The sequence below is a fragment of the Myotis myotis genome, unplaced genomic scaffold, assembly GCF_014108235.1.
Source record: "Myotis myotis isolate mMyoMyo1 unplaced genomic scaffold, mMyoMyo1.p scaffold_m19_p_7, whole genome shotgun sequence".
In the NCBI taxonomy this organism is placed as follows: Eukaryota; Metazoa; Chordata; class Mammalia; order Chiroptera; family Vespertilionidae; genus Myotis; species Myotis myotis.
The window spans coordinates 11,335,810-11,463,148 of record NW_023416379.1 but is presented as its reverse complement, the minus strand read 5'-3'; the positions used below and the strand labels follow the sequence as shown (position 1 = coordinate 11,463,148).

At 38.7% G+C, this 127,339-nt stretch overlaps 5 protein-coding genes across 10 annotated transcripts; 3 read left to right on the top strand and 2 right to left on the bottom strand.

Annotated features, from left to right (window-relative positions):
• Positions 1-7,803: 7,803 nt before the first annotated feature.
• On the top strand, positions 7,804-24,733 carry GPRC6A (G protein-coupled receptor class C group 6 member A). The gene is made up of 6 exons (XM_036318498.1): positions 7,804-8,056; positions 10,040-10,343; positions 11,146-11,982; positions 17,539-17,751; positions 18,846-18,969; positions 21,286-24,733. The coding sequence occupies exons 1-6, from the start codon at positions 7,863-7,865 to the stop codon at positions 22,398-22,400; spliced, it is 2,787 nt and encodes a 928-aa protein (XP_036174391.1). The 5' UTR covers positions 7,804-7,862; the 3' UTR covers positions 22,401-24,733.
• Positions 24,734-38,439: 13,706 nt separating this feature from the next.
• On the top strand, positions 38,440-46,278 carry FAM162B (family with sequence similarity 162 member B). 3 transcript variants are annotated; one of them, XM_036318476.1, is made up of 5 exons: positions 38,440-38,675; positions 38,793-38,904; positions 42,996-43,104; positions 43,312-43,397; positions 46,104-46,278. In XM_036318476.1, the coding sequence occupies exons 1-5, from the start codon at positions 38,504-38,506 to the stop codon at positions 46,108-46,110; spliced, it is 486 nt and encodes a 161-aa protein (XP_036174369.1). In that variant the 5' UTR covers positions 38,440-38,503; the 3' UTR covers positions 46,111-46,278. The 3 variants fall into 3 exon arrangements, with proteins under 3 accessions (XP_036174369.1, XP_036174370.1, XP_036174368.1); XM_036318477.1 differs by having other exon boundaries at positions 42,977-43,104; XM_036318475.1 differs by lacking the exon at positions 43,312-43,397.
• A 2,470-nt stretch (positions 46,279-48,748) lies between these two features.
• Positions 48,749-91,903, bottom strand: KPNA5 (karyopherin subunit alpha 5). The gene is made up of 14 exons (XM_036318284.1): positions 91,667-91,903; positions 87,587-87,720; positions 83,123-83,224; positions 82,914-83,013; positions 77,556-77,650; positions 76,492-76,623; positions 74,309-74,397; positions 69,296-69,395; positions 65,525-65,688; positions 62,932-63,010; positions 60,646-60,771; positions 59,627-59,754; positions 54,904-55,082; positions 48,749-51,725 (listed from the first exon to the last, which is right to left on the bottom strand). Exons 2-14 carry the CDS (start codon positions 87,713-87,715, stop codon positions 51,538-51,540), a joined length of 1,611 nt encoding a protein of 536 aa, XP_036174177.1. The 5' UTR covers positions 87,716-87,720; positions 91,667-91,903; the 3' UTR covers positions 48,749-51,537.
• Positions 91,904-94,377: 2,474 nt separating this feature from the next.
• On the top strand, positions 94,378-110,389 carry ZUP1 (zinc finger containing ubiquitin peptidase 1). Of its 3 annotated transcripts, none has more exons than XM_036317237.1 (10): positions 94,378-94,531; positions 95,918-96,493; positions 98,154-98,264; positions 100,296-100,414; positions 101,745-101,913; positions 103,796-103,984; positions 104,399-104,564; positions 107,613-107,764; positions 108,806-109,026; positions 109,243-109,817. In XM_036317237.1, exons 1-10 carry the CDS (start codon positions 94,429-94,431, stop codon positions 109,288-109,290), a joined length of 1,854 nt encoding a protein of 617 aa, XP_036173130.1. In that variant the 5' UTR covers positions 94,378-94,428; the 3' UTR covers positions 109,291-109,817. The 3 variants fall into 3 exon arrangements, with proteins under 3 accessions (XP_036173130.1, XP_036173131.1, XP_036173129.1); XM_036317238.1 differs by having other exon boundaries at positions 94,394-94,641; XM_036317236.1 differs by lacking the exon at positions 94,378-94,531 and adding an exon at positions 109,990-110,389 and having other exon boundaries at positions 109,243-109,306.
• A 1,266-nt stretch (positions 110,390-111,655) lies between these two features.
• On the bottom strand, positions 111,656-122,806 carry RSPH4A (radial spoke head component 4A). 2 transcript variants are annotated; one of them, XM_036317234.1, is made up of 6 exons: positions 121,417-122,806; positions 120,209-120,443; positions 116,262-116,999; positions 114,950-115,100; positions 113,520-113,637; positions 111,656-111,884 (listed from the first exon to the last, which is right to left on the bottom strand). In XM_036317234.1, exons 1-6 carry the CDS (start codon positions 122,115-122,117, stop codon positions 111,656-111,658), a joined length of 2,172 nt encoding a protein of 723 aa, XP_036173127.1. In that variant the 5' UTR covers positions 122,118-122,806. The 2 variants fall into 2 exon arrangements, with proteins under 2 accessions (XP_036173127.1, XP_036173128.1); XM_036317235.1 differs by lacking the exon at positions 114,950-115,100 and having other exon boundaries at positions 111,862-111,884.
• Between the last annotated feature and the right edge of the window lie 4,533 nt (positions 122,807-127,339).

Sequence of the window (127,339 nt, the reverse complement as noted above, 5' to 3'; positions counted from 1 at the left end):
AGTGATGAGAGAGAATCATTGATCAGCTGCCTCCTGCACGCCCCCTACTGGGGATCTAGCCAGCAACCCAGGCATGCGCCCTTGGCCGGAACCGAACCTGGGACCCTTCAGTCCGCAGGCCAATGCTCCATCCACTGAGCCAAAGGCAGAATTTTAATTCAGGTCTAGTTAACTCCCATGTTTTATTTCTCATTTACCTGTTAAGGTATCAAAATTCATTTATTGATTTTTTTTTAAAGAGAAACTAACTTAAACATGTGCACTGTTGGTCCCACCTCAATTTAAGTATCTAATTGATGACTTGTCTATGTCTTGTGTTTGGAGTCAATCCTGACTAAACGCCTAAATGAAACTAGCAAATTATATCTCCCCCAGTGCCAGCATGACATTTAACTCACCCCTTTTGAAGTGCAACTTCGGGCTCTTGTAGGGTTTTGTCGGCATCTATGGAACCTGACAGTTTAGCAACAAAAAAACCAAAACAGTATTTTCCTGCCTTATCCATGAAATTCTCTCCCTGCACTAGTCATTCTGACCTAAATGGGACACTATTTTTTTTTCTCTGAAACTTTAGGAAATAAGAATGGAGGGGGTTTGAGAAGACAAGATACAGAGTGTTAGAAAGAATGGTTAACTCGTATGTCTAGCAGAATTCATAAAGAGCTTCAAAGCAATAACAAAAAGAGTGAACAGCCTTTTTTAAAATTTTATTTTATTGTTTAAAGTATTATAAATAGTAGTACATATGTCTCCTTTTTTCCCCATTGACCTTCCCCCGGCCCCTCTCCTATCCCCCGGCACATGCCCTCACCCCAACCCCCCAGTGTCTGTGTCCATTGGTTGTGCTTATATGCATGCATACAAGTCCTTCAGTTGATCTTTTAACCACCCTCCCACCCCCGCAAAACTCCCCAGCCTTCCCGCTGTGCTTTGGCAGTCTGTTCGATGCTTCTCTGCCTCTGTATCTTTTTGTTCATCAGGTTATAATGTTCTTTATTATCCATAAATGAGTGAGATCATGTGGTAAATTTTTAAATGGACAAAACACTTAGAACATGCACTTCATAAAGATATCTCCGTATGGCCATATCTCTCTAAGCTGAATAAAGTTTGAGACGTGAGAGCCCTGGGAATGAGTAATAAATAAACTGACTACTTAAATTAACCCAGTGTTTCCAATTTTATTTATATAAACAATTCTTTTATCAAAGGGCAGCTATTCATATCTTCAGGAAGTTTGGGAAACACCTTTTCTCTTCCTCTAGTACAGTGGTTCTCAACCTTCTGGCCCTTTAAATACAGTTCCTCATGTTGTGACCCAACCATAAAATTATTTTCATTGCTACTTCATAACTGTAATGTTGCTACTGTTATGAATCGTCATGTAAATATCTGATATGCAGGATGGTCTCAGGCGACCCCTGTGAAAGGGTTGTTCGACCGCCAAAGGGGTCGCGACCCACAGGTTGAGAACCGCTGCTCTAGTAGCTTATATAAAATTCTCAGAGGTTCCTGGCACCTAAGTAGCAACTCACCAGACACCTTGCTTTTGCTAGCTAGCATGCTGTCATTCACTGAAATTATAGCTCATCCGTGTTTTGTTTTTCTTGTATATCCTGGAATTTTTTTCTTAAGTGGAGTTAAGTTTTTTGTTTACTTCATAATCACAAGAAAACACTTTCATCATTCCTTGTTTACTAGAGCAAATTATAGAGTTTTTAAACTAACCACAAAAATGAAATGTGAAAATACACTAAAAAATAGTAACAGAGTTCAAAAGTGGAAAATGTCCACTATCATTCTTTTCCTGTTGTCCCTTTTCTATCTTTGAAGAGAAATGGAGGAGAAACCCTTTGATCTTTTGCATTTTCCAAGATGGATATATGTTGTTACTGTTAGGTAAACACAAAGACAGAACCATGAAGTTAAAAATAAATGTTGCAGCCACACCTCATTAAAAGTAATATTTACTACATACTTAGAGAAAGGGCAAACAGTTTGCATTTTATCTTTTATCCCATTTTATCTGAACATCCTAGAATAAATATAACAAGACAAAAATATTGAGAAATAATATAAAGTTTTCTAGAACTTTTATCTACTTCAAATTTTACCCTCTATAGCAACGGTTCTCAACCTGTGGGTTGCGACCCCTTTGGGGGTCGAACGACTCTTTCACAGGGGTCACCTAAGACCATCGGAAAACACATATTGAATATACAATTACATATTGTTTTTGTGATTAATCACTATGCTTTAATTATGTTCAATTTGCAACAATGAAAATACATCCTGCATATCAGATATTTACATTGAGATTCATAACAGTAGCAAAATTACAGTTATGAAGTAGCAACGAAAATAATTTTATGGTTGGGGTCACCACAACATGAGGAACTGTATTAAAGGGTTGCGGCATTAGGGAGGTTGAGAACCACTGCTCTATAGCCAAGAAATTTGACTTCCTGAATCTGCCACAGCATCCTAATATATCTATAAATAGAAACTGAGAAAGGGGAAAAAAATAGGAATTTTAGAGCAGGCAATTTTCCTAAGTAATTATCTCAGTAAATTCTGTCTGGCTCTACTTTTTAAATACATCCAGAATTTGACTTCCTTCACTGCTACCAGACTCATCGGCGCCAGCATCAACTTGCCTGGGTTATAGCAACAGCTACCAACAGGCCTCCAATCTCAACTCAGTACAGAGATGAAGTGATCCTTTAAACATGCAAATCAGAATATATCACTCTACTACCCCAAACCTTGCAATAACTTCCCATTTCAGAGGAAAAACCGAGGTCCTTACAATGACTTGCAAGGCCCTCCTGTCATGGTCCCCTATTGTTTCTCTAATCCACCTCTTACTACTCTCCCCCTTTACTAAAACGCATGGCCTCCCCACTGCTCTGGTGTGCTCCCTCTTCAGGCCTTTGCGCTCGTCTACCTGGATCACTCTTCCCTCCCTCATCCACCCAGTTCTGTCCCTCACCTTCTTTAAGTCTTAGCTCAAATGTCATTTTCTGTGCAAGGCCTTAACTGACCACTTGCCTGACCACTTCACTGCTTTATTATTCTTTAAACCTCTTAATAGCTAATATATTATAAAACATATATTTATATAATTGTCTGTCTCCCCCATTACAATATCAAGTTCTCTAGGTATGGGGTTTTCTTTCCTGTTTTGTTCAGTTCTGTTTTCCGGTACCTAGAATAGTGCCAGACACAGAGTAGACACTGAATAAGTATTTATTGGATATGAATATACTATAGGCATGGCTTAATATACTTCTTTCCCAGTAAAGTATCTACAAGCAAATGAAAAATAACTTTGATAGATTGTCAGGTAATTGCCTGAGGCTAATTTAGATAAAGCAAGCCTAGAATAGAATTGTGAGTATAAATGATCCAAGTCCTCTCTACAGTTCTCCAAAGCACTGAATGCTACACAATCAGTTTACCTTTGATAGTAACTTAAGAAATCTGATATTAGTCTATTCAGCACAAATATATTTATGGCTCATTTGCTTCCAACTCTTATTTTCTACATTACAGATATAAAGAATTAAATGCACTTATTTCTACAGTATTTGAGGATACATTGATAGATTCAAAGAGCTAAATCAGAGGTTCTCAACCTGTGGGTCGCGACCCCTTTGAGGGTCGAACGACCCTTTCACAGGGGTTGCCTAAGACCATCAGAAAACACATATATAATTACATATTGTTTTTGTGATTAATCACTATGCTTTAATTATGTTCAATTTGTAACAATGAAATTGGGGGTCACCACAACGTGAGGAACTGTATTAAAGGGTCACAGCATTAGGAAGGTTGAGAACCACTGAGCTAACTGAAACTACTGATCCACTGGATCTAACTAGGATTCTATACAGCAGTCATAAATAGAATTGTTATCTTTCTAAATTAGTTACCTGTTACACTGTCTTCTATCTATGTTTTCAATAGCTCTATTATCTTCTACAAGTAAACTCTGAAAAAAACAACAACATTCAACTGAAGCAGCCAGATCTGTAATAATTCACTGACCTGGTCCAACCAAATTTGTCTGCCTTTGTTTGAGGGATTAAACCTGTTGATTGTCTGGAATCTCAGATCTTGTCTCTTATACAATGTCCTGATTCCTATTCAAAATTGCCAACCTCTTACTTTTGCCTATACTGACATGAAACCTATAAATGCAAGTATTCCTATTCCTGAGCAATCTTGCAATCTTTTTACTGATAACCTGCTCATATGACATAGTTCTGAGTTTGTTGTCCAGTTACTTATCATTTACTAAGAGCTGTATGTGTGACACATATAAAAAGTTATTTCTCTTTAAAACACAAACATGTGACACTCACATGAAATGTGAGCCTGATGAAGTATGTTGAAAACAAATAACTCGGTAGTGAACAGTCTGTTGGGTCTACAATCAGCCAGGTGCTTACTATACCACTTCATTAGGAGCAGAGAGCAGAGAATGAATCAACAGGGAAACTGGTATCACTGATTCCCCAAACAAATCTTCATTCTGGAGAAAAGCAGTGTGATCTTGGAGTTTCTGCTTTTGGTTTGTGAGTAGTCTTCACCAAATGAGCTTTCCGAGTTCCTCAAAGTGCTGCAGGTTCCTAAAGATACATCCATCCAGCTAAGAAGAGCAGCCAAAGCTGTAATCACCACTTCCGTGCTGTTCCAATATATTCATTCATTTGTCTAACAATTAGTTACTGAGTGTCTACCATGTGCTATGCACTGTGTAAGGTACTGGAAATTCAAGTAAACATGTGGACATAATCTCTATCCTTATAGAGCTTTAAAATAAAATGGAGGAGATGGATAATAAACAAAAAACTAACAGTGACAGATACTAATAAATGCTGTGGAGAAAATGAGTAAGTTCTCAAGGAAGTGACATTTAAGCAAAAATCAAATACAAGAAGTTTGAAAATACTTTAGCATCGACATCTGCAGAGTAAAAAGGATGATCTTTATACTTTTTCAACTTTGGCCCAACACAGCAACCTGGATAAGAAGGAATAGGTTTACCACCTGTGTAAACATCTGTTGTGTGCAGAATGTTTATGAGGGAATGTGAGGACATACATGGGCATGCAGTTTGTAAATTCCTGAGAAAAGTATATTTTATAAATTATGCACTATCTATGTACCATGGAGAAAAGAGAGCTAAGTGGTTGACTTGAACTATGTCCATAGACCTCAAAAAACTGATGGAAAAGTGATAAGTTCACTCAATCAACTAATTATATCAACAGCGCTAAAGTGGTGATTTGGTACATTTGTTTTTCTATTGAATTTACAATTTAGCTTGATATTAAAAATAGCTTTCAAGCATATACAACTTGTTATACAAAAGAATAAAACCTTTTAGTTTTTCTATAACTCCACTGAAAATAAAATATAGTTTGCAGTATGAGAAATTTAGTTAACATAAAAAGAAGAATAAGGAACTGATTAGCTATTGATGTAGATCCTTCTGGATTTTTATTTCCTTGCCTATTTTACAATTAGTGGTAAAGTGGGTAAAAGAAGTGCTTTTAAGTGGAACTGTAATATCCACGCTAAGGGAGATGATGAAATGCTACATTACCATTCCATATGAGATTATGAAAGGCAGATCTAAATGGTAACCTATAGCCCTGGCCGGTTTGGCTCACTGGATAGAGCATCGGCCTGGGGACTGAGGGGTCCCAGGTTGGATTCCGGTCAAGGGCATGTACCTTGGTTGCAGGCACATTCCCAGTAGGGGGTGTGCAGGAGGCAGCTGGTCGATGCTTCTCTCTCATCGATGTTTCTAACTATCCCTCTCCCTTCCTCTCTGTAAAAAATCAATAAAATATATTTTTAAAAAATAAATAAATGGTAACCTACAATATTAAAGTTCTTCCCATAAGCGAGAGAGTTGGGGGCAGGGAGGAATACATATACCTCCAAGTTACAGAAAAAAAAATATTGTTTCAATAACAATTAGCATTTGCTGTATGGTTGGTGAAAAAAGAATAATGAAAATAGCTATGAAAAAATGAACACTTGGGTTGTTCTGGACTAATAAAATCCTATATAGAGACTGGTTCTGTTTAACCTCACCAGTAAACAACCATCCTTCATTTCATTTCGTGGTAGACAGGTCTGGTCTTTCTAGGGTGGTGATCTGAGTTCTACTCTGAGGGGGAAGAGAAGTGGTTTGTGGGTGATAATGCTTTGCTAATACAATCCTTTGAGTTGGTGGAATTAAATGGTGGTGTGTATCAAGCAAATGATGAAGTTATTAGTGGAAGATGAGTGAGGATGACTCAAGTTAGAAATGGGAAACAACAAAGGCAGCATTATAATCTCAGAAAACATCCTGTGTTTCCTGGGGAAGAAGGCTCAAATCTGTTCTAATAGACAGTTCTTAACTTTTCTGGGCATAACACACCCCTTTGATAATCTGATAAAAGCACTGAATGTTCTCCCCCAAAAATCCACAGAGGCCATGTTCACTCAAATTTGCATACAACTTTAAGGGATTCACAGGTTCCCATGAAGTCCCCTAAGTAGAATAAGATTGCTTATGTTGCCTACTAAAGACAACTATCTGATATTAAAGCTACATATTACATTAAAATGCTAAGAGATAAACTTCGATTACAGACAGGAGTACAGCAGAGATGGTGGTATGTGATGGAGTGTTGCAGTGATAAATGACAATTCACTGTGGGAAAGCACAGCAAAGGGATACTGAGCCAAGATGAGTCAGGTAAAATGCAAATGCAAGATATTTGAAGAGTCTTTAAACTCATGTAGGTTTATTAAACTTTCTGGACAACTATACTTAACCTGTTTGGGACCTAAGAGGAAATCATGCCACGGATGAAAATGGTAAGACTGTAGGAAACATTCGACACTGTGTGAAGAAGTAGAACGTCTCCACTCTTCTGTTGCATAACTCCACATGTCAAAGAAACTATGGCTAATTTGGATGATGAAAAATAGCACAGTAATCACTGTACTCTTTTATTTTCTGAAATTCCTTTAAATGTGTCTGCTACCCACAAAACAAGACTGGATATATTGGATTTGGAACTGCTTGCTCATAATATATTCCTTAGTAATCCAATATTTGAAAAAGATTGAGTTTAAAGGGTAAAGTTTAGAATTTTAAACTTTTTCATAATGGTACCTAAGTTACTGAGGTTTATCTATCCTATATAAATTCTAAGTTATATCCATAAAATCATGTTAGGTCAGATTCCTAAGCTTTTAAGAATATATAGCCTGAAACCAGTTTTAAGTTTATAAAAATCAAATCCACAAACTGTGAACATGTCAATGACCCACGGCAAAACTTTCTTGTTCAAAGCAAAACACTATGTCAGACAAGTTCTACCTTGTTTTCAGTTTTGTCCATCACTACAAAAACGATTTATTACTCTTACATGTAAACAGGAAGTGATAAATACCTAAACTTAACTGAATTTCATTTTTTAAATAGAGCTTTTTCAAGAAAATAAAAGCAGAATTCTACTTAAACAGTTTATGAACTGCATTGAAGCTTTTGGGCCTTGAATATGACACCCCTGAAAATGAAAACTTGTCCCTGAGTTTCTCCCCACTTTACCAGGCATTCTTGCTGTCACACACCTCCCACAAAGGAGTGTGAGGAAGTCTGATGTGTTCTTATTGGTGAAGAGCTGTTTTGACTTTCAGCAAGTATCTGAATACTGAGTGTTTCTGGCCCTTGACACTGTCCTATGCCTTCCATGGTGTTTACAGGGAAAATAGTTACATGTTGTTGGCACTCTGTGAGCTTAATGTTGCCTGAGAACTTGCATGAAGTGAGCAAATGAGTTAGAAACATGGCATTGTTGATTGTACTGATTACCTGCTTTGTGATTATTCTTGCTACTTCCCAGCCTTGTCGGACCCCTGATGACTTCGTGGCTGCCACTTCTCCGGGACATATCATGATTGGAGGTTTGTTCGCCATTCATGAAAAAATGCTGTCCTCAGAACATTATCCCAGACGACCAGAAATCCAGAAATGTGTTGGGTGAGTAAAGCCTTAAAGAACACAATTAAATTTCAAGCTTACACAGAGAGACCAGGTATGTAAATGTGCACTTGTATTGACATCTAACTTGTTTTAATAAAATCTAAACTCTCATATTTTTAAGTTGTCATAGTCTTGCTATGCTTCCTTAAAAGAGAGATGTTATCAATGCTATGTATATGACTAGCCTCCAAGTGCAGAAGCAATAAATGTTTTTTATTAATAAGTTTATATCTATTTTGCCTGAAAAAATCCCAGAAGTCAGCTGAGAAAACCAAGAAGACACTGTAGTCTGTCCATCACAAATACACTTAACATGTTTACATTTCTATCATTCACAATATGGTTTTTGTTTTAAACATGGATCTATTATTTAATCCTTAGTTTAAAATAGACTACATTCAAAGTTTTTCTGTATATTAACATTTTTGTCAACATTGCATTTATTTCATTGTTTTTTTAATCTAAATGTTTTATGATAAATTAAGGCTCTTCCTCAACCCAAAGTGTTCCTTCCTTGTTAAACATTTTACATGTGAAAGCTCGACTATAGAGAAGACATCAGGCACAGCTTAATATGGAAAAGTAAAGGGGGGTAGAGGATGTTACAAATAGATTTTCTTTAAGGAGAGCAGGATATTTGAATTCTAATTTCAGTTTGGGGGCAAACTAATTTTGTAGACTTAGGCCAATCGCTTAACCAGTGGTTCTCAACCTGTGGGTCACGACCCCTTTGGTGGTCGAACGACCCTTTCACAGGGGTCGCCTAAGACCATCCTGCATATCAGATATTTACATGACGATTCATAACAGTAGCAACATCACAGTTATGAAGTAGCAACTAAAATAATTTTATGGTTGGGTCACAACATGAGGAACTGTATTTAAAGGGCCAGAAGTTGAGAACCACTGGCATAATAGTAAATAAGTAATCAAACAGCTCAGTGCTCTGGAATAATCACAAACCTAGAAGTCAATTGGAAAAGCCCTCTGAAGTAAGAAATAGCTAATCCCTTGGAGCCAAAAGAGTGTATTTACCCAGGAGAAGGCTGCTTGGCTTTTATTCAGAGACTGCTCTGTAAGCTTATTTTTTTTTTTTAAATATATTTTATTGATTTTTCACAGAGAGGAAGGGAGAGAGATAGAGAGTTAGAAACATCGATGAGAGAGAAACATCGATCAGCTGCCTCCTGCACATCTCCCACTGGGGATATGCCCGCAACCCAGGTACATGCCCTTGACCGGAATCGAACCTGGGACCCTTCAGTCCGCAGGCTGACGCTCTATCCACTGAGCCAAACCGGTTTCGGCTGTAAGCTTATTTTTAAGAGCCTTATTAATCTGATTTTCAGCCACAACAGATTAGAATCAGAAAATTGAAACACAGGCTTGTGAATCTAAAACACAGGTGCTCAGACAGCAATAAAATGCTGACATTAAATTCAAAAAGGAAAATCAAGCACATCTTCATACTGCAGAATACTAAACTGAGTGCTCAAAATTATCCCAAAATTCATTAAGAAAAGGTTAAATCCTGTTTCATAGAATCCACTTGAGAAACTGTGGGATCTTTTGTGTGTGGGAGGGGCAGAGGAGGAGGATCCTTTCTAAAAAATATTTTTTTATTGATTTCAAAGAGGAAGGGAGATGGAGAGAGAGATAGAAACATCAATGATGAGAGAGAATCATCAATCAGATGCCTCTCTTATGTGCCCTGACAAGGAATCAAATGGTGACCTCCTGGTTCATAGGTCAAAGCTCAACCATTGAGCCATGCTGGCTGGGCTGGGTTTCTATATACCTTTTAAGGAAGGTTTCCATCAAAAATTATTTTTAAATAAATAAAGGTTAGCCCCTTCAAAAGGTAAGTTTCCTTGATCCAGAAACTGTTTATTACGAGGCTGACATGTGGATAAAATGAGATATCATCATGTCTGTAGAAAAGTTAATTTCTGATTTCAAAAAATTCTTCTTTCTCAACAGGTTTGAAATAGCAATGTTTCTTCAAACTCTTGCTATGATACACAGCATCGAGATGATCAATAATTCAACATTATTATCTGGAGTCAAACTGGGGTACGAAATCTATGACACTTGTACCGAAGTGACAGTGGCAATGGCAGCTGCTCTGAGGTTTCTTTCTAAGTTCAACTGCTCCAGAGAAATTGTGGAGGTTAAGTGTAGCTATTCCAGCTACACGCCAAGGGTGAAGGCTGTCATAGGGGCTGGCTACTCAGAAATAAGCATGGCTGTCTCCAGGATATTGAGTTTACAGCTCATGCCACAGGTAGGTTTTGTTCTACCTCCCTCCACTGGGTTTGATTGCACTCTTTATTATGAAAGGTCAGGGTAATTTGGGAAACTAGTTAGGAAGTTGCTTTTACTTTAAGCTTTCCTTTCTCCTAGTCCAAAAAAGGATGGTTCCTATGTGAATCAGGTAGCGGACAAAGCACAAAGGGAGTAGTCACTTCTCAGTCTGTCTAGTTTCTGACCGTTTTCAGCATGATTTGGGCCAGACACAAACCTTTGAGAAGCTCAACTGCCTTGTTTCTGAAATAATATCAGTCAGGTGCTATAAAGAAAACAGAAGAGAGAGTGAGAAGGAAGGGGGACTGGAGGTCAAGAAGGACTTCTCAAAGAGATAATGTTTGAATGAGAAGGGGCAGCCAAGGGAATATGGAGGAGGGAAGGACAGTATCTAGGCTAAAAAAAAAATCATCATGTTCAATGTTAACATGTCCAAAGAATAAAAATGGCCAGATCAGGTGAGCAGAAAGGAGCATGGTAAGAAATGCATTTACAGAGAGAGGCAAAGGCCAGGTCATGTAGCATCTTGTAAACTGTGGTCATATTTGCATCTGTTCTGAGTATGATGAGAAAGCTTTGAGCAGACTGTGGAACTACGGCTCTCTCTGTAACACAAACCAAGAACCAGGAGGTAAGGAAAGGGGTCTCTGAAGAACCAGAAGAGATTTTAGAGAGCCCTGCACTAAGTTCTTGCATCATTACTCAGAGTCAAGCAACACCTATTAGGCACAGCCGTCTGGAACTCTTCCACACCATAACTAAAAGATTCTGTCAATTTCCAGGTGAGTTATGAATCAACGGCAGAAATCCTAAGTGACAAAATTCGCTTTCCTTCATTTTTACGAACTGTGCCCAGTGACTTCTACCAAACTAAAGCAATGGCCCACCTGATCCAGAAATCTGGATGGAACTGGATTGGCATCATAACCACAGATGATGACTATGGACGACTGGCTCTCAGCACTTTCGTACTTCAGACCATGGCAAATAACGTGTGCGTAGCCTTCAAAGAAGTTCTCCCAGCCTTCCTCTCAGATAACACCATTGAAATCAGGATCAATCAGACACTGGAGAAAATCATAGCAGAAGCCCACGTTAATGTCATTGTGGTATTTCTGAGGCAATTCCATGTTATCAGTCTCTTCAGTAAAGCCATTGAAAGGAATATAAATAAGGTCTGGATTGCTAGTGATAATTGGTCGACAGCCATCAAGATTACCACCATTCCTAACATAAAAAAGATCGGCAAAGTTGTGGGGTTTGCCTTTAGAAAAGGGAATGTGTCCTCTTTCCAGTCCTTTCTTCAAAATCTGCATATGTTTCCCAGGGAACATAACAAACCCTTAAATGAATATGCCATGCTCTTGTCTGCCTGTGCTTATGTCAAAGACAGTGATTTGAGTCAATGCATTTTCAACCATTCTCAGGGGACTTTGGCCTACAAGGCTAACAAGGATATAGACAGGAACTTCTCCCTGAGAAATGACTTCCTGTGGGATTACACTGAGCCAGGACTTGTTCACAGTATTCAGCTCGCTGTGTTTGCCCTTGCTTACGCCCTTCGGGATCTGTGCCAAGCTCGAGACTGTGAGAACCCCAACGCCTTTCAACCATGGGAGGTACTAACTCACATACCCACGAAAATTCCCCTACCATAATTTCCTCCATTTCTTTCATTGCTTTAATTTGCAGTTAGAAGAAATGCTCTTAGTATTCCTCTTATTAGTCGACACCTTCAGTGTTTGAATAACCTGAATTTCTACCCATTGCTTTTTGTTACTGAAGGTAATAGAGTTGTTATTTTACCTTTACTTCCTACTCTGACCCACAAAAGTTGTGTTCTTCTATTTTCTAAGAAGATTCTGTTGATAGTGCTATTTTCCTGGAGTTTATGGATTTCTATCTGATCTAGAGTTTGTCAAGGCTTCATAAGAATTACCTCTTCTCATGCTCTTAACAAATGCAAGATAGACCAGGGATGCTTAATGAGTCTTTTTATCATTACTAAATATTATGGATGAGAAAACTAAGCTAGGAAGTGCCAGAAATATGATTCTAGTCTGGGTCATCTGACTCCACACCCTCTACTTTTCATGATGTCTCTGGTGACGTATAGTCCCAAAGCCTCCAGTTATGACTCTGACTTAGAGCAGTCTCTCTAGAACTGCAGTCTTCTTCAAATGAATGTTTTAGGTCAATCATAACAGTTCCTATGATATCTCCATTTAAAATGAATCACTAATCGTGTGTAAAAGACACCTTTCCCTTTCTTCTCTTTGATTAGTTTGTAGAAACACAAGCTTAATATGGCCCTATTTAGTGAAAATTTTTCCATTCTGTTTTTTAAATGCCCATGAACATGTCATTTAAAAGCAAATTGCTGCTCTCTGATGAAAAATTTAACTCATCAAAAACAAATTCCTCAGTATTATATATTCAAAGCCAAACTTATCTGCCTTGAAGCAGAATCATGTTCCAAAAATATATTTGTTTTAAATTTGGGAATAAAGCTCAATTCTTCTGTTCTTACAAGTGAGAATCCAGGACAAGCTATTTCTACTTTTGTAATTTTTATTTTAAACATCCACAAGCACAAGCTCCAGCGTCTGAGGTGATCAGCTTACATTTGGTGGATCATGTGATGGTCATAGGGTGTTTTAAATTGTTCATTTTAAAACTAGTTTTCACCTTGGAAATGCAAGGCACAAAACCTAATGAATAAGTAAGATCAGAAATTAGGATCTTTTAAAAATTAGAACTCTCTTTAAAGTATATATGCCTAGTAATTGTAAGGTGCCTGTTTGAAAACATACTCTTTTTAGTATAAAATGTTTAATAAGGGATTGGTAAAAACTATAAATTAAGTGGACACCATAATGAAACCACAACATAAAAAGCCTCATAAGGAAAGAGAAATACAAATAGCAAGAGCTATTCATCCTCTAAAGGTCTGGGAACGCATTTTACATCAGGAATAAATCTCAAACCTTCTGAAGAAAAGCCTGGAAATAGTATAATCTAAACAAAATCTGCTAAAATGTTTCATTTAAACACTAGAAGCCCGGGGTTGTCCTTTATGTCGCAGGGAGTCTGTTTATCTAGAAACAAACAGAAACAGATTGCAAAGAGGAAGAGAGGATCCTTTGATCATGACGTGAGTGAGCTATGTCTGTGCCATATTCAGTAGGACAAATAATGCAAATAATGTTGTCTTTTTATGAGGCAATCTCCATAAACATTAAACTTTTAAAATCAGCAACATTTAAGGTCACTAATCAAAGATACATTCCTAAAGATTATTTTTCCACTGGCAAAATTCACTAACATTTAAATAATAGTTTTTGAATGATTTTAAATTTCAAATAACTTTAAAGAATTTCATTTCTCCCAATATTTGAGGATAATCCTTACTTTGGCTCCACATTTGGTGATATTTGTGAACAGTATTCAGGGACAGCACAATCAATGATTTTGGCTTTCTTTTTAGTATTTTATTTTCCTTTAACTGATGATATATAAGGTAGTAAGTGATGTATGTGGAATGAGAGGAATGTCTAATAATCAAACTTCTATAAATACATTTATTTAGCAAATATTGGTCGGATGTCTCAGTGTTCTAGACATGGTGCTTAATGCTAAAAATATTATGGAAACTAAGACAATTTTCTCCCTAAAGTTCTCTAGTGAGGCATGCAAACAAGCCATTAGGGGTGGGAAAAAGACCAGTGTGGCCATCCAGGCTAAAATAGGGATGCCTTGTGCTACAGTATGACAACGAGGATGGAGAAACATGTACGGGGTGAGGCAAAAGTAGGTTTACAGTTGTTGTTATGGAAATAATAAAATAATTAATAAATAATAATACAAGCATCAACTCTAGTTTTGCATACTCAAAACTATAAACATACTTTTGTCCCACCCTCTGCATGGTTATTTAAGGGGAAGAATGAAGAGAGCATTTGGAGAGAAATTGCATATAAAGGATGATAGATAGAAGTTGCTACAAATGAGTCAAATATCTGAGCAACTGGTGTCATTTGTTGAGGTGGAAAAACAGAGAAGAGTGGAGGTCTGATCAGAGGAAGAAATATTTAGCATTGCATTTTGGAGATGCTGAATTGGAAGAACTTATATGAGACATCCTACGTAGCAATGGCGGTATGATATTTGTCCAGACGTCAGAAGAGACATGTTCAAATAAGAGAGTGATTTTGGAGTGATAACAAAAATAATAACTATAAAATTTTAGGGCCTACTGTACTAAAATTTTATCATCTGTAATTTTTATATTAGGGCAGGTCCACAGGACCCATATTCTTCCCACTCCATCTGAAAGAAGTGACAAGAGGAAGCGTTTCTGGTGACTGACACAAGAGTTTAGAGATGGAGGGCACCTCGGCAGCAGGGTCTGGCCCATGGTCACCCCCATAGCTAGGAGTGAACCTGCCCCAGCTTTAGTCCAGTGGGCTTTTTGCTACACCACAGAAAAGTTCACAAAAGAAAAAAAAACATAGGGTGGGTATTGGAGATACGAGGCTGCTTTCTCTGCTCTTCTGCAGTTTACTCACACAGATGCCTGTTTCATAAGCACAGCTTGCTTGTGGAGACAGAGTGAAACATCAGAGCCCTTAGGGAAATGGAAAGCATCAACTACACCAGCTTATCTGGAGTGGTCTCCTGGACTTGTGTCACAAAGGCAGGTTATTAGCATACAGAGGTGAATTAGCTAATAACGGATATGCAAATCCTACTCTCTACATTTTGTAGTGTCAATTTATAGTGAATTTCAGAGTCTCGATGAAAAATAAATACATAATTGGTGGAAAAAAGCATTTAATAGATTAATAATTGGAGTGTTAATGTACAAACTGTACCTTAATGTAGGACAAATGTCCTATCATCTTTAACAAGTAATGAAAAGCACTGTGCTATTTGCCTCCACGCTGCTTCCTGTAAGAACAAGCACAGAATTACACTTCTGTACATCGTACAATGTTATCATTATTTACAGTATGTATATGTGTCAGAACTTTACCCTGTAAAACCTAATTAAATACAAGGAAAAAACAGGTGGAAATTATCATTCAAACACAAGAGTGGAAAAGGATATGCTCCCTAAAGAGCTGAGTTACTGGGGCGTAGGTGTTTTGCTTAAGGAAGGAACTGAAAAAAAAAAATCAACATACAGGCAGAGGTGGGAATCTTGACAGCAGGCCCTCACTTATTCTTTTATTTTTGTTCCCTCCGTTTTTTTCTTCCACAAAATTGCTAAAGTAGGATTTTTTTTTTTGTTAATTTCACCAGGTTAAATCTAATATCCTGCTATTTAAATGTAACACTGATGAATTTACATTCATTGCATGAACTATCAAATCTGTGGGGATGTGTAATAAAATCAATATACTTAGAGATTTTACTAAAGTGACATTTGGTCATTGAAATGACTGTCACAGCTGATATATTTACCTTAAAATACAACTTGATTTTTTTATATTCTATTGACCAAAAAAATGAAGGAAAGAAACATTCATAAACGATGAACTGAGATGAAATAAAATAAGAATAATTCTATTCAAATAGAATAATTTTTGCCACGTTTCATAGCTTTTGCACCTAACAAAAGCCACATGGCACCATAGACCTAGATAACGAGCAGGCCTGGCATGTTCACAAAGGCTATTGACTTAGCCGTGATTATATATCAAGTTAACGGAGGAGCCAGAACTGCAACCTGTTTTCCTCCCCCAATGCCCAGTGTTCTTCCTCTGCAGCACAAGCTCAATGTGTCTGCCTCATTTGTCAGTAACACATTTCCTGTCCTAGTTGCATGGTATTCACTGTACAAGCTGGTTAAAATAAATAAATAAATAATTTTTCATTGCATTTCTATTCCCTCAAGTTAAAAAATTATTTAATATTAATATATTAAATGGAATTTAGAAGTCACTGTACTCTGTACTCAATCACTGAAGCAGAGTTGAAGACCATTGGAGATAATAAGATCCACACCTCCCGTGTGACTAACCAAGTATGGACTTAGGGTGGACATTAGCAGTTCCCTTACACGCACCCATCAACCAAACCTCTCTGATGGGGATGCTACTCAGCACATGCCCAAGAGCAGGGTGCTGCTGTTACTGGACCACCTCCCGGGTTTGTAGCTTGGTCCCCTCAGCCTTCATTTTGGGGAGGTGAGCAGGGAAACGACTGCTTGAATTACCTGCTCAGACTGGGCCAAGACCCGGGCCAATTGTGATTCTAAAGAAAAGATGCTTTCTGCTGCCTTTCATAGTGACAGATGGCACGTTAGTGATTACTTGTGAGTCAGAGAGAAAAAAACTAGTGAGAAGACTTTGAATTAATATATTATTAGGTGCAATGGAAAGACCATATAATGAAAGTCAAGATGTGTGTCCTCAGATAAGTCCCATTGCCTCTTGGCTAGGGGTCCTCATATAAGAAAAGAGGGAGATAATCCCTGTTCAACATGCTTCACCAAGTTGTTATGAAGTAAAACGGTATCACAGATTTGAGTATTAGCAAGTAACATATTAATGTCAGATGACATTGTTAGTTGATAGACTCAATATTTTTATTTGTTTGCATATTGTCCCCATTAATTAATGACAGGTATAATAGGTATTAATATAGCCTTTATTAACCCTTAATTGTGCCAGATATTGGGCACTCTTCACATTCATAATTAGATTTAATCCTTCCAAAAACCCTATAAGGTAGGTTTCATTTACTTCATTTTACAAATGGAGAAGCTGAGGTCTAGGAAAAATTGTAACTGCTGAGATCACACCACTAATTAGATATGGAACCAGAGTTAGAGTCCAGGCATCTCCCCCAGAGGACCCATTCTGAGATGTGAAAAATGAATATGCTCAGATTTCAATGTTATGGTCTAGAGAAGCTACCATCCATAAACATTAACTTGCTTCTCAAATTCACAGAGCAAGACTTTGGTATAAATGAGGCTAGAGTTCTCAAATTGCTGTCTAATAGGTAAGAACCTTTGCAACGAGTTACCACACTCATTGATTCAAGATGTCTTTTTTTTATAATTTGTAGATGATGTTTCTTGTAAGGCAGTGTTATAATTTTAAAATTGATATAATGGATACACTTACAATATTTCTATTAGTGTTTGTTTCTATTCTTTTTTATAGTTACTAGATGTACTGAAAAATGTGACGTTCACGGATGGAGGAACGTCATTTCATTTTGATGCCCATGGGGATATGAATACTGGATATGATGTTGTGTTCTGGAAGGAGGTCAATGGCCACATGACTATCACCAAGATGGCACAATATGACTTGAAGAATGATGTCTTTATCATCACAGACCAGGAAACAAAAAATGAGTTCAGGAATCTTAAGGTAATTGTGTTTAGGTTGCTTTGTAGCACTCAAATTAATTGGTACCTCAACTGCAAAAGTCCTTGACCCCACCACCAGGGCCTCCAGTGATCCTATAACCTATTCATTGTTCCCAACTTCTTTCCTTAAATTCCATAGCCAACTTTTGTTTTTGTCCCTTGTACATACACACCCTCAATTCCTCTCTCTCTCTCTCTCTCTCTCTCTCTCTCTCTCTCTCTCTCTCTCTCTCTCTCAGAAAGTGTGGTTCACTTTCTGCCTTTCCTAAAATGTAACCATCTGCCCTAGCTAGCTGCTCAATGGTTAGAGCATCAGCCCACGCACCAAAGGGTCGATTCCCAGTCAAGGACATGCACCTGGGCTGCAGATTCTATCCTAGGCCCCAGGAGGCAACCAATTGATGTATTTCTCTCACACCTCTCTCTCGTTCTTGCCCTCCCTCCTTTCCTTCCACTTTCTCTTAAAATAAGCAATGGAAAAAATATCCTCCAGTGAGGATTAATAAAAAATAAAAGAGAAAGAGACCAGTTTGCCTTTCTGATGGAAACACCCATAAATAAATATTTCACGGAGGTAGCAAAAACAAATAATACCTGAGATCAGTGAGGTCAGATTTCAAGATCCTCTTGTCAATATGCAGGCTAGTTGGGCTATCACCATTTCTGCTAACTCAGAAGGTAGTCCAAGATAACCGTAAATCTATTGACATCCCCAAGCTATCATGTCTCTGCTGTCTCTTATGTGGGGGGATACAAAGGACCATGTTGCTGGGAAGAAAGGTTAACTGTTATCCCTGTGATGATGTTCGGCTTGTCTCATGGTGAGTCCTGCGGTTGTAGCCAAACATCCTCCAGGCGTGTGGGTACTTCAGATTAAAAGTTTGCTCTGGAGGACCCATAAGGCAGTTTTACTATCTACGGTATTTTCTTATTTTTTTAGACTTATTCACATTCCTCCAGATCACAATACAATCCGATGACACTATTTTGTAAAAGACCAAAATACTATTTAGTAAATATATCTTTAAATGAAGTCCAAGTTAGTGAAAATAAATCTTTTTAAAAACCTATTTGGGATTTCTTTTCATTTTGCAGCAAATTCAATCCAAATGCTCCAAGGAATGCAGTCCTGGGCAAATGAAGAAAACCACCAGAAGTCAGCACACCTGCTGCTATGAATGTGTGAACTGCCCTGAAAACCACTACAGTAACCAGACGGGTAATTCCAGTCACTGCAGCCTGGGCAGTGACACGCCTCGACCATTTCTCTTAGGCTGATATTTTGTTTATAGGAATTCCATTTTGGATTATTCTTTCATTTGGGGGAGGGGGAAGCATCTCATGCTTCTCTCCCAGATGAAACAGCAGTGAGATTTCATTTTATCTTGCAATTTGCTCTACTATATCAGCAGACAGGCAACCAATACATAGTAAGGATGTGAAAGTAACTTCACATGCAAGGGAAGATGACAAACCCTCAACTGGCTTCCTCTCCATCATTCTTAAAACAGTGCATGTCCTCTGTCCATTTTTATCCATGTATCTCCCACACAGACATGCCGACTTGCAGTTGGGGCACCATAGCTATAAATAACCAATGCTGAATTAACTAAGCCAAGCACGATAGAAATTGATGTATATACAGAGGTTTGCTTACCCGGGAGATCTCATTATTCTTACCCCGAGGCAACAGTGAAGCCTGAAAGAGAACCTTCTGTGAGACAAGGATGTGAACTATTGACAGAGATTGGATGCTACTAACTGATCATTTGCCAAAACCTGTTAACAATTTGACAACATCAGAGCAATATACGCATATTAGAGAACAGGAGTGAGGTCAGCAGCCTCCGGGACCCTGGAAGGAGCTATCAGCACTTTATAAGTCAAGCCGCTTTAAAAGCATCCTAGTCCCTTGTTAATAGCAGCATTCCTATTTGTCCCAGAAAAGCTGAGAGCCCCAGAGCCCGAATAGCCCCCGAATGCTTATTCTTTTCTCCTATTGGCTCCAAGGAGGAGCATCCCAGTGTAAACATTCCAATATCCATGTTCTGTCATCGTTTTACAAAAATGCCATTTATCTCAAACTGGGCTGTGCTGTGCTGCATAAATAATTAGGTAATTGGGCGGAGGGGACGGGGGGGGGGGGAGGGTTTCCAGGCGAAACAGTATCTACGACTGTTTGCCAAGTGGGATAAATGAAAACAACAAGCGAGTACATATTATTTATTTCTCATAAAGATGCACAAAGTCTTTCAAGGATACAACCTGGGTTGTCTTTTGCTAACCAGGGCAAGTTGCTTCCAAGAACAAGTGTAAAAGACTGAGCACAACTTGGGAGGAAAAGCAAGGATGTAGGCTAATCTGAAAGGATATCATCTCCTGTTCCTCCAGTGCGCAGCCCTTTACACAGGCAAGGCCGATAAATGTTGGCTGAATGAATAAAATGGCAGACACTGGCAGCCATGGTAAAGGAAAGACAGGGAAGAAAGGATATTTGGAAGGAAATTGGATTTGGTAAGAGGAGGAGGCTGGGAATGTAGAGTTTATAAATAGAAACACAAGGTTTCTAGTTGAGGTTAAGGAGGAAGAGAACACAGGTGCTGTATAATGCTGAATGGGCACTGTGGAGTGGAAGCAGATGGACGCTCACAGCAAGGCTTCTTAGAAGTAGCCGGGACCCCATCATTAGGGGGTGGAAATGGGGAGCAAATGCAATCACCCTCCCAGAAACTCCACGCTATCAACGATCAGTGCTGCACCTGCAGTCAGAATCAGCATAAATCATTTCCAACCTTATCACTGCGAGCAGGAGGCTCAATGCCACTAACACCCGCTCCTCACCGCCAGGGAAGATAAACTTTAACTCTTATCAACTGTCATTGATTACAATCTTGTGTTATCTCGCTTACAGAGGGCGTTGGGGTGACCCAGCCATATTGTCTCTGCTTCTAATAGAACTGCAGCCTCTTTGACAATAGCAGCTCCCACCAGTGTCTATAGCCTGATATGCTCCGCACAAAGCACCTCATATCTATCATCTCACTGAAGGCAGCACCCCAATGACGCAGAGTCGGTTTTTAGTTTTTAAGAGAACTGCAAATAGGCTCGGAAAATTCAATGAGCTTGTTCAATATTACAGGACTCACAGGTGACAGGGAAAGGGACTTGAGGATATGTCTGATTCTAAAGCTTTTATTCTCAATAGAGTCCCCTGAACAGCCACCTATAATAGCAAGTTCACAACAGACTAAAATCTATCCTGAGTATAATAATTTCCTAAAACCCCACAGCCTAGCTGGCTTTTTTTCTTCCTTTTTTTTTTTCTTCCTTTCTTCCTTTTCCCTCGCCTTCATCTGTACTCTCTCACTTTCTTTGGATTCGGTGCAGGCTTTATTTTAATAAGTAACCATTGTGACCATTATCTATATCCATTTTCTAGTCCAATCTATGGCTGAGAAGAATTCTATTTGTAGAATGCTGGACAATCACCTCGTTTGAATGTTTGCAATGTAACCGAATCGCCTCTGTCTTTCAGACATGGATCACTGCCTTTTATGCAACAACGAAACTCACTGGGCCCCTGTAAAGAGCACCACGTGCTTCGAAAAGGAAGTGGAGTATCTCAGCTGGAATGATGCCCTGGCTGTCCTGCTCCTGGCACTTTCCCTGCTGGGAATGGTGTTTGTTCTGGCTGTTGGCATAATATTTACAAGAAACCTGAACACGCCCGTTGTGAAATCATCTGGGGGATTAATGGTCTGCTACGTGATCCTCCTCTGTCATGTCCTCAATTTTGCCAGTACCGGCTTTTTCGTCGGAGAACCACAAGACTTCACGTGTAAAACACGGCAGATGCTATTTGGCGTGAGCTTCGCTCTCTGCATCTCCTGCATTTTGACCAAGTCCCTGAAAATACTGCTTGCCTTCAGCTTCGATCCCAAGTTACAGAACTTCCTGAAGTGCCTCTATAAACCGATCCCCATCATCTTCACGTGCACAGGTATCCAGGTGGCCATTTGCACCCTCTGGCTAATCTTTGCAGCCCCTACGGTGGAAGAGAACGTCTCCTTGCCCAGAGTCATTATCCTGGAATGTGAGGAGGGGTCCATCCTTGCCTTTGGCACCATGCTGGGCTATATTGCCATCCTGGCCTTCATCTGCTTCCTCTTTGCCTTCAAAGGTAGGAAATTACCCGAGAATTACAACGAAGCCAAATTCATCACATTTGGTATGCTCATTTACTTCATAGCGTGGATCACATTCATCCCCGTGTATGCCACCACCTCTGGCAAATATTTGCCAGCTGTGGAGATTATCGTTATTTTAATATCTAACTACGGGATCCTGTGTTGCACATTCTTCCCCAAATGCTATGTTATTCTTTGTAAGCAAGAGACTAACACAAAATCTGCCTTTCTCCAGACGGTGTATAGTTACTCTTCCCACAGCGCAGGCAGCCTGGCCACGAGCCATGTTTCACTGGACTCCACCAACAGCAACAGCACAGCCACCAATCCCGGCTCTGGTGGCAAGCCTGCAGCCTGGCCCAAGAGCAAAGATCTCCAGACGCAAGCATGTGCGCACATATGCAACGAGAATGTTACAGGGGCACCTAAAACTCGGCCTCGAAAACGAATTTCAAGCATATGAATGCATCCTAAGAGGTTGCATGTTCCAGAATAAAATGTATCTAGGGTCTTTGCATTTAAGATGCGCGTTTACTTTCCGGGCAACTGTGTTCTATGCATTTCTTCGCTGCCACTATTTTCACCAAGTTTTGATTGAACACCACCCCCTTTCCAAACACTTGTTTAACAAAGAAAGTAGATTCCTCAACCTGCAACTCACTTTATTCCTTACCACTTCCATCTGCTTCCATCTTTACCTCCTTCCCCTTAAGCACATAGCTAAAGATATCTCTTCTGTTCAAAACTAGCCCATAATATAGCATCCTTATTCTATCCTCTACCAGTTCTTTCAAACCTCTTTGTAGGGTTCTCTCCTTGCCTCTTGAGCATCTTCAGCTCCTCACCCTACCCCCCTGCACAGTCTAGTTGAACAAGCATTTGAGCAGTTTTCATGTGCCAGCTGATATGCTAAATACAATGGAATAGGAAGATCAAGGCATCATTCCTGACTCCAGGGAGCTCAAAATCCAGGAGAAGACAGTAACACGTAGACATCTCCAATTCAGTATGAGAATTCTGAGATTGTAATATGCGTAGGGCCCTAGAACAGTTTAGTGAAGTGGCACTTAGCCACCCTGGGAGATGATGGGAGGGTTACAAAGAAGTCCAAATAAAGGATATAATATATAGATGAAGTCCTGAAAGATGAATAAGAGTTTGCTAATCAAAAAGTACAGAAAGCTGTTCCAGGTAAAGGGGGGAAGCGGGAACAGCAGCAGAAAGGATATTGAGAAGGTATGTTCAAGGAAATGCAGTCATTTTGGTCATAAATGAATGTTAAAGACTTGAGTTCTTCTATAAGGAGCTTAGGTCTTCACCATGTGGGTAAAAGGTGGCCATAAAAAGTATCTGTAGAAAGATGATAGGTTCCAAGGTCCATGTCAGGAAGATCATTCTGATGCAGAATAGAGAATGGAGTCTAGCTGAGGGAGGTTTAGGATCTATCCCAGGAACAGAAAGGAGAATACATATGTATATGTAATCAAGCTGTATAGGAGGTGACTGTTTACTTGAAGTAGTTGGTGAAGGATAACATATAGGCTTCTAGTTTGGTTTATTGAAGGGTGACATGGAATACAGGCGGAAGACTGGTTAAGAGTAGAAGATGAAATACTGAATTTGTAGTGACTGGAATAATTTCAAAATGTATCGAACATTCATATGAATGTAAGACTCTGAGGTCAGGGGATAGGTCAGGGCTGGTGATAAAGATTTGGATGCCACGTTCACATCACTCCCATCCTTATAAAACAGTTAAACACACAAAATAACAATGACTCCAGTGCTGATATTCTCTCTAGCCACCCCCTCCTTTCCACAACCGAGTGTTTGAAAGGGTAATGCCCTTGTTGACTTGTGACCCGCTAGTCCTGAACCTACTCAAAACTGGCTCCTACTTACATCACTTCGCTGATATAGTTCATAGAGAAGTTACCTGTGACTTTTTACCTGTCAAATTCAATGGTCATTTTTAAGCATTCACTGCCCTTGAATCTTAATAACATTTGTGGTATAATTTCTCGTTCTTAAAATTTGTCTTCATTTCCATGATATTGTAAAGCTTTCAATTAGCAGAATTCTTCAATCTGATACAAAGGCCCTTTTGGTCCTACTCTGACATCCCTCACCATTTAGTTTTGGTCTTTGTTGCTGGTATGTCTTCCTCTACTTGACTTTTAAATGTAGGTATTCCACAGACTTCCAGTCTCAATCTAAATCTCTTTTGTGTCAACACACCTCTGGCTACAATATTATCTAAATTCATGTATTTATTAAAGATAGATCATTAAAATATTTTTCTTGAGTTTTAGAGAGAGGACAGAGAGAGACACAGAGAGAAAACATCAATGTGAGAGCAAAACATCGATCAGCTGCCTCCTGCATGCCCCCACCAGCGGCTCAAGCCTGCAACCCAGGCATGTGCCCTGAGCAGGAATCAAAACAGCAACCTTTTGGTCCACTGGAGGATGTCAAAAAACTGAGCCATGACCAAGGCCAACTTCATGTCTTAACTTTGACCCAAACACCTCCCAAAGCTACATAGTCCAGGTTACTCTCTAACCAACCTACCTGCTTGTTCTTCTAACACTTTGAAGTCAACATGTCTAATACTTAATTCATTATTTTCTTCTCCCAATTCCTCCTCCTTTTTTTCATTTCTCAGCATGTTGTGCCACCTTTGGACTAGGTGGAACCCTGGGATTCATCCCATCCATTCTTTTTTAAAAATATATTTTACTGATTTTTTACAGAGAGGAAGGGAGAGGGATAGAGAGTTAGAAACATCGATGAGAGAGAAACATCGATCAGCTGCCTCCTGCACACACCCCACTGGGGATGTCCCCTCAACCAAGGTACATGCCCTTGACCAGAATCGAACCTGGGACCCTTCAGTCTGCAGGCTGACACTCTATCCACTGAGCCAAACCCGCAGTGGTTCTCACCCTTCTGGCCCCTTAAATACAGTTCCTCATGTTGTGACCCAGCCATAAAATTATTTTCGTTGCTACTTCATAACTGTAATGTTGCTACTGTTATGAATCGTAATGTAAATATCTGATATGCAGGATGGTCTTAGGCGACCCCTGTGAAAGGGTCGTTCGACCGCCAAAGGGGTTGCGACCCACAGGTTGAGAACCGCTGGGTTAGGGCCCTATCCATTCTTGATGCCACTACCTACTTCACCTTTCTACACCTTTCATTCATCATCTGACTTTTATTTTCTAACTCCTGCATTTTCTCAAAACCTCCCCATGATCTCGATCCCTTTGACTGCTTCTCTAGTCTAGTCCTGCATCACCTCTTTCATAGGTTGTTGCAATAGCCTTCTAATTTGACTCTAGTCTCTCAGTGTTTCATTCTAAACATAGAGATCTCACTTACCCAGTTGTTTTAAAACCTGCAATAAGTCCAAACTCCTTATCCTGATGTTTAGACTCTTTCAAGTCCAGTAACCTCTTCCTGCTTGGTACATTACCCATGAGAAATGGCCAAGTGCTGATGTTTGTCCCTACTCATACCCGCTGTTTCACATCTCACAGCCTGCCTCTTCTCTCTGCTCTGACGTCCTCTCCCCACCTCGTGCTCCTGGAGCACTCCAGCTAATCCACCAGGTACAATCAAGCCTTCCTCTCTGTCTCTGCCACAGCACCCACTACACTTTACTGCATTTACTTGTTTTTATTTTAATTCACTCAACTAATATTTATCAAGGGTCTACTATGTACCAGGCATAATTCAATGAGTAGGAAATATGAAAATGATAAGAGACAGACAAGTTCTCTCCTCTCAATGAGTTTACATTCTAGTGTGTTCACCCTTGTGCAGTGAAAGTTAACTCTTCTTTAGTAACAGCTCTCTCAAATGCTTTTTCCTCTCTGCTGCCATTATTATCATCACTAGTGTAGGCTCTTATGACTTCATACCTCTGTTGTAGAAAGATCCCAAATGAGTTACAGACTCCAGAATTCCCCTTCCAATACAAAGACTATACAATCACAGACCAATCTTTCTCTAGTTAGCTCCAACACTATCATTCTTCTATTCAGAAAAATGTAATAACTTCCTATTGCCTTCAGACTTATGTTAAATTCTCCTACCTTGCTAAGCAACACCTTCCACAGTCTTGCTTGAAGTGAAGGTTAAAAAACAAAACAAGCCCTAGCTGGTTTGGCTCGGTGGATAGAGCATCAGCCTGCGGACTGAAGGGTCCCAGGTTCGATTCCGGTCAAGGGCATGTACCTTGGTTGCGGGCACATCCCCAGTGGGGGGTGTGCAGGAGGCGGCTGATCGATGTTTCTCTCTCATCTATGTTTCTAACTCTCTATCTCTCTCCCTTCCTCTCTGTAAAAAGTCAATAAAATATATATATATTTAAAAAAAAAAAAAAAAAAAACAAGATGTTAATCCTAATTTTCTACTTAGCCTAAATGTAATCACATACAATATGGTGACTGTCTCTCATAAAATTGTTAAGGTGTAAAATATGCTGGTGTGCATGAATGTCTTAAAAATGAGCAATCTGAGATTTCACTGACTCATTGCTCTGTTGATATGAAAACAGTTTCTCCTATTGACATTAGAGCAAAGCTGTAGGAGAGCTTCCAGATTCTTGGGTGTGATCACGTAACACAGAATCCCAGCAGTGTTGTGCCAATAGAACAATAAAGGAAATATTGTTTCATAAGAGTTGTGAGTTTTACTACAATTACATAGCTTTCAACAATTATTTCCAAAGGAACAAAGGCTGGTCAACACAAGAAATTAAGTTCCAAATTCCATTAACTCTAGTTAAATGAGCTCCTTACTCTTTTTGGAATAAAGTGTTTCCTCTTTTACATTATAAAGGCCATACGTAAATTGTTTAAAGAAATAAGAAAATAAAACTAAGCAAAAGAACACACAAAAAGGGGATCTTTTCTGCCTTAGCTGGTTTGGCTCAGTGGATAGAGCGTCAGCCTGCAGACTGAAGGGTCCTGGGTTCAATTCTGGGCAAGGGCACAGGTTGCAGGCTTGATTCCCAGTCGGGGGCATGCAGAAGGCAGCTGATCAATGATTCTCTCTCATCATTGATGTTTCTATCTCTCTCTCCCTCTCCCTTCCTCTCTGAAATCAATTTTAAAAAATTTTTTTAAAGGAAACTTTTCTGAGAAGGAAGCTAAATAATGTAGTTAAATTACTGAATGTGTTTAATCACCAAATGAGAAATACACATTGTACTGTAAATCTGATTCTATGGAAAATATAACACTCCAAAAGAGTTATTATTGACATAGTGCAAGCTAGAGAGAAAAATTAATCATTCTATTCATAACGAACTTTAAAATTTTACATTTCTTGATTTCTGTTCATGGGAAACAAGACAAAAGTCAAGGAATTTATTGCATCAGTAGATATTTTTTATTTTTTTTTAAATATATTTTATTGATTTTTCACAGAGAAGAAGGGAGAGAGATAGAGAGAGTTAGAAACATCGATGAGAGAGAAACATCGATCAGCTGCCTCTTGCACATCCCCCACCGGGGATGTGCCCGCAACCCAGGTACATGCCCTTGACCGGAATCGAACCCGGGACCTCTCAGTCCGCAGGCTGACGCTCTATCCACTGAGCCAAACCGGTTTCGGCAATATTTTTTAAAGTATAAACCAAGTTTTAGAACTTTTGCTGATGCTTCTTCTGTTGATGTCTACTTTCTTTCCTTTTAAGTACGCCTCCTCCCCACCTCAAAAAATATATATACCCTACTTGACCTTCAAAGTTGAGGGAGAAAATAACAAATCACTTTACTAAGCACATGAAAGAGAGTTCTTTTCCTGCTCTCTAAGACACAGCGTGTATGCTGTGCTGGGGCTAACCCTACCCCTGCTGTGCAACTCACCCAGAATGAGCTTAGCAAGGCCCAAATCCATGCTTTTAATGAAGTTCTAGTGGAAGCTAAGAAAACAGAATTTACCAGTTAGATGTGCAACCAAGGCTTTCAGTGGTGATGGGGAGAAGAAAACTATCCTATTTTCATTGGGCGTGGGTGGGTGAATTGGTACATAAAAGCAATGACTGTTTAATAAATCTCGGTATTCAGATAGTGTATATGCTGATTAATCACACACACATTTCTATCTTCTGGTAATAAAATTTTCTCTGTAACTGTATCCAGGAGTTTGAGTGGGAAAAGCAGAGAGGAAGGGGTCCTTAGAAATGTTGGAAGAAGAAATGCCGTACGCACACAGTACTCCCCTGAAGCTCCTTGTCAGGAACACTTATGTGTGTCCTTGTTATTGTTACCAAGGCTTAAATCTTCCACAGTTTCCTTACGTGGAAAAATGATGATAAAAATACTTGCCCTGTCTACCATGGAAGGTTCTTATAAAGATCAAAAGAGATAATGCACATTAAAGTGCTTTGAAAGCTATAAATCACCATTCAAAATATTATTACTATCCTCATCACTGTTATTATTTGTTTTCACAACAATCTTGTGAGGTAGGTAACTATTACTCAGGAGGAAATTAAGGAACAGTAAGATTATGTGTCGTGCCTGAAGTCATATAGTTATCTGGTGGCAGAGTTGATATGAATTCAGACACCCTTACCTACTACTAGACCATATAAATTCATGTACACTGAAAATCAGAAAGAGAAGAGTTTGCCAGGGTTGTATATGGACACCTTCTCATGCTTTGACCTAAAATGTTTAAACTTTTAAAGAGATTTATTAATAATCTTACAGACATCCAAACCAAACTATCAGGTGAGAATCATAAACCTGTTTTCCAGTGAATCAATCAAAACCAAATATGGAGGGGGGGAACCAGATACTGTATTCTCAGACCTTCAAAATTTGTTAAATTTACCAGTTGGGGAATAGGAATTATGTACTGTAGATGACAGCATAATTGAGAACAACTTGATGGAGGGGGGCAATTTGTTGATATCTATTACAATTAAAGGAACAGTCTTTGACTTAGCCAATTCCCATGCTAGGAATTTTAGACCTTAGAAATAAAATGTCAACTACCCAGAGATATCTTTTTTTGCAGGATGTTCTTTGTAACACTCTTTACAATAATTAAGATTTTTTAAAAATCTCGAACACCTTAAATGTCCATAAAGAATCCACTATTCAATGGGACATCTGATCGATAAAAGACTGTTCAACCATTTCAGAAACTGAGGTCAGTTTATATGAATAGATATTAAAAGAGCCTCCATTCATTGTGAGTGATAGAAACCAGTTGCAGAATATGATATAGATATATATCGGATTGTAAAGAAGTATCTAACTGATGCAACTGGTTCCCCCTCAAGAGTATGTGACTGAGCCCTAGCCGGTTTGGCTCAGTGGATAGAGCGTCAGTCTGCGGACCAAAGGGTTCCAGGTTCCATTCCAGTCAAGGGCACATACCTCGTTTGCAGGCTCCCCCTCAGGCCCGGCCCTGGTCAAAGCTCCTGCATCAGGCAACTAATCGATGTGTTTCTCTCAGATCAATGTTTCTCTCTGTCTTTCCCTCTCTCTTTCACTCTCCCTAATAAAAACCAAAAAGAAACAAACAAACAAAATCCTCAGGTGAGGATTAACAACAACAAAAAAACAAAAAAAAAGAGTAAGTGATTGAGTAGATTCACTTTCTATGTTTCATAATTGTTTGAACTTTCATGACAATATGCAAGTTTTATTTCAGAATAAAATTTAAATAAAAATAATTTCTTAACCAGTCTATTTGTTGATTTGGTGTTATCTCAATGAAAATCATGTTTTATATAATTAAAAATAGAAAAAAAGACAAAGACTATTCTAAAACAGAATGACAGTGAATCATAAAGATAAAAAGAAATAATCTGTGTCCACCATAGAAATAAAATAAAATATAATACATCTTTATAACTAGATATTAAGATTCTACTTAAAAAGATAAATATAAGATTAGGCCACAACATAGAAATGGTTTATGAACTAAAAAGTGAAAATTATAAAATGTTATGAGCACTCTAATTAGAATTCTGTATAAATGTGCATAAAGATTCTATAGAGAAATAGAAATTTTTTTTTCAGGATATATGAATATGGAATAATCTTATGTTACCTTAATGTTCTTTTAACAATATATATTTAAGTAACCTAATGGAGTTTATTGAAACTTACAGATGAGAAGAGTAAGAGTGTTCCCATCAACTTGCAGCTCTATTGCGACTAGTGCGGGCGAAAGTACACCATTAAGTGAATGTGATCAATGTGAACTGGATGCCATAAAAGCACAGTTGTTTTCTAATAAGTAAATAATGCCAGCTTCAATTGTCTGGAGATTGAGAAATAAAAATTCGATGCCTGAAACCAAATCTATTTTTAGTGAAAAGATTATTATAGAATGTCTGTTAGATTTACTTTTGAGGGGGTGGTGGATATGACACTAAGCTCATAATTTGATTGCAGGCACGTCACATAACCAATTAGTAGCTCAGGTTAAATAGCCATAGTAGTTTCACTTTTTCTTCTGACACCTGAGAATAGTCTATATTTAGAATTTTTAACTACCAAAAGGAAAAGAAAAAAAGAGAGAAAGTATATGTGTTTGAGAATCCAAATACACGCTGTGAGTTAATGGAGGGCAAGGAAAGAACTCATCTTCTTCATTTTCCATGAATTTAGTCGAATACCCCTATTCTGTCTGGTGTTTGTAGAACAATTTGAAATACTACTGCCACCTGGTGGGCAATAACACTTTTATTTTTTTGCTTATAGATAATATGGGCATGAGCAAAAGTAGGCTTACAGTTGTAAGTAGGTGGAACACAGTTTATTTGTATGTTATTATTTATGAATTATTGTATTATGTATTTGTATTACAACTGTAAACATACTTTTACCACCCTGTATAACTGGAACTAAGCCCTTCAAGGAACACTTGTAGAGTAATCTCATGATAAACACTAATATTGATGTTTTTATTTAGTCCAATACTAATGAATACAGGCATTAAACTAAATACGTATTTTACTAGTTTACCAAACATGAGAAAATTAAAAATAGATATGCAAAGATACATTCTTAGAAGCAAATAATATTTTTACTATCTTAATTTTTTTTTAAGAAATATATTGGCTAAATGAAATCACCAGTCTATCGCTTCTCGGCCTTTTGGCTAAGATCAAGTGAAATCACCAGTCTATCAAAAATAATCTATACTAATAAAAGGGTAATATGCTAATTAAACCAGACATCTTCCAGACATCCTTCCAGGCGTCCTTCTGGACAAAGCCACAGTGGTGGGGGCTGAGGCAGAGGTGTTTAGGGGCAATCAGGGCGGCAGGGGAGAGTGGTTAGGGGCGATCAGGCCAGCAGGGGAGAGCAGTTAGGGATGATCAGGCCAGCAGATCAGGCAGGCAGGCAGAGTGGTTAGGGGCAATCAGGCTGGCAGTCAGGTGAGCAGTTAGGAGTCAGCGGTCCAGGATTGAGAGAGGGATGTCCAGGATCTGGCCTAAACTGGCAGTCGGACATCCCCTGAAGGGTCCCGGATTGGAGAGGGTGCAGGCCGGGCTGAGGGACGTCCCCCTCCCCGCCCCCCCCACCCCCCCCGCACGAATTTCATGACCGGGCCTCTAGTATAACATAACAGGCAATTTTTAACCAAGGCCTCCAAAGTCTGTTAATGTAATATCCCAATTTTACCTGAAAAAAAGTATAGCATCTCTTTTAAGTTAATTATCTTCTATTCTTTTAAAAATACCCTTCCAAATTAAGAATAGAAGAAACATTATTAACCTAATCAAATCTATCTACTTATACTGGGTTAAATAGTAACCCACCTCAACTCCAAATTCACATCTATCTGGAACCTATGAATGTGACCTTATTTTGAAATGAGATCCTTGCAGATGTAATTTGATTAAGGTACAGTCTGTCATACTTGGTTAAGGTGCACCCTAAACCCAATATCACTGGTGCACTTATAAGAAGGACATTTGGACACAGAGGTCAACACAAGAGGAGAAGGCAATGTGAAGACAGAAGCAGAGACTGGAACGGTGCATCTATAAGCCAAGAACACTAAGAAATGCTGGAAACCATCCGAAGCTAAACAAGGCAAGGAAGCATTCTTTCCCAGAGCCTTCAGAAGAAGCATGGTCCTGCCACCACCTTGATTTTGAACTTCTAGCCTCCAGAACTGAGAGAAATCGTTCTAAGGTACGCTGTCTGTGATGTTTGTTTATGGTAGCCTTGGGAAACTAATATACCACCCAAACTCTCAAAGCACTTGTCTTAGTCCATTCAGGCTGCTATAACAAAAACGGCATAAACTGGGTGGCTTATAAACATCAAACATTTATTTGTCATTGTTTTAGAGGCTGAAAGTCCAAGATCAAGGTGCTGGCAGCGTCCAAGTCTGCTAAAATCCCACTAATGCTAAATTCCTGAATGGCCGTCTTTTTACTGTAACCTCACATGACAGAAGGGACAAGGGAGCTTTCTTGGACATTTTCAATAAAGGTACCATTTCCATTCATGAGAGTTTCACCTTCATGACCTAATGACCTCCCAAAGGACCCACCTCATTATACCCCTATCAGGACAGTTAGGGTTTCAACATATGAAATTGGTGGTAGAGAAGGCTGGGAGATGAGGATATAAACATTCAGACCATAGCACCTATACTAGACTTCATGGTGAAACTTTAAAAGTACTCTTATTAAATTCAGGGACAAAGTCCACTATCATATCTTCTCATAAACATTGTTCTGGAGGTCATAGCCAATGATTACAAGGCAGTATAAAAGTGGGGAGAAATCAACTCAAATACAGTATTATATTTGTGGAGAAATAACCAAATGTATATTAAGGATATAAAAGAGAACCTGAGGGTAGCGGGGACATGGGGGGTTGAGGGGGGGGGCGCTTATAACCCATGGACACAGACAATAGGACAGTAAAGGCCAAGGGGGCGGGGTGGAGAGGGTCAATATTCAAATAGGTCAGTTTCAAATTTCTGAGAAAGTATGACCACACAAGCCAAGCGAGAGAGTTAAGCAGCTGAAAGAAGCTGAAGAAGAATTATACAAACACATGCAGGACAAGAGGTTACTGTCGTAAGAGAATTTGGGGTGCTATCATTCACATCACACTTATAAAAGAACAGCCTTCTTAATTTGTAACCATATGTATAGGTATTATATTGTACATTTATAATGGGTGTGATTAATTTTGCAAGACCCCTTTCCTATGTACATGCATATGCGTATGAGTATGCGCATGTACGTGGAGGGTGGTGTGAGATGGGGAGCTGGAAAAGTACTAGGAAGTCAGCATAAAATTCCATTGAAACATACAGATTTGAACCAAGTAAAGTCATTATTGTGCCTCAAGGGTGGAAAGTCTGTTGTAGATTTTGTTCTTGGGACCACAAAATGCTAACTTTTTCATACAAGATTGTTACAAGGAACTTTGGAGTTTGAAATTGACCACTGGGGCCATTGCAGATACCCCTTCACTGCACTGAGGGCAGTTTGTATAAACAGTACTTATTTATATATGCATGCATTTCAGATTTGCTATGGAACATGCCCATGCCTTTCCCTAGCCCATTCCTCCCCAAATCCCTTCCCCCAGAGGGGTTTCCTTCTCTCTCTCTCTCTCTCTCTCTCTCTCTCTCTCTCTCTCTCTCTCTCTCTCTCCTAAGCTCAAAGGTCCCTTCTTTTGCCTCTGTAACTTGTTTCCACCTCTGTGACTTTCTAAATAAACGTTCTCTATAGTTTGAAAAAAATCAATATAATAAAAATAAATAAATAAAATCTATGTGGTATGGAAAACACAAAAGGCTTTGAACAGGTCAGGGAGCAGTTAATCCAACCTGTTTTCCTCTGTATGTATTTCTCAGATTAATGTCTAGACCAGTGAGTCAAGTAACTCAACCAGTCAGAACTCAGCCATGCCCTGATGAGCACTGGTCACACACACAGTGCTTACCCAGTCGTCCAAGAACAACTGTGATGTTAGTTGATAGCCGCCGTGCATCACTATTAGCACAGAGTAACTCAATGTGACCTCCCTACCTGTGGTTAGTGACATTTTAAATGTCTGCAGATATGACAAGGGCAGAAAATTTTGAATCGGACTGTGCAAAATATCAAAGCAGGAGGCTTGGAAAGAATTCTATGTGCCTCATTATGATTTTTTCAGAGTTGTGTTTGCAGTCTGTGGTTAGGGGTATGGGGTGCAGGGTTAGAGACAGAATAGGGAAGAGATTGGCACCATGAAAGTTTGACATGATTGCATGTAAAACTATCTCTGAGGCTAGGCAGAGAAAGGATTGGAGAAAGAATTGACCAGAGATGGGAAAATACTTTGGAGGTCATTATAATACTAGTAGAGGCCCGATGCAAGAAGTTCATGCAAGGGGCTTGGCCCTCACAGCCCCAGCTTGGTCCAGAAGGTCATCCAGAAGGACATCTGGAAGGTCGCTCAGCTGTCCGGTCTAATTGGCATATTGCACTTTTATTATTATAGACTAGGGGCCCAGTGCATGAATTTGTGCACCTTGAAAGGAACTATGGGCCACAAGGCTGTGGTGGGCATAGGGGTGGGTCTCGGCCCATTCTCCACACCCCTGCCTGGCCCCTCCCACCACAGCCCCAGGTCCCCTGTCTGCCAGCAGCCCCATTCCCGCTGCCACTCCCACACACTGACAGCGCTAGCCCTGCTTGCACCAGCTGCGGGTGTGAGCGGGGCAGCACCAGCAGTGGGTGCAAGCAGTGACTCTGGCACTGGCAGCGAGTGCAAGCGAGCTATCGCTGGCAGCGGGTGCAAGAGGTGGCTGCCAGCCCCTATCACCCCTCAGAAGCAGGGGAGGCTGCTCCTGAGGGATGATCAGGGCCGGCAGCCACCGCTCGCACCCGCTGACGATGCGGAGCAGTTGGGGCTGATGGAAGCAGCGGGTGCGAGCGGCAGCTCCGGCTCCGGTGCAGGCAGCAGTTGCGAGCAGGGCCGGCACCAGCAGCAGGTGCAAGCACTTGGTGGGACCACATCACACAGGAGCAAAGAATTTTCAGTAACCACCAGAGGCTCTCTCCAATGACAGTGATGGGCGCACTGCCTTGGTCTGGCGCCCCCACTCACATACTCCACCATCCTGCCGCAGCCGATGTCCGCCATGTTCCGTGCTCTGCTGCCTGCTGCCAATGCCGCTATGTTCTGCACGCACCCCCCTGGTGGTCAGTGCACGTCATAGCGACCGGTTGTTCAGCTGTTCTGCCGTTCAGTCTATTTGCATATTAGGGTTTTATATATATACTAGTAGATGGTTGAGAGAGAATAAAAGACTAAACTACAGCAATGAAAATGGTAATTAAGAGAATAACATGAAGAGCTGATGTAGGAGCTCATTCGTGGTTTTGGAGATGTCATGTTGAGCTTTTGCTAGTGTACAATGCCTATGCTTAGTACCTAGTGAGTAATTGGCTCTCACCTAGACCACCCATTGGTAAAGTTGCCCCAAGCACTGGAGACCACTGTGAGCTGTGTCTGCAGGTAAACTGCCACTTTAAAACCTTCCCTACAGAGAGACTACTCAGGGTTTGGGAAACAAGTTAGTTAAGGTCCCCCCAGCCCCTCCTTTAGGAGCAGGCATTTCCTGGTGAGGGACTATCCCAGTGAGACTGGGAGCTTCTCAAGGACAGCTCTGTAGCAATCTTTGCATTTCCTGTCCAGCACACAGTAGCTTTTAAAAATAAAAAATAATAATAGCTTGAAAATGATCCACACTTTCCATTCAGCCTCCATAATGACTTTATATAAAATATATTCCTGGTTACAACAGTATATCTTAGGAAGTAACTAATAAACTGTAAGAAATGGAAGCATAAACCATTCTAACCAAAAACAAAGCTTGAAGGAACAAAACTGAAAATACATATACAAATCAGATGAGTCCTAGGGCTGAAAAACAATACAGTCCAGAATGGTTAAACTGAAAACACCATGGATTAATAAACTTTGTGAGGGGCAAGGATTTTTGTGTGTTTACCTGCTATAACCTCTGAGCCTAGAACAGTGGCCCGGCACACAGGGGACACTCAATGCTATCCCGGAAAGAAGGAAGGAAGGAAGGAAGGAAGGAAGGAAGGAAGGAAGGAAGGAAGGAAGGGAGGGAGGGAGGGAGGGAGGGAGGGAGGGAGGGAGGGAGGGAGGGAGGGAGGGAGGGAGGAAGGGAGGGAGACAGACAATTAGCTTTTTTTTTGGATTCGAAGTTGATTTGAGTCTTTTTTATTATTATTATTTGTTCCAGTTCTAGAACCAAAGAAAACATCTCTCATGCATATGGAAGTAATTTTTTATGTGGAACACTGCCAAAGAGTGATATTTTAATCCCATCAGGAATAGAGAATAGAATGGAAATTGTTCTTTCTCTCATGACATAAGCCCTTATTCTCTTGCCTGTCCTGCAATGCTAGGAAACTTGAGATAGAAAAATCGTGTGTAGATGCCTGACATTCTGTTCTCTCCAGGGAAATAAACTTATTTAGCTAACTTAGTATTCCTTGGTGAGCTATCAATGATTGGTTGTTTGGCAGAGATGTTTTTCTCTAGCTCTATGGCTATGACATGACAAAAAATAAAATATTTAAAAAAAAACCACAATTGAATAACGGGAGAATTGTCAAGTAGCATATTCCTGAGACAATCAAATGTTATGTCTGGCCGCGTTCTTTGCCAGGCGGGAATGCACTCAGTTCATGCATTCACTCAGTTCCTGTGCAGCACATCACACATTTTCAGTCTTAAACCAGCCCAGGTGGAGGCTTCTGAAGATGTGTATGCATGAATGCATTTATTTAACAAATACTTATTTAGTATCTACTAAATGCCAAATTCCCAGCTATCTCCTGGGGACATAGTGGTGAATAAGACAGAATCCTTACAGGAGATTTCATGAATTAAAATGCCTTTTTGTTGTGGGACTTAGTTAAACAAAAAATGTGAAGGGAAAGAAACCATAACGTTTTCTGAAGTGCTATTTCCTGCCGGCACATGTTCAAGGGGTATCCCTAATCGTCCTTTCTAAATAGCTTCCACCCCACCCCTGCAGCGTTTTCTTTTTTAATCCTGCTTTTTTTTTCTTCCTACTAATCCCTCCTTGACATTGTTCACGGTTCTATCCAGCTCTCAGAGGTAGCCGATATAGTAGGTTTTTTGTAGGCATGGCAAGAATGAACACCAGAGATAGAAATCCTTGTTTTACAAGTGAGACCAAGAGTAGTGACTTAAATGATTTGCACATGATTGTACAACTCTTAACTCAGAAATCAGGGATTTAAACCTTGATATGAAGACAAAGCCCATGATATATATGTGTGTGTGTGTGTGTGTGTGTGTGTGTGTGTGTGTATAATTTCAGAGAGGAAAGGACGGGGAGAGAGAGATAGAAACATCAATGATGAGAGAGTCATTGATCAGCTGCCTCCTGCACACCTCCAAGCCTGCAACCTGGGCATATGCCCTGACCGGGAATCAAACCATGACCTCCTGGTTCATAGGTTGACGCTCAACCACTGAGTCAGGCCCGCTGGGCAAAGCCCGTGTTCTTTCTACAATGATTCCTCTACATGTGTATTTCTTTACAGAGATATGACTCTGTCTTCTTTTGTTAAATACAGTTATGGGAAAGACACTTGGAGGTGCAGAGATCTTGCCTTCAAGAGCCTGACAATCTGGTTATCAAGGGAAAAAAGATCTGGCGATCCAAGTGAAGTGTAAGGCAATGTCGAGGTATGAAAGGAACCTCAGAGACTGAGCAAGAGGAGGCGAGCCGGGCCTGGTCTGGGTCTGCAGAGCGGGCTGGGTCTGCTGTCCCTGGAATATGAGTAAAATAAGTAAATTCCTCCAGAGTGACAGCTTTCCTACAGCGCTTTTCGGAGTCCCTGCTCCCATTTGGACACAGGGAACCTTAGGTTCTCCCTGCTTTTCGCAGAGGGAAGATGGTGGAAGGTAAAAGAAAGACGCATTTTGAAGAAAGCTTGGAGAGTCTGTGGTCTTACTAAGAAATGAAGAGGTGGAGAAAAACTTTGCAACAACTGGGGTCGTTTTGCCTAGAAAAAAGGAAAAGCCTGGGGGGGGGGGAGTGAGCAGCTAAAAGCAGAATCAGAAGTTTGTCGATGTCCTCACACTTATCTGAGAAGCGTTTGAAGTGTCCTGCACTTGAAGGAGGGGGTTAGATTTATCCTCTTGGAAACCAAAACGTGGAACCAAAGGGTGCAAACCGGATGGAAACACGTTTCTACTCAAATACAGAGAAAGGCGTGCCTGTACAGTGAGTCGCTGGAAACTGCCTAGGTGCTGAGAGCTTTGGGGGGCGGGCTGCAGAGGGAACGTGCGCTGGGGTCGCACTGCCCAGGCTCGGTCGCCGCCGGGGCGGGGCCTGCGAGCCGAGAGGACGCGCGTCAGAGGTCCCAGCTGCGTCCGGCTCCCCTGGGAGCGCGGGGCGGGGGGGTGGGAGGGGGGGAGGGGGGGCGAGAAGATCGGGTGCAGGAGCTCGCGCTCAGGCTAGACCCGCGGCTGCAGGCGGGGAGCAGGGCGCACGATGCTCGCGACCGCCGGGAGCCTCCTGCGCCTCCGTCCCGGGCGCATCCTCCGCTGCGCCCCCGGGGCGCCTCGAGAAGCCGCCCGACGGTCGGTCGCGCTTCTCCGGCCCCAGGGTCTCCCCCGATTCTCTAGCGGCGGGACCCCCGGCGGCTCTGGGCCCCAGGGTCCGGGTGAGTGAGGGGTGGGGATGGCCTGGGAGGGAGAGGGCTGCGGGCGGGCGGGCGGGCGGGGAGCCGGGCTGGGGTGCCGGCGCGCTGACCCGCGGTGCGGGGCTCTCTCTTTGGCAGCCGGGAAGGTTCACAGGGTCCCCGCCGAGCACAAGCCTTCCCAATTCGACAAGAAAATCCTGCTGTGGACCGGGCGCTTCAAAGCGATGGAGGACATTCCGCCTCTGATCCCGTGAGTGTGTTCGGGGCCGCGGGTGGTGTTTCCCGCGTCGGGGAAAGCCGTCCGGCCGGGACTCCAGGGTGCGGGGCCCATCCACTCCCCGACCCGGGCGCACGGGGCGGAGGCGGCCGCAGTGCCACAGTGCTCTGCGGGAACACCCGCCACCTTCAGCCGTTTACCCAGGCCCCCCTCGCGGCTAGAGGTCAAGGTCCTTGGCTGTACGTGGGCAGCTAAGCTTACGGGGAGCTTGCAGAAGCTGCGTGAAACCCCAGGAGTTAGTGGGCACCTCCCCAAGCTCAGGCCCCCGCCCGCAGCGAGCTCCAGCCCCGAGGCAGAGGAGCTTTGAGGCCCAACAGGAGGCGCAGTCCTCGCGGGCACCCCGGGGGGCTACCGGGGCGCCCGGGTCGGCTCCCTGCCAAACTCAAGGAAGGATCATGCCCGGGTGTTGGCTGGAGAATCTCCGGGAAGAAGCGGCATGCGAGCGACCTCCTCTTGTGGGTGGGAGACGCCTGGCGTGGTGGTGGCTTTACACCCCTCTGAGCAGCGGGTGTAGTCAGGCTAGGCTCCCCCGAGCATCGCTGGCCCCTGCGCCATCCCAAACCCACCCAAAAGCTTCGGTAAATGATCAAACAAGCTGACAACTTCACCCCCAGGGTAAATGTAACCTGTAAAAAATATTCATTTTTTTAATAAGATCAGTTTATTTTCTTTTTTAAAAAAAATATTTTTATTGATTTCAGAGAGGAAGGGAGAGAGAGAGAGATGGAAACATCAGTGATGAGAGAGAATCATTGATCGACTGCCTCACGCCCCCCACTAGGGCTCGAGCCCACAACCCGGACATGTACCCTTGACTGGAATCAACTGGGACCTTTCAGTCCGCAGGCCCACGCTCTACCCACTGAACCAAACCAGCCAGGGCCGTACAGAACATTCTCCCTGCAGTTTCAGTTCATGCAAAGCCCAAAAAAACTTCCCAGCATTTTTGCAAGAGAGTGGGTAAAAGGGAAAGAAGGAAACTAAGAATAAAATCAATCTAATATGTTTAAACTGATTTGAAAGATAGACTAGACTAGAGCTATAATGTCAAATAAGGACGTTAGATGTTCTGTATATTATCTTTATGCAAGATGGTCAATGCCTGTTGGAATAAAGAATGAAACCTGGGCCTACATCTTGTTCTGCACATACTACCCACACTTTTATTGCTTGTTAATTTACTAGTTACCAAAAGCATCATCATTAAATGAAAAAATAAAACGTGTTGGGATATGTGCGCTCAATAATGAATGCTCAAAGATTCCTTGCTTGGGTCAAATTATTTAATGAGGAATGGACTTGGAATTTGAAATAACATAGAATTTGAAATCTGTTCTAAGCATTTATTTTTCCACAGAGACGTATTTAAATAATATAAAACACATTTTCTTTGAGATTTATACACCCCAAACTGCAGGCAGCCCAAAGCATAATTTAGCTTCAGCAAATCTAAAACATTACCCTCACTTTTTAATTTTAATTTTTATTTTTGGGAGGGTTTTGAGTTGTAGTGCTGCAACAAGTAATCAAGAATGTAAAGAACCGGTGTTATTGTAAATTAATGCTTGTCAAGAGATTCTAGGCTCAGCATTGAATTAAAATAGTTGTAAGTGTAAAGAGTCCCATTTTACAGAAATAATTTTATTTCCCCAGGATTACAGTTAAAAGTAGTTTTATAAACAGGGAAGTTTTAGTTTGAACAAGATGCCTATGAAAAGTATTATGGTTTTGGGTTGGGAACATGAAATGTTTGAATTGGTTTCATTTTACTATTTTCTATAGTTTTTTAAAAGTATTGTTACTTAGGAGGGATACATCTCCTCTGCTAACTGTTAGACTTACAGTGTAAGCAGCGTTCAGTTTTTATGCTCTTAAGGAACATATAATTACCAAGTTTGTACCAGACACTAACGAAATTTAATAATAACTGTACTTTTTCTTGTTCCTTCAGTGTTAAACTAATTTGGCATAGTAGATGAAAGTCAGATGAATGGATGAAAAAGATCAGATCTATTAGGTTCCATCTGGACAACAGTCAACAACAAATATAATCTAATAATGTCTTTATATTCACCTGTTTGCAGCTAACATCTTAAAACTTATATTAATCTGCCTAAAATCTAAGGCTAACAGGCTTGGTATTGGTTTTCTGTGCTCTTTCAAGTAGTGGAAAAGTTTTTAAGAGAAACTGCATCTTGTCTGTATGAAAAAAAATTTTTAATGTAACTGCGTTAGATAAGAAAGAATACTGTTGAATACATTCTCAAGAACCACTTTTTAATTTTATGCATTTATAAACTGCTACTTCATATTATTATGAATTGTTAAAGTTGATCTATAATAATAAAAACATAATATGCTAATTAGACCAGACAGCCAAACAACCTTCCAGATGTCATTCGGACGTCCTTCCAGACAAAGCCACGGCAGGGGGGGCAAGGCAGAGGCAGTTAGGGGCAATCAGGCAGGCAGGCAGGCGAGCGGTTAGGAGCCAGCAGTCCTGGATTGCAAGGGGGATGTCTGACTGCCAGTTTAGGCCTGATCCACCAGCAGTCAGACATCCCCCGAAGGGTCCCGGATTGCAAGAGGGTGCAGGCTGGGCTGAGGGAACCCCCCACCCACCCCCCAACCCACATGCACAAATTTTGTGCACTGGTCTGTAGTTTCAATATAAAAGGCCTACAGGCAAGATTATTTTTGTAACACTACTTTGTGAGTAGTATATCTAAAATTTTCGACAACTTGCATCAACTTTATTAATGAATAAGAGTACTCAGTTTTCAAGTAAGCATATAACATTTCAGAATGATAATAAGAAATGAAGATATCTTTTCTCTTTTCTTTGACAAATTATTATGATTTTAATCATTTCTTTTGAAAACTTCATACAAAAGCCATGAAGGAAAAACCTTTCCTCTATAGTTATTCTCCCAAAAATATAAAATATAACATTATGATAGTCATCTCACAAAACGTATCATAGTCTCTTTAATTGGGATAGGATAGGAGGTGGCAAGAAGAGATTGGGAAGCCAGTAAAAAAAACCAAAAAGCCAAAATGATGAAAATGAGTTTTAAAAAACAGTCTGTTTAAGACTGAAAACAAAGGCCACTTAATAACACAAGGACCAAATGAACACGATTTAGGCATACAGACACTTTAATTCTTACCTTTACTCCCCCCCACACACACACACACATACACACACACATACCCACACGCGCGCACACACACACACACACACACACACCACCAATGGAAAAAATAAAAGGATGGAGAGTCAGGCCACAATCTCTAGTAGTTATATTTTGAGCAATTAGAAACGAAATTGCCGGAGTTCTTGTCCCAGCATCAAGAAGGGTTCAGGAATCTGGAAAAGGGGCTGTGCGTAGATGACATAGGAATCCAGAGACTAATAGAGAGTCCGGAGACGAGATATAATTTTGAAAGGCATTGGGGGTCAGAGGACCTTTAGCTAAAGGAACTGAAGAGTGCCTCCTTAATTAGGACCCTTGCTTTTATTAACGCAATTTGTCCTAAGGCAAGGTGGAGATAATACACTTCAAAGGGTAAGGTTTCAAAGGGTACAGAAGCATTGTCAGTTTGGGAAATAGCCTACGGCTGTTCAGGTGTTTGGCCAGTAGGAGGCAATAACATGTAGATTAAGATGCCCTTTAACTGTCTGGCAGCCACAATCAGTTTCCTATTCAGGTTTGGGGAAGTGCCTTTAGCCATTCCCAACAGGTGACTACATGTGTGACTCAACCCTGTTGAGTCCCCAAGTCTCATCAACCTTTTGATGAAACTCTTGAAATTATGGCATGCTGGAACTGGTCTACGGCAGAAATACTACACTTTGGCTTCTAGTGGCTAACATTAGTTAACACCTAAATAAATGCCTGTTAATTTAAAATTGGTAAGACATAGCATTTGGAAGTCTTTCACATCTAGATTTGCATTCAGGGAAAGCTTTCGGAATGTTTACATTACAAATCATCGTCTATTATGCCGTCACAAAGTCATAGTGCTTTAATATAATTAACAGGATACTTACCTTAATGCAGGCGAGAAATGATAGATGCCGCAAGAAACAAGGCTCGAGTGAAAGCCTGTTACATAATGATCGGACTCACAATTATCGCCTGCTTTGCAGTGATAGCGTCAGCCAAAAGGGTGAGTACCTCTTTACGGTAAAGGTAGACTTTAGAATAAAAGACAGAAGTACCCCATGTTTTCACTTAGGACTATGGGGGGAAAATAGACTGTAAATTTTAAGGTATTTTATGAGTTTTGTTCTCAATTTAGGGATTATTGCTGTTCTTTCAATGTAAGAATAATTTGGTCTCAGACACTTTGAGCCACCCACATTTATCTGTCTAGACTGGAAACAAACTTCTTCGTGGAAATTGGAGTCAACAGCTTAACTATCTGAGCAGGAGGGACAAAAGCTTGTTTCCATTTGTAAGGTAAACAAAAACAAAACAGAACAGTACATTACCTGGTTAAAATCTTCACAAGAACTTTATCCAGACCAGATCATTCCTTAAACACTGAAGTCAGTTGGCTGTCGTAGAATCATGAAGTAGTTAGAAATGCAAAAGTTGGAAGTGATCACCAAGGCTATTTGCCTATATCGTGTATCTGAGCCTTTTTCTTGCCATCTTCAATATGTAGTGTCTAGAGAGAAATTAAGAACTAATTACTTGCTAATTTTGTCCCTTGCTTCCCCAAATCCTTCCATCTGCTGATCACTTTTTATCATGAAGAGCAGCCCCACACATCCCTATGAGTCTTCTCCCGTCTTAATTACTCTATCCCTAAAGCTTCCCTCTGTTTGGAGCTCTCCTCTGGACACCCTCCAGTTTATTCGTGTCTCTATTCATTGTGGCACCTGAAAATAAGCCCATTAGAGCATGATTATAACTTTCTTGTTCATGAACATCGTGTTTTACTGGCACAGTTAGAGTTGGAACTAGATTTTGACAGCCACGTCACACATACTCGTTTGCTTGGATCCATACATCTTCAGTCCCCGAGCAAGTTTAGCCAATGCCTAAAGAATGCTCATTTAGAATAGTAATCCTGCCTCGTCTTATGATTCTGTTCTTCTTTACTTCCCAGGTTTTCAAGAGTATTTGAGTCCACTAATTCCCATATAGACTAGGGCCTCTAAGCTTACTGATGTTCATGTCCATTCATTGCTATTATTCTATCTTGGGAAAAACTTATGCTTTGAAATTATTCTCATCAAATGGAACATTTCTCAAATATTTGCAGGGCTGAACACTTAAACATAGAAATAAAGAAATTTGGTCATCTCTTGTTTTCAACCTATTCTTGATAAAATGACCGGCCACCACATTGATGATTTTCTCATTCCTAAACCACAGATTGGAACTTGACACCCCCACCCCCTGGTTTCATACCATATTCACTTTGTTCATTATACTTCATCTGCATTGTTTCCCCACCCCCAGTTTTTAATACATCAAACTCCACCCTGTAGGCTTTCCTTCCTTTCCCTGTTCTTGCCATAGATGGCTTCTTCTTTCTCCTTAGAGAAAGTTTCGCTGACCACCCCATCTCTAATGGCCTCTCCCGGTACTCACTATTTTATCATCTTTCCAGGTGCTCATGAGTAAGCCATCAATCCTGCAGGTTCTACTTTAAAATATATGCACACCTGGACCAGTCCTCACCATCTGTCCTGATATCACCCTGGTCTGAGATAGCCAGCATCTGTTGCCTAGGTGATTGCAGTATCTTCTGAAATGGTCTCGCTGCTGTCCCTCTTGCCTCTTCAATTCACCTTTCATTTTTAGTCATTAATGCTAGTCCCTTAACCAAGATTGAGGCAGATGGAGGTGGAGAAAAGGTCAGCAATTTGAAATATATTTGGGGAGGTACAAAGAAGAGAACTTTATGGTAAATTCAGTGAGAAGAGGAGAGAAAATGGAAGAAACCCAAAAGCCCAGATTTCTGCCTTGAACAACTAGATGGATGGTGATGCATTGCTGAGATGTGTAATGCTGGGGAAAGAACTGGTAGGCATGGCAGTCCTCTGTTTTGGATATATTAACTGTGAGATGCGTCTTAGACACCCACCAATGTCAAACTGTTATTTATTCTGCTAAGAACATTGTATGTTCGTCTGAGGAACTATAGCTTTTCTCACTTCTGAAAAAGCTGTCATAACTTCAAATATAGCCCCTACTCTCAGTGTATCTATTTTCAATCCACCTATTATGAATGTATGTTGGAACTTCTGACTCTATTCTCTGTGTCTCTTTTTTTATTATATTTTTTGTATCTTTATCTCTGTGCTGCATTTAGATGATTATTTCCTCAGATCTATTTTCTAGCTAGAGTTTTGACTTCCTAAACATGATGCTGATTAACTTTTCTTTTCACAGGTGATACACCCCCATAAGTTTTTGCCAAGTAGATAAATGCCTACTTTCTTTGCCAATTTCTCTTGCTGGTGAGAGCTGTTTTATTTATTTTTCTTTCTTTATTTTTTTCTTTACTTTTTTATTGACTTCAGAGAGGGAGGGAGAGGGAGAAATAGAAACATCGATGAGAGAGAATCATTGATTGGTTGCCTTCTGCATGCCCCCTACTGGGGACCTAGCTGGCAACCAGGGCATGTGCTCTTGACCACAATTGAACCCGGGACCCTTCAGTTCCCAGGCTGATGCTTTACCAACTGAGCCAAACTGGCCAGGGCTGGTGAGAGATGTTTTAGTAATTTCGTAGGGATACCTTTTCCTAATAACTCCAACTTTTTATTGCTAGCTCAACTCTATGCCCACGATCCAAATCCTGGACTTGCCTGTTGGTAAGAGGCTAAACTCCAAGCCCACAGCTTTTGAAGCAAATATTTTTTCCTAATGACCCCCACAATGAAACCATTTTCTTCTATCCTGTTTTCAATCCTTCTCATTCCCCACCAGTTCATGCCTTTTGAATTCTGTTCATTTCTCTTTATTTATTTTGAACTAATATTTTTGTTGCTTTTTATCCAAAATATATGTGCTTACCAAGAGAGGATGGGGCACATTTCTGACATTGTGACTAGTGTTTTACTTTACTTTTCTCCTTTTCACAAAATCTCTTCTATATATCTAACACACAAGTTCTTTCCGGGTACAATGCTTTGCTTTTTTTTTCAGGCTGTAGAAAGACATGAATCTTTAACAAGTTGGAACCTGGCAAAGAAAGCTAAGTGGCGTGAAGAAGCTGCGTTGGCTGCACAGGCTAAGGCTAAATGATACTCTAAGTGATGAAGTGTTCATCAGACCATTACCACTACTATCAGCAACAATAAAAGATAAAATAGAATATTTGACAAAATATTTGGGTTTTGTGGGTTTTTTTGTGGCAAGTGTTGACGAGTATGTGGAAAAAAAGAAACCTTTGGTCACTGTTGGTGGGATTGTAAATTGGTACAGCCACTATGGAAAACAGTTTGGAAGATCTTCAAAAGATTAGAACTAGAACTACCATATGACGCTGCAATTCTACTTGTGGACATTTAACCTAAGAAAATGAAAACACTAATTTGAAAAGATACATGTACCCTTATGTTCACTGCAGCATTATTAACAGCACTATTTACAATGCCAAGATATGGAAGCAAGGTAGGTGTCTATAAATAGATGAATAAAGCTCTAGCCAGTTTTGCTTAGTGGATAGAGCATTGGCCTGTGGACTGAAGGAGCCAGGGGTCGATTCTGGTCAAGGACACATGCCCGGGTGTGGGCTCGATCCCCACTAAGGAGCATGCAAGAGGCAGCCAATCATTGATTCTTTCTCATCATTGATGTTTCTATCTCTCCCTCTCCCTTCCTCTCTGAAATCAATAAAAAAATAGAAATAGTTGAATAAAGATATCTAAAAATACAGGGTGGGGCAAAAGTAGGTTTACTATTGTTCATATGGAAACTAATACAATAATTAATACATAATAATACAAGAATAAACTTTGTTTTGTGTACTCACAACTGTAAATCTACTTTTGCCCCACCCTGTATATATAATAGAATATTACTCAACAATATGAAATCTTGCCATTTGTGACGACATGGATGGACTTAGGGAATATTATGCTAAGTGAAGTAACTCAGAGAAAGGCAAAGACTATATTATTTCACTTATATGGGGGATCTAAAAATATAAAAACAAACAAACAAAACAAAACCAGACTCATAGAAACAGAGAACAAACCGATGGTTGCCAGAGGGAGATGGGTGAAAACGGTGAAGGGAAAACAATGTTTTTGTTTACTTTTTTCCCCTTTTAAAGGGACCAGTAGAACGCTACTGCATACTGAAGTCTTACTTTTTGACCTGTACATTGTTCCTTCATACATTTTCAGTAACTCATTTGCCCCTGAATTTCAGACTGCCTTACTGGGTACAGCATACCCTAAAAATAACTGATCCAATTACTTTCACTGCTCTGTGATCAACAGTTTCAAATGCTGAAGGAAATGAAGCCACCCAATGAAAAAACAGTGGTGAAAGAAGATAAAAGCACTAGGTTGTGCGGGGGGGGGGGGGGGGGGGGGGGGGCGGGGCAGGGGGGGCTAGGCTTGGCTACTGTGTGACCTTATGTTCCAGAGTGAGTAAGAAAGTTAAACCCTCTGATTTCTATTTATTAAGTTTAAAACTTTATTCTTTAGATAAATGCATTGTACTGCATTAAATAACAGAAAAGGAAAAATCTCAATTAAACCTGTGAATGTCCAGTAGTTGCCATGGCTTGAGATACAAAAATATATTAGACATTTTCCTTATTAGAGCAAAATTTATAGATTCTAAAATAAAAGCAACATACAGCTTCAATCAGATATACAACGAACAAGTCTTATTGGTTTTAGAAAGTGGATGGAATTTTAATCAACGAGGGCATCTGATTTTGCTGTGCTACGAATACACATATAATCTAAGTGAGAACAAATGAAATAGACATATGTAAATGCAATTGTAAAATAGTATTTTATTATTTTTAATAGAGTGCTGTAACATTTCATAATATTGCATACTGCTCAAATGTTGTTTTATTTAGTTAGCTAACATTATCCCTGCCTCATCCCACTCCCCAATCAGAACTTAAAGATATGTTATCCTTTTAGAGCCCTACATAACGGCTCCTAATATGTCACATTATATGAAACAATAATGCTATGAACTAAAATGAGTAAAGGTTAACAATACTTGGATTTCAGTTTCACACAGCAGCCAGTAGATTGCTGAGTTTAGAACAGCAACCAAAATCCACTAAGACTTTTTTATGTTATAACATTTTTTCCATAATGTTCCTTCATAAGAGAAGAAAAATATGAAGGCAAAGGTAATGCTTCTTTTAGTCCTTTATCAAACATATCAAGCTTTAACTGCAAATAGGTTTTACAGTTACCAAATGATATGTTATTTCTATGCCAGCAAGTTTTATTACTATAGGTCCGGTGCACGAAATTCGTGCATGGTGGGGAGGGTCCCTCAGCCCGGCCTGCAACGACGCCAGCGTCCCATGCCCAAGTCTCTGGCCAGAGGCCCCTCCCTCTGCACCTCCGGGGCATGGGATGCTGGGCCCTCAGTCCCTCCCTCTACTTGGCCGGAGCACGGGACACTGGGCTCGCATCGCCAGGCTCGCGTCACCAGAGTGACACCGCCAGCATCCCCTCACCCCCCACCATTGGCACCGCCATCTTTGTTGTGGAGTGATGGTTAATTTGCATATTACTCTTTCATTAGATAGCATTATTACTAGAGGCCCGAAGCACAAAATTCATGCGAGGGGCTTGGCCCTTGCAGCCCCGGCTTCGTTCGGCTGTCTGGTCTAATTAGCATATTACGTTTTTTTTATTATAAAAAAAAACTTTTTTTTTTTGCTTTCTTGTTCCAGTGCTACCAGTAAGAGAACAAAATGACACTAAGAATTAAGTCCTAGGAACACACCTTTAAAAATAAAACTTATAGTAAAAAAAAACAAATAATAAAACAGTCCAGTGACTCAAGTACTTACAAATATACAACAGTAAGCAAAATTGCATAGATTAACTATTAAAAATTCAAATTCAGACAAAACAAAACACCGAATTTTCTGCAATAAATGTAAAGGACTCTTTCAAGTATTATATTAATTTCTGCATTAATGTTGCATGTGTTCCCCCTTTAGATGTTTTAATTTTGGGGGTGGGGCACAGATTCTCTCAGATTTAAATATAATGAATCTTAGGAAAAGAAGTTAAAACATTTTCCCCCCTATGGGTCAGTGAAGATTAATGAAAACGCATTTTGGAACACTTTAAATAGTATATTTGAAAAAAGTAGTCGTATTGAAAAATAAATTTATAAACAAAGTCTTTGCTAGTCTTGGTTCAATAGTCACCACCACACCAATAGCTGATTCCAACTATTACTATCTCTTGCATTCAAATCTAATCAAATTAATTACCCACATAACAGGTCCATGAAATTAAATATAATTTTGTATTTGAATGCTTAAAATATGGTCACATCTGTACTTAGAGATATGTTTATTTTAGTGGCAAAAAATTTGAAATCCTCCTCTGACATCATTCTATATGTGTGCATGGGCACAAACATATATATATTATTTTTCCTTCTATAAGAACTATTTGTTTGAAAGGTTTGGCTTAGAGATTTATTAATGTGATTACAGTGTCCTCAAAATAAAAGCAGGCACGGCTGGCTAGTTTATGAATTTTCCTATATTAAGTTCAATTGAATAGAAAGAGTGGAATACCCTGTCTCCTTATACTTAGAATCATCTATACAACAAAAAAAATGTTTATCTGATAAATTCACCATCAATTTGCTAATCTTTAATATACCCTGTTCTTTTGAAGATACATAATGCAAAAGAAACTTTTTATACTAAACTTCGTAACTTCTACTACAATAAGAAGGACACAAATACAATCTTCTGCTTAATATAAAAGAAGTTTGGCAGATACAGTCAGCATTTAAACACCAATTAAACCTGTACTTTATAGTTGTAGGTTTTAAGTCTCTTGCCAAAAGCTTAGTTTCATCATACATAATATACAAAGTTTCATACTATTTAAAAGTACTCATATATACATTTCCTTCTCATAACATGCCTCTGATTTCCAGCAGAAACATTATAAATGCTATCGTAAATGAAATCTTTCTTTACAGAATAGACTATGAATCATATAAAAAATGTTTCAGTTCCCATCTTAAAACAGTTGTAAGCTAATTTTTAAATAAGTATTTTAGTTATATAATTGGAAATGTAAATAGCCTGCATATAACTATAAATGGAAAAGCTGAGTTCAACAGTACCATGTCTGCGTAAACTTTACCAAGTATAGTACTGTGAGAATAACACACAGACACATACATATATATTTACCCACACATAAATATATATAACTTTTCTGTTGAAACTTTTTTAAAAGTTTCAGTTTGAAGAGGTTTTGCCTTTAATACATAAAACACACATTATATTGACCAATCTGATATAAATGAAATGTAATACACTGATTGATAACACAGCAGTATGAAACTCTGAATATTAAAAATATCCTAATGCAGATTTCAACTATATTAAAGAATCCTTATCAATTTTCATAAATATCATCTTTTCGTGTCCAAACATTAAGTATATTGACTAGCACATATCAAGGTGACTTCTTCAGGATAATTTCGCCACTAATACACAGAAAATGAAACTTCAATTACTGCTGTGAAAAATCAGAGAAAGAATATATAGTATTATTTTTGCTATCAGCACCACTTTAGACTGATGCTGGCATTCCTTAAAATTATGCTTTTTTAAATAAAGTGAAAAATTATAAAACATTATTTCAAAAATGGTAGCATATTTGGTCAAAATACAAAATATGTTAATACAATAGCATTTATATGTTAAAAACACAAATATTTAATGTGTGATCATTTTAATGTGTTCAACATGAAGAACAGCTTCTCTCCACAATTGCCACATTTTAATTATCAATATTTCTTGTGTTTTATAAATAAATGTTACAGCTTTTTCTGATGCAATTTATTTTTGCAAAGTATAACCTCCAGCACAGTGATTTATAATTTAAGGTAATAGATTATTTTCACATTTTAATTTAGCTTTTATACTAATGCTTCTGACGTGTTTTTGCTTTAAGATAGAGGTAGATTTAGTAGAGATTGGGCCTGTCAGACTTGCTGCCACAATGCAATTCTAACTACCTGGACTGCTAATATGCAGTTTTCAAGAATGCTAGAAAAAAAATTCAGAACCATATGTAATACCTTACCAAAGTTCTCCTTTCAAGCTTAAGTTATTAAATAACTTCATAATGTATTTAATTGCTCATGAATAGATTAAGGAACAGATAAAACAATAAAATACATATATACAGGCACAGCAAAATAAAAACAAAACTATACTGAGAGGTTGCAGCTGACTAGAAACTTTTGTTTTGTTTGCTTTTAAAAGTGCATCAACTCCTTTTCCGTTCTACATAAGAACATATCAAACATTCCTACTGACATGGTAACAAAGAGGAGCTATCGGAAGCTACCCTTTTTAGCGTTAATTCTTTCCTCCACCAAGTTAAAGTTGAAACCCTTCCATTGGTGCTTCCTGCTGCTGAAATACAAACTGTTGCTGGTTTTCATCCACCTGAGGTACAATGGTGGGGTCGTCGTCTTCTTCACCAAAGTAATGTTCAATCAGATCAAAGGCCTTTTGGTAAATTTCTTGATTTTCATGGCTTTGTAGAAATTCAATTTTATCTAGACCTGTTATTCAAAGCATATATACATAAAATTGTTACTCAAGTTGCAACATATATTTAAACCAAAATAACCAATCAAATAACTGGTAAAGGGACTTATTTTTATCTAATTTTTGCACTTACTGATAGCCAACACTTATGCTTTTTACTTAAAAATGAGAGTATGGAGCAGTGTGCTAAGAGAGAGTAACATAGGCCTGAGGGTAAGAAGATCACAGACTCCTTTCTGCTTTGTGATTGTGTCCAAATAAGTTTAGTCACGCTCTACTTTAGTTTCTCAATCTTAAAATGACAGTTTTAGGTTATCCACAGGTCTTTTCCAGAGTAATTATGCTAAATGGAAAGCACAAAAATGAAAAGCAACAAAACAAACAAAAAAAGTAGAATGTGTGCAAACACACATTCTTGCACAGAATGAACCAGAGAGTATCAATATATAATAAATGAGTACTATTTGTAAATCCAATGTAGCTACTGTATAATTTACAACCTAAATAAATGAAACTGAAAAAGACCATTTTGATAAGAGAATCTATAGCTCACAAGAAAAAGAAATCTACACATAGGTCTGGGTAATGCTGAATATATTTATTTAATTAGACAAACCTCTTCACTTATCCAATTGCAGGATTGAAAGAATTAGCAAAGTAGCCATATCTATATACAAACATAGAATAGCCCAAAATCTTCCATAATTTGGAGCCAAAATAATGACTGTAGTAAAGAAATATTCTTAAATCAGTGATTAATATTTTATAATTATGTAATGTCTTAACCAATCACATTATATAAACTGAAATAAAAATTAATATCCCAGGTTTGGTTTAAGAATCCTATATAATAAAAGCCTAATATACTAAGTGTCTGACCATTTGTTTGATCTTTCAACAAGTCGCTATGATGCACACTGACCACCAGGGGGCAGACGCTCTGACTGGTAGGTTAGCTTGCTGCTGGGGTCCAGCCAATCAGGACTGGGCAAGATGAGCCGGACAGGGCGAGATGAGCCGGACACTCCCTGGAGCCCTCCCTGGACTCCTCCTCAGCCCCAATCATGCACCGGTGGGGTCCCTCGGCCTGGCCTACACCCTCTGGCAACCCGGGACCCCTCTGGGGATGTTGGAGAGCTGGTTTCAGCCCGATCCCCGCAGGCCAGGGCAAAGGATCCCACTGGTGCACGAATCTGTGCACTGGGCCTCTTAGTCATTTAAAAAAAAAAAAAAAAAGCTAAGCCATAGCAGTTTTGCCTCAGTGGATAGAGTGTCAGCCTGTGGACCAAAGGGTCCCAGGTTTGATTCCAGTCAAGGGCACCTGCCTTGGTTGCAGGCTCCTCTCCAGCCTGGGCCCTGGTCAGGGTACATGCAGGAGGCAACCAATCGATCACATCAATGTATCTCTCTGTCTTTCCCTCTCTTTCCCACTCTCTGGAAAAATATCCTCGGGTGAGCATTAAAAAAAAAAAATCCTATATAATAAAAGGGAAACATGCAAATTGACCCTAACAGCAGAACGACTGGGAAATACTGGTCACTATGACACACACTGACCACCAGGGGGCAGATTGCGCAATGGAGAAGCTGCCCACTGGTGGTCAGTGCGCTCCCACAGGGGGAGCTCTGCTCAGCCACAAGCCAGGCTGACAGCTGTAAGCACAGCGGTGGTGGCAGGAGCCTCTCCCGCCCCCTCAGCAGCGCTAAGGATGTCCGACTGCAGCTTAGGCCTGCTCCCCGCTGGCAAGTGGACATCCCCTGAGGACTCCCGGGCTGCCAGAGTGATGTCTGACTGCCAGCTTAGGCCTGATCCCCCGGGGAGCAGGCCTAAGCCAGCAGGTGGACATCCCCCAAGGGATCCCAGACTGCGAGAGGGCACAGGCCGAGCTGAGGGACCCCCCCAAGTGCACAAATTTTTGTGCACCGGGCCTCCAGTCATAAATAAACACTTGAATCACCATATAATATAATCACCATACAATACTTAAGACAGAAATGAATATTTAATAGAAATATATTAAAAGGAAAATAATCAACTTAGATTTATTCCTTATCCTAAAATAGATGCCATGTGAGTTCATGTAAGTTAAGTTAAATGTTAAGGTAAATGAGGCCAATCAGAAATATCTAGCCAAGCCCTGGCAGGCATGGATCAGTTGCTTGGACGCCATCCTGTGGACCAAAAGGTTGCTGGTTCCATTCCTGGTTAAGGCACATGTCTGAGGTTGTGGGCTCCATCCCAGGTAGGCAGTGTGCAGGAGGCAGCTGATCCTTGTTTTGTTCTCACACTGATGTTTTGCTCTCACATCAATATTTCTCTCACTCTCCCTCTCCCTTCCTCTCTCTCTAAAAATTAATTTTAAAAAAGAAATATTTAATTAGTAAAAAAAAAAAAAAATTCACCAAATCTCTGTAGGGGCAATGACTTTGGTAAATGTTGAAGGAATAAAAGATTAGATTGAGTCATTTATTAAATATAAATGAACATGATTTGTCTTATTAAAATAAAAAGGTAAAAAATTGGAGAAGAGCCATATTTAAGCAAACAACTGTAAAATAAAATTAATTCAAATTTTTAGCAAAGGAGAGACATATGGGTAATTGGACAAAGTATAATAAACATGCAATTCGGATGAATAAATACATCAATACATGGATAATACACACCAGCTTATACATGAAATAAAACAAAAGACACATAAAAGTAACTTATTGATACCATTCTACATCTGCTAAATCAGCAAAATCAACAAAACAAGATGTTGTAGAGTAGATTCATACAATGCCAGTGACACCACCATGTAACATATCTTTGGAAAGCAAAATAGAAAACATATCAAAAGCTTAAAAAGAAGTCTATGCGTAGAACTCAGCAATAGCATTCCTAAAAATTCATCCCAAAATATTATTTCAACAGAAAAAATTATATTTGGTAAGATGCTTATTTTAGCATATGTAAAGTGGTAAAGAAAACGGAAACAAACTAGGGATCAACCGCAAGAATATGGCTAAAACTGCACTCAATATGGCTAAAGCGACCTGCAATCTTCACTCAATATAACATTATGTGGCTATTAAAAGTGATGTTATGTAGAAATATAAAATTTCCCCAAAATGTTAAAACGTGGAACACAAATCTACATGTGCACTGCAATCACATCAATGTAATTATGTTTTTAACTGACTGCTTACCATATGCTTCTTCAATGAGAGCACAGTATGGATTAATACCCATCCCATTCTGCTTAGATTCTTGTTCTCCAAGACGTAAAATATTTTCAAGTCCATTTAAAGCCACTTGGACTATCTTAGAGTCCATAACAGTCAATAGGTCACAAAGTGGTTTAATGCAGCCTAAAGCTACCAAATACCTTCAGAGTAATTAAAAAAAAAAAGGTGGGGAGAAATAACATTGAAAAAGACTTAAATATTATTTATGACAACAACATGAAAATATTCTTTAGTGAAATGTTATATAAACAATTAAGTAAAGTATCCCTGTTAACTCAAAAATTAAAAACAATTAAATATTCACTTACACAGAAACCTGAAAATATGTTTTTACTCTCCTGTTCTCATAATTAACAATAAATGGTATTACAAATATTACAAAAATAGACATAATCTGGCACATCAACACTAAGTGGGTTAGAGGCTTGTTTGTTTTTAAGGGTGGGTCTATGTTTTTAAGGGGTCATATGAGGTGATAGGTAGAAATGAGAGGGAGGAGGGGCATCTAAAAAAAATTTCAGGAAGTTTCCCACAAATATAATCATAGCTAATGTTCTGAAACATGTTTTGTTTCAGAAGCATAGAAGCCTTCTAGGAGCAAAACGGGCCATGTTGTGAATAATTTTAATAAATAATGTTCACGAAATCATTATTATAATGCTTTGTTCTTTTCTAGTTCCTGTTAGCTCTTTTTCCATTTTCTATAATGTAAATCAAGTAACTGATTTGTTGACTTGACAAATAGTCCATTTAAACATAAAGATAAAAAAAAATAAACATGCTCTGAAGTCAGACTGCATGGTTTCAAACCCCAATTTCACTCCTTATGTGTGACTTGACTAACTGCTCTGGGCCTCAGTTTCTCCATCTTAAAATGGGGATAACAACAGTACCAAACTCAGAGGGCTGCTATGAGAATACAGTAGGCAGTCAATAAAAGTTAGTTTCAATCCTTTTTTTAAAAGTGTACATACCTTTACTGGAGCACTCACTTGCCATATACTATATTGTAACCCATCAAATATATTTGTTGAATGAATAACTATCTCACAGAATTATGAAGTAAAAGGAGATAAAAGACGTGAAAGCACCTGGTGCTCAATAACTGAAATGATTGAACACAACTGGCAACATTAAACACGCCACAGTATCAGCAGTATGTACACTAAACCTAATCTGAGATCAAGAGACCTCTTCCCATATATGTAGACTAAATGAAATGGTGAAATGGTTAGAAAAATAATAATCTCCGTTTAGATACTTGACTCATACTAATAAATTTAGGGAATAATAAATAGAATAGACATAATGGTAAAAATATATATATTTTAAAAATACAACTGTTTGAGGTGGACAAACTAACTTTGGGTCCCAAAGCAGATAAAAATCACATTAGCATTAAAAAAAAAAAAAATACAAGCCAGAACAAAAGAAAGATCTTGTTTTATTACTTCTTATATTCATGATACAAATGAAGTGAAAATATTGATTAAAGCAAATAGGTGGAATGGAAAATAAAAAGCAGAGAAGAATGTCATTAACATATAGAGATAGGAATCTGAGCAGGAGAGAAGGCAATATTAAACAATGATCTCCCAATAGGTAGACTTCAAAATCTTGTGATTTGTAAAATAGCATAGTAGCCTGACTTCTTTTATAAATTAAGAAACAAATCAAATACTCATTAGAAAATACTTTCTGGAGAACCAAGATGGCGGCATAGGTTAACGCTGGAGTTTGCTGCTTTGAACAACTACTTCAAAAGTGAAACCAAAAAACGGAAGGGACATCACCCAGAACCACAGGAACGCTGCCTGAGTGGAAGTCCTACAACTAGGAGGAAAGAGAAACGCATACGGACACTCAGAGGAGGCGCAGTGCTGAAGTCAAATTCTGAGGTGCGGAGTGCGCGGAGCGGGCTGGCGGCGGAGGGCGCGGTTGGCGTTTTCAATCGGGAGGGAGTCGCAGACTCTGAGCTCCAGATCCGGGCGAGTCTTTAGGGACCCAGACTCAAACGGGAGAAGCGGGACTGTCTGGCTTCGGTCAGAGCGAGTGCAGCTTTCTCTCTGAGCTTTGCAGCGGGTGCTGGGACTCAGAGAGGCAGAGCCCCTGGGGACAGGACTGAGAGCCGCCATAACTGCTCTCTCCGGCCCACCCTGTTGATCCTGTGCGACCCGCCCCGCCCAAGCCCTGCACACAGGCATTTGCCGGATAGCCTCAGGCAAACGCCAGATTAGCACCTCCCTAGAGGACAGAAGTTCTCTCACTGCTGACACAGCTGATTCTCATAGCCACTTGGCCTGGAGGTCAAACCCTCCCTGGAATTAGCTACAACAATCAAGATTTAACTATAAGACTGTGAACAAAGACCACTAGGGGGTGCACCAAGGAAGCATAACAAAATGCGGAGACAAAGAAACAGGACAAAATTGTCAATGGAAGATATAGAGTTCAGAACCACACTTTTAAGGTCTCTCAAGAACTGTTTAGAAGCCGTCGATAAACTTAATGAGATCTACAAGAAAACTAATAAGACCCTCGATCTTATATTGGGGAACCAACTAGAAATTAAGCATACACGGACTGAAATAACGAATATTATACAGACTCCCGACAGCAGACCAGAGGAGTGCAAGAATCAAGTCAATGATTTGAAATGCGAGGAAGCAAAAAACACCCAACCGGAAAAGCAAAATGAAAAAAGAATCCAAAAATGCGAGGATAGTGTAAGGAGCCTCTGGGACAGCTTCAAGCGTACCAACATCAGAATTATAGGGGTGCCAGAAGATGAGAGAGAGCAAGATATTGAAAACCTATTTGAAGAAATAATGACAGAAAACTTCCCCCACCTGGTGAAAGAAATGGACTTACAGGTCCAAGAAGCGCGGAGAACCCCAAACAAAAGGAATCCAAAGAGGACCACACCAAGACACATCATAATTAAAATGCCAAGAGCAAAAGATAAAGAGAGAATCTTAAAAACAGCAAGAGAAAGAAACTCAGTTACCTACAAGGGAATACCCATACGACTGTCAGCTGATTTCTCAACAGAAACTTTGCAGGCCAGAAGGGAGTGGCAAGAAATATTCAAAGGGATGAATACCAAGAACCTACAACCAAGATTACTTTATCCAGCAAAGCTATCATTTAGAATTGAAGGTCAGATAAAGAGCTTCACAGATAAGGAAAAGCTAAAGGAGTTCATCACCACCAAACCAGGATTATATGAAATGCTGAAAGGTATCCTTTAAGAAGGGGAAGAGGAAGAAAAAGGTAAAGATACAAATTATGAACAACAAATATGCATCTATCAACAAGTGAATCTAAGAATCAAGTGAATAAATAATCTGATGAACAGAATAAACTGTTGATTATAATAGAATCAGGGACATAGAAAGGGAATGGACTGACTATTCCTGGGGGGGAAAGGGGTGTGGGAGATGCGGGAAGAGACTGGACAAAAATCGTGCACCTATGGATGAGGACAGTGGGTGGGGAGTGAGGGCGGAGGGTGGGGCGGGAACTGGGATGAGGGGAGTTATGGGGGGGAAAAAAAGAGGAACAAATGTAATAATCTGAACAATAAAGATTTAATTAAAAAAAATAAATAAAAAAAATAAATAAATAAAAAAAAATAAATAAAATAAAAAAAAAAAAAAAAAAAAAAAAAAAGAAAATACTTTCTAAACAGTCACTTCGCAAACTTAAAAAGTCCTGAGTTTCTTGGAGGGATCCTCAGAACAAGAAGAGTCTGTAGGAAGTCAGGCTTTCATAGAGGTGCAAAGTGGAACTTTGCTATGCGTGGGGGGGGGGGGGGGGGGGGGGGATAAAAGCACAAGATGAAAAGAGACTTAGAAATCAATCTGATAATAAAAGTTATGATTAATACAAATAATAATAGCAGCTAATTTTAGTACAGAACATGTTTAGGTACCTTGCTAAGCACTTTAAATGTATAAACTGTATTTAATTGTCAAGATACTACTATAAGATACTATCCATTATTAAACCCATTTTAAAAATGAAGAAATTGTGGATCAGAGAAGTTAAATGACTTTATCAAGGTCACAACTTTTCTGAAGAAGCAGGATTTGAAGACAGGCTGATTTCAAAGGCCATGTACCTACCATTTGTATTGTTAGTAAAAGAAAGAAGCAAATAAACAATAAAAGGGCTAGATTTAAAAAGCTTCCATGAAGAAGAAAACTACTATAGAAAAATAAAAGATCCAATCTACAGGTAGGGCTAACAGTGATTGGAAGAGCATTATTATATAAACAAATGTCTATTTCCTATTTCAATTATAGTTTAAATAAGTAGATATTTAAATTAGCCATTTCTATATAATAAAGTTACATGTATATGACTTTAATGATCTAAGATAAATATAATGCCCATGTCAGTATATTTTGCAAATTAACATAGACTATATTTTTCAGCTTTTTAAATACTGATTTTTCGTAGTCTGACGAGAATGATGTTAATCATACTTTATATGAAAAAATTAAAACCACTATAAATAAATAACTGATATAACAAATGCTATATTTTCACATTACAAATTCTTATTAAATAGACAGAAATAATGTTTTAGTTTTATAAACAAAGAAAAAGTATGTATTTTTTAAATTTGTAAATATCTCATTTATATTTAAAAAACAATTTTTAAAAATCTGTATCATACTTTATTTGTTCTGGAGTGCCTCCTGATGTTGCATTAGTTATAGCCCAAGCTGCTTCTTTTCTGGTGCGAAACTCTGCTTTCTGAAGAATCTCAATCAAAACAGGAAAAATATTTGCATCTATAACTGACTGAAGAGAAAAAATTGTTATAGCAAAATCAATGCAAATATAGTTTTAAATATATTAGTAAGAAGAGGAATCTTGAAACTCAATGGCTTTAAAATGGCAGGCTTTTTGGAAATATTTTATTTCTAATCTTTCAACAAAAGTTTACTTACTTTCTTTTTAAGACTGGAGAATAAAGCCCTAGCCGGTTTGGTTCAGTGGGTAGAGCACCAGCCCTAAGGCTGAAAGATCCCAGGTTTGACTCCGGTCAAGAGCACATACCTCAGTTGCAGGCTCGATCCCTGGCCCTGGTTGGGCACATGTGGGAGACAACCAATTGATGTGTCTCTCTCACATCAATGTTTCTCTCTCTCATTCTCTCCTCCTGCCTTCCACTCTTTCTAAAATCAATGGAAAAATATCCTCTGGTGAGAATTAACAGAAAAACAAAGCAAAACAAAGACTGGAGAATATATTAGCAAGAATGTAAATTTTAAATATGATAAAACATAAGGCAGATGATGAATCAGGTAATTACTGACTGAAGAGTTTAATGGGGCCCTAATAGATCATTATTTAACAGTTTTGAGATCATTGTCTAACTTTTTTAAAATTAACAAAAGCAATCCCTTTTTAAAGCCTAACCATTATGTCGGGAACATGTGGGAGACAACCACATTTACACATAATTGTATATGCATATGCATATGTATATATATAATTGCTATTCCTCTTTAGAATACTATAAGTAATTATTTTAGAGGAGGAAAGGCTGTTCTTTAAAATAATTTTCAAATACTTTTCAATAATCTTTTTCAGTAACTCACTAAAATACATCACTGATAAAATGTTGACTTTTTTTCCAAACTAACTTCTGAGATCTTCCTGTTTTTCTCATATCTGAAAGGCACTTACCTGAATCTGAGCTCTATTTCCAGCAGTAATGTTAGATACAGTCCAGCAGGCTTCTTTTCTGATTGACTCCTTTAGGCTACTCAGTAAGTGTAAGAGACAGGGTAATGCAGAGCAATTCAAAATTACCTAAGACAAAAGTTAGAAATGGAAACAGTTTTATAGAAAATAAAAAACTAAACTAAACAAAAATATACTCATGAATTATTTAGAAATACAAAAACCATTCTGAAAACTTAAGAAAAAAATTCCTCTCAAAGTAAAACTTAGGCACTTGCTGTCTTCTACCGTCCCACTTTGCCAAAACCTTTCTAGTGTTGGTGTAGTAAAATGCACTCAGAGTTATGTCCTTCAAGTTTATAAATGCACTCAGAGTTTAACTGAAATAACTATTTGAAGACAATATAGCGACTGGTTAGGATCCATCCTCTAGTTTTGCCAAATGAATTGATGGGGAAAACGCGCGCGCGCGCACACACACACACACACACACACACACACACACACACACACCAAACAGCTTGAAAGTGACTAATTCCATAACTGTTAAGAAACCTTAACATGTAGAAATAAGTCTATTATTTTCATTAAAAAATTTACTGTTCCATCCTTGCCAGGGTGACTCGGTTGGAGCATCATTCTGTATACTGAAAGGTTTTAGGTTTGATTCACGATCAGGACATGTACAGAAGGCAACCAATCAATGTTCTCTCTCACATCGATATTTCTCTCTCTCCCTTCACCTCTCTCTAAAGTCAATAAACAGCCCTGGCCAGTTTTCTCAGTGGATAGAGCATCGGCCCACAGACTAAAGGGTCCCAGTTTCTATTCCCATCAAGGGCACATACTTCGGTTGTGGGCTCAATCCCCAGTAGGGGGCATGCATGCAGGAGGCGGCAGACCAGTGATTCTCTCTTATCATTGATGTTTCTATCTCTCTCTCCCTCTCCCTTCCTCTCTGAAATCAATAAAAATATATTTTAAAAATTTTACTATTACACTTTTCTTTTGTAAAGAAGTATATTCTGCTTTGTTCTTTTACATTCCTTAATAACTATCAATTACTAAGGACCAATTATTTCATAATTAAGGTATATAAATAGAACTTTTAAGGATTAAAATGAAAACAAAACACATAGATTAGAATAAAAAGTTTACTATATGGTGGCAAACAAAACAGAATATAATGTGTTACAGAGTTGAAGTTTATAGAAAGACTATCTATACCAGATCTGATGTCACTCTTGATATCACACCTTTTTTTGATATCTCACACACATAGTTAATTACCAATTCAGAAAGTGTTTCCTTGCTGTCTTTCTTTTCATTCTCATAACCTAGGTCTTCAATCCTACATAATAAAAGGCTAATATGCAAATTGTCCCTTCAGGAGTTCGACTGACTGGGAGTTTGACTGCTTGCTATGACATGCACTGACCACCAGTGGGCGGTGTGGAACAAAGGAAGGCCCTGGCCAGCAGCTGGAAGGCCCCGATCGGCCCTGATCACTGGCCAGGCCTAGGGACCCTACCCATGCACAAATTTTGTGCACCGGGCCTCTAGTCTACTATAAAAGGCCATTTCATTTCTAACCCCACTTCTAACTTATTTATAATCAATCATCCTCTCACTAACAGTTTCTTCTCCAATCAAGTTTAATGCCTCTTAAACATACCTCCATACATGTCTGGCACATAAATCTCTTCTCGTCTACTTATGTTCTCTACTTTTAAGATTTAGCTTTCATTCCAACTCCTTTGTGGAATCTATTATGATTTCTTAGTGCACTGATTTCTTCTTTAAACTTTTATAGCATTTATTGATCAATCAGCTCTCAGAAAACATATACTACCTAGGGTAATTTATGTTGTTTTAATATATATTTTTCTCTCCAATTGAATTGCAAATCTCTCAAGAGCCTAACTCAGGGGTCCTCAAACTATGGCCCACGGGCCACATGCAAATACAAATATTGTATTTGTTTCCGTTTTGTTTTTTTACTTCAAAATAAGATATGTGCAGTGTGCATAGGAATTTGTTCATGGTTTTTTTTTAAACTATAGTCCGGCCCTCCAACGGTCTGAGGGACAGTGAACTGGCCCCATGTTTAAAAAGTTTGAGGATCCCTGGCCTAACTCCTATCATGTACTTCTTCATATTGATATAGCTCTAGGATAGTACTTTCACATAGATGTATTTGAGTCTGATCACTTATTATCAAGAATATGCTTACATTATAGATGCCTATATAATTATGTTAGTTTATCTTATTAAAAAGTCTGAACTCACCTGTGTTTGAATATCATCACCAGTCACAATATTACCAACTGCTCTTAATGCAGGTGATACAACTTTATAATCATTGTGCCTAAAATAATAAAAATATTAACTTACACACTACATAGGAATTTAAAATTTACAGGAATTTGTAAAAATAGTACCCAAAAAAATCCCATATACTCTTTACCCAGAGAATCCATTCAAGTTTCACTAATTATCCCATAATTATCTCCATAATAAAGAATCTAATCTAGGATCATGTGGTGCACCCAGCTGTCAATCTCCTTTAATTCAAAACAATTACTTAATTTTTCCTTGATTTTCTTGATCTTGACTTTTTTATGAAAAAAAGCCAGTTATTTGGTTTTGTCCAATGTTTCCTCATGATTAAGACACAAGGTATATACTTTGGCTGGGATAACACAAATGCTACAGTCTTTTTATTACATAATTTTGGATAGCATATGGTATCTGTTTTGTCCATTATAGTGGCACTGAACTCTGCTTGCTTAATTAAGATGGTGTCTGTTAGATTCTCCACTTTGACATTACTATTTTTCCTTTTATAATTCAGATTTTGTGAGGAAATACTTATAGGCTATGTAAAATCCCACCCCTTAGCCCACTTTCACCAATAGTTTAAGCATCTGTTGAAGCTTAGTGTCTGGATTATTAATAATTATTAGTATTGTTGCCAATGATGATTTTCTAATAATATCATTCCAACTACATGCCTTCTCTATCTATTGACCTATGTACTTATTTTAGTGTGGACTCATGGACTCCTATTTTATTGAATAAGTTCTAATATCCTATATAATAAAAGGGTAATATGCAAATTGACCCTAACAGCAGAACAACTGGGAATGACTGGTCACTATGACACACACTGACCACCAGGGGGCAGACGCTCAATGCAGGAGCTGCCCCCTGGTGGTCAGTGTGCTCCCACAGGAGGAGCTCTGCTCAGCCACAAGCCAGGCTGATGACTGCCAGCACAGTGGTGTTGGCGGGAGCCTCTCCCGCCCCCTCAGCAGCGCTAAGGATGTCCAACTGCAGGTTAGGCCTGCTCCCCGCTGGCAAGTGGACATCCCCCAAGGGCTCCCGGGCTGCCAGAGTGATGTCTGACTGCCAGCTTAGGCCTGATCCCCTAGGGAGCGGGCCTAAGCCAGCAAGTGGACATCCCCCGAGGGGTCCCAGACTGCGAGAGGGCACAGGCCGGGCTGAGAGACGACCCCCCCCCCCCCCCCGGAGTGCACAAATTTTTGTGCACTGGGCCTCTAGTATTACTATAAATTTATTTCAATGCTCAAATCATCCCAGGTTTGAACAGTAGGAGTCCCTTCAAGTGGACTTCTGTGTTCTTTTAACATTTATTCATTCTTTGAGCAGTCATTACTTTCTGAGTATATCTTATTTTTTATCAGTCTCAGCCTTGGAATCAGCTATTTCTCCAAGAATCCTGGTTCCTGTTAATGAAGAGCAGTGTTTAAAAACCTGGGCTTTGGTGTGCTCAGCTAACAAGTATAAATGTGTCACAGCTCCCAAGCCCTTTTAAGAGAAATGCACGCGTGCGCGCACCGCCCCCCACTCCCACACACACACACACTCGCGCGCAAAATTACATATATTAGTATATTTGTTTCTAGATCTAGCTCTTTAATGCTGAAAGCCATGAGTTCACATTAGAGTCCATTTCCAACTCTAATTTAGTATCACACAAGATTTTTCTGGCTTTTTTTCCTTTCCATATTTATAAATCCATTCTCTGAGAATACGATAGTTCCTATTTTCAGAATTCCCCTGTGTATGACCCATCTTCTGATCCAGTTAGGCTGCTATGCCAAAGGGTGCTGGCTTCCACCTGCTCCAGCCTAGTTGTCTGCTCCGTTCTAGTTGATGCCATCCTCAAGTATGGGCCCTGATCCCCCCACTGGACCTGCCTGCCCACATTCTTCATGTTGGAGCCACACCCCTTTTCAGACCTCTCTTCGTCCTGCCATCTACCTTGTTTGGGCTTACCTAGTGGCTTTCTGACTGCAGAAGAAAGGAAGGAAGATAATACATGCTTTAAAATAAAGGGATGAAAAATTATAATGCCTTTTTAAAATAAGTTCTCTTAGAAGTTTTTAACTTCCTTGTATCGAAAATCTGTTCTTTTTAAAGAAGATAGTAATAGTAGCTCAGCACAGAGAAACATATTATCTTTAATACAAGTCAAATACTAAATAATTTTCACTTTTACACAGATTAATAATTGTAATGAACAATTAACTAAATTACTCATTCTGGGAGAGAAGGAACTACATCCTATACTCAGTAATATCTTACTCTAGCAGGTAACAGGCATTTCATACATACTTGTATCTCTCATTCATTAAGAGCTTAAAACTAATGAAATTCATGAACAAAATGAATAGTCCCAACTAGAGGATATAAGACACAAATTTAAGGGTCAACTTTCAGTATTATAGCTATTCTGCAAAGTGGGGTTATAGCAGCTTTTCAACCCTTCCCATATGATTCTCGAGATGTTTGAGAGGCCATTAATCTAACTGCTAAACTCACAATCATGTAATTATTAATTATAAATTATAGTTACATCAAAAGTTCCACCAATCTTCGACAGACTCCAGAATTGATGACTGCTTGAATTTTATCATTGGGTCCATCAGAGAGATAAGAAAGGGCCCAACACACATCTGCTAATACATCTGAGTCACTGCTAAACAACAATCGTGACAGAACATTTAAGCAAGGTGAAACCTGTTAGGGAAGAAAGAGGCAATATTTAAAATTTTTCTCTACCTAAAACCAAGTTTCTTTAGAAAAATATAGAAATTTGTTTTAAAACTAACATTTAATACTAGAGAAATTAAACATTCTATTGTTTTAAAATTATTATCAAATATAAACATGACACTGATTATGACTCCTATTAATCTCATACTGAATAAATTAATACTGAATTAATCTTATACTGAATCTTATACAAAAAGCCACTAGATGATAATTTAAAGTTTTTTTAAAATAATGAAATACGTATTTGGGATCCTCTGTCTATGTCTAAATCATACACAAACACACCCCAAAAATGGCACACTAAAACTGAGAGAAGTAAAAATATTCCCGTTAAGTTTTTAATGTAATGATCATGGAATATGATCCAACCTAAATGAATCCCACTTTACTTACTACATATACATTATTGGAAGTATGTATAATAATCAGTTAAGAAGTAAAAGTGTATAAAACACAAAAAGAAGTCAGAAGGGTCTTTTAATGGAAGTCACTAATAAACTACATTTCCTAATGTATTGACACCCTAAATCTTCAATTAAAAGAATACATAGACAATAGAGATTTTTAATCCTGCTAGCATAAAACTAAAACTAATTAGTTGTGAGGTGAGCAAGTCACTTCATCTCTCCGAGACTCAGTTTTCAAATCTGTGAAACAAAGAGGCTGAATTAAATAAATCCTATGATCCTTCCTCTCAAATTAGAGAGACCTAGGTTCAAACACTATTCACTAGCTGTGTGACCATGTGCAAATAACCCAATATCTCTAAACCCCAAATTCTTCACTTATAAACCAGGATAACAGAATATCGTTAAATTAGTAAGAATGCATGTAGCATCTTAGAACAATGCCTGGCATATAGTAAGCACTGAGATGTTGATTTTTTTTATTGCCATACTCAGTATTGATTCTATAGGGTGTCCCAAAATTCATGCAAGATTTGAATTTTGCTTGAGCATTAACAACAACAACAACAAAAAATAAAAGCCTAATTTTACTTGGTTTATTGAATCAGATTCTAATATCTGTTGCCCTTTGATTTCAATCCCTTCAATTTGATAAGCATTACCAAGTACCAATTATGGCCCAGGAGCAGGGACAATGAAGACCAATGAAGACCACGGCTTTGCGTATGTGCCAGCAAAGCTGTGGAGTCCATTTACCCGATGTTCTATTCCATACATAACCCTATACTGTATACTTTATGAATCAATAAAAAATTTACAATTTTTAATTATAAACCTCTGTTTTCTATCAAAATTACTTCTTGCATGAATTTTGGGACACCCTATATATTCCTTTAAGGTTTTTATTTTTTAATCAGCAACCTAACATCTCTTAGTCTCTCTTCTCAGGTAAGAGTTCTATGTTAAATGCCACAAATAAAAAGTGATGACAGCTTTTTCACATTCTAAGATTTTAGATTGATGTTCTCTTCACCTCTATTTTAAAGATTGCCAGTACATACACTATAATCTTCTGAAAGCACTTATCTTCCCTGCTGGGACCTTCCTGTAAAAATGACCCTAGGACCCAGGAACAGAAATCAGTTCACTTACAAAACAGACATGTTCATCTGTAAGTTAGGAAATAGAATCTGCACAACTGGATCCTACCCCAACAATCATGCCTTCACCCTTGCCAACCACCTCCTCTTCCTTGAACAAAGAAACGTGAGAATCAGTTCTTAAAAGCAACTGTGAACTTTTAAATTAAAAAAACTAGTGTAACTGATATATATCCTTTTAGTTATGTAAAAAACAATGAAGTGCTACATATTTCTATTTTAAGAGAGCAAACTAAAAACATTCTGCTCCACCATCTTCTCACAAACAAGGAAAATACAGAGAAATACAGGGAATTAGCCAAGTAGATATTACATGATGTTGTAGGCCAGAGGGTCTTAAAGTGGGGTCCATGAACCCCTGAGGGATTCTTGCAACATTTGGAGGTCTTTTATGCCAAAAAATTTTTTCACAATTATACTAACACATAACTGGTCTTTTTCATTTTGTTGACATTTGCATTAAAGGTACAAAAGCAATGGTGGGTAAAACTATCAGCACCTTAGCACAAATCAAGGCAGTGGTACAAAATGTACCACAGATCTTTGTATTTTTCATCTCCATACATGCAGTTAAAAGAGGGAAAGGAGCCCTGGTTGGTGTTGCTAAGTGGTTAGAGCATCGGCCCGCACACCAAAGGGTCACTTATTGGATACTGAGGTCAAGGGCACGTACCTGGCTTGCAGGTTCTATCCCCAGCCCTGGTCAGGGAGCCTGCAGAATGCAACCAATCAATATGTCTCTCTCACATCCATGTTTCTCTTTCTCCTTCTCTTTCTCTTTCTCTCTCTCTCTCTCCCTCCCTTCCCTTCTTCCGTACCTCCGTCCCTCCCTCCTTTCCACTCTAAAAATCAATGGAAAAAATATCCATTCATCTATTGATGAGCACTTGGACTACTTCCAGATCTTAGCTATTGTAGATAACACTGCTATTAACATCGGGGTGTATATATTCCTTGTGGTTGGTGTTTCGGGATTCTTAGAATATAGTCCTAGAAGTGGGATCACTAGGTCAAATGGCAGTTCCATTTTTTATTTTTTGAGGAAACTCCACATTGTTTTTCACAGTGGTTGTACCATTTTGCTAAGTTAAATAAGCCAGTCAGAGAAAGACAAATACCACATGATCTCACTTATATTTGGAATCTAATGAACAAAGAAACTGATGAACAAAATAGAACCAGACAAGGAAGTATGCAATGGGTTGATGAATCTCAATGGGAGGGTTGGGCAGGAGGAGATTAACCAAAGAACTTACATGCATATATGCATAACCCATGGACACAGACAATAGTGTGGTGAAGGCCTGAGGAAGGAGTGAGAGCAGGGAGGAGGGAGTCAGTGGGGAAATAACAGGGGACATCTGTAATACTTTCAACAATAAAGATAAACAAAAAAGAAAGAAAAAATATATAATCAAAGCTAACTGTTTAATCTACTTTTTGAGATGAAATGTGGAATTCAAAAGGAGTAAAATGGTATCCCAAAAATTTACGCACATTCTACTTTTCTAACAACATCCTACTGAAGACAATACAACTGGGATTGGGAATTTATAAATGATCTATTCTTTTAGCAGAATATTAGTAGATGGAAAAAGATATTCTAACACATAAACAGTACAATGTGAAAGCACAAGCCACTCTGGACTAGTTACTTTAATTTTATAACAGTGGACCTGAATGAATTACCTTAATTTTGTGTGGGGCTCCAATTTCCTAAGTGACAACTAGACTAGAAGGTTTCTAAAGTCAACTCTGAGATATGTAAACATCAGTGACAGTGGTTGCCTGAGGAGAGGGAATCATGGGTATGGGAGGGGCAGAAAGGAAAACTTCCTTTTCACTATATATCTCTTGATTTTGTGTATGTGCAAACATTGCTTAATCAATAAGAAAAATAGTTATTAAAATAAAAATAATTTCCATTCAATCTCTAAAAATCTATTAAAAGGAGACTTAAAAGTTTATATACACAGTTGCTTAATTTGTGTATTTTACTCATACCTTACTAAAGTTTGGAGGAGGGTTTTTGCCTCTACATAAATTTGAGAGGGCCCATACAGCATTTCTGGTTGTTGTAAGTCTGTTTGAATTTGTTAATAACCTGCCAAAGCGGAAAAAAAAAAGGAATTGTCACTTTACTTTCATTTTTCCTCTTTAGCTATTTTCTATCATAACAAAAATTCTGAATATACTTTATAAGGACTTCAAAATGAGCTGGTAAAATAGGAAAAGGTAGTTTTTCAAATTCATTATATTTCCAGAAACAAAAGTAAACATAGCATCCATTTTTAAATTTTTGAATCTATGATCCAAGTGGATTCTTATAAGACATAAAACATGTTCAAAATAAATGATGCCATGGGAAATTAATTTACTTGTCTCTTTATACTTTAAAAAGAGTATTAGATTACTTTTTTTAACTATGAATATACATTATACAAATTCAATAAGCAAGGAATGTGGGATCAAATTAAGTGAAGATAAGCTGTCGAGAAGAGATATTGCTGTGTGTGTGTGTCTTTTTTAACAAATTGTCCATCTTACTATGTTTGATATCCCCACTGCTAGAAGTATGTGTGTGTTTTTTTTTTCCAAAAAAATCCCTATTCCGCAGTGACATCAGCAAAAATGGTGGAGAAGGGAGCTCTGGGGTCCATACCTTCCCAGAAATATGGAAAAAAACTTACAAATCCTGTCAAAATCAACTTTATTCTAACTCTCAAAGGCAGTCAAAAGTTTACAATAACCAAGAAAACTTTTAACCAGGAAAGAGCTGGAATGTAGCAGGAGAGCTTTCTAGCAGTAAAATTTACCCCTACCCAATCCCCTCCCCAGTCTGGCAGCAGCCTTGGACACAAAATCTGGAGTTCCCACTATGAGTTCCTGGTTCCAAAAGGAGCTATGGAGACTTTGTTTTTAAGGAATTGTGCTTGCCTGTTTTGACCTGTCTGGGTGCTTCCTGAATAACTAATGAAAGATACTTGCCTTTGTTTTGACTAATTGGGTACTCTCGCCTTAAGATCAACAGCTAATTTCTCATAAAAAACCATAGAGGTCAGCCTGGCCAGTGTGGCTCAGTGGTTGAGTGTCGACCTATATATATTGTTTTTGTAATCCCTATTCTGCAGTGACATCAGCTCAATCCCCAGTGTGGGGCGTGCAGGAGGCAGCTAATCAATGATTCTCTCTCATCATTGATGTTTCTATCTCTCTTCCTCTCTCTTCCTCTCTGAAATCAATAAAAATATATCATAAAGCAAAAACCATAGAGGTCAGAGGCAATGCAATTATATATTTAAAATACTAGAAGAAAAAAACTGTCAACCAAGAATTGCTATCTCCCACAAAATTATTTTTTAATAATAAGGAGAAAGTAAACGATACTCAGAAAAACAAAAGCTGAAGAAATTCATTACTAGTAGATCTGCTTTGCAAGAGAAAAAGAAGTTATTTAGGTCGAAATGAAAGGACAATAAACAATAGCTCAAAACCATAAGTCCAAATAAAGAACACTTAAAATAATTACATAAACATAAAGGATGTATTATTGTATTTTTGGTTTGTAATTTTTCTTTACTTCTATACAAATTAAAGACAAATACATAAAGCAATAATTATAAATCTATATTAATGGGAACACAATTTATAATGATGTAATTTGTTACAATAACAACTTAAAGGGAGTAGGGCAGAGATGAATAGGAGTTTTTATATAATACTGAGACTAAGTTGGTATTAATTCAAACAAAGTCATTATAAGTTTAAAATGTTAATTATATTTCCCAGATTAAGCATTAAGAAAATAATCAAAGCCCTAGCCAGTGTGGCTTAGTTGGAGTGTCCTTCCTATGCACCAAAGGCTCCAGGGTTGAATTCCCAATAAAGGCACATACCCAGATTTTGGGTTCGATCCCCAGTCAGGGCGCTTACATGAGGCAACCGACCAATGTATCTATCTCTCTCCCTCTCCCTTCCTCTCTGAAATCAATAAAATATATATTTTTCAAAAAAAAATTCTAGCAAATCAGATCCAGCATTACATTAGAAAGATCATACACCATGACCAAGTGGGATTTATTCCGGGAATGCAAAGATGGTACAATATCCGCAAATCAATAAATGTGACACATCACATAAACAAATTAAGAGACAAAAATCACATAATCATATCAATCGATACAGAAAAAGCATTTGACAAAATCCAACAACCTTTCTTGATAAAAAAAAACTCTCAGCAAAGTGGGAATAGAAGGATCATACCTCAACATAACAAAGCCTTATATGACAAACCCACAGCCAACATCATATTCAATGGGCATAAACTAAAACCATTTCCCCTAAGAACAGGAACAAGATAGGGATGCCCACTTTCACCACTCCTGTTTGACATAGTACTAGAAGTGCTAGCCATAGCGATCAGACAAGAAGAAATAAAAGGCATCCTAATTGGAAAAGAAGGAGTAAAACTGTTCTTATTCACAGACGACATGATATCGTACATAGAAAACTCTAAAGATTCCTTCAAAAAACTACTAGACTTAATAAATGAATTTGGCAATGTAGCAGGATACAAAATTAACACCCAGAAATCTATTGTTTTTTTATACACCAAAAATGAACTCACAGAAAGAAAAACTAAAAAAAAATCCCATTTACCATTGCACCAAAAAAATTAAGATACCTAGGAATAAACTTAACTAAGGATGTAAAAGACCTGTACTTGGAAAACTACAGGACATTGAAAAAAGAGATAGAGGAAGACATAAACAAATGGAAGAACCGTGTTCATGGATTGGTAGAATCAACATCATTAAAATGTCCATACTTCCCAAAGCAATTCATAGATTCAATGCAATCCCCATTAAAATAGCAATGGCATATTTCACAAACCTAGAAAAAACTCTCCAAAAATTCATCTGGAATAAAAAAAGACCCCAAATAGCCACAGCAATCCTGAGAAAGAACAAAGTTGGAGGGATCACAATACAAGATATCAAGCTATATTACAAAGCCACCGTTCTCAAAATTGCCAGGTACCAGCAGAAGAACAGACATATACTAGCAGACCAATGGAACAGAACAGAGAACCCAGAAATTGACCCAAGCCAATATGCTCAATTAATATTTAACAAAGGAGGCAAGAGCATACAATGGAGTCAAGACACCCTCTTCAATAAATGGTGCTGGGAAAATTGGACAGATACATGCAAAAAGATGAAACTAGATCACGTACTTACACCATACACAAAAATAAACTCAAAATGGTTAAAGGACTTAAATGTAAGACGGGAAACCATAAAAATCTTAGAAGAATCCAATGGCACCAAAATATCAGACAAATATTATAGCAATATCTTTACTGATACAGCTCCTAGGACAATGGAAACTAAGGAGAAAATAAACAAATGGGACTACATCAAAATAAAAAGCTTCTGCACAGCAAAAGAAACCATCAACAAAACAACAAGAAAGCCCACTGCATGGGAGAACATATTTGCCAATGCTATCTCAGATAAAGGCTGAATCTCCAAATTTTACAGGGAACTCATAGAAATACAACTTAACAAAAAGAAGATAAACAATCCAATTAAAAAATGGGCAAAGGACCCAAGTAGACATTTTTTGAAAGAGAACATATAGAAGACTGAGAGACATAAGAAAACATTCTCAAAGTCACTAGCCATCTGAAAGATGCAAATCAAAACAACAATGAGGTATCACCTCACATCTGTCAGAATGGCTATAATCAACAAACAACAAGTGCTGGATAGGATGTGGAGAAAAAAGGAACCCTCGTGCACTGCTGGTGGGAATGCAGACTGGTGCAGCCACCGTGGAAAACCATATGGAGATTCCTCAAAAAATTAAGATGGAACTCCCATTCGACCCAGTAATCCCACTTCTGGGAATATATCCCAAGAAACCAGAAACACCAATCAGAAAGGACATATGCACCCCTATGTTCATAGCAGCACAATTTATAATAGCTAAGATTTGGAAACAGCCTAAGTGCCCATCAACAGATGAGTGGATTAAGAAACGGTGGTATGCCCAGCCGGCGTGGCTCAGTGGTTGAGCATCAACCTATGAACCAGGAGGTCACAGTTCGGTTCCCATCGGGGCACCTGCCGGGCTTGCAGGCTCAATTCCCAGTGGGAGGGATGCAGGAGGCAGCCGATCAATGATTCTCTCTCATCATCTCTCTTCCTCTCTCTCTAAAATCAATAAAAATATATATTTTTTAAAAACTGTGGTACATCTATACAATGGAATACTATGCTGCTATAAAAAAGAAGGAACTTTTACCATTTGCAACAGCATGGATGGACCTGGAGAGCATTATGCTAAGCAAAATAAGACAGTCAGAGAAAGATAAATATCACATGCTCTCTCACACTGATGTTTCTCCCTCTGGGATATAATGAACAATATAAACTGATAAACAAAAGCAGATCCAGAGACAAACACACACTGAACAGACCATCCAACCTCAAAGAAAAGGTGGTGGTGGTGGGGTAGCGGGGGGGGGGGGGGGGGGAGGAGGTGGGGTAAGAGATCCACCAAAGGACTTGGATGCATGCATATTAGCATAAGCAATTGTCACGGACACTGAGGCGGTGGGGCTTGTCCTGGGGGGCAAGAGTGGCGGGGGACGAGGGGTCAATAGGAGAAAAGGGAAACATATGTAATACTTTAAACAATAATAAAAAAGAAACAAAAACAAATAAAATAAAATAAAAATACTACTACATACCCTTTTTTGTAGAGTAATTATTTAACACAGTAAACATCAAATAAGCAATGACCACTGTGAAGTATGGATTAGGAAAACATCCTAGTAAAGGACATATATTTTTTCTAATGTTTTCAAGCGATTACAGGCATGGCTAAATATAGCCAAATTTAAAAACATTTCTTAAAAACTTAATTGTAAGTACATAAAAATGTAGTTATAATAAAGTTTCTTTTCCAAAAGTAGTATTACTTCAATTGTGACTAATTTAAAGTACTTACTCTAAAAGAGGTGGAAGTATTTCACAGTTCAAAACAAAATCTCTGCATTCTGCATTGTCACCAGCAATATTACCAAGTGCCCAAACAGCCTCAGAAAAAGAAAAATATTGTTATAACAATATCATAAATAAAATGCTCCCTCTTAACACGAGGTTTTAGTACAGAAGGAACAAAGTTTTCCAGATGTTAAAAAAAATGCTAGTGCCCTAGCTGGTTTGGCTCAGTGCCCTCGGACTGAAGGGTCCGGTGTTCGATTCCTGGGTTGCAGGCTCCATCCCCCGCGCAGGAGGCAGCCAATCAATGTGTCTCACATTGGTGTTTCTCTCTCTGTCTCACCTCTTCGCTTGCACTCTCTCTTAAAAAAATCCATGGAAAAACATCCTCGGGTGAGGATTAACAAAAAAATTAAAAAATGCCAGTAGGACAGTAAGAAAGAAAACCTTTAAGTGTTATTTAATTAAACTGAAGGACAGTACATTTTTAAATTTTTTCTTACATACTACTGAAATGTTTATACTATTCTATAAAGAAATACCAATCTTCAAGAAGAGACAAAATATATCTAAATAGATTTTCCAATTACATAAACTAGAAGTTTGCTCCTATTACAAGGAAATCCACTCACTGGGAAGAAACTGATTTGTAAAAGAAGGGAAAGTCAAAGCATAGAAAAGTTAGGTAAAGCTAATAAGAGAAATAGCTTGGACTGATCCTTGACAAAAAGTGTAGAATCAGTCCAGGTTCATTATATTTTTTAAATAAATGGCAGTAAGAGATCAAATTTTTCATTTGTTATATTTCAATTAGATGAGAAATTATGCAAATGTGAATTATCATTTTATTATATTCTCACGCTCCCACAGAGGGAGCGCCGCTCAGCCAGAAGCCAGGCTCACAGCTGGTGAGCGCAGCCACGGTGGCGGGAATGTCGTACACGGGCGCCTCTAGTTTTATTATATTCTCATTTCAAATTCTTCATATAAGCACAAAATTAGACATAAGTTACTTTTTTAATTGGGAAAATTTTATAGTTAAGGTTTAAAAGCATGAGTTAATATCTTTAACATCTACTTCAGTGTGTGTATGTGTTTTTAAGAAAACTCTTTTAAAATAATGACATTTTCCCTCTGTGCAGTCTAATATTCTGTTGGTGAGGATATCAATTGGTATAACTTTTTGGGGGGTCAACTTTGAAATATGAAATAAAAACTCTAAGAAGTTTTCTATTGACAGGGTAAAGTCATTTTTCCCTAATAAAATAATTATGAGGCACATAAAAACTAATATATAACAATGTTATCACAATATTAATAATACTAATAAACTAGAAATAACTCCAATGTATAATTGAGAAATGAATTTCTTGAATGGATGAATAATCAGTAAAATTTTCTTTGAATATAATTAATTCCATAAGAATAAGCTCCCAATATTAGTGTTAAGTGGGAAAATATAAATATATATGTGATCAATTTGCATTAAAAGGATTTAAAACAAAATATCAACACATTTTATTTTGTTTGGATGGCACAAATTTTATGTTTAAAATTTTCCTCGTACAACAACTATTAAGAATTTATTCATAAAGTTTATTTTTAAATGGTTCTATTCTAAATCAAGTAATGTTTTTAAAAAGGAACAACAAGCCTGACCGGTGTGGCTCAGTGATTGAGCATCAACCCAGGAACCAAGAGGTCACAAATTCGGTTCCTGGTCAGGTTGCAGGCTCAGTCCCTAGTAAGGGGTGTGCAGAAGGCAGCCGATCCCTCTCCCTTACTCTCTCTCTCTCTAAAAATCAATAAAAACATATTTTTAAAAAAGAAACAACCAAAATAATATATGTTCTTGCAAAGAATAAGGAGTCAGAACAGCGCAGGTTTAAAATTTGGTTCAGCCATTACTGTGACTTTGGGTAAATTACTAACTTTCTGGGTCTCAGTATGCTCTTTTATAAATGGGTATCGTACTTCCTTATAGCTGAGATCACGTTTATAAATAACCAGGATGATGTCTGAGACAGTTAATTTTCCTTTCCAACTTGACATGACGGAAATCACTGTATTTTTAACAAATGCAATACACAGGAAATTTAGTAAAAATAAAATTCAAATCATAATCACCAGTGGTACTTTCATGAGAAAATTAAAAATCTAATAAATATAACAGTTCAAATAGAAACTTACCTGTTCTTGAACATCTTCATGCTCTGAATTTAGAAGTTTGATAAAAATTGGAACAGCCCCTGTTTCAATCACTACCTTGGTATGAAGAAAAGTTCCAGACGCTATATTAGTTAATGCCCATGCAGCCTCAAACTAAAGAAAAATAAAAGTAGAATAAATGAAAGCACCAAAGAAATGTCAGAAAAAGAAAGAATGGAAGAAGAGTGGAAGTAAAGACTTAGTGGGACAAGTCTGAGATATGGACAGCCTTATAATTAATAAGATTAAATTTGAAATCAGATTTCACAGAAAAAAATAAACCTTAATTTTTAAAAAGAACTCTCAATCGAGGAAAATAAGAACTGAGAAAAATATAATAAAAATTTACAACTAATGAACCATAAGTGAACACATTTGAATTTATAATTCACAAAACTCTTAATGTCTATTAGAGAGCCAGATGTTCTAAAGCAAGCAGTTTAAAATTAATGACACACTACTTAATAGAAAAATATATTTATGAAAACTTAGAACTATAAAAAGTAGTTTTGTTTCCCTAGTGATCATCTAGTCCCAACCTTCTCATTTAAGAAATAAGAAAATTAGAAGTCCAGAGATTTAGGTGATTTGTTCAAGGTTAAAGAGTTCACTATTGACAAGGCCACAAGTAGGACCTCTGGTATTCTTTTAAGCAGCAGAGCCTCTGAGAAGTTAGTTAAATCAATTCACTTAGAATCTGTATATACTTATATGTGATGGATTTATAACAAAAACAACTGAGAAAATTCAATCCATGTCTCCCCCCAAAAAAACACAAAAAACTAAATGACCTGCAAATCAACAGGCAAACTAAGGAGTAACAATTAAGTTATTAGGAATGACTTTATAAACTTTTCCCAAAATTACTAACAGTTCCTAGAAGACAACCATGACCATGATAAGACAAGTGATACCACCTTTTCCTTTCGTTGCCAAGTACTCACGGAAGCTGACAATATATTCAGTACTGCAGAAGCTGCTTTCACTAAAAATTTCAATCATGTCATTTCTAGAAAGCAATTAAGAACAAAAACTATAGAACTCACTTGTAAAGTACAATTTTCATTTCTTTCAAGAAATTTCACAAATCTCTGTACAACTCCAGGTTTCTGTATAACTTGATCAATTGGTGGATTAGGTTCTAAAAATTAAAAAAAAATTAAGTTATTACATAGACAAAAACAGACAATGATCTGGTGTCTGTGTCAATTAACAGGCACACAAAATAATTCTTTCTTAGGTTTCACTGACCAAGTTTAAAATTCTAGCTGGATATAACTGAAGAAAACATATGTTCTTATAATTGCAATGTTTACTGAAAAGCGAATTCTTTTTCAATAACTATAATAACAAGAAAATTTAGAAAAAGGGAGGTGAGGGCAGGTGGGAGTGGGCAAAGGGGGGAGAAACAGGGACAGAAAGAGACCATGCTTGGGGCAATGGGTGCACGACGCAGGGTGCTGATGATGTTTTATTGAGTTGTACACCTGAAACTTGTATGGTGTTATGAACCACTGTCCCCCCAATAAATTCAATTTAAAAAAGATGAAAAATAGATAAATGAATAAGTAAATTTATGTGTACAAATATTTAAATTTAATAAGTTGAAGGCTATTAAGGAGTTCACCTTTACAACACGGGAGCTACTTTAATCCAATACTCAAAATACCAACTGAGAAATAATGTTTCCACTAATTCTTTATAATCATACCCACATTTCCAGGGATATCTCCATATTAGCCATGAATTGCCTAATGTCTCATTTTCTCAGGGTACTATTTATTATTTACATAAATGCTATTGGACTATCTAGAATTCTTGATAAATTTTCATGAAATGCAGAGGGCTTTTGAGAATCATAAAATATTTAAGAAATTTTAAAACAAAGGCATTCAGAATTAAAATAAACATATCTCAGTTACTCCAATCTAAGTACCAAGAACTCTTTCCTTTCCCTTACTTCAGCAAAAAGTAGACCCTAGGCTTCTCCAGGAACTTCTCTGTTGATGCTCCTTCGGGTTGGTTTTCTCCCTGTTATCTACTTTCTTTCTAGAAAATTTACCTGTTAATTCACCTGTCCCTTGTGATTATCATTTGTGATCATCCATAAATCTAACCCCCATAACTGAATTCTTCTCTTTTAGATTCTAGACCACATTTTAAGTGTCTTTTGCCCCATTTCTTATTCTCAACTTCTTTAAAATGTAGCATAACCAAAACCAAACTCATAATATCACTGCTTATACCTTCCCCTTGCCCTATACCACTACCCAAATTTGTCTATCACTTAGTAATCTGTCCATCTATTATTCACAGAATAAAAAACCTCATTTCTACTTTTGACTCCTCCTTTTCTTCTAAATTCTGGTGTTGGGTTGCATTTCCAATCATAAATAACTCATATATACATGTTAAAATATTGTGTTTAATCAGTAGAATAAATAAAGTGTAACCATAAAAGAGCTGTATAAATCCTGTCATGATATAGAAAAAACTCTATTATTACATTTTAAATCAGTGTAAATCTTAGAAATCATGTTCTCAATTGTTAAGGAAGGTTTATTTAGGAATGGGTTTCTTTCTCCCTTCTCTTCTTTTTTCTACAAATTTTCTGTCCTTTTCATTTGTTCAAAAACTACTTTATTTCTGCCAAGCTAGTAAAGCCATAAACATAAAGTTTTTGTTTGGGTGTTCTAAATGAAAAGTCTGAAATCTTCAAAATGTAAATTCTAGATCCTAGCTTAAACTATAATTATAGCTATAAAACATCAACAGGATAAAACAATACATTTGCCTCCACAGCCATGAGCCTGGCTCTGGTTGACCGGCGCTCCCCCTGTGGGAGCGAACTGACCAACAGGGGGCAGCTCCTGCATTGAGCATGTGCCCCCTGGTGGTTAGTGCACGTCATAGCAACTGGTCAACCGGTCGACTGTCTGCCCCCTGGTGGTCAGTGCACGTCATGGTGAGCAGTTGAGCAGCCTTAGCATATCATTAGCATATTACACTTGGATTGGTTGAATGGCCGACCAGATACTTAGCATATTAGGCTTTTATTATATAGGAGGAGGATATATATACAAGCCTAAGCGACCAAACAAGTGAATGACTGAATGACTGGTCAAGAGGTTGCTATGATGCACACTGATCACCAGGGGGCAGACGCTCAATGCAGGAGCTGCCCCCTGGTGGTCAATGCACTCCCACAGTCAACCTCCTGTGGCACCTTCCCCCGGCTGGCCAACCTCCCGCCACCCCCATCACCAGCCAGGCCAAGGGACCTGGCCTCTAGTATAAATGTAAGTACAATAGCAGTTATCTGCTTCAGCATTTAAAACTAAGAGTCCTCCACTACCAAAAACTTTGGAGAAATTTCTACAAAACTGGGATTTAAGAAAGAACAACTTGTGATTTACATCTACAAAAGTGGCCATGATACGGAAGTAAATAGGATATCCTAGCAAAATGTCACTATTATGACTTAAATCAGAGTTCTTCCAGTTCTAGCTCCTTTTTCATATTTCCTACAGTAATGGATCAAGTAAAATGACAGTAAAACTAACATTTTTCTAGGCCTAAAAGATTTTGCAGGAACTCACAACAAGCAGTATATAATTCCTGCTATGTGCCAACTTGGGCAAGCAAAATCCCACTATAAAGAAACAGAAAAAAATCATTGGCTCTCTGAAAAAGAAACTACAGTTTAAAAGAAACAGAATACCACGAGGAATAGGGCAAATGAGGATAAAATATTAAAAACTAAAGAATTAATGGGGAAGTTGTGGTATAAAAACACTGTAGGCATATTCTAACATTCTTAAACAGAATTAAATCTAAATGAATCCTGTCAATTCATTTTAATATAATGCATATATGAAAAAGAAATCTTGAAAGAGAATATGATAATGTAAAGTACTTCTAAATATTATCCTGATTCAAAAAATAATCCCAATTTCAAAAACAAAAATTGTAGAGTATGTTGAGGAAGAGGAAGCCGTTCTTGGTTATATAAGGATTGCCTAACACTTCTAGGCCACATTAGCTTGGCAGAAATGGAAAACAAAAGTTAAATGTATCTGTAAACAAGAACTACAGTAAGAAAGCAAAGGCAAACATCTTGTCATTTATGCTGACCTGAAAATAAAATTTCTTTTACTCCTCATGTGTAACTAAATTCTGTTTCTCTTAGGAAGATAAAGCAGCTAGCCAAGAGCATTTTCAAAATTTTTATCAATTCATATATACAACTCAGTATAATTGGAATAACTAATTCTATAAATTACATAATTAAAACACAAGCATTAAATTTTTATTTAATAAGAAATTTTTATAAACTCAATATAAAATTAGACAAATAACAGAGGCAAATTACAAAGGTCAAAAGTTAAAGAAAAATATTCAATTTATGTACTCAAAAAATGCTACATAATGAGCTACTATTACATGAGTGCAACGACGGGTAAGACTCCACAGGGTGGGGCAACCTAAGACAGGCACAGTCGGGGGCCAGTAGGAGAAAACTTGGGGTGCAACAAAGGTGGGGCACAGACCCCCCTCCCCAATGGTGCAGGGGCTTGAACACTCGGCCCTTCTGAGGAAGGTCTCCTGTCCCCATGGCTGCTTCCTGCTTCCCATGCCCAGCTCAGATCGGGACCCAGGTAAAGACAGAGACTGGCTGACAGCAGCTGCCCTCTCACTGCAACAGGACTTGTTTCCCATTTCTACCTTGGACCACAGGGAAAGGGGCAGCTGAAGGAAAGGGCTGTGTCAGGATGCTGCATTCTTCCCTTTCTTCTCCCTCTTTTTTCTAAACACTTCCATGCCTTGTAGTTCTTTTGCTTTCTCTTCTTTTTCTACTACCCTCCATTTTCCATATCAGCTGGATCCAGAGGGCACAGCTTACTTCTCCTCAGACATCGACACCACCATCAACCACGGCCCTGATGGACCCTTTGATGCAGCCCTTCAACTTGCTGACGCTTCGGGAAGCCTGTCGCCAGTGACGCCGCCCACTAGCCAGACCAACAAAGACAATCAAACCAACAACTTGAGGACAGCTGAAATCCCTTGACTGAAGAGGCTGGCAACCTTCTACAGGAATGGGGCTCCTTGTGCACTCCATCCACTATGTTTATGGTTATGCTCACTGTCATTGCTTGCCAGTCTTCTTCTGAGTTTTAAACGGCCCAATCTGAGAGGTGGCCACTGATTTGCATGTGCTATCATTTAAAAAATAAAAAAGGGGGAATTTGCCGGAAGCCGGTCCATCCTTGCTGCTTGACACAGTCGCTGCAGGATAGAAACATCTGCACAGCATATGTTTCAAGGGACCTGGTGTATATAGCATACTGTTCTTAATATGTTTGCTCCCCTTAGCGCTGTGTGTTTTAACCAAGGTCACCTCTCTGAGAAAGGTTGTTTCCCCAGGTAGGAATTTTTCCCTGAAGTCAGGGAGGGGATGCCTCTCCTAGAAAGGTTGTTTCCCCAGGTAGGAATTTTTCCCTGAAGTCAGCGAGGGGATGAAACTCCTTAACTAAGTGCCAGGCGGGTAGTTAATCACTACAAACAATCATGCTTAAGCTACATAATCTTTACTCCCTGGAATGGAGATAAGAAACGCCCTAACCTTTGTAATAGAAATTGACAGGATTAAAATCAACTGGTATAAATACGGATGTAACAAAACAATAAACAGCAGAACCTCTCTGGAGATCCAGACCAGAACTTGGCTGGAGATCCTGGCTGGAGATCCTGGCTAGGCTGCTGATCAACTGAACACTGTCTCTGTGTCTTTCCTTCTTCGCCGACTCCGTCTACACCTTTGGGGACCCCTGGACCTGCTGGGGTTGGACCCCGGCACATGAGTATTTTTTTCTTTTTATAGTCATGCTGTTAAGAATATAGTGAGCCCTAGCCAGTTTGGCTGAGTGGATAGAGCGCTGGTCTGCGGACTGAAGGGTCCCAGGTTCGATTCTGGTCAAGGGCATGTACCTTGGTTGCAGGCACATCCCCAACAGTGTGTAGGAGGCAGCTGATCAATGTTTCTTTCTTGTCGATGTTTCTAACTCTCTATCTCTCTTCCTTCCTCTCTGTACAAAATCAATAAAATATATTTTTTTTAAAAAAAATTTTCGGAAAAAATGTTTCTATAACTTTGTTTCTTGGCAGTGGGAATAATGATTTCTATATTTGCTTCTGTAATTTTTCTGTTTATATTTGCAAATATTCTATAATCAACATGTGTTACTTTGATAATATGTTTAAAAACTGATTTTATTTAAAAATATATTTTAAAGATCAAGACCCTTCTAGCAAAGAAAAGTACTTCAAAAAATACCTCATAAATAAAGTCAGTACTACAGAACATTGTAATATCAAATAAGCATATTGAAAACAATTCTTGCCTTTAGAAAGCAGCTTTCTAAATTTCTGTGTCGCTGTTAGTTGTTGATCAGCATTATTAGAAAAAATCATCTGAACCATATCTGCGGTTATAACATCATCCTAAAACACGGAAAAGAAAATATAATTAATTTCATTTAAATACTTTACATAGATAACAATCCGAAATAATGTTGAAGTATAATTTGAAATAGATTTTTATAATATCTACCTCTGGAATGGGTACAGTGGAACTGATATCTGGATCCTGAATAGGACTTTCTGGCATAGATTCATCACTTCTGGGCAAAGAGACATTTCTGCGTTTAAACAGCTGTAATAAAGAGAAATCACTCTAACATTGAGTTTTCCATAGAACAGTGGATTCCTATGGAATTATATTTTTTGTGGAAGTGAACAAACAAGCTAATAATTTTTAAAGTTATTAAAAATTCTGAATATTTTAATAATTTTATTTAAAATTATTTAAAATTCTGAATATTTTAATAATTTTATTTAAAATTCTGAATATGTTAATATTTCCCAATCATTATATCATGAAGACCTAAATTGTCTATGAGAAGTTAAATACTTTCTGGACTAGGTTAGCGCTTGTCCTGTAGACTGTGTTGGGTCAATCTCAGGTCTTATCAAAGGCTAGTCTTGGCTGGGGTGGGGGGTGGGGGGACATCAATTGGGGAAAAAGGAGACAAATGTAAAACTTTGGACAATTAAAAAAATAAAGAAAGAAAGAATAAAATAAAATTGGTTTTTATGTCAAATTAAAAAAAGGCTAGTCTCATGAGTAGAATGCACATTTATAATTTACAGCATTTGTGAAAACACGTTATGACCACACCAGATTATGAGATGCCTAAGAACGTTTCCAAGAAAATCTTAACTAAAAAGTAAATATTACATGGATGAGATAATGTGGTATATTAACAGTTAGTGTATCAGATTAACAAGGAATAGAGAACTCCTCTAACAAAAGATGGCCCAATGCCTATTATCTCAGGATAAAAATTAAGAAAAAAACAAACAAACAAGAGAGAGAAAGAATGAAACATGATGAGGTCACTAAGGAAAATTTAAAGGTACATTTCATAGGTCACCTCATCATGTAAGAACCCCATGAAATAACACAGGCAGTGTTTTATCCTTCTCTGTCAGATGGAGAAGTTGAGAGACAATAGATTTCTCTAGTTTGTTCAACATTATAGCTTGTTCAACATCGAATAAAGGTCAAGCTGAACATAAAACCCATTTATTCAGGCTCCAAAATCTTTGTTCTTTTTATTCCAACACATCAACTTCATGCTATGCCATCGCTCTCCTTTCCTTCTCCTCTCTCTCCTTCTCTTTAACACTTTTCTTCCTCTTCCTCCTCCTCCTCCTCCTCCTCCTCCTGTACCTTCTCCTCCTCCTCCTGCTCCTCCTCCTTCTTTCTCATTCCATTCTCCATTTCTCAGTCTTTGACTTCGTTTCTCTTTCATTTCTCCTCTTCCCTCTCCTGCCCTCTTTTATATTCTTCTGCTTGAAAGTCAAAACCAGACTGATGTGGGCTAGCTGAGGGAAGATCTCCTTGATCAAACTGTCCCTGCTTTAGTGGTGTGAATCAGCAGGACTATCAATTTCAAAGAAGCATATCGGAAGGATTGTATTTATAAATTATAAACCAGGATATGTAGAATATCTGGGTTGCAATGGAACTTCAGTCATTTCTGGTTCTTCCACTGAGCAGTTGATCTCCCTTAGTCCTAATAGTTGAGTCTATGAGGGGCAGAGTGCTAGCAGCCAAGGCAGCAAGAAACACCCTCCATGGGAAAAGAGTAAGAGAGAAGTAATACGGGGTTTTTTAAACTGACAGCTCTTGCAAAAAGTCCCAATGTTGTTTCTGTCTGCTCCTGCCCATTTCTGGGAAGGTCAGAGCAAAACAAGACCAACTAGGAACATCTGTGTATGAAGCGTAACAAAAATTATATGTACACATATGTGACACAGATGACACATGAATGACTTTGTTGACGGTGCTCTGCAATTACAGTGTTGGAAGAATAGCTAGGAAGTAGAAGATTGAACAGAAAAGTCATCCTAAATACAGTATTTCCATTCTTCTTTCTAAACATGAAATAATGAACTTTCCATTTCCTTATTTTGTTAATGCTTCTTTAAAATAAAGCATTTAAGATTTGTATTTGAAACTATTTTGGGAAATAACTGGAGCATGCAATCACTTGAATAACATACTGAACATTTAGTCCCCATCTCTCCAGAGCTCTAGAATTGTCCCTTTTGGAATTTGCAACTCACGCGTGCATCTGGTCCCCAAAGACCAATGCAAAGCCAAAAAAGATAAAGGTCCTTGGGAGCCTTTTGAACATTAAAAACACTGGATCTGGGGACAGGACAATTCTAGATTCTGGTTCTAAGATCTGCCTTTAGTAGTACTTTGTGACCTTTGGGGAAAATACAACACTTGATTTCTCTGCAGTTTTCTTATCTGCAAGTGAAGAAACTGAACTAAGATAAAATCCTATGATTTTATGATACTGTAGGAATAGTCTGTTTGAAAGCCCTAAAATGCTGAAGGAAATGTGGCAGGACACTTAGGTAGATGGAATTCACTTCTAGTTTATCTTGCATTGACTTTTATAGTAACACTAGAGGCCTGGTGCATGAAATTTCTGTGGGGGGGTGGGGGGAGGAGGTAGGGGGTGGTCCTCAGCTCAGCCTGCACTCTCTCACAATCCAGAACCACTGACTCCTAACCGCTCACCTGCCGGCCGGCCTGATCGCCTGTAACTGCCCTCCCCTGCCGGCCTGATCACCCATAACTGCCCCCACTGCTGGCCTGGTTGCCCCTCACTGCCCCCCCCTGCCAACCTGGTTGCCCCCAACTGCCCCCCCGTGCCAGCCTGGTCGCCCCTCACTGCCCCACCCCACCCCCCCCATGCCGGCCTGGTCACCCCACACAGCCTGTTGTTTGGTCATTGCGTGAGGGCGTTCTGAGCAATTTGCATAGTCCTCTATTACTAGTATAGATTATAAAATAACACATTGTTTTGGTATTTAAAGAATGACTGATATAAATTGCCATAATAATGTTCCTTTACTATTTTCATCCTCGTTCATTAACTATCATTTAAGATACCAAATGACTTGTAAAAAATTTTTTAAAAAAATAAAGGTACATTTCCTAAGTCAAAATTGAGGGTAAAAATGTTGTTATTTTTTATAGCTAAATAAGAACTGGTCTTCTTCAATCTGTACACAGTTCTCTTTCAAGTAATTAATTCAACAGAGTTCCCTTTTTTTAATACCTATTATAATACAGAAGGGACTGTGCTAGATACTATATATAGGGAGATGACAAATCATAATCATATTTCTAAATGATATTTCTCTACTTTCTTCATTGTTAGTCCTTTTCAAGTGTTTGTTTGTTTTGTTAATCCTCACCTGAGGATATTTTCCCATTGATTTTTAGAGAGAGTGAAAGGGAGGGGGAGCAACAGAGAGAAACATGGATGTGAGAGACACACCTGGATTGGTTGCCTCCACACATGTCCCTACTGGGCCAGAAATCGAGCCTGCAACCAAGGTACATGCCCTTGATGGGGAACTGAACCCTAGACCCTTCAGTCTACAGGTCAATGCTATATCCACTGAGCCAAACAGGCTAGGGCTTCACACATTCATTTTAATTCATGTACGTGAAACCCACATCCTCCTTATTATTTATAAACTAGAGGCTGATGCATGAAATTCGTGCAAGGGGTTCAGCCCCCGCCACCACCGCAGCTGCCTCTGCCTTGGCCCCTGCCCACCGCAGCTTCATCTGGAAGGACGTCCAGTCTAATTAGCATATGATGCTTTTATTATTATAGATACTTCTAAATTTAAATATATGTTAGAATGAAAAATGTTGAGATGTGCTCTTTTAAAAGATTTTCAAATTACTTATGGCAAAGTTCAAACAGAGAAGGCTAAGAGATTTGGATAATGAAACTACAGGAGGAACAGTATGATTAGCTTAGAAAAAAAGACTATAATTAACTTAGGGGCAAAAGCTATGAAAACCACAAAAGCAACAAATTAATATAATTAATGTTATGTTAGGAGGAAAATTTTACAATAACAAATGAAAGTGATCTAAATAGACTCAAAAGTAAAAAATTTCTTTAGCACCAGTGTAGAAATATAATTAACATCATATATATTTATCAATAAAACAGAAAAGCTATGCCTATCAGTGATTAAAAATAGCACAGGAGCCCTGGCCGGTTTGGCTGAGTGGATAGAGTGTCGGCCTGCGGACTGAAGGGTCCCAGGTTCAATTCCAGTCAAGGGCATGTACCTTGGTTGCAGGGACAACCCCAGTGGGGAGTGTGCAGGAGGCAGCTGATCGATGTTTCTCTCTCATCGATGTGTCTGGCTCTCTATCCCTCCCCCTTCCTCTCTGTGAAAAAATCAATAAAATATATTTTTTTAAAAACAGAACAGGATTCTGACTCATGAGTTTGCTAATATTATTTCTAAAGTCCAGTAAATTAAAGAATAGATTTATCTATATTCAATTTCCTAAAACACTTTTTATTTAAAATTCTCTAAAAATTAGCAATGTAATACAACTTCTAAAATCTGCATATAATGTTCTTGTGTTAAGCATAATTAATTATTTTAAAACACCTACCTGTTCTTCCCTCTTTTGTTTTCGAAGCTGTATTCCTTCTTCTTCTCTTCTTCTACGCATCTCTTGGGGATTTAGGGCTTTATTCTTATAACTTTTCATTCTATAGTTATCTTTCCCTGAATAAGCCATGGCACCTTAAGGTTAGGAGAGAGAAAAAAGGATACTGATAATTCTCAAACATGAGATGTTTACCCTACGGCAACTAAATTCAGGTTCACAGATTAAATAGTCCAATAAAACCCATTCTGAAAATTACGTACAAAGAACACATTCCCGCACTTCCATATCAAATGTGAGCAAAATGACCTAATTTTTTAGCACTAAACTATCAAACAAATAACAGACTCCGGTCTAAACACAAAGTCATTACCCTAAGTTCACTGATTCTAAGGTGCATGCCCCATCCCTGCTATTTCAACCTCTCTGACGTGGGATGCATTTTAAAACCACTGTCAGCCAGGAAATAATCATGAAATAGGTGGGTAAAAAACTTCTAAATTACAGCTTCTGGCAAGATCGAGAAATAGCCAGCAATGAAGTGTCTTATTTCCAATGGACTATGGCATTGGGCTTCAATAAGCACACCTCAGATACTTACTGCAGGCTGGCTTCTTCCACTTACTTTAGCCACTGCTTAAGAACTAAGGCCACACATAGGCATGACTTGAGTCATGGCTGCAATACCAGATTTCATTGCTACAGTATAATTCATTCTTTTTAAATACTGAAGTGCTTGTATATTTTATTTGGAAATTAGTCTTATTACAAATGTATTTTAAAACCTTAACATTTTATAAGCATATTTAAAATGTTTATTTTGTATAAATATGAAATTTTCTATTTGCAATATATGTAATAGTTTTACTTTTAGGAAAATAATTATAAATGCTTTTTAATAATAGTATTACATTGATATTTTGATATCTGAAATGAATACTAAATTACTGATATTATAACCTATCCTGGATTTACACATTAAAATATGAGTCTAATACAGGGTTTCAACTTGAATTTAACATGAGATAATTAATGTCTGTTTCTAACATTAGTCTGATAAATTTTGATAATATACCCATTCTCTCAACCAGAGAGAACGCTGTAATCAATTAGCACTTATGAAGTAAACACAGAGAAGAAAAAGTTGACATTTACCTGCCATCCCTGATGTATTAGAAATAGACTATTCAACTGGCAAATTATATTGTAAGAGGTAAAGTACACTAAAACATCTGCATTAAACCCTGTGAGAACATAGAAGACACAGCAACAAACTGTGCCTGGGGGGCTCTGAAAGTACTCACAGTTATCCTCTCTTACAGGATGAACAAGAATTTCCCAGGGAAGGAGATGAAGAGAGAAAAGGGAAAGAACAAGCATTTCAAGCAGAGGGAATATCTGTAAAGACAGTTCTTGAAGAAGCCTGGCATAAACACAAAACAGTAAAAAATTGAGTGTGCCTGAATAAGAGAACATACGGAAGCAGGAGCAGGAGATAAAGCTAGAAGGGTAGGTAAGAACACATATGGTTCTTGTAATCTGGAAATTGATTCAATAATTAGAGACCTGGTGAATGTAAAGAATACTATACTTAATTCAATAACTCATGTTGAAGCTCAGTTGAAGATCAGTAATGATCTCTGATCTCCATTTTTTCCCTCAAGGGACTATGTTCTTATTAATGACACAGAATTTTTATATATGAAATAAAGAACAATGCTAAACATTGTTATTAATAAAGCTTGAACAAGTTGCTTCTAATGACAAATATGTGTTGGTGCACACACTATTTCTGAAATCAATTCATTAAATATATAAAGAGGGATTTGGGTGGATTATAAATATACCTTAATTGCTATAATACATGTGTTAAATTCAAATATACAAAGTACCTTTTAAATCATTCCAAAGTCCTCAGCCCATTCTGTTCTACCTTTAGCTCCACCACTATTTACCAGTGACCTAATTATCAAGTCTGATGTCTTGTATGGCACTTAGCTTACTGTAGACTCTTATACAGGGTGGGACAAAAGTGGGTTTACAGTTGTTCATATGAAAAATAACACAATAATTAATAATAATACAAGAATAAACTCATGTTTCGAATACTCACAATTGTAAAACTTTTCCCCCCTCTGTATACTGAATAAGTAGAAAATATTTCAGCAAAATGAAATGTTCACAGCAATAATCCTATTAAAAATATGTATCTCCTATACAAAAGGAGTTATCTAGGTAGGCCCTTGATCTCTAAACTGTTTTTATCACTTGTAGGTATGTACACAAAAAATACAGGGTTGGGCAAAAGTAGGTTTACAGTTGTGAGTACAAAAAACAGTTTATTCTTGTCTTATTATTAATTACTAGAGGCCCAGTGCATGAAATTCATGCACTGGTAGGGTTCCTAGCAGCTGCCAGCTGCCTGCCACTGCCAGGGCCTCCTCCCTTCCCCCGGCCGGCCCCACTCTCTGGTCGAACTCTCGGACAACTCCCAGATGAGGGGACAATTCGTATACTACGCTTTTATTATATAGGATTATATTATTTTCCATAGAAGCAACTATTAACCTACTTTGTCATCCCCCCCCCCCGTATTTGTACATTCATCCTCAGTATGTTTATTTATATACATGTAATGTTAGCCTAATAAACTATCCCATTACAAAAATCCACAAATAGAAAACGATTTTAAAGTAATAGTTTTAAAAGGTAAACTAATGGAAGTTCTAATATTTTCTCTCCACATCTAACTGAATCATTTGTGCCTCCTCAACACATACAACAGACCAGTAATCTAGGTAACCACATTAAACCTGTTTTACATAAATATGTTAACCAAGTTAAAATCTAGCTCCAGCACTGATACCTACATCATCGATTCCCTTTTCTTCTACGGTACTGACTTCTTGCCTACGTCTTCACAGCAGTTTAAAGAGGACGTAAAGCCCAAAGAAACTCAGCTCTCAAGGTTCCTCATTCAAGAGGACTGTTTCGTTCTCTGGAAAATAACTTTGAATCCTATGCTTTAAAGGCTGCGGTCTCCTGCAAGTTATTTCAAATGTAAGAAACGCTACTCAGGCACTCTGATGTTGCAAAACAGAGGAATTTCTTCCATCATAAGCTTTTTTTTGGCCCAGCTCTGTGAAAACCTGTGTTGAGGTTGGGCAGATAACTGGCACCTAACATTTTTCTAACATCTGTCAAACGGAATGTCTTGTACCCGCAAGCCTCCCTCTCCATGGGCTTGGGCGCCTGCGAGTAAGATTACAGGATGGGCACAAGGGGGGCAGCGGGCGGCCACAGCCCCGACACCCGCACTTAAATCAAAAGGACAGAACCGTCTCTTTTTACCCACAAGTGACTTTCCTGCAGCATGAGAATCATTCAGTGTTGTAACGGAGCCATCAAGCCAGAAGTGCGTTTTCGTGTGTGTGTGTGTGTGTGTGTGTGTGTGTGTGTGTTAACGTGTTCAAGAAGTTCTAGAGTAAATGCCAATGTCATTCCTTTCGAGGCGTCACCGCCCCGTTTCCAGCTCTAGGATCCCTTCCCCTCTCGGGCGGATGGAAGACACCACTGGATGTTGGTGGTCGGGGTGGCCAGCCGCGCATCCGCGCCGACAGAGGAGCCGGGCGAGCCCTTCCCGGCACCTGCGCCCCAGCGGCGGGGCGAGAGGGGGCGACGCGCGGGGCCCCGGACGCAGCCGTCCTCCGTCCGGGCCCCGATGCTTGTCATCAGCCGCCGGACACGGGCGGACGCCGAGCCCAGGAGGGAGCGGCCACCCTGGCCAGACCCGTGCCGCCGAGGGAGGGACAACCGAGAAGCGGGCAGAGCGGCGGAGGGTGCCACGGGCCGCCGGGCGCTCCCTCCCGGGACCCGCCGGCCGCCTGGGAGGATCGGCGCCGCGGGGCCAGGTCCGGCCGCCACGCCCCCGCCGCCGTCCCCCTGGGAACCTGCGGGAAGCCCGGCGGGCCCGGTTCTGAACCTTCGCCGGGAAAAGGTCAATGAAGACGGCGGCGCCGGGAACTCGTGGCTCTCAGGGGACCAGCCCCAGGGCTCAGGAACCGGCGGGGCCGCGCCACTTACCCGTTCACGGGGCTCCACCCGCGCCCGCACTGCCCGGCTCCGGCTGCGCGTCGGCTGCGGGTGACGGCGGGGTCGCCACTCCGCCCCTAGCGTCGAACGGAGCGACCCGGTTCGCAGCCCAAGATGGCGGCCACCTGCGCCCCCTCCCCGGGACCCCGGGGCCCGGCTCCCAGAAGCCCTTGCACGCGGCGGCCGCGGGGACCCGCCGCGGGGCGGAGTGGAGCGCGCCCCCGAAGGACCAGCCGGCGTTTGCTCGGACCTCGGGGTTTTAAACCCGAGAGGGCCCCGTGGCAGGAGCGCGTCCGACTGCCCCGGTCCTCCGTGCGCGCTCTCAGTCGATCATTCACTCACGCGTTCGTCTGTCCGTCCCCCGATCCATCCACCTACCCACCCATCCTTCCCCGGACCCATCCCTCCCACCTTCCCTCCCCCCATCCATCCCTACCGCCCATTCATCCCCCCAGTCCATCCCACAGCGCAGTATTCATGGAGCCTAATCGGCGCCTGGCATTGTTTTAGATGTTGGAGCTGCAACAGTATTCACAGCGGATAGAAATGCTAACCTCATGGAGCCTCGCAGAGGCTCTTTCCATCTTCAGCTGCATTACCTTGTTCCTATAGTATAGGGACCTATACGCTCCCCTTTGTTTACAGCCTTTCGACTTGCCATTTAAACTTTTGGATTCCATAACATCTGTGGATTTCACACACACACACACACACACTCATAGTCACTGTTATGTGAAATAACTCCAGATAAAGTACTCTAAATTAACATGACACATTTTGGATAGCCTGGTAAACCATCCTGACGTTCAACAAACAGTACTGAAAACAGACTTTTCCAGACCCAATACCAGGCACAGAATATACAAGATTTAAACACCCACATACACAACTCCTACCCCTAAGAAGCACTTGTTTTCCAGGTTATCCACCAGCTCTCTATTCCTGCTATTGTATTTTTTTTTTCTTAATCCCAAAAGCTATTTCCTATTTTTGATTCAGGGATTATATGTCTTTTCTTGTCTCTCTGAAGATATTATAGTTTCCTTGAACTATTTTTTTTTTTTCGCCCTTTTTCGCTGTCTCTGTTTCTTCAGAGTTACTTTTTCCTGTTTGATCATTTTGATTCTCATCTTTCCTGCCACAGGCTGTACTCCAATGCCTGGAGATTGTTGAGTACCCATATTTAAGAGTGAGACATTAAAGAAACTCATTGGAAGCCTGTGTATCAGTGGGGCCTGTTGACTCCCTGATTGTTGGCCTCCCTACAGAGAGATTAAATGAGATCTCGGTATTTCATTGGAGGATTTTCTAACAGCCATCTTGGACCAATGGTTTTCCTGGAGAATAATGTTCCAATCTCCTGACTTGGAACCACAAATCAGGCATCAGAATGTGATGGGAGGAAATGGCGAGGGGCCTCATAATTCAGTATTTAGCTTTCATTATTTCCCATTTTCAGTTCAATACCTTGACCCTCATCCTTTTAACTACATAGCCTCGCTGGTTCATTTTCCTCATAAGCTAAACCTGTAGTGTTCTGTCTGGGAGGGAAAGAGGAGCCACTTAGCAACCTCGTGATAGAGGACATCTGGAGGTAGGCTTCTAATTGCTCCCGATACGGAATTTCAGTAAAATTTTCCTCTTTTCAGGCCCAAATTTAACATCTTTCTTAGAAGTATCTGGGCTTTAATTTCTGAACATCTCCAGACTTCTGGCATATGAAGTTATTTGTTTTTAGTGAATTTCTGTGCTTAGCTAAGCTAGGTACTACTCATTCATCCTTTGTTTTAGCTTCCAGATTTTGTTAAAATCTTATTAAGCATTTATTTTTATTTTTTATTACTTTACTGTCATTTTAGTAGATTTTGAGAGGCAAGGTATATAAATGTACATGTTCAGTTTGCCATGTTTACTCAACACCTAGAATGATTTCTAAAATATATATTGTACATCTCAGGTCATGCCACTGTCCTATTTAATTACTCCAGTAGTTTTCTGCAAGACCCTACATGATTTGGCCCCTGCCTACAACTCTGACTTCATGTTGTAACCACTTCTAGAACGTTACGCTCAGCTCGCAAAATGTTCTTTTTGCGCCAGTCTGGGAGGCTTTCTTCTTCTTATCATTTCCTCTGCCTGGAATGCTCTTCCTGCTGTTGGTGCAAGGTTGTTCATAAGCACACTCACCTCTTCAGAAAGACCTTTGCTACCTACATTTGTCCTTTCTATAACTAACCCAGTTTTATTTCCCTTATAGCACTTCTCATGATAAGTTTATTTGTTTATTTTCTCTCTACCTCAGAATGTAAGATTCAAAGGGCCTGGATTTTGTGTATTTTGATTTCTACTGCAGCTCCAGTTCCAAGCAGAATGCTTTGCTAATAGACGCTCATTAAATATTTGTCCAATGAAATAAGGACTGTACTATAGAAAAAAGATACGTGGGATCTTGTAACCTTGAGGCAAGAACTTGTCTTAGCCACCTTCCATCAGCTGAGCGTAGTTGAGAGTGTGACATCTGGTAGCATTTTAACGCTCACTCTGTGGACTCCTGCCGTGCTCTAGGACCCGCCCCTTCATTCAGAAAGACGTCAGAGCCTCCCCTCTCCCACTTGGTTAGCAGTCCGGCCCCTGCTGGGAGGTGGAAAAAGACTACGACTTCCAGAATGCACTGCAACTCAGCCGGGCGTGGAGCGGTGCATTCTGGGAGTCCTTCCCTTCCGGGGACCAGAGGAAATGCTTTTTTGAATGTGATGCTGCAAACTGAAGCCTTTCGGAGTCGCAGGTCCTTTCCCCGGTTAACTGCGAATCTCTGGGTGGAGAGAGGACCTGCCTTCGTCTCTCGGGCCAGGAAAGGTAATCGACGCCGCGCACGCTCCTCTGCGCGCAGCCGGTTTCGCCTGCGGGACCCGAAGAGGAAGCCCAGCCGAGGGTAGCGTGGCCACGGCCGGGTCGCGGGGCCGGAGGTAGGTCCTGACGGCCCCAGCTTTCATTTCCCAGGCCCGGAGCGTTGACCCAGTCGGTGTCGGAGCTGGTTTCGAGTCCTGGCTCGGGACGCCGGCGCGAACCTTGGACAGACGTGGCCCTTGCCGCCCCGCTCGCCCCTTGCCCACCAGCACTGCCCCCCGCCCTTCCCGCTCCCACCCCGAGTGGCAGGGAGTTCCGCGCCTCCTGGTCCAGCCGAGTCCCGGCCGCGGGAAGAGAAACTCGCTGGGTTTGACTTTCTTTCCCCCCCCAGGGGATGGGGCGCGGGGAGCGGGGGGGGGGGGGGGGGTTCTTCTAAAACCAGGAACTGTTTTCACTCTTCTGAAGGGAAATGAGAAAAACAAGGACAGCGTAGGAAGTTCTTATAAAACTAAGTTTATTTAAATGGTGGGAATAGTTGATCTTTTCCTGTTTCCCTTTAAATAGCTCGCAGCTGAATAATAGTCTGTGGTAGGAAGGTTGTGGCGGTGACTGCTTTTTAAAAAGTGATTTCTTAACAAAATCACCACTTGTCGGTAGCTAGTACTTCATTAGTCCACAGACCTCAAACGTGACTGCTGATTTAGCACAGCTCGTGTTATAAGCCGAATCCAAGCGGTGAGATGCTTTCCCTGACACTGTGAAACCAGAGATTGTACTCCAGTTCTCTAGGCTCTTTTCTACTCTGCTCAATGGGCTTCTGTTCTTCGGGTTGAGAGTACTGACTGGGTTGGCACTGTAGCTAACCATTTCTTGGTGTGGTGACATGTCTGAGCTAGGGTTTACTCCATGGGGAATAATAATGATACTTAAACTAGTTTGAGATATATTGAGCTCATTCACCGTTAGCTGCCATTGTTAAGATGCGTTTATTTACCCTCCCCATTGTTGACAACTTTAAGTTTCTGTATTCAGATACATCAGTTGATGAGGCTTCCTTGTTGTCTCTTACCTGATTTATCTTCCCTGGACAATTTTATAAATGTTACTTTCTCTCTGCCTCAGACCGCACTTTATGAAATAGCTGAACAAATATTTTAATGTTCATTATTATTATTGACTTTGTTTTATTAGACTCATTAAATTGAAACACAGGGACAATTTGGTTGAGATTTATTAATAAGTTTGTATATTTGAGGAACAGTAAGTACATTGAAAATGTCTTCACCTAAATAGTCCAGTTTTGGGTAAACTTAATTGTTCCAAATCATTTTACAAAATGCATTTTGTTTTCAACTCTTATTCTCTAACTTAGAATAACATTGTGTTCTTTTCTAGCTGCTGGATGTACCATGCTTTCCTGTGATATTTGTGGTGAAACAGTGACCTCAGAACCGGACATGAAGGCTCATCTCCTAATTGTCCACATGGAAAATGAAGTCATATGTCCATTTTGCAAATTGTCAGGTGTGAATTATGATGAAATGTGTTTTCATATTGAAACTGCTCATTTTGAACAAAATGAATTGGGCAGAAACTTTGAGAGGATCAATACCATACACTGTGGAACTTCAGATAACAGGAAGGACAATACCCAGCAGAGCAGAATGGAAGTTAATTCAAGTATTCATTCACCCTGTGCATCTAATCATCCGAAAATTTCAGCTCAAAGTCTGCCTAAGGATGGTACTTTAGAACATAAAGCCTTTTATTCAGAGAACTTGACTGAATCTAGAAAATTCTTGGAAAGTAAGGAAAAACAGTGTGACCTATCCAAAATAAAAGGATCAATTTATGACACAGTGTATAGTCCTCCTGAATGCCCATTCTGTGGAAAAATAGAAGATTGTACTCAAGATATGGAAACTCATGTGAAAACAAATCATGCCAATCTCTTAGACACTCCAGTAGAAGGTAAAGTGTTCATTTCATATAATAACTAATGTTAGTTCCAGTTAACATGTGGTGCCATGAAAGTTGATTTGTAAATCAGATTACTACAAGTGTGTTTTAAAAATCAGTCTATATCTATAGCATTTTTTATTTGCAATTGTTGCAATACAATACAATACAAAATGGGAAAGAAGATACATGCAGGTAACAAATGTTTCAGCTACATTGAGAGTCCTTTTATTACCTTTCTGAAGAGAAAGACATCATCAACTGAATGGCATCTGGACTGTTTCAGACTCTTGACTTTTTGTTATTGAGTTCTAGTTTGATTTAATTATGATCAGAAAACACTATGATTTCAGTTCTTGCCAGCATTTGGCGTTTGTTTTCCATGTTCCAGATTTTGACCATTCTAATGTGTAGTAGTATCTTACTTTAATTTGCAAGTCCCTAATAACATGTGATGAACATCTTTAACTTATTGTTAATCCTCACCTGAGGATATTTACCCATTGATTTTTAGAGAGAGTTAGAAGGGAGGGGGAGAGACGGAAAGAAACATCTATGTGAGAGAGACATATTGATTGGTTGCCTCCGCATGTGCTCTCTGACCGAGGATCGAGCCTGTACGCTCCTTGATTGGAATCAAACCCCAGGACCCTTAAGTCTGAGGGCTGACGCTGTAGCCACTGAGCCAAACCAGCTAGGGCATGAGTTGTATTTTAATAAACACTACCTTTATCATTATTCAAAGAGTGTGTATACATTTTTTATGGACACCCTATATATACAGTAGGATATTAGCCATGAAAAGGAAATCGTGCCGTTGGTATCTACCTGAGTGGACCTTGATGGCATTATGCTAAGTGAAGTAAGTCAGACATAAAAAACAAATACTGTACAGTCTCACTTATGTATGGAATCTAAAAAATAAAACACCAAACTCATAGGAAAAGATATTCAATTTATGATTACTAGAGGCAGAGGTGAAAGATGGGGAAATTGGATGTAGATGGCCAAAGGTACAAACTTTCAGTTATAAGATATTTAATGAGCTCTGAGGATGTGATATACAATATGATGACTAGAGCTAACACGTCTGTATATTTACTCTTTAGCAAGAGTAAGCGTAAATCCTGAAAGTTCTCATCACCTGGGGAAAAATTTTTTTCTCATTTCTGTATGATATGGATACTAAACTTATTTTGGTAATCATTTTACAATATGTGTAATTCAAGTCATTATGCTGTACACCTTAAACTTATACAGTATGGTATGTCAGTTATATCTCAAAACTGAAAGAAAAATACTTAGTGTTCTAGCTTATCTTGGTAGGCTCTGTAGCTTTATTATCATACAGAGAGTATAATTAAACATTTCCAAGTTCTTTCCTAAACTGAGTATGCATATGCTGCATCAAATTTTTCCTTTTTGTTTTTAAATTTTCTCTTATGTGCTGGTTAAAAGAAGATGGAAGTAGGAAAAGAGAGTATGCTGGAGCATGTCTGTAAATTTATATCATTTAAAGTGTGGCTTCAAACCCTCACACAGAAGGAACATTCAAACACTTGACATTTCAAGTTGTAGAAATTCTTTGGCAAGAAACCAAACAGTCTTTGACTTGGGGTGAAGATCTAAAAGTTTTCTAAATAAAACCAATTGAATTATATCTCTAATACAGACTGTGATCAACCATTGTACGACTGCCCTATGTGTGGGCTCACCTGTACAAATTACCATATTCTCCAGGAACATGTTGACTTGCATTTGGAAGAAAGCAGCTTTAGACAAGGTATGTTTATATGTTTAAAAATAAGAATGTCATTATTCAATTCCCACTTCCTAGGACACATATCTAATTTTTATATTAGTGATATAGAGAGAAAAAAAGCATACTGGTCAAAAATAAGTCTGTCCCTTTAAAGAATTCAAATCTAGTTCTAACTTTTTAAAAGAGGTTGGGGTGGTTTTTTATTTGTTTTAAATATATTTTTATTGATTTCAGAGAGGAAGGGAGAGGGAGGAGAGAGAGACAGAAACATCAACGATGAGAAAGAATCATTGATTGGTGCCTCCTGCACACCCCCACACTGGGGACTGAGCCCGCAACCTGGGCATGTACCCTGACCAGGTATTGAACTGTGACCTCCTCGTTCATAGGTCAATGCTCAACCACTGAGCCATGCTGGCTGGGCTAAAAAGGTTTTTTGTTGTTTTTTTTTTTTTTTTTACAGAAAAACTGTGAAGAATAAACTGTTGTGACCAACTGAGCTAGAGGTGTACGTACATCCAGGGTTTTGCCTCAGAGTACCAATATTTAGAAGACAGTGAAATATTAGGCAGCTGATTTGTAAGTTGAGGCCATTTTTTCAGCAGCTTAGAAGTAACTGAATTTAACATTTGGTCAGCCAAAATGGTTGGTGAACTAGGATGCTGTCATACAGCACAAATTTTAAAAAGAATGTGAGCTATGTGACTAAAAAGTTTTTCAAGTGCCTTTCTAGCTGCTAGCCCAGCTTTTTACATTACCACTTACTAGTTTTATAAGTGACATGAAAGTTTTCCTCTGTGCCCTATTTTTTTTAATGTGGTATTATTTAGTAATCACTATGGTGACTTAGAAGTGGAAATATCCTATATGACTTGCACAGTCCTACTGAAACAAAATATAACATAAACCCTAAGAGAAACCAACTGTATTTTAATGAATTTTAGTTTTTTAAGGTACATAGATACCACCTGTTGATGCCGGGGCCTCAGTATCCAGTGTCATTGATCCTAGTACCAGTCAGTTATCTCCATGGACAGACAGCATTACCTGCTCACTCAGACTAATCCCAAGATGAGAATGAGTGTAGAAAAGATGGAACAGTTTTCTACTCTGTTCTTTACGAACTGTCATGGAAGAATAACCCTCTGGAGCTGAGTATCTGATAATTCTTTCTTTGTTTATGAATAGGCTTTGTATTGGTGCATAAATTATCCTGTCAGCCTGTAATGGGTAATGAGAGAAAGATATGGTCTGAGTGTATCACTGTAAATAGCCTCAGCAGTACACTAGAAGTCCGTTGTAAATTGCATATCTCCAACAATAGAAGTGGGGACCAAATAGGAAGATGTAGTGGAGGCTTGAGAGATTGGAAAGGAAAGAAAGAATAGTCAAATACATTATTAAACCACCAAATTGGGGGATCAAAAGATAAGATACTGGCTAAAAGCCAATGGCTAATGGATCTGTGGAACACTGGATAGAGGGGAGACAGGGCAAGAAGTTGTACTATAATTAATATCTGTGTAATCTAATAACTATTTTGCAAACATATTTTTATGCTCTTTATTATTTCCTTGCCAGATTTTTTTTTAAACCAATCTATTTGATTTGTGTTAATAAAGAACACCAATGAAATAAATAAAGAAAGAAAGAAAGAAAGAAAGAAAGAAAGAAAGAAAGAAAGAAAGAAAGAAAGAAAGAACACCAATGAATGATGTAGCTAATTTCTCTAAGTTTGGGTTTCTTCAGAAGATAATAATACCTATCTTCCTAAAGTTGTTATAAGGTTCCAAATGAGATAATAAATGGAAAGTCCTTGTCTCAACCTAAACACTCAGTGAATGTTAGTGATTTAAATGGAGGCTATTCTCTTACAAAAGTAGTTTAAGTTCTGCTAACTTTGTACTTTTGATTTCTGTGACATCATAGGCATGAACAAATGGCAAAATATAGCAATTACTCCTTTTTAAAAAAAATATATATATAAACATGTAATAAATGAGCTGTGATTTCAGTAATTATTTTATTCTAAACACTAAAAATATCTGATAGGCATGGATAGAGTCCAATGTTCTAGAGACCTAGAATTGGCTCACCACCTTCAAGAAGAAGAAGACAGAAAGAGATCTGAAGAATCAAGACAAGAAAGGGAAGAATTTCAGAAGCTGCAGGTACATAAATTATAACTATTATATTTTGATATTTTGGTTTGGTAGAATTCTTAATTTTCAGATATGCTGTCAAGACTTCAGCCTATTGCTTTTGTCCTTGTTATTATACTAAATATTTTTTAACATGTATTTTATAGTTCCTAATAGCCACCATTTGTAAGTACTCATTCTGGTCATGTACTAGGGTAAGCACCTCACATCATATCCCAAAATCTTCACAACAACTCATCTCTCTGGAGAAATTATTTTAAACGTTTTTGTGTTTTTTTTTTAGTAGCTTAACTTGCTCAGGATCAGGCAGTATTAAATGAAAAGCTTGGATTCAAACCCATGGTTAAGTTGATGGGGCAAATTAAGAAACCAAGATTCATAATATATGGTGCCATGTGGGTACTTGAAATATCAGAGGGAACACTTTGTAAAGTATACGTTGTCTAACCACTATGCTATACACCTGAAACTAATACAGAATAATATTGAATGTAAGCTGCAATTGAAAAATAAAAGAACAGGTTATATACTTAGGACATAGCAAATCCTTTTATTGTGCTTTGTGCATATCATAATTTTCCCAAACTTATATGACCTCTCACTTTTTTCTCAGGCATCTCAACACATGGCAATATGGGAGAAAATTTAATTCTCACCTTAGAATATCTGATTTTGGCTATTTTTCTCATTGGTGATTTATTTACTTGCAAAATATTTTCCCACCAGGATTCAGAAGAGAAAAGAAAGTTGGCTTTTCACAACTCTTCTTGCCTTATGTAATTTTGCACATTATAAATACAAAAAGCTTCCAATATTAAAGGGAATTTGTTATTCCCTTTGCAAATTAGTTGTTTAGATCTCAGGAACTTTTTCCAAGAAGGTCTTTTTATACATATTATTTGAGATTCTCTGTTCCCTGTGCAAAAACATAGTTCATTTACTAGGTAGAATGAATGCCTGAATGAATTATGAATTAAGTAGGCCTTTGTAGACTAGCTTGGGAACCAAATAACAAGTACTGACAGGTTTCCTTGCAAAAATCATCAGTGTGTTCAGAACTCGTCTGCCTTGTACTTTTAATAGGAAAACAGGATTCTCTACCACAAGAAAAGCAAGTCTCTTGCCATGATGGTTGTTTATAGAGAAGGCTTTTACTAATTCAGGGATTTTGTATGCGTGTGATTCATTTCTCATAAAAATCTTTAAATTGACTTTTATAAAAGTCTGTAAACCAAAATGTTTCAAAATGCATTTCCAGATAAATGAAATTATGGTAAGTTTCCTTCCTCACCAAGGTAAAGGGACATAAAAATTAAGTTATTTGTTTTATATTTAATAGCGACAATATGGTTTAGATAATTCTGGAGGGTACAAACAGCAGCTACTACGAAGTATGGAGAGAGAAGTAAATAGTGGAAGAATGCATCCATCTGAATTTCACAGAAGAAAAGCTGATATGATGGAATCACTAGCTATTGGTATTGATGATGGGAAAACAAAAACTTCTGGTGAGTTCTTAAACATCAAAATCATGGTTTTAATATTCTGTGTATCACCGAAGTAATCATCAGAATTACTTGAATTTTGCCTAATTTTCATAATCTACAGTTTATATAGGTTTAGGTGAGACTGTGTTCAAATAATTTTTTAAAATGTGTTGTTTTGAAACGTCTAAACTTCTGTTCTTAAATAGTTCACCTAAAAATAATTCACTTTTATATTGTGTTAATTTACTTTGTATTTGGAAAATGAACTTTTTGACTTCGTTAAGGTTATTATGGAATTGTTTGCCAAAGTGGTCAAAATCCATATTTGCATCTGTATTCTCACTCACACTTTGTATGGTGGCACTATATAATTTTGGCCATTAGGGCACGAAATGATGTATGTCTTAATTTGCATTTCTTTGTTTATTCCTGAGGTAGTTTCTTCAAGAAATAACCTATTCTATTCATTTGTCCTCTCTCTGTTGGATTGTTTTTCTTTTTCTTACTAATTTGTGCAAGTCCTTTAAGTACATCAGGATTCTAATTCTTTGTTGATTTTATGAGGTATAAATATCTTCAAGTCTATAATTTTGCCTTTAAATTTCATATGTGGTATGTTTATTTTTTAAATTTTATTTTTCAATTACAGTTTATACTCAATGTTACTTTGTATTTGTTTTAGGTTTACAGCATAGTGGTTAGACAATCATACTTTACAAAGTGGTCTCCCAAATATTTGAAGTATCTACCTATTATAATCTTATTGACTTCTAGCATATTTCCTATGATGCACTTTATATCCCCATGACTGTTTTATAACTACCAATTTGTACTTCTCAATCCCTTCAACTTCTTCACTGAGTCCAACCCTGCTTCCCTCTGACTATCATTTGTCTGTACTCTGTATCCATGAGTCTGTGTCAATTTTGTTCAATTATTTTACTCTTTAGATTCCACATACAAGTGAAATCATCTGGTATTTATCTTTCTCTGACTGACTTATTTCACTTAACATAATACCCTCCAGGCCCATTCATGTTATCACAAGTGGTAAGATTTCATTCTTTTTTATGGCTGAGTAATATTCTATTGTATATTTGTACCACAGCTTTTTATCCACTGATCTGTTGATGGGCACTTGGGTTGCTTCCATATCTTACATATATTCTTTCGAATTATTGTAAAAGTGTCATTTTTAAGGAACTCCCCTATCTTTGAGATCATGGTTGTTTTTTTAATTTATATATTTTATGAAAGATTGCTTTTCATATTTTGACTTTAATCCAGTTGGAATTTATTTGTACATATGTGTATGTGAGAGGAAAGAGGGAGAAGAGAAAGAAAAGGATGGATCAAATATTTTCCCTTTATAACAATACTTTAATTTCTTATTGCTTATTTATCTTAGTACCATTTAATGAATCTGTACTTTCTCCCCTTATACTTCTCTAAGGGTCTTCATGTACAAAGAAGTATGTGAAGTAGGGGATCCTAGGAAATGTATAATATGATTCATTAGGGTATACAGTAAGAAAATATTAAAATGTCTATATGTTTTTAATTTGTGTCATTCTTTAATTTCTAAGTGTTCATATATTTAAGAGTTACTAAAGAACCACTAATTTATATGTAATTTAAAATAAATACAAATGTAAAAGATTACAGAGCACAGCCCTAAAATATACTATGTCCTTTTGATAAGCTGTCTTAAAGTTTAGAAGTGATTGATTTAATGGCAAAGCAGGACATGAACCAAGGTTATATCAGTAAAAAGATAAAAAAGATGGAATTGACAAAATTTAAATGTGGCGTTTGAGGGACAGATTGATATTAGAAATATATTAGGCAGCCATAGGAAAGTAACTAATTCTTCTAAATCTTCTCACTCTCTCTTCTACTTTAGGGATTATTGAAGCGCTTTACCAGTATTACCAGAATGCTGCCACAGATGTCAGGCGTGTGTGGCTTTCTGCCGCAGTGGATCACTTTCATTCCTCTTTTGGTGACAAAGGTTGGGGTTGTGGTTACAGAAATTTCCAAATGCTACTGTCATCATTATTACAAAATGATACTTACGATGATTGCTTGAAAGGTATGTGAAGTATAGTACTTTGAACTTATCACCTTATATGATATGGGGGGAATTAAAATATAGTGGGCACAGTTAATAGCTTTAATGAAGAAGTATTTTGGATATTTACATTTAGAGAAACTGATACAATAGAAAATATCAAGAATAACTCTTAGAAACTGTGTTGTAGGCTCCTCTAGAATACATGCTGTACATGGAATATGTATAGTAGGGACTCTTAATGGCTTTGAGGAAGAAATACTTTAGGATATTTACATTAAAAACCTGAATTCTGGTTGGCGGAAGCAAAACTGATACAACATCAGATGTCAGCAATATCTCTTAGACTCCTCTAGAGTAAATGGTGTACTGCTAAATGATACTATTCAACACTTTTATAACTGCTATGTAACATGTTTGCTTGTATGATTTTAGGTATGTCAGTTCCTTGTATTCCAAAAATTCAGTCTATGATTGAAGATGCATGGAGGGAAGGTTTTGATCCTCAGGGTGCCTCTCAACTTAATGACAGGCTACAGGGAACAAAGGCCTGGATTGGAGCATGTGAAATATATACACTTCTGACCTCCCTAAGGGTAAAGTATGTACCTAAAAAGCCAAGGTGATACTGTTGTCACATCTCTGGGAGGTTTTATGGTTGCTGTTTTTTTGTTTGTTTGTTTTTCTATCAAAGCAGTAGTTAAAAATTAAAATTTAAATAGCACTAAAAGGTTTATATGAAATAATAAATTCATTTCCTATCTCATGCTCCTTTCCATTCTCTAGTCTTTATCGGAAGCAGCTGTCATTCCCGTTTTTAAATAATATGCTTTCATGGCTTTTGTTCTTGGTTTATCAGTGTTAGACATTGTCTACTGCATTCCCGTTATATTTCCCACCTGTTCACTCTCAATCCTTCTAACATGGTTAAATCTCAGCTTTTTTGAAGTTAGAGTTTACATCAGGACTGTATAAATATTATTATTGCTGATTTTATTTTATTTGGAAATTTTTTGTATCTTTTGTTAGCCCTGATATTATGAAATTTCACCTGGAATGTGGGATTTTGATATATTGTGTGGAGATTTGTTTTTCTTTTCTAACCTGGAATGGTGAATTGTAAGATCTCAGTATAGTGTTTAAAGCTTGGACTTTCGAGTCAGATGCCTGTAATTGCTTCCGGCTTTCCTATCTACCTGCTCTAATTTGTCTGTACCCTTATTTATCTTATTTATAGAGTATTTCTATCCTAGTTCTACCATTGATAAAAGAACATATAAATAGTAACTTCTTCGTAGAGTTATAGTGATAATTAAATGAGATAATAATAAAGTGCTTGGAACTGTGATTGGAATGTAGAAAGAGCTCAGGGGTTAACTGTAAATTTATTGGTCATGTCTTTTTTTTTAATATTTGCTTTTTGTTTTACTGTCTAGATTCACTCAACTTTATTTCCCAACTACTCTATTGAAATGTTATTTTAGCAATCATGTTTTTAATTCTAAGGGGTAAAGTTTCATAGACTCCTATTCTTTTATGGTTGCAAAATTTTTTTCCAACACTTTGTATCTTTCTGTTCCTTGCACTTTTGTTTCCTCCATGTTAATTTTTTTCCATATCTATTTATTTTAGTCTTTTTCATTTTGAAGGCATTCTACCTTTTGTAAATCCTTAATTGTGTATTCCTAGAGTGAGAACAAGGCACTAAAAAGCTGATTGGAAGTTTTGTGGGATTGCATGGGATTTGCAGAGTAACAGGCTTCATTTAAGGAGTCTTAGGTGGAAACTTGCTATTTGGTTGGGGAACTCTCAAATATCAGTATAGAGAGAGATCTTTTCTCAGAGGCCATTCAGAGAAGAGTTCTCCACTTTTCTGCTACAGCTCCTGCGTGTGTGCGCGCGCGCGTGTGTGTGCGTGTGTGTGTGTGTGTTTGTGCGTGTGTGTGTGCGTGTGTGTGTGCGTGCGTGCGTGTGTGTGTGCGTGTGTGTGTGTGTGTGTGTGTGTGTGTGTGTGTGCGTGTGTGTGTGCGTGCGTGCGTGTGTGTGTGTGTGTGTGTGTGTGTGTGTGTGTGTGTTGGGGGAAGTGAAGAGTGATTTGCCTTCTTTATGCAAACTTCCAGTTAATCTCATATTGTTGTCCCCATTACTACTCTCCCCAATACCTTATGCCTCTAAGCTTTCAGTTTTCCATTTTTCAGAATGGTGTGACCGTTTATCTGTCCCCATTCTCTTTGTCCTTGGGTGTTTAAGTCATTTCCTTCTTCAGTATTTTGTTGTTGGGCTTTCGAGAGGGAAGAGATGCCTTTGATTATCTTTAATGGAAAATTTGCCTTAAGCTTCATGACTCCATAGTTTCCTTTTATGTTTGTTCCTAGGTAATTTATCCAGTGTTTTACACTATTTCTACCATATTAGTTGATATATTTATTGCTAAAAATATTTTAAAAATTTTAAATAACGAATGTGTGTATAACTTACTTGAATAGTTTAAATTGAAGGGACTAGTTTTATGTCCTCTAAATTTTTTTTTCTTTTTGCCAATCTGTTCACACATTCATATTATATGTACTTCATCATGTTTGAGCTTTTATAAAAATTTTAAGGAAAGGAATATTTCCATCTAAAATACCTGATGTATCCAGCTTTTTCTTGGTACCTGAAATAGTTTAGTCTTCCTTCGAATAAAACCTTTTTATTAATGAACCTGAATTTATTTGCTAGTTTTTTAAACGCCTTCCTTTTGCACTCCATGAATTATACTCTGTTGGGTACTATTTACATTCTTAAATACAGACATGCAGTCAACTGCTAACCCAAAAGTCGTTTCTACTTTTTAACAACTATCCAAAACTTGATTTCAACCTTTAAAACTCAGTACTAATCAGTTTGAAAGTTACCAACATTAAACTTACTGAAGTTAAAATGACAACCATTACAGTTGGAGATTTTATTGCCAACAGACACAAGGACAGGATATCTATGCTATACTCTAAAGTGAAAATAAAGTATTTAAAGTGCTTTTGTTTATACCTGACCTTTTTAAAACAGTTGTTGAAAAGTATACACACTGGTTAAAATAATTTTGTTTATTCAAGGTTGACTTCCTCTTGAGGAAACAATACCACAACCGGTGTCTAGTGCCAAATAGGAGATTGATAGATAGGTAGATGGGGTACACAGGTTTTTCTGATTTCTACAGGTATTCTTTTCTTATTTATTATTGGAATTTGAGAGAGCTGACAGGAAAAATGCTCAGGATATTTTTGATAAATGTGAATGGTTGTCAAGGAATTAAAATTAAAAGTTGGCTTCTAATTGATTATCAGGTTCAGAGGCTTTAGAATAAAAGCTGTGTCTCGGGTTTTATGTAGGTGATTTTTTAAAATCTCATTTATTCATGGAGATTTTATATATCAGAAAATCTTTTTAACTTTAATTATAAGTCATCAACTTTATTATGAAGTTATTTAAATATTTTCTCATAAAATGACAGTTTTTTATATAAATAATAAAATTCGCATTTTTTTCTTCTTAGGAAAATGAGATAGAATTAGTTTTAAACTAAGAATTTTTTTGTATTATTAACTCCACTGATGAAAATGATTTTTAAGATATTTTCTAAATAATTTATTCTGTCCATTTTTTCTAGGTGCCGTATTGTGGATTTTCACAAGTCAACTGGTCCTTTGGGTACGCACCCTCGCCTGTTTGAATGGATACTGAACTATTATTCTACAGAGAGGGAAGGGGGTCCAAAAGCAGTGTGTACACCTAAGCCTCCTATCTATCTGCAACATCAAGGTTAGTGCAACTCAGAAACAATAACTGTAGCTTACAAGCATGTCTTTATACGACAAAGAGTTAGCTTTTGCTTTAGGACAGGTTAAAAGTCTGATCATGGGGAGTAGGGTGATAGTAACCTGTCTGATTTTCATAGTTACATTTTCATTTCAGTCTATTCCTGGGTAATGAAAGATGATACCCTTGGTATCTTCAGGGCTGCGTGGTTCACTCTTCCCTTATTGTTTATCCCTTACTTTTTTCAGGTCTTTAACCATGTGTCACTTCGGTGAGGCTTCCCTGACCACCTTACCTAAAAGTTCATCTCATTATCCCAACTTCCCACCACTGGCATTTCTTATTCCTTTTCCCTGCTTTATTTTTTTAGATATAGTATAATATATACTTTCCTTATTTATCTTGCTTATAGAGTATTTCTTTCTGTTGTAATGTGAGTTCCATGAAGGCAGGAAAGTTTGTTTTGCTTGCTCTGTATCACTGATTCCTGAACTAGTGCCCGGCACAGGCGTGTTTGACAAATATTGAATGGGTGATCTGGATTGACAGGAATGAGGAAAAGTAATTGTTAGGAATTTCATCATTTAGGAATACAAGCTGTAAAGCTTAACTTTTGAAATTCTAGTATATAGTATATATTTATTTCTGTTTACCTTTTAGAACCATTAGAGTTTTGTTTTATGATAGATAATTTTCAAATCCTTTCATTTGAGATCTTTGAATAGAAAGGATCAAGGGATTGGGAAAGAAAAACTAAAATGTGTGACACAGTAGAAAATTGTTTGTAATGAAGCCTTTAGAAAACTAAAATTGAACAAAGGAAAACTGAAAAGTTAGGAAGTAGAACTGAATGCTTGGGTCTTAGGAATGAGAGAGGTCAGATAACTATGTCAGAGGGACTAACTATATTTATTGTCTAAACATTCATTTGCACACACTTCTTATACGCAGAGAGAGTATTCAGTGTGTGTGTGTATACATATTTGTATCTGTATGTATGGCTATAGGTAAATCATATATAGCTGTTATTTTATTTTTTGATAGGTCATAGTCGAACAGTTGTTGGAATTGAAGAGAGAAAAAACCAAACGTTATGTTTACTAGTATTTGATCCTGCATGTCCTTCTCGAGAAATGCAGAAACTATTAAAGCAAGACATGGAGGCTAACAGTCTCAAGCAGCTTCGGAAATTTGTGGGAAATTTAAAGCATAAACAGTACCAGATAGTGGCAGTAGAGGGCGTTCTTACTGCAGAGGAGAAAATTGTAAGTCTTTATCTGGAATTTTATTTAATTTTTTTTATGGCTTGGATTTTAAAATGTTTATTTTTCATTTCTGAAATTCAAGATTGTAATTTTACTTAAGAAATTTTCAGTATCTTGAAATTATTTTTAGATTTTTTTAAATATTAGAATAATATGTATTCTAACTAATTGATTTCTGCTTACAATTAACAGTTTTTTAAAAAATTTTGTTTCAAGGCCAGGAGACAAGCATCTCAAGTGTTTACAGCCGAGAAGATTCCTTGAAGAATTAAGCATTTCAGTGAGTGTGGAACTTCATGTCCCAAATTCAGATATTAAATTCCTTAATGCAACTTATGAACCTGTGAATTCTTTAAATACTCAACTTTTAGTTTCTAAAATGTCTAAATATATCATTAGTGATTCACTGTTTAGAAATTTAGAAAAATACCTTGTTTGCATTGTGGGTTTTATATTTCTTACCCATTTCAGAAACTGATTTTGTATTATAGTCATATTTAATATTTATTGCGTTCTTATGTTAGGTATGCTTAGTATTTTCCATGTATTAATTAGTTTAATCTTCAAAATAGTTCTGTGAGACAAGTGTTTTTAGTGTGTAAGGAAGTTGAAACTGTAAGATTAGTAATTTGCCTGGAAAAATTTTCATAATCCCAGGCTGTCTTACTTTCAAATTCTTACCAATGTTTGGGTGTTGGGCACACAATGTAATATACAGATCATGTATCATAGAAATTACACTTGAAATCTATATCATATTAATATCACCCCAATAAATTTAATCAAAAACATTGTTTTCTTCTGTTGTAAAACATTTCATGAAATTACCTCCTTACCTCCTAGAAATAACTTAATATTTAACAACAGATGTCACTCTGAAAAGAGGGATTTGCTTTTGTTCAATATTCACACTCTTACCTATACAACTGAGATTTAAAGTCTTGTGTTTAATGTGTCCTATAGGAAAGAAACTTTCAGACTCATGTTGGCTGTGCTGTGTAAGGTTGCAAAAAAGAATCCTACTCTGGTCAACTGAAGCAGAAAGAAATTCATTGAGAGATGATCAGAGACGCTCACAGAATCCATAGGTAACTAGGGCACTTTGCTGGCAACTCCTAGACTGTGGTCTGATTCATAGCAAGAGCCAAAGCAGAATGTCTGCTCACAATTCAGATTCCCGAGGCGAATCTGATACCATGATATCTGCCCTGGACAGAGGCAATTTCTTGAAAGGAAATCGGAGTAGATGAGGAAATGGATATTAAACAACAAAAAAGAAAAACAACAACTGTCTGTTATACCATGAAAAATGAACAAGAATGTACTTGAATGAAGTTTTATAAATATTCACTACACCACTGAATACTGAAAATTGCATTCCAAGAATGAATAATATTGCCAATTGGAAAATTCTAGAAATAATCCTAATATTTTGTCCTTCAGACTAGTGACCAGGTTTCTCCCTCATATCCCCATGCAGTTATCCTTTTTCGTGCCATCATTACTTCTTACCTAGATAACCTGCTAACTGGACTCCCTGTCTTGATTCTCTGTCATCCATCTTCTACAAAGAAGCCAAATGTTTCTTACAAATATGATTTTGTCACTTCCTAGTTGAGTCCTTTTCCCTGTTTATGTATAAAATCCGAACATCCCAAACAACCTGGGCCCTGCTTGCCTCTCCAGGCTCATCTCTTACCACTCTCAAAGTTCCACTCCTTTTAGCCCAAAGTCCTTCACCAAAATATAGTTGGTGCTGCCTAGGACCTTCTTACCTTTAGTTCTCCACCTCTTGGAAGTGCTTCCTGAACTGCACAAGTCTGAATAAATGCACCTTCAAAGTATTTGATAAGCAGTGTCTGTAGATAAGTAATCTGCAGACTGCCAGCCAGTAGCCTTAGGGTGCCTAGCACATACAGGACTTAAAAATACATTTTTAGTGAATGAAAATACAGTTTTAGAGAAGTAGTGATAGAAAACATTACTCTGAAGTTTCTGAATATCCCAGCAAGCCATCTCTGCAAACCAATTTCTATAAGATGAAAGACACTGAAGTTCTTTAAGAAGTAACAAGTATCCTGGGGGGAAATAGGGAGGTGGGGGTGGGGGTTCAGTCAGGAAAATGGAGACATGTAATACTTTAAACAAAAAATAAATAAAGAAGTAACAAGTAAAAAGGTTAAAAATTTGAGTGTTCCCAAAGGCTTTGAGCAGGTGATGAAATTATAAACTTAATATTTACCTTGATACCCCTTGATGCTCAAAAAAAATATTGAAGTGCCCAAGAAGCTTTTGTGGGTTATATATTTTCATGTTTGCCATATTAGAAGTTAAACTTGAGACTTGAAAAAAATACAGAAGCACATATTCCATTGGTTGTGGCTATCAGAACAGTAATGTAGAACATGTCATTTAGCCTCTGCAAAATCCATTGAGCATCTTTCTATAAGTACATACTAATAATTCCAAACATAAAATTCCAAATTTGATTATTTCAGGGAATGGCATTTTGCACATGAATATATATAATTAGAACCACATAAGTAGTATGTATGCATCAATCTCATAAAACGGGGTCAGTTTTATTTAGTATATATGCTGCTGAATTGAGCACCCCATTTTATTTTCGTTAGTCATAATCATCTTCATCTTCCTCAGTTTCTTCGCTTTCCTCGGCTGGAAGCGCAGCAGCTTCCTGTGCAGTCCTGAAAGCCTGCTCCTCTTCCACACTGGGGTCATCCGCTTCTGTAATTTCTGGTCCATTGGGGTATTCTTGACAAGCTGGTGGTGGAACTGGAGGTGCATAGCTGTCTGGACTATATTTATGACCCCAGCCTATGTAGAGATTTTCAAACTTTCTATAAGTTAAAAAAAAAATGTAGATGATCATTCTATCATTTTTTTTTTCAGTAAGAAAAGTTGACCTTCCTCTCCTGTAATGATAAAGTACTTGAAATAGCATAGTCCCATAATTTCAAAACAATATATTTAAAATGCATTAGAGATGAACTACCCCTAAATGATTCTTCCAGCACAGGGCATTTCTATGATCCGAACAGCTTAAGCTGGTTAAGAAAACCATGGGGTCTGACCCTGTCAAAATGTACCCTACACCAAAACCATAGCCTTTGATCATTTATTTTCGGGGGGGGGGGTGGGGGAGTTATTATCATTAGAGTTAGAAAGAATTTAAAAGTTTCCAACCTAGTCTGGTCAAGGCACATGCACTGGTTGTGAGCTTGGTCACCAATAGGGGGCGTGCAGGAGGCAGCTGATCAATGATTCCCTCTTATCAATGTTTCTCTCTCTCCCTCTCTCTTTCTATATGAAATCAATAAAAGAAAATATTTTTTTTAAAAGTTTACAACCTAGCAAACTTTTGGCCAGGGGAGGAGTGGGCTTGTGGTTGAAGACCTATGTGATTTTCCCACCCAACCACGGGCAAGTACAAAGGCTTTTCCCAGCATGCCTCACAGGACAGTTGCCTGCTCCGCTCCAGCTCCAGATTCGGTGCAGTCAGCACAGTCTCAGGGGAGTGGCAGTCGAGGCCTGTGGCTCCTCTGGCCTGTCATGCTCTTCACACATTTCCGTTCTAGCTCAGATGCCTTCACTCCTAGGTCTCTATCGAGGCCTTCAGTAGAGGTCTAAGGGTACCTCTGCTAAGGCCTCCTTATGGGGTGGGGGGGTGTTAGAGGAGAGAAGGAGGAACCTTAAAAACACTCTACCCCACTCTCAGTATCCAATCCTTTTCCCTAGCTCTCCCCCACTTCCCTGGGCCCCCTGGCCCATAAAACTGCAAGAGCCTTATGTCAGGGACTCCCCTGTCAGTGAGATGACACCCACACCTGTGCTGACCCACCTGACCTTCCACCAGTGTGCCATTCCATGGGGAAAATGGAATGGGGGCAGGAGGTGGGGGAGGAAACCAGTGCTTTCTCTTGCTTGTACTGTCACAGTGCTTTCTCTTTTTTTCATTTTTGGGTTGTTACATTAATGACTACTCTGACATTCAGCAGCTCAGCTCTCTCTTCAGCTCAGCTTTTAACACTGGATTTGTTAGGTAAGAAATGGAAGTATAACACACAAGGAAGTGAGGGCATTTAGTTTCCTCTTCATCCTAATTCTCTTGAAAATGATAGCCTAAATAATACATATTTTTAAGTATCTTTTATCAAGGTACCCAACAAAAAATAATGAGAGATTTAAACTAATTTAAACACTGCTTAGAATTACTTCAATTAAGTGAATATCAATTATTCAAATAATTATAGAAGAAAAACCATATTTTAGCTTCATTAATTAAATAATTCAGAAAAGGCAGAAGTCTAAATTATTCTAATATTCTAAATTTGATGCTTTACTGTATAATACAGAAGTTTGATAAATCTTGCTAAAAATGAGTTAAAATAATAACCTAAGATTTCAGAGGTAACTTATACTTTCCAGAACTTAAATAATCACAGTAATAACTTTGAAAGTTGTCAGATACTTACTTGCCATTGCAAAAGGCATATGCTCCAGGCCAAAGGTTGGATCTGAGAACAGCAACAGCATATTGAGGAATGAGATTTGAAGATAGTCGTGTTGTCCAAGGTGGTGTATTCTGGATCTCTGTAAATAAATGAGAAAATCAAAAGCTTAATGCCTACATAGACAAGGATATACTGTGTAACAGAGAAGCTATTTTTGTAAATAATAAAACACAAAAACATTTGACATAGAAAAAGAAGTTAAACATCAGCAACTTAACATAAAACCAGGAGGGAATTTTATGAACATTGTGGAGCAATGAAATTTGAATACTTATACACTATACTAGTGGCCCGGTGCACAAAATTTGTGCACGGGGGAGGGGGTGTTCTTCAGCCCGGCCTGCACCCTCTCCAATCTGGGACCCCTTGAACAATGTCCTACTGCCGGTTTACAGGGATCGGGCCTAAACCGGCAGTCGGACATCCCTCTCGCAGTCTGAGACTGCTGGCCCCTAACTGCTCACCTGCCTGCCTGCCTTCCTGCCTGATTGCCCCTAACCACTCTGCCTGCCGGCCTGCTCGCCCCCAAATGCCCCCCCCCCCCCCGCACCAGACTGGTCACCCCCAACTACCCCCCTGCTGGCCTGCTCACTCCAAACTGCCCCACCCCCGCTGTCCTGATCACCTCCAACTGACCCCCACTGATGGCCTGCTTGCCCCCAACTGTCTCCCTGCTGGTCTGCTTACCCCCAATGGTCCCGCCCCCCACGAGCCTGATCACCCACAACTGTCCTCCCTTCTTGGCCTCTAACTGCCTCTACCTCAGCCCTGCCACCATGGCTTTGTCCAGAAGAACGTCTGGAAGGTCTCCCAGTCTAATTAGCATATTACCCTTTTATTAGTATAAATAATAATGTCAAGTGTTTATGGTCATCTGTCTATGGTGTGCAGAATGCAAGATAAGAATGATACACAAGATAACTCAGCATTTCAGTAAGAGCTACAGCCAACTTGTTTCCTCCCTGTGTGGCACTTCTTTAACTTCTGTCAGAGAAAGTTGGTGGTTTGGCCAGCTACATTCTTTATTCCACATATATACTATAGTGTGTGTGTGTGTGTGTGTGTGTGTGTGTGTGTGTGTGTAGATATGTAGATACAGTATATTATATACACAAAATATATACACATATGCCATCCATATAGAACATTATATATACTAGGTATACTACTATCTACATATACTAGTAATATTACATAGTATATGTATATATAGTATTACACATATAGTATGTATATATAGTATTAAATATACATAGTATGTGTAGATGTGGTATACATATATGTATGCTATGTATATAGTATGGTAATATTACATAGTATACATATGCACAGTATAGGTACATATAGTATATTATACATAGTAATAACATATTAAGTTTATGTAAAATTACCTAAATCTTCAGAGATTGGTGTCAAGAGAGGAGGCCCCACTTCCTGTTCTATGTAGTCAGGCTCTTCTCCTTTCTCTTCTTCTTTTTCTTCATCATCTTCTTCTTCTTCCTCTTCACTTTTTTGTATGGGGTTGAACCAATTACAGCGACCCTGAGTATGAATATTGCAAGATGAAGATCTTAAAATATCAGAGTATTCATTTGGATTCATGAAATTATCTGCATAAGGTTTCACTGTGTGGGAATTTAATCATTCATTCATTCAACATGTATTTACCAAGTGCTATTATGATCTAGGTTTTTTTCAAGCAAAAGATTGTACTATATATTTCAGGAATCTGCCAACTACTTGAAGTTACAGAACAGGTATATTTTAAAATTAGCATTGCCTTAGTTAAAAAAAAATAATGCATTTCACTTATTTGTAATAAATAATATATAAGAAAGATAATGTAATATTATTAATAAAAATTATAAGATTAGGTATGGAGGTTTGGGTTAAAATTTCTGATCTGATTAATTCTTATCTAAAGATATAAGAATATCTCATATGTAGGTCCAAGTATAAAGATTTTCTACCTGCAGTTGCGGTAATGGAGCAGAGTGATTGAAAGGATGAACTCTGGATCCATTATGCCTACACACATCTGACCCTATTGCTTATTAGTATATTACTTATTTTACATTTCCTCAACTCTGCCTCAATTCCCTCATCTGTATAATAAGGATAATATTATTTTTTAATTTATCTTTATTATCGAAAGTATTATAGATATCCCCCTTTTTTTCCCATTGACGCCTTCCACACCACCCCCACCCCCACAGGTCTTCACCCCACTATTGTCTGATGCTTTTTATACAGTTATGATTATGAAATGATGTAATGCATATAAAAGGCTATTAAGAGCACCTAGTAGAATATGTGCTATATAACTGCTATTTAGCACTGTTTGCTTGTTTTTATTTTTATTATATTTTTTTATTGTTCTTGGCATAAAATCTCCATGTATTATAGAAATAGAATTTTTAAAAAATGGTTCCCAAAATTAGTTTCACAACACAAATAAATCTTAATCCTTAAATAACTTGTCTAATACTCCATAGAAATGATTATCTTATTTCTGTTTGGAAATAAAAATCTGTTTGAAGATCCCAGGTCTATATTACTTGCCAATTATATAGTACTCTGTGCTTTTACTTTATTTTTTAATGACCTCTTTCTCTAGAGTCTGAATATATGTATGCATTATATGCTGAATTTAATACATATGTGCTGATTGGCTGATAGATTGAGAACTGCAAAGCCCCCTACCTGAGGGAGTATATGTTGTACATGATGAACCCAATTGGATAGGGATTCCACTAGATCAACCACTTGGATGCCTTCAAAATCAGGGTTTTCTTCAAAGTTATCTCGCCCACTTTCTACTTCTTCCTCCTCCTCTCCTTCCTCTTCACCAAACTGATAGAATCCTAAAGGGCTGACATGGGTCCCTGCTGAAATTCTGGCAATTTGTGCTCGTAGGTAATTACTCTCATTTCCTGGGAAAGGTGGGTAGCTGATGATGGGAGAATCCAATCGCCCAGTGAAAAATTTCTTGATTTTTCTTGCAATAACAATTTGTGCAGGTGTAACTGATGGTAACTTCACCCATGGTCTTCCTGGTTCATTGCAAACAAAATAAATGTATCTGTTGGCACCTGTTCTGCTTTCTTCTTTTGGTATAGGCTGTGGGGCCTTGTAAAGGGACCTTGGTAATTCATCCTCATCTTCTTCACCTTCACTCTCTCCATTGTCCCTCTCTTCAGTTACATCTTCCTCTTCCACCTCCTCTTCATCTTCTCCTTCATGAAATTCCACTTCAGCTACAATATAATTCATTTCCAGACCCAAGATCTTGCCCCAGAAACGGCATCTTTGGATTGGGTGGGTGTCAGTAAGCTGCTTGAGGGCAAGACATATGCGATAAATCTCATCGGTGCCCAAACCAACTCCAGCTTGTTCAAAATAAAATGCTGACTCCATTACATTTGGGAGAGAGTATTCTGCCTGCGAATACAAATGCTGTGGTTAACATGCTATCTATAAAGAGACCTGCTTGCTTCCTATTTCCCTTTTAAACATCTTGATATTAGCTCTACTTTCTGTCTACACCATGTCTTTGACATTTCTTTCAAGATTTAGATCACTTCATTAATTTGCAAATTTCATTCATCTCACTTATAAATGTAGCTTCTGCCATTGTGTTTTACACTCACCATTATAATAATCTTATTGCATGTATGAATCTTAGGCCGAGAAAATGTAATAATCATTATGAAAAATAAATATTCAACATCCCCTGTTTATAAAAAAAATGTTTAAGTGGCCCCTTTACTATCTTGAAATAATAAAATATGCTATAACCTATCTACACACATATTTTTAGAAAATGTTTACTTATGTAAATATATATTTATACAGGTATATCTCATTTTATTGTGCTTTGCTTTATTGTACTCTGCAGATACTGCATATTTTACTAATCAACAGCATTTGCTCAGTTCATGTCTCTGTGTCATATTTTGGAAATTCTAACAATATTCAAACTTTTTCATTATATTTTTACTAGTGGCCCAGTACACGAATTCGTACACATTTTAAAGGAAATTAATTAGAAGACATATTTTAATATCATTATTCGCCCTTTCTCTATAATAGAAGTGTCAACCAAATTCACGATCGGCAATGACAGATCAAAACACATGCATGCGATTGGCGCCAGCGAGAGCTTTATATGTTTCGCGCATGTTCCAGTCAACTTAGCCTTTTATAGATATAGAATAAACTTGCTTAATTAGACCTGCTTTCTGATTTAGCTAAACACTTTCCAGGCCAGTCAAGCACCCCAACTTCTCTTTCAGGTAATTGTCAGCAACACAGCAGTAAATATCAACACAAAGCAGATTATTATTGTAGATCACTCAGAGAGAATAAAGGGTAAAATATTTAACTGCAGCAGTGTTTGACTATATCCTGTGCAGTGAGAAAACCTGAAGTCATTTTCAAGTTCCACCATTTCTTTCTTCTTTTCAGTCGGGTCAAGTTTCTAAGCTTTCTAAAACTCCATTTTCCAGCTAATGAAAAGACAATAGGATTCGACCGAGTCTCCCATCTATGTATTCCAGGACTTCTGTGAGGATCAAATGAGATGAGGCATGGGAAAAAGCTTCATAGACATTTAAAGTGTAAAATGTTTTCACCTGGCTATAAAGCAAGTCATGTTCGTGGCCTGAAGAAACTGCAAGGAGGCTAGTCGCTAGGGAGAGGAAGCCCGGCATTGCTTTGTGACATCATTACCCAGCGCCCACAGCCACCATCTCCGGGCTGGGCTGTGGGCCCCATTTTGTGCCATGGGGTCTTGACAACATCAGCTGCAATTTGGTGGGCTATTGCTCCGGGGTGGTGGCAGGGCCTGTGTCCCACTTGGGGGAAGCCGAGTGTTGCTTTGTGGGCGCCAGGTCTGTGGTGCCATTTCTTTGTAAATGGCCAGTGCACGGCACTGCAGCTCCTGCATGGAGCATCTGCCCCATGGTATTCAGTGCACGTTATAGCAACTGGTCAGACATTTGGACACTTAGCATATTAGCCTTTTATATATATAGATGATCAGTGGTCTTTGATGTTACTATTGTACATTGTTTTTTAGATATGATGCTATTACACCTTTAATAGAATACAGTATAGTGTAAACATAACATGTGTAAACAGAAAATAAAAGATTTGTGTGATTTGCTTTATTGAAATATTCACTTTATTGCAGTGGTCTGGAATCAAACCTGCAATATCTCTGAGGTATGTTGTATATGTTTTTATATATTACCATATATTTTATAAAAAATAATTATTATATACATATGGTAATATATGGAGTCAATAAAAATCAATATAGTAATATATATATACATATATATGGTAATATATAGGATAAATAAAAGGAATGTAGAAGTACTCAATCATGACTACATTTGAAGACATAATTGAGGAAGAATTTATGGAATCTGAATAAGAGGCTCAGGTTCCAGAATTAAACAGCTTTCTGTATTCTCATTCCTTATCCTAATTTTAGGACACAGATCCCTAATTGACAGTGTTGTGCCTATAGATACCCCAGTGTCCCGTTCTCATACTGGAGTTGGACCTTTGATAAATTCCTCCATGAGAGTATCTGCCTTCTGCTTGATCCCTAAATGCTGTTTGCCTCGAGACTCGTCTTCTCTGGATGTGGCCATATAACTAAATGGTAGGGGTAAGGTATTTTCAGAAAAGAAGAGTTGATGTCAGTTCCATAACACCGATCACTTGTTCCCTCTGGGTACCCTGGGCCCACTGTGTCAAGTTGGGTCTCCCCACCAAGGTTGCCGAGCCCTGTGGGTCCAGATTCTCAACCCTCCTGTCTTTTCCCTAATCAAACTCTTTGCCCTTTTCTGAAATCATCTCACTCTAAACATTTCTTTTGCAAATATATAGGCAGATTTTTAAACAGTCTACTGGTAACAAAACATGAAAGCTCAGTAAGTATATACATTCCTTGGTGGTATAAATTACAGTCATGTAGACATTTAGGAAACACAATGCTGGATACTATTGAAATATTTGCAGCTAGAATATCTGTGATAAAAGAGATTTTATTCTCTAATGATAGCTTTTTAATTCTGTCACCAATGTTCTCTAAATATTTTCAACAATTTGTCTCTGGGGATTAAAAGACATTTGATCTCTCTCCTTTTCTATTATAGTTCATTGGCATAACATGCATAATATCAAAACATAATATGAGGAAGTTGCCTTGGAAGAGAATGAAAATGACATTAGAAGTATTTCTACTTTGTCTAATAAACTAAAGGGAAATATGCATATTGATTTAAAGCCTGATTTTAAATGATCTGACAGTAATTCATTCAACGAGGAGTTAATAAGAAACAGCTGTAGGCCCAGGTCTGTACCAGGCACTTTGGAATTTAAAACATGAAGAAACCATTTTCTCTGACATGAATACCTCAGCCCCACAAACATGTAATAGCTAAGCCTGTGCGATACTAAACCACAAGTGTGGGGGAAAAAAAAAAAACTAAACAAGGAAATGAGTGATGTGAAATGAGGTTGAAAGTACTATTTAGCAAGACAGAAGAAACTATTGATATGAATTTAGAGCCACACCCACTCACCTCCAATCAAACCCCAGGATTGCACTATTCAGATTTACAGTAGTCACTTACCATTTCATCTTCCAGTTCTTGGTCAGCTCCTTCCAAATTTCCCTGGAGAAAAAGAGCCTTTTGCTTCTCTGCTATTTCATATGTTGGAAGCATCTCATTCTCATTTTGGAGTGTATCTAGTTTTTTACTAAAATGTGACATCTTTACATCTTGGCTAATATTTTCAATGATGTCCACAGCATTTTCAGGATGCTCATCTAAGATCCTGGTCAGCATATTAGAAAGATGGTCATATCTATCCAAAAAGAGAAAATTCCAGGTGTTACCCACGTCAAAAGTGTTTGAAGAAGCATTTCATGCAGACTCAGGGAGCTGGTGTTTAGGAAACTTCAACAACTCAAAACCTCACCAATTTTAAGTGAATAAACATGGTAACTTCCACTGCCAGAAAAACCTATTCTAGAATTTTCCTTCAAAAATATCTCCAATATGATATGAATATTTAAAATATTAAAGAAAAACATAGAAAGATACATATTTTATATCGGGAACATTTAACATTTGAGATTGAAATCTCTTAGTTATAAATTTTAAAGTGATTAACATTTTTTTCTTTTTTTTTACCTTAACTGAGCAGCAGATCACATCCCTAAAGCTTAAGTAAATTGTAGTTTAAGACAGTAATTTGTAAATAACATTTTAAATAGTCAATCTTGAGTTTTGTGAGATTGCACACATTAAATATGAACACTTTTTATTCTTTAGACCAATTATGGTGGCTAATTCCCCCGGTTTGACTAGACTAGGAGTTTCTTCAGATGCAGAGCTTTCAGTGCTCACATCAGGACAGTTCCAGAAAAACAGATAACGGGTCATCCAGGACTGGCCTGGTGAGAACTCAAAACCAAGCCATGTAGGCACTCTGATGCTGACAGTAGAGCCAGATGCTCCCCATCACTGGCAGTAAGCTACTTTTACAAGCTTCTTGAAGGAACGCTGGTTCTTCACCATCTCTTTGGTCTCTTTCACACCCAAGATTCCATAATTCCTAGGTTTGTTTCTCTGTGCCAAGGGTCTTTAAAGAAACTAGAAGATCCCCACCAATGACCTATTTTGAGGCCTGTGGTGCAAAGAGTTATTAAGCCACCAACTCATACTAATACAGACTTTTCAAAGATATTTCCCCAAAGAAACACACTCTCACCCAGAGATACTCACACCCCCTTTTCTTTACCATACTTTTCTCTCTTTTTTCCTCCAGGACTTACAGATTTAAGCCTGACTTGCTACTGGTCTTCAGTAGGTAAGCCTTAGCGTTCTGAACGGCAATCTCAAGCATGCTGGGGGCCGCTTCAGGCTCAGGCTCAGGCTCAGGCTCAGGCTCAGGCTCAGGCTCAGGCTCACGCTCACCCAGGTGACGTTTACTGTCCGAGTTTTCCTCCTGAGAAATGTCACATCTCAGGTCTTCCTGTTTAGAGTTGTTACAGTTCGCGTCCCTCGGCTCATACAGGTGACCGTCGGTTTGCTGAAGCTGTTGAAAGGCGTACCACTTTGACTGGCCTGTTTGATGAGGCATTGATTCTCCTTCATCAGATGATTGTTGCAGGTGGTCAGGGTGAGGTGTCCCGGCCTCAGGAATCGCCCTCGCGGTCTTGTCTGAGCGCCACTGTGCAGCGAGGTGCTGTCCCGACAGAGCCAGAGGAGGAGGGGAGGTCTCCCGAGGAGGCGCACATGGCGATGCACCTGGTCCCTGGAGGTCATGCACAGGTGGGCTGCTCCCGGGCGGGCTCCCAGGTGGGCTGGTCCCGGGCTGGGGTCCAGTGTCAGGCCCCTGCTCTGACTCCGGGTGCTCAGATAATCCAGGCTGAGGATCTTGGGTAGAAGCTGCTGTCATTTCGTCCCACGGCCTCCCTTCTTCCCGCGATTCCTGGTTTTCTTTTTCTGGCGCCAGGGCAGTGGAGTCTTCCATAGAGGGAATCAAGAAAAAAAAACACACACAAAAAAACTTCTGGATGAAAGGGATTGTGTAGATGTGGAAAGTCAGCGCAGGACAGTCGCTTTGCTGAGGTCTGCTAAGCGATGTCTGGGTCCTACTTGCTCTGCAAGTTGCAGCGTCCTGTTTCCATAGCAACCCCAGGCAGGGTTCCTCTGGGAGAAGCAATGGCGCACATCTGTTGCCCGGATTCTAGGGAGTAGACCAGGAAAGAGGAAAATCCTAGATTTGTGATTTGGCGAAGCCTCTGCTCCTCTTCCTAGCTCAGCCAATCCGACCTGCAGCCGACCAGTCGTGGTTGGAAACCCGAGAAAGGGTAGGGCCCCTGAGCACAAAGGAGGGGAGCCAGCACCCAGCGCCTAGGATTTCCAAGTCTGATAGGTTGATTCCAGGAGGGAGGTGAGGGGTGAGTTGTGCCTTAGTAGAGGGACAGTGCATTTACAGAGCTTTACGGAGTGTGTGTGTGTGTGTGTGTGTGTGTGTGTGTGTGTGAGAGAGAGAGAGAGAGAGAGAGAGAGAGAGAGAATCTTGAGGGGCAGGTGACCATGAGACTCCAGTGTGCAGATCAGGAGAGCCCAGGACTAACACTTAGAAGACAAAGGTGTCTCATCGTGCGAATCAAACAACCAAACTCGGGACATTTTTGGAGAATAAGCAAGGAAATCCTACTTTTGCTCTTCCCCCTCATGTGGAATCTGCCAAATGAATAGGCAGAGTATTACCTTCAAGGAGAAGGCAATGCAGAAGGTTACACTATATGAATAAGAGAGTTCATGGGTTACCTGTTTTGTAATAATTGAAGTCCAAATTAACCTAAAACATACTTTTATAGTATAATCCTTGTTTAGAATATAAATGTGAATTCATAGTTTTGCAATATTTAAGGTCATGAGTATGGCTATTAACTCATGTTATTTGGTCACCAACATGAAGAAGGTACATATGATTGAACCGTATCTAGCCTTGACTAAAAACTGTAAATTAATTAAATACTTTAATGTTAACTTGCACTGCATCTCTTTTTAAAAAAATAAACCAATTAACACTTGGTATTTGACACTACATTGATATGATTTCCAATTAGCAGCACGTTGGTAATAAATTCTAACTTCATGGAAGAATATACTATTTATCTCCCCTCACACCCAACTGGGTGGGAGAAGCACAGAACCCTTCAATAATTCATAAAAGCTGGGGACCTTTACTCTTCCCCAAAATACACATGGGTGCATGCAGGCAATATGTTGCAAGTAATGTTTGCTGGTTCAGGGACTCCTTGAAGTCAGATTGCCCAGATTAGAACTCTTTAAATTCATGCAAAAACAAAATAAAAGATAAACTAGAATTACAATGTATTGAATGAATATAGCTTATAGACAAATTAAATGATGACAGTAATGTAATAAGAGACAAAAGAGGGGAATTGAGAATACTCTTAAAATCTCTATACTAGCCCTGCCAGTATGGCTCAGTGGTTGAGCATCGACCTATGAACCAGGAGGTCATGGTTCAATTCCCAGTCAGGGCACATGCCTGGGTTCTAGGATCAGTCCCCGGTAGGGGCTATGCAAGAGGCAGCCAACAGATGATTCTCTCTCATCACTGATGTTTCTCTCTCCCACTCCCTTCCTCATGGTAACATTTTGCATAACTACAACACATGATCCCTATCAGGAAATTGACATTCATGGTTCCCAGAGCTTATTCAGAGTTCGGCAGTTTTACAAGCACTTGTGTATGTGTGTGTCTGTGGGTATAGTTCAATGCAATTTTCTCGCATGTATAGTAATCACCACCACAATTCTGGCAACTAGTAATCTGTTCTCCATCTCTTCAATTTTATTTCAAGAATCTACACTAATAAAAGACAAACATGCAAATTGACAATACCTTCACTATGCCTTAAGCCACGCCCATCGGCCAATCAGAGTGATTATATGCAAATTAACCCAACCAAGATGGCGGTCGGCAGCCACAGAGCTGGAGCAAGCAGGAGGCTTGGTTGCCCCAATGATGGAGGAAGCCAAGCTTCCCACCTGCCGCGGCCAGGCTCTGAGCTCCACTTAAAGCAACAAAGTTTCAATTATAGAAGGTAAATAAACCCCAGATGCCGGGGTCCAACCCCAGCAGGTCCAGGGGTCCCCAAAGGTGTGGACGGAGTCGGCGAAGAAGGAATGACATGGAGACAGCGTTCAGTTGATCAGCAGCCTAGCCAGGATCTCTAGCCAAGTTCTGGTCAGGATCTCCAGCAAAGTTCTGGTTAGGATCTCCAGCCAGGTTCTATTGATCAGCATAGAGAAGTTCTCCTGGCAGGTTCTCCAGGTCCTCCAGCCAGGTTCTGTAGCCATGTTCCCTCGCTAGGTTCTCCAGCCAGGTTCTGTCCAGGTTATCCAGCCAGGTTCAGTCACCAGGTTCTAGTCAGGTTCTCTTGCCAATTTCTGTAGTCAGGTTCAGTCCAGGATCTTTTGCCATGTTCTCTCGCTAGGTTCTGTCTCTACGTTCTGAGGCCAGTTTCTGTCCAGGATCTTTTGCCATGTTCTCTCCAGCGAAGTTCTTCTGTCTCTAGAGAACGTTCTGTGTAGGTTCTGTGCCTAGGTTCCGTCTCTCTTGGTTCCGTATTCTAAGTTCTGTGTCTTACTGTCTTGTTACATCTGTATTTATACCAGTTGATTCAATCCTATCAATCTCTATTACAAAGGTTAGGGCGTTTCTTATCTCCATTCCAGGGAGTAAAGATTATGTAGCTTAAGCATGATTGTTCGTAGTTAAAGTGATTAATTACCCACCTGGCACTAGTTAAGAGGTTTTGTTCCCTCCCTAACTTCAGGGGAAAATCCCTACCTGGGGAAACAACCTTTCTCAGAGACCTTGGTTAAAACACATAGTGCCAAGAAGGTGAGCAAACATATTAAGAACAGTATGCCATATATGCCAGGTCCCTTGAAACAGCAAGCATGGACCGGCTCCCGGCACCCAGATACCTGCTTTCAGCCAGCTGTGGCCCTGAGCTGGAGCAAGCAGGAGTGGGTTGCCCCTGGTGATGGAGGAAGCCAAGCTTCCCTCCCGCCTGCCCTGGCCAGCTCTGAGCTCCTCTCAAGGCTACAAAGTTTCAATTATAGAAGGTAAATAAATCCCAGAATAAAAAAAAAAAAGAAAAGAAAAAATAGAGGCTGGGAACTTCCATCGCCAGAGGGCTTGGCCAACCTGAAAACGGCCCTCAGTCCCTCACCCAGACTGGGCAGGCACCCCAGTGGGGACCCCCACCCTAAAGGGGGTGTGGCCAGCCTGAAAACAGCCATCAGCCCCTCACCTAGGCTGGCCAAACCTCCATAGGATGAGGGTTCCCACTGGGGGGGCTTGAACAGCCTGAAAACAGCCATCAGCCCCTCACCCAGGCTGGCCAGGCACCCCAGTGGAAACCCCCACCCTGAAGGGGGTGTGACCAGCTGCAAACAGCCATCAGCCCCTCACCCAGGCTGGCCAGGCACCCCAGTGGGGACCCCACCCTGAAGGGGGTGTGCCTAGCCTGCAAACACCCATCAGTCCCTCACCCAGGCTGGCCTGGCACCCCAGCGGACCCCCACCCTGATCCAGGACACCCTTCAGGGCAAACCAGCAGGCCCCCACCCATGCACCAGGCCTATATCCTATGTAATAAAAGGGTAATATGCAAACTGACCCTAGCAGCAGAACGACTGGAAATGACTGGTCATTATGACACACACTGACCACCAGGGGGAAGATGCTCAATGCGGGAGTTGCCCCCTGGTGGTCAGTGCGCTCCCACAGGGGGAGCTCTGCTCAGCCACAAGCCAGGCTGATGGATGCCAGTACAGCGGTGGTGGTGGGAGCCGCTCCCGCCTCCTCAGCAGCGCTAAGGATGCCCGACTGCAGCTTAGGCCTGCTCTCGGCTGGAAAGTGGACATTCCCGGAGGGCTGCCGGCCTGCCAGAGCGATGTCTGACTGCCACTTGGGTCCAGTCCCTAAGAGAGCGGGCCTAAGCCAGCAGGTGGACATCCTCCAAGGGGTCCTAGACTGCAAGAGGGCATAGGCCAGGCTGAAGGGCACGCCCCCCCCCGCCCCCCCGCTGAGTGCACAAAGTTTTGTGCACTGGGCCTCGAGTGTTAAATAAATGTAATCACATAGTATATGACCATTTGAGACTGACCAAGAACATACTTTTAAAATATACTTTCCTAAGGACTTTTTAGATAGAAGTTTTTTTTAGGTTATCAGTGAGTGAAATGATTAGAAAGTCCTTTATTTTGTTTTTGTTTTATTTTTATTGAATTTATTGGGGTGGCATTGGTTAATGAAATTATACAGGTTTCAGGTATACAATTATATAATACATCATCTGTATATTGTATTGTGTGTTTACCACCCCAAGTCAAGTCTCCTTCCATCATCATTTATTCCCCCTTTACCTTCTACCTCCCCCCTTCCTCTGGCAATCACCATACTGTTGTCTGTGTCCATGAGTCTCTCTTTTTTAGTACATAGGTGTGATTTACTCTTAGGCGTTCACTTTTCCCTTTACGTTAGGCAACAATTTATTTATTCTTTCATCCACAAATTTACCCAATGACTGTTACATTCCAGATAGCATTTTAAGCATTGAACAAAATAGATATTTAAAAAATACATTTTATTGATTTTTTTAAAGAGAGGAAGGGAGAGGGATACAGAGTTAGAAACATCAATGAGAGAGAAGCATCGATCAGCTGCCTCCTGCACACCCCCTACTGGGGATGTGCCTGCAACCAAGGTACATGCCTTTGACCGGAATCAAACCTGGGGCACCTCAGTCCACAGGCCAATGCTCTATCCACTGAGCCAAACTGGTTAGGGCACAAAATAGATTTTTTTAAAATCCCTGTTTTCCTAGAACTAACATACTAGTGGGGAAAGACAGACACTAAACAATGTATATAGTACATAATCACATTGCTTAGTGTATTGATAGGTGATAAATGTTCTGGAAATAAAAAGGTAATGTAGAAAACTAGTAATCACAGGAAGTGTCTGAAGGCGTGCTGGGGCGGTTGCATTATTAAATAGGGTAGTCAGGGTAGGCCTCATGAACACAGTGGTAGGCAGAAATGAATGGACTGTGTAGTGAAAAGAGTTTTGTCTCATGTTTCTACTGGATTCCTGAACATCTTCCCCAACTTGTTTAAACTATAACTAGAAACACT

Bases quoted from the DNA above. Each gene is read 5' to 3' on its own strand.
- GPRC6A (XM_036318498.1), top strand. From the start codon at position 7,863: ATGGCATTGTTGATTGTACTGATTACCTGCTTTGTGATTATTCTTGCT. The intron at 10,344-11,145 runs GTAGGTTTTGTT...GTCAATTTCCAG, and splicing joins GTTTACAGCTCATGCCACAG to GTGAGTTATGAATCAACGGC. The intron at 11,983-17,538 runs GTACTAACTCAC...TCTTTTTTATAG, and splicing joins ACGCCTTTCAACCATGGGAG to TTACTAGATGTACTGAAAAA.
- FAM162B (XM_036318475.1), top strand. From the start codon at position 38,504: ATGCTCGCGACCGCCGGGAGCCTCCTGCGCCTCCGTCCCGGGCGCATC. The intron at 38,676-38,792 runs GTGAGTGAGGGG...TCTCTTTGGCAG, and splicing joins CTCTGGGCCCCAGGGTCCGG to CCGGGAAGGTTCACAGGGTC. The intron at 38,905-42,995 runs GTGAGTGTGTTC...ACCTTAATGCAG, and splicing joins GACATTCCGCCTCTGATCCC to GCGAGAAATGATAGATGCCG.
- KPNA5 (XM_036318284.1), bottom strand. From the start codon at position 87,715: ATGGCTTATTCAGGGAAAGATAACTATAGAATGAAAAGTTATAAGAAT. The intron at 83,225-87,586 runs GTAGGTGTTTTA...TCTTTATTACAG, and splicing joins AACAAAAGAGGGAAGAACAG to CTGTTTAAACGCAGAAATGT. The intron at 83,014-83,122 runs GTAGATATTATA...TCCGTGTTTTAG, and splicing joins CCACTGTACCCATTCCAGAG to GATGATGTTATAACCGCAGA.
- ZUP1 (XM_036317237.1), top strand. From the start codon at position 94,429: ATGCTGCAAACTGAAGCCTTTCGGAGTCGCAGGTCCTTTCCCCGGTTA. The intron at 100,415-101,744 runs GTACATAAATTA...TATATTTAATAG, and splicing joins AAGAATTTCAGAAGCTGCAG to CGACAATATGGTTTAGATAA. The intron at 101,914-103,795 runs GTGAGTTCTTAA...CTTCTACTTTAG, and splicing joins TGGGAAAACAAAAACTTCTG to GGATTATTGAAGCGCTTTAC.
- RSPH4A (XM_036317234.1), bottom strand. From the start codon at position 122,117: ATGGAAGACTCCACTGCCCTGGCGCCAGAAAAAGAAAACCAGGAATCG. The intron at 117,000-120,208 runs GTAAGTGACTAC...TTGTATTCGCAG, and splicing joins AAGAACTGGAAGATGAAATG to GCAGAATACTCTCTCCCAAA. The intron at 113,638-114,949 runs GTAATTTTACAT...ATTTATTTACAG, and splicing joins ACCAATCTCTGAAGATTTAG to AGATCCAGAATACACCACCT.